Raw genomic sequence first — 134,015 nt, 5'->3', positions numbered from 1 at the left:
TTTGATAGCCTTACTGTTATTAGATGCCCACATCGGCTTTTTACCCTCATAAAGACGGACTCAGAATGGTTACATGCCATGCTTCTGCTAGTTCTCTGAAGGAGTAATTCGCCTAATGTGATTTCCATGTATTTTTTCCCTTTCTTCATAATGATCCAATATCCGTTTGAAAACCTCAGTTGACCCTCATTCCACCATACCGTCAAACAGTGCATTACAGATCCTAACCAGACTACATGAGAAGAAAAGATCCATGCCACAATTGCTTCTTCTGCCAACCTCCTTAAATTTATAATTTGGATTTGATCTTTCCACCAACTGAAACATTTTCTGCCTCTATTTAACTATAAATACCTTCTTGTCAGTCAGGAAGCAACACTAAATTAATGATGCCTAAACTGTCTTGAAAGCTCCCTGAAACATAATGACTATCACCAATTTGCAATTTATAAATCTTCACATCTTATGTGATATGAAAAGATTCATATTATAATTCTAAAGTGGAAGAAAACATTGTAAGCTTGATTTGTATTTCTATATTGTGTTAAAAGGTGGGGTAAGACATAGTTTTATACTAATTGTAGATTTGTTTTGAGCAGTGCATAGTGTCTAGAGTTTGTTTACATGCAGAGGTTAAACCTTGAGTGAGCTGCCAAGAGCAATTACCACTATGCCAATTGAACAAGGAGCTTTCACATGGAGATAGGGTGATCCCTCACTGTGATATGTGTGTCTGTAAGGTTGTTGAAGCTAATGAAGTTGTAGTTTTATTTCTGATATCAGTAATAGTAAGCACCAATATTACAAATTGGTAATAAAATAATATATTCAAATATTGTTTACATGGTGTAATATAGTTCCTGTTTATTTTTCCTTTTAGAGTCACAGCATGGAAACAGACCCTTCAGTCCAACCCGTCCATGCCGACCAGAAATCCCAAACCAATCTAGTCCCACCTGCCAGCACCTGACCCATATCCCTCCAACCCTATTCATATACCCATCCTTTTAAATGCCTTTTAAGTGTTACAATTGTACCAGCCTCCATCACTTCCTCTGGCAGCTCATTCCATATACATACCACCCTCTGCGTGAAAAAGTTGCCCCTTTGGTCTCTTTTATATCTTTCCCCTCTCACCCTAAACCTATGCCCTCTAGTTCTGGACTCCCCAACCCCAGGGGAATGACTTTCTCTACTTATCCTATCCATGCCCCTCATAATTTTGTAAATCTCTGTAAGGTCACCCCTCAGCCTTCGACGCTCCTGGGAAAACAGCCCTAGCCTATTCAACCTCTCCCTATAGCTCAAATCTTCCCACCCTGGCAACATCCTTTTAAATCTTGTCTGAACCCTTTCAAGTTTCACACCATCTTTCTGATAGGAAGGAGATCAGAACTACACACAAGATTCCAAAAGTGGCCTAACCAATGTCCTGTACAGCCACAACATGACCTCCCAACTCCTATACTTAATACTCTGACCGATAAAGGAAAGCATACCAAACGCTTTCTTCAGTATCCTACCTACCTGCGACTCCACATTCAACGAGCTATGAACCTGCACTCCAAGGTCTCTTTGTTCAGCAACACTACCTAGCACCTTACCATTAGATTAGATTCCCTCCAGTGTGGAAACAAGCCCTTCGACCCAACCAGTCCACACTGACCGTTCGAAGAGTAACCCACCCAGACCTATTTCCCTCTGCACCTAATGCTGTGGGCAATTTAGCATAGCCAATTCACCTGACCTGCACATCTTTGGACTGTGGGAGGAAACTGGAGCACCTGGAGGAAACCCACACAGACATGGGGAGAATGCGCAAACTCCACACATACAGTCACTTGAGGCTGGAATCAAACCTAGTGCTGTGAGGCAGCAGTGCTAACCACTGAGCCACCATGCTGCCAACTAAGTGTATAAGTCCTGCTAAGATTTGCTTTCCCAAAATGCAGCATCTTGCATTTATCTGAATTAAACTCTATCTGCCACTTCTCAGTCCACTGGCCCATCTGATCAAGATCCTGTTGTAATCTGAGGCAAATTTCTTCGCTGTCCACTACACCTCCAATTTTGGTGTCATTTGCAAACTTACTTACTATACTTCTTATGCTCACATCCAAATCATTTATATAAATGACGAAATGTAGTGACCCAGCACTGTTCATTGTGGCACTCCACTGGTCACAGGTCTCCAGTCTGAAAAAAACATCGATTCAACAACAGCTTCTTGTCTGCTGTCGTCAGACTTTTGAGCTGACCTCTCAAACATCAATTTTGATATCTCCCTCTGAATCTTCTCTGCAGCTGTAACACTGAAATCTGTACTCTGTTCTGCTACCTTGATGCACTTCGTATGATATGATCCATTAGTTTAGCACGCAAAACAACACCTTCCACTGTATCTCAGTATATGTGACAAGAATAAATCAAAGAGGAATTTCTTCAGCCTATGGAAGTCATTGCCAAAGGAGGCTGTGGAGGCCAAGTCATTTAATGTATTTCAGACAGAGAGTGATAGGTTCTTGATTTGTAAGGGGATCAAGGATTACGGGATGTAGGCAGGAGAATGGATGATATCAATAATTATTTATGATACTGAACTAGTTTCCCAATTCCACAATGGAGAGAAGAGATTTAATGACCTGCTTTCTGTCAGGGCAGAGAAAAATGAAATAATGCACATTAATCGAAAATAACTACAAAAATAAAGCTGGAAAACACGTGACAGTTCAGCAGTAATTAGCAAGAGAACACAAATCAATATTTTGAATATCAGATACTTCCTCAGGATTGTTTGGATTTGAAGACATGGTAGTTATTTAATATTTGGACATCATGAGGACTGCAGATGCTGGAATGTCAGAGGTGATAAAATGTGGAGCTGGTAAAAGCACACCAGGTCAAGCAGCATCAGAGAAGCAGGAAAGTCAATATTTCAGGTCCGGATCTTTCATCAAGACAGCTCAGTTATTTAATATCAGTAATTATAGAATTAAAGTTATCAGTGGAAACCTGATTCAACTGTGGCTTGGTGATAAACTAAATGTCCTTTATAAAACAGACTGTACAATTGACTGTGTGTGGGCAAATTAAATATCATACCAGTAGCCATATAAACATTTAAACTCAGAGCAGAGCAGACAATCTGCAGAAACCCAAGACTGCATCAGAGGTTGTCGTAAATACAGGATTCTGTGCACCAAACAGAAGCTCTAATCAGAGATTTCAGATTTGCTTTATTGCTAATCCTCTCTCAGATTCAAGATGATCAAGATTAAAGACAGAAATTTTGACTGCAATATTCCTTGTAAGTGTGGGGACCCTTGTATTAGTCATCGACTAACCTGCCATGCTCATTGCTGACAAAGCTCACTAGAATTGGAGCTATCAGTTTGTTCACAGCTAACCAGCAAGCTTCTCAGCCTGTCACAGGCCATGGCAGTAGTGGTTCTGCTCACCAGAGGTTGTCAGGAAAAAGTGGAGGTCAAAACTTCAGTGAATATCTCAGTAATAAACAGAGTGAAGTGGCAAGTTGAGGGCTTCAAGTCGATGATAATTTACCACTTATAGGTCTGAATTGCTGGGCAGTCAATGTCCTCCATGGATTTTCTCATCCAGCACTTACTGGATGAAGTGTTGAGAGGGAAACAAATACCTCTCCAAGGCAAACTCACTGAAGGTGCATTAATCCTTCTGGTGGAGCCCGTTACCCTTGTACTTGAAAACAAAAAGTAAATTACTGCGGACGCTGGAAGTCTGACTCAAAAATAAAAAGTGACTGAAAAGTTATTGGAGTCAAAACAAAGGCTTTTTTGTCCACAGGTTCTGCCAGACTTGCTCAGTTACTTCAGCACTCCATGTTTTTGTTACCTGAATACATAGATATAAATATCAGTGTTATTACATTCCCTAAAAAACAAGGTAGCATGAAGGAAAGCATTTGATGGTTCTGTAAAAGACCAAAGTCATAACGTGTACAGGTTGATATCTTTTATCCGAAAACCTGGGGACCAACATTTTTGGATAAAGGATACGTTTGGTTTTGGGATACACGGCCGTCAATAGATTTGCAGAATTTTAGAGTAAATAGATATGAGGCTGAAGAAGCACAGCGAATCAGGCAGCATCTGAAGAGCAGCAAAGTCAACATTTTGGGCCGAAACCTTTCATCAGAGCTGCTCCTTGGATGCAGCCCGATCTGCTGCACTTCTCCAGCCTCACGTGGATTTACTTCCAGCATCTGCAGTCCTTTCTGTCTCCAAGTTCCTGCAGAGTTTTAAATACTTGTTTTAACTTGGCAAATAAGGTTAAAATCAAGGCCACACTGTCAGTTCAAATTCCTGAACTTAGTGAACTGGAATGAAGTTTTCAAATTTTGTGTGATAAACTTTTATGTTCTTCTGTTAAAAGAGTATTGGTAACCTTTTGTGAAAATGTTCAATGACTGACCATCATGTTAAACAAATAGTAAAAATAAAATTTGTGGTCTCACAAGCCAGCTTTTACACTGGCATCTGACTTATCCAGTATTACTGTGATCATAACAATAAGCACATATGAAATATTGTTATTTGATACAGTATTCATCCATGGTCATGATCACGTTGTCATTGCTCCCGTTTACCAGATATTCATTTGATCTCAATCTATACATCATTCATATTGGATCACTCTCAGAGATTCAACATTATACCTCCTAGAATATATGCCATTGTTTGTGCCTTGAACATTGTTTCTGGATTAGTGGTGCTGGAAGAGCACAGCAGTTCAGGCAGCATCTGAGGAGCAGTAAAATCGACGTTTCGGGCAAAAGCCCTTCATCAGGAATAAAGACAGAGAGCCTGAAGCGTGGAGAGATAAGCTAGAGGAGGGTGGGGATGGGGAGAAAGTAGCATAGGGTACAATAGGTGAGTGGGGAGGGGATGAAGGTGATAGGTCGTGGGTGGGGGGAGGGTGGAGTGGATAGGTGGAAAAGAAGATAGGCAGGTAGGACAAGTCATGGGGACAGTGCTGAGCTGGAAGTTTGGAACAAGGTTGATTTGGGGGAAGGGGAAATGAGGAAACTGTTGAAGTCCACATTGATGCCCTGGGGTTGAAGTGTTCCGAGACGGAAGATGAGGCGTTCTTCCTCCAGGCGTCTGGTGGTGAGGGAGTGGCGGTAAAGGAGGCCCAGGACCTCCATGTCCTTGGCAGAGTGGGAGGGGGAGTTGAAATGTTGGGCCACAGGGTGGTGTGGTTGATTGGTGCGGGTGTCCAGAGATGTTCGCTAAAGTGCTCTGTGTCCAGTCCCCCCAATGTAGAAGAGATCGCATCAGGAGCAACGGATACAATAAATGATATTAGTGGATGTGCAGGTAAAACTTTGATGGATGTGAAAGGCTCCTTTAGGGCCTTGGATGGAGGTGAGGGAGGAGGTGTGGCCACAGGTATTGCAATTCCTGTGGTGGCAGGGGAGGTGACAGGATTGGAGGGTGGGTTGTAGGGGGGGCGTGGACCTGATCAGGTAGTCACGGAGGGAACGGTCTTTGCGGAAGGCGGAAAGGGGTGGGGAGAGAAATATATCCCTGGTGGTGGGGTCTTTTTGGAGGTGGCGGAAATGTCAGCGGATGATTTCTTTTATGCGAAGGTTGGTGGGGTGGAAGGTGAGCACTAGGGGCGTTCTGTCCTTGTTACGGTTGGAGGGGTGGGGTCTGAGGGCGGAGGTGCGGGATGTGGACGAGATGCGTTGGAGGGCATCTTTAACCATGTGGGAAGGGAAATTGCGGTCTCTAAAGAAGGAGGCCATCTGGTGTGTTCTGTGGTGGAACTGGTCCTCCACCAATCAACCACACCACCCTGTGGCCCAAAATTTCAACTCCCCCTCCCACTCTGCCGAGGACATGGAGGTCCTGGGCCTCCTTCACCGCCGCTCCCTCACGACCAGATGCCTGGAGGAAGAACGCCTCATCTTCCGCCTCGGAACACTTCAACCCCAGGGCATCAATGTGGACTTCAACAGTTTCCTCATATCCCCTTCCCCCACCTCACCCTTGTTCCAAGCTTCCAGCTCAGCACTGTCCCCATGACTTGTCTTACCTGCCTATCTTCCTTTCCACCTATCCACTCCACCCTCCCCCCACCCCCGACATATCTCCTTCATCCCCTCCCCACTCACCTATTGTACTCTATGCTACTTTCTCCCCATCCCCACCCTCCTCTAGCTTATCTCTCCACACTTCAGGCTCTCTGCCTTTATTCCTGATGAAGGGCTTTTGCCCAAACATCGATTTTACTGCTCTTCGTATGCTGCCTGAACTGCTGTGCTCTTCCAGCACCACTAATCCAGAATCTGGTTTCCAGCATCTGCAGTCATTGTTTTTACCTAGTAAGATTTTAGTGTACTATTTTCCCTGCCTTAGTTTGAACATGTTACCAGTAGTTCCCTCCTTCCTAATTCTGGGCCAACCAGACTCAGGACATTAACTTCCCTTTGTTTGTATTTGGTTCTGGTTCTGAGTTGAATATTCTCAATAGCTAAATCTATATTGTCAGTTAAGTCTTGAGCCAGGACATGGAATTAGAGCTGACTGCGGTGAAAAGGGAACATAGTTTGCCTTCTTCTAAGAGTTCTGCACTCTGAAAGAGCTACCAGAATAGAAGTTTCGCTCTGCACTTCTCAGGGAGCCTTCAGTGGAACTGCAGAGCATTCCTTTAGTAAAAAGCAGAATGGCCACAACAGAAATCTGCATGTGATTTCCACTTCTTGGAATATGCGGACCAAACTTTTTATGGTAGAAGTACATACCATTGCCAGGACCTTCTTGGGTACCTGCCACCAGTATTGTATTTAAACTGTAGCTCTGTACCAAGTCAAGCGCTATCAGTCAGGAGCTGCCTTTCACAGTTAGTCTTGGAAGAATTGCCCAGGAAATGGCTGACAGCATGAAGTTGGCACCCCAATTTGCTGATCAGGATTGGAGGTACCAGGAGATGAGATGGAGGTGAGGAGGAGGGTAGTCCTCTTTCCTCAGGGTTGCCAGAGGAGACCACAACACCACACATTGCTTTTGCTTTTCAATAGGATTGATCAACTTGTAAAATCCTCCTGATTTGTCTCTGGCAGGTGGTTAAGAATGAGAGTGACTTTTGGTCAGTCTTGCTTAATGTGGAGTGGCGCCTATCAACCTGTAACCTCTGGCGATATGCTGGTGACCTGTTTCAGTACAAATTTGTTTTGCAGGTAGATAATCTAGAATGAAAGATGATAGTTTTAAGATGAGGAGTAGCAAATGTAAAACACAAATGAGGAAATATTACTTCTCCCAAAGGGTGGTCAATCTGGAATTCACTATCCAGAGCGCAGTGGATGCTGGCACATTTACAGAGGAGACAGATTTTTTAAAATTTGTAACTGATTGAAGGGTTATGGTGAGTAGGCAGGAAAGTGGAGTTGAGGCTGAGATAAGATCAGCCTTGACCATGCCAAATGGTGGAGCAGGCTTGAGGGGCTGAATGATCTATCACTGCTCCTGGATCTTATGTAATAGCGTCATAGACTCATAGAGATGTACAGCATGGAAATAGATCCTTTGGTCCAATTCGTACATGCCGACTAGATATCCTAACCTAATCTAATCCCATTTGCCAGCACATGGCCCGTATTCCTCCAAACCTTTCCTATTCATATCCCCATCCAGATGCCTTTTAAATGCTGTAATTTTTATCAGCCTCCACCACTTCCTTTGGCAGCTCAGTCCATGCATGCACCACCGTCTGCATGAAAACATTGCCTCTTAGGTCTCTTTTATACCTTTCCCCTCTCACCCTGAACTATACCCTCTAATTCTGGACTGTCCCACCTCAGAGAAAATACCTTGTCTATTTAACCAATCCATGCCCCTCATGATTTTATAAACCCTCAGCCTCTGATGCTCCAGGGAAAACAGCCCCAGTCTATTGAGCTTCCCTTGATGGCTGAAACCCTCCAACCCTGGTGACATCCTTATAAATCTTTTCTGAACCCTTGCAAGTTGCAAAACATTCTTCCGATAGGAAGGAGACCAGAATTGCATGCAGTATTCCAAAAGTGGCCAAACCAATGTCCTGTACAGCTGCAATATGACCTCCCAAATCTTATACTCAATGCTCTGATCAATAAAGGAAAGCATACCAAATGCCTTCTTCACTATCCTATCTACCTGTGACTCTACTTTCAAGGAGCTATGAACCTGCACTCCAAGGCCTCTTTGTTCAGCAACACTCCCCAGGATCTTACCATTAATTGCTCTGATTTGCTTTTCCAAAATGCAGCACCTCGCATTTATCTAAATTAAACTCCATCTGCCACTCCTCAGCCCATTGGCCCAGCGTCCTGATGAAGGGCTTTTGCCCGAAACGTCAATTTTCCTGTTCCTCAGATGCTGCCTGACCGGCTGTGCTTTTCCAGCACCACTCTAATCTAGACCCCCATCTGATCAAGATCCCATTGTACTCTGAGGGAATCATCTTCGCTGTCCACCTCCAATTTTGGTGTCTTCTGCAAACTTACTAACTATACCTCCTATGTTCACATCCAAATCATTTATATAAATGACGAAAAGGAGTGGACCCAGCATTGATCCTTGTGGCACTCCACTGGTCACAGGCCTCCAGTCTGTAAAGCAACCCCCTACCACCACCCTCTGTCTTCTGCCTTCAAGACAGTTCTGTATCTAAATGGCTAGTTTTCCCTTAATTCCATTAGATGTAGTCTTCCTAGCCGGTCTCCCATGTGGAACCTTGTCAAACGCCTTACTGAAGTCCATGTAGATCACGTCACCACTCTGCCCTCATCAATCCCCTTTGTTACTTCTTCAAAAAACTCTATTAAGTTTGTGAGATATGATTTCCCACACACAAAGCCATGCTATCCCTAATCAGTCCTTGCCTTTCCGAATACATGTACATGCTGTCCCTCAGGATTCCCTCTAGCAACTTACCCACCGCTGACGTCAGGCTCACTGGTCTATAGTTCCCTGGATTTTCCTTACCGCTCTTCTTAAATAGCGGCACCGCATTAGCCAATCACCAGTCTTCTGGCACCTCACCTGTCACCACCGATGATACAAATTTCTCAGCAAGAGGCCCAGCAATCACTTCCCTAGCTTCCCACAGAGTTCTGGGGTACATTTGATCAGGTCCTGGGGATTTATCCACTTTTATGCGTTTCAAGATATTCAGCACCTCCTCCTCTGTAATATAGACATTTTTCAAGATGTCACCATCTATTTCCCCACATTCTACATCTTCCATGTCCTTTTCCACATTAAACACTGATGCAAAATACTCATTTAGTATCTCCCTCATCTCCTGTGGTTCCACACATTGGCTGCCTTACTGATCTTTGAGGGGCCTTATTCTCTCCCTAGTTACCCTTTTGTCCTTAATGTATTTGTAAAAACTCTTTAGATCCTCCTTAACCCTCTGTGCCAAAGCTATCTCATGTCCCCTTTTTACCCTCCTGATTTCCCTCTTAAGTATACTCCTACTGCCTTTATACTCTTCTAAGGATTCACTTGATCTCTCCTGTCTATACCTGACATATGCTTCCTTCTTTTTCTCAACCAAAATCTCAATTTCTCTCGTCATCCAGCATTCCGTACACCTACCAACCTTTCCTTTCACCCTCCCAGGAATATACGGTCTCTGGACTTTTGTTATCTCATGTTTGAAGGTTTCCCATTCTCCAGCCGTCCCTTTACCTGCAAACTCCTGCCCCCAATCAGCTTTTGAAAGTTCTTGCCTAATACCATCAAAATTAGCCCTCCTCCAATTTAGAACTTCAACTTTTAGATCCAGTCTATTCTTTTCCATCACTATTTTAAATCTAATAGAATTATTGTCTCTGGCCCCAAAGTGCTCCCCTCACTGACAGCTCAGTCACCTGTCCTGTCTTACTTCCCAAGAGTAGGTCAAGTTTTGCACTTTCTCTAACAGGTACATCACATACTGAATGAGAAAATGTTCCTTTACGTACTCAACGAGTTCCTCTCCATCTAAACCCTTAACACTATGGCAGTCCCAGTCTATGTTTGGAAAGTTAAAATCCCCTACCATAACCACCCTATTATTCTTACAGATAACTGAAATCACCTTACAAATTTACAATTACCAATTTCAATTTCCTGTTGAGTTAGGGCGTCTATAATACAATCCCAATAAGATGATCATCCCTTTCTCATTTCTCAGTTCCACCTAAATATCTTCCCTGGATGTATTCTCAGAAATATCCTCCCTAAGTACAGCTGTAATGCTATCCCTTATCAAAAACACCACTCCCCCTCCTCTCTTGCCTCCCTTTCTATCCTTCCTCTAGTATTTGTGTCCTGGAACATTAAGCTGCCAGTGCTGTCCATCCCTGGGCCACGATTCTGTAATTGCTATGATATCCCAGTCCCATATTCCTAACCAAGGCCTGAATTCATCTGCCTTCCCTGTTAGGCGTCTTGCATTGAAGTGGATGCAGTTCAATTTATCAGTCCTACCTTGTTCTCTGCTTTGTCCCTGCCTGTCTTGACTGTTTGACTCACTCCCTTTCCCAACTGTGCCAGTCTCAGATTGATCTCTTTCTTCACTATTTCCTTGGGCTCCCCCCGAACACCACCTTTCTAGCTTAAATCCTCCCAAGCAGTTCTAGCAAATCTCCCTGCCAGTATATTAGTCCCCTTCCAATTCAAGTGCAATCAATCCTTCTTGTACAGGTCATTTCTACCCCAGAAGAGATTCCAATGATCTGAAAACGTGAACCCTTCTCCCCTGCACCAGCTCCTCAGCCATGTATTCATCTGCTCTATCCTCTGATTCCTAACCTCACTAACTCGTAGCACTGGGAGTAATCCGGATATTACAACCCTTGAGGACCTCCTTTTTAAATTCCTGCCTAACTTTCTATATTCTTCCTTCAGAATCTTATCCTTTTCCCTTCCTCTGACCTTAGTTCCAATATGTACAATGATCTCCTGCTGGTCCCTCTCCCCTTTGAGAACATGCTGCACCCTCTCTGAGTCATCCTTGATCCTGGTATCAAGGAGGCAAGACACCATTCTGATTTTTCGCTGCTGGCTGCAGAAACGTCTGTCTGTGCTTCTGACTAGAGAGTCCCCGAACACAATTGAGCCCTTGGAACCCGACATACCCCTCATTCCTGTAGAGTCTACCTCAATACCAGAAACTTCGCTGTTTGTGCTACATTCCCCTGAGAGTCCATCAACCCCTACATTTTCCAAAACAGCATCCTTGTTTGAAATAGGGATAGCCACAGAAAACTCTTGCACTATCTGCCTACCCCTCCTACCTTTCCTGGAGTTAACCTTAAAAGTATGTGATTGTCTAGCTCATATGGCAGGAGGTGTGGGAAGAGGAAAGGAAATATTCATTGATGCAGTAGGAAAGTTACTCTATTGTTTTATATTGTTCTGAGCTTCTTTACAACCATTTACAAAGAAAAGCATGAGAGAATACAGGGGAAGGTTGTGCTGTCTGCAATATCACGAATCATGATTTAATTCCACAGGAATTAAATAACACAACAACAGAAGTTCATTTATCCTCCCATCCCAACAAGACAGTAGAATATTGATGTGAATTGATTTTTTTTTCTGCTGCTACACATTCAAAATCCTACTTTCTATGTTGTAATGGAAGTAATTTGTTTCCTTTGCTCAAATAACATTTAATATGTACTTCCTTCCCCTTGACACAAGATGGCAACATTGGTTGAGAAAGATGGTCAGCTCAAAAGCTTTGCAACTATATTTTCATCATTTGTTCAATGATGTGAGCCTCCTTGGCAAGGCTACACTGGTGAAGGGAGTGAGTGTTTAAGGTGCTGGATGGGGTGCTGGTCAAGGGGGCTACATGGTCTTGTATAGTGTTGATTATCTTGAATGTAGATAGATCTGCACACATCTAGACATGCGAAAATTATTCCATCAAACTCTGCAATTGTACCATATAAATAGTGAACAAGATTTGAAGAGACAGAAGATGAGTTACTTGCTGCAGAATTTGTATCCTCTAGCTCGCTTTTATAGACACAGAATTTGTATGGCTGGTCCCATTAAGATTCTTGTTGATGATAACCCCCAGAATGATAATGGTGCAGATATCAAATGGTCATGTGTTGAATGTCACAAGAACAATGGCTGGATTCTCTCTTCTTAGACATGGTCATTGCCTGAATTGTAAGGAATTCCATGTTACTCACCATTTATCAGCCCAAAGCTGAATGTTGTCTTGAGTGTTTATGCATATTATTTGTTTCTAGTCAAGCCAACAGTAGAAAACACATCTAACCGTTAACAGGCATTTCCAACAAACATAAAGTGGAAAAGAGGAAGGAACATCCAACTGAGTTCTGGACAGAAACTGCTGTAAGATCTTGCGTGCCTCATGGATTATTAACTTCAATATTCTCAACAGCCCTCCTGGATTATTGGATAAAAATGAAGAAGTTGCATTGAGATGTATTGTGTCTGATTAATGTATGTTTGAATTCCAAAATGAATGATAACTATCTATTTAAATCTTTAAGCTGTAATCAATTGTTGAGATGCCTCATAGTTAGTATCTCAGAATAACTATAAGAGACATGCCCATGGTATCATCACTACTTACACACGATCTGAAGGTATGAAGGTCTCAGACTCCATCATAAAGGCATTTGCAGTGTGACATGCTGATGGGAGCTTAATATAAGCCCAGACATTGGATTCCCTGTGACCATATTATTTGTAAATAGGAAAAGCTGAAATAAACATCTGTTATATCTTTCAGTACCATGTTATCTGTTTCTAGATTTTTCTTTATAGTAGGTATCATAAAGATTGTCATTTTAGGTAGAATTATTGTGCTGGATACAAAGCCCACACAAATAACTTTTTAATCCTTACAACCCTTCTTATGGCTAGATTGCTTTACATAGTTTCCCCCTTTAATAATATACAAGACCAGAGATCTGGCCATGGAGGTCAACAGACCATATATACAATGCTTTCAATTTTCCAACGACATGTCAACTTCCATTTCTGAATTATCAGTCTGTACTCCCAGCAAGCTTTAGGCTAGAATGGAAGAGTATCAAATGAATCCTAAAGGTTCATTTTACAAATTTTGAATGTAATTTAAAAATTTTCCCTGTTTCTGAAATGTTGTTCCTTTTGTTCCATGTGTTTGCCTTGTATTGTGCAGCTTGTGTTAGTGCATTTTGCTACATTTGTCACTAGGTGTCGCTCTAATAATGACAAAATTGCATTATGAAAAGCATTGTGTTCCTGGAAAATAATTGTACCAAGTTCTGTGACAAGACATGCACAAAATCATAATAGATGACTCAGCATACAACTGTCTTGTCATGCCTGTGTTCTGTTAAATGTCACCAATTACAGTGGTCCATGCTGTAACAGATATTGGCCCGGATCTTTTGATTGAAAGTTAGTCTTTAGAGAACCTTGGAGGTCCTTAAGTGATGTGCTACAGAATCTCTCGGAAATCCCAAATCACTAACTACCTTGGAATGAGCCAGACAGGGTCACCTTCCAATTGATAACTGTCAACATGAAAAAGGTTCCAAATCCATTTCTGACTCCATTTTTGTGAATAGTTATCCAGGAAATATTAGAGGGATTAAATCCCCCCTCCAACTCCTGAGTAACTTTAAAACTGACCTCCAACACTTCACTGACCATCTGGTTTTCCCCCGGACACCACAACAGCTTCCAAAGCAAGTGCCATCCCAATCCTGATCGTACCACACCAGACCTTATTCCTCAACAACATTTTCCCCTTACTATACCACTCTACGTCCCCCCCAATAAACCCAACTCCCCCATCCCACCCGACCTTCTCACCCACCTATCTGCCACTTCACCCCACTACCCTATATTACACCACTTTGTTGAGATCATGCTTTAGTGTCCAAACTATTTTTTAAATAAAGATTAAAGAGAATAACAGTGTTTTCATAATGGATTGTCATATTAGGAAATAGCTTGAATTAATATAGTTATCAGTATATCTGAAATAGCTTAACAGACAATGAAGTGCAGAAAACAGCATGATGTTTTTCTTGTGTGTACACTCTAACATATGAATTGCACCCAGTGCGAGAGAAATTATAACTGAAGAGAATATACTTGCAGTCAGTGTTATGGAACATGCAGATTAGATGTACAATGGATTGTTACAGCTTGACGCCAAATGCAATATAACATTTCCATATTTTGTACCAGTCTTCATTTTGGTTTCTGATTGAGTGCTGAACTGCAGGTAAAGAATGACTAGCAGCTCACAGAATTTCACTTGGGAGCCTTATAATCCACACTGTTCTTTTCATTAGTATCAATCCAGAGTTCCTGGGCAAACACACCCAGATTGCCAAGTTAGAGAGATTTTATGACTATGTACTATTTAAACTCTGTTGTGTCACAATTTCAATTGGGCCAAAGATAGAGAAACTATCAAGGAGGCTGAAATTTGGGACAGAACCTTTGTGTCAGGACCTTTCTTACTGCAAAATGATACCATAAATTCCAATGAAGTGAAAGTGAACAGCCATTGAAACAAGGCACTAACTCTGCTTTTTTCTGTATAGGTTCTGTCAGACCTGCTGATTTTGCCCAGCATTTTTTGTTTTTGTTTCAGCTTTTGAGCATCCACAGTTCTTTGTAATTATGTCAAGTGTTGTGCAGTAAAGTCACTCAAAATGTGTGCAAGTTGAGAGGAAATCTGAGGAACCTCCTTTTGTCCCTTCTTTCACTGATTAGTGTTCAATGTTTCAGAGTCATATTGATTACTAAACTACCCTGGCATGCTTGCACATTCTGTAAGATAGCATTTAACTTGAGAATGGCAGCATTCTCTATAGCTTTTCTTGGCACACTATGAGGGAGAGTGAACAGGTGAACTCTCTATTATACACTCCCTAAACTTGAATCTCTTGAAAAGCTAATTTACCTTCAAAGATTTTAGGAAACATCACTGATTCTGTACCCTCACTCATAATGTGAGTGTAAGTGTGGAATGGCCTATTGCAAGCCAGACCCTAGCACAATCTTTGCTCTTTGCTTTTAACTTCAGTGTCTTCACATCAAAGTGCAATGCCTTGGCTTGTGATAATGTTATGGCTTTAAGAGATGTATTTTGTCTTTTTTTTAAGAGAGGTTTTAAGACAGAGGTATGGAGCTATCTATCTGAATCCAATAAAGAAAGCAGGTTGTGAGGCCTTGGTTTTTTAAAAATGTTAGAACAATAGAAGCAGCATGAATGGGTGGAGTCAGGCTCCCACAGAACCAGGGTTTTAGTTAGCTTTTAGTAGTTGTTGGGGTTTTGAAGCTGGTTGTGGAACCTGCAACATCTATCTCGGCCACAGCAAAAAGCTAGAGTTTTCTTTCTCTCCTCTGCCAGAATTACAACCTGTATAACTGAATTTGCCTTTGACAAAGGGGGTGTTTATAGAATATTACCATATTGGAACACTTGCTGTTCTTAGTTAAATCATCTATTATTCTGTTATACTTTCCAATAGAGGTAAAGTTATACCAATTCTTCTTCCTTTTGTTTGTACTTGAACTGTAGGATAAGAATAAAGTGTGTTTTGCTTAAAGCCAAGTGTGACCAATCAAATCACATCTGGAACACAGCACCTTACATTTGCTGTTAAATAAGATAAAAGATATGGTCTAGGCTATCTCCTTGATAGATTTGCAGAGTGTTTGGTCTGGTCCATAACAGGCTGCAGTCAGCATCACTGTTCAAGATGTCTGATGCTATCTGCAGTCAAGGAGTTAGTTGGTTGTGAGAAGCGAGCAGTGCTTGGCCGTTGCAACTACTTTCATTATCGGGACATTGGAAGAAGCTATTCATCTTTCAAATGCGTGTGATTCACCAGGTCCGTCAACAAAAAAAGACACTGGACAAATATATTGAGAGTGTGTGTATATATAATTTACAATGGTGTGTCACCCTTGCCACTATAGGCCCTCTGTCAGTTTTCGTGCTGGAAGATTCCATGAGACTCGTGCTGTTGAGGCTGATTACTGAATGAATGTGACATGGATCTAAAGATTGCATGAGAAAAGTCACCATGGATCATGGTGGATCTGGCATCATGCATCTCACTCAAAAAGACATTGCGCCAAAAAAGGGGAAAAATCATCCTGAAGCTAGTGTACCAAAACAAAGATGTCCAGTTACATTTAAATAAAATAGTCATTTTATTACAGCAACAGAAAATGAAGATACTGCTAAGAACTAAGGTTCAATCTTCATCTGATGGCAAACTTATTCTTAGGGTAAATGTCTTTAATAGTTAATTAAACTCCAGGTTTGAAAGATTTTTGACTAAGATTTAAAACAGCTTTATCAATTGGTGATCACTTACAAACATATTTTTTAAATCTGACTAATTATTTCAGGTTAATTCCAGCTTCTGCAGTTTAAGCGGCACATTGCCTGATATAATTGTTCAAGAGCAGGCCATAAATGCTCATACTCAAACTGATAATAAATTTAAATTACAGAAGTAAAGAATGGCTATAAATGTTTTTACATGATCATTATAATACTCAAATACCTTAATTAACAGTAAATTTAGAAAAAAAAATACAGATACTTAAAGTTGAAATGTTTGCAGATCTCAATGACTTGTTTCCTTTTCTGTTTGTGTATCTAATTGTTCATGAATCTAAAGGATATCTGATATATATCCGCTGTACTATATTGATTCATGAAGCATAGGAAATACTAAATTAAATACCAAAGGGATTTGATTGTGGAAAGAAAAAGATCCTACCGAAGCAGAATATAGGCTACTTCTTTCCCTTCAGTCTTTACTCTGACAGTGTAGACATGTATAGAAAGTTGCAGCAAAAATGTTAACAATACTAACGAACTTAACACGATTCAATAACTAGAGTACTTTCAGATGTTTCTGACAAAATATCACATTGAGCATATTATATAGAATCAGTGAACTCTTACACAAGATTTAAGATTAGAAATTAAAAATTTCGATGAAAGATGTTAAAAGACATAAATTAGAATTGGTGTTAATTAAACATAATGATAAATGGGGAGGGTGCAATTGACGTTATTTCTATTTTGTGTCTCTGGGGAAATAATCCTCATCAAACACAATGTGATCACAGAGGCTGGAAACATGGGACTCCATGTGTAGTTTGTTAAGTACTAGTTACTCCTAGTAGGATTCCTTCCTAATGTAATTGATTGAAAGTAAATGGAACAAAATAGATATCAAATATTTGTGGGTAGTGAAGGATAATTATTTCACTCTGCAAGACTGAACTATAACACTGGTGTGCTGCACTTTGCATTGGATAATGGCTAAACTACCCCTTCACACTGACATATGCTTACTGTACATCTCAATTAGACTTTATCGTTTTATTAATTCATCTTGTATAACACTGTCTACTGCCAAAACTATTATCAGAATTTTGAAGATATTAGTATATCAGACAGGTGAACTGAACATAACTTTAAGACACTAAACAATGCCTACTTCAGTCAGGCTTTGCCCTTACTTGTTTCAGCACAGGAATTGACCCCTAGCATCTAGTTTACACACATAAGCCAATGCTCTACAACTACTCTTCCAATGTATCTATTGCAACTGCTCAGCAAAATATCAAATACCATTTTGTATCCAGTTCCTGAAATATCTTATGCAAACAATATCAGGTCTCTACATGTAAAATATAACTGATTTACATAGATTGTTGCATTCACTGATTGGATGTTATTTTAATCACTGACTTATGAGCAAAAATAAATCATGACAATATTTAATAATGGGAAAAATGGGTCAACTTGACAAGCATATGGTATAGATTTATTTTTTGATCAAGCATTAACATATACAATGCATTGTCTGACAAAATTGCAAATTGATGCAAAACCTTATATTGCCTTTGATGGGCATTGATTAATTTGTCCCACAGATACCCTGGTTACAAATGGAGTTTAGAATGATCAAATGTGCCACATAACACAGCCCATCTTGTTTATCTTTCCCTGATGTTGTAAGGTAGCCTTGGAAACATATGCAGTTTGTTTCCATTCTATTGTGAGGACTTCCTTCAGCAGAACAGATGTACAAGGCACGCTTGAGTTCTGTACCTGGTGGAAAGGCCCAACTGCACCTGACCAGACAGAGGCACATGAGCTGCAGTCATCAAATAGACGGTGCCGGAGATAACAGCTCATCCCTTGTTTGCAATTATCACTTTCTCCAATCGCCACAACTGTTGGGTGGTGTATTTGTTGCATGGTCTCAGAAACAAGTCTTTGCTTGGTCCATTCTTTATTGCCTCAATGCACTTGCCAGTAAAGACATGGATAATTTCTCCACTCTACAAAGAAAAAAAAAGTATTAACTTAGATCTTTTAAGAAACTCATGTTCTTGCTACGTAACTGTTAGCAATCTTATGAATCAGCTCAATATGTCTTAAGATTTATACTTCTCTTCTTATATTTCTCTATAGGAACTATAAACAGTAGCCATTGAGTCAGTGTAATTTAATTACATTGGCTGAAAGAGAAAAAAATCAGCTAATGTATGGGATTGAATCAGCCCAATGTAGGTCTAGTCAGAGAACTGGCAGGAGACCCCATCAGCTGCATGGGGGATCCCCATTAGTTCCAGACACTTGGGGATCACCATCAGGTCTATTCCTAGTGGCAGACGTCCTGTCCATCATGAGGTACCAGCCAATGAAGGACCATCGTTGTCACCAAAAGGGGAAGCAACTATTGGAAATCCATCTACTAGAGGCTCAGGATCAGAGATCAACCCCAGGCCAAAGGTGAGCATGAGCAAATTGGGGGTACTGGGGTCATAGAAGGGGTACAGGGCAAGAACAAGAATTTGCTTTCAGAGAAGACCGCCCAACCATAACATCCTCCTCCTTCTTGATGCCGAATTATCAGGGACTAATTTTAGGTAAAAACAATGACTGCAGATGCTGGAAACCAGATTCTGGATTAGTACTGCTGGAAAAGCACAGCAGTTCAGGCAGCATCTGAAGAGCAGTAAAATCGACGTTTCGGGCAAAAGTCCTTCATCAGGAATACTCCAAACTGATTTTAACCTAGCCATAGTGAAGGAGTGGTGACATAGTCCCAAAACACTATGACATGTGGCTTGGAGAGGAACTGGTGGTATTTCTAAGCATGTGATACCATTGTCTGTCTTGGTCGTAGAGGTTACAGGTTTCAAAAATGTTGTTAAATGAGTTTTTGTGAGTTACTGCTGCTCAGGTACCTTCTGCATAATGAAAAGGCGGCCAGCAGTAAGGGCTGTCCCCTCAATTAGACACCCATCCTTTAACCTGATAGCCTTGCGACCTCACTGGGACCTACCTTACTGTAAAAAAAATTACATTCACTCATGTATTTATTGAATTTATTTCCTATATTTACCCAGCAATTTATATATTCAGTTTTGTATTCACGTCTCTACATCAGCATTTGATTTGCAATGACGTCTAGTTTAGCGTATTTTAAAAACTAAAGAATTGAACCATCAGCCATCAAGCAAAACACAAGCATCCACATGATACAATATAGATTCCCCTGATAATGTAAAGCTGTTTTTAGCTATAAGTGCATTATTTATTCATTTTAATGAAACAACATAAATAACAGTGAATTAAGAGCTTAGTGGTAAAAATGTGAATTAGCACATCTGTTAATGATGCAGAGAGGAAGAAATGATAAGCATTTCAACCAAAGGGTAAAAGCTATTATATAAATTATCACACTTCTTACATTGAATTTTAAATACTTATAATGAAAGTAGTTACACAGCTATGAGGAAAAGCAAAGGACTAAGTTGATACTCTACCAAAGAACTGACACACAAACTAGGAACAGGAGGAAGCTATTCAGTCCCTTGAGTCTGCTGTGTGATTCAATGTGATTTTGGCTGATCCTGTATCTCAAGGCCATATTCCTAGATTTTCCCCATATCTGTGATGCCTTTAAAAATCTGAAAATATATATTATAATTTTCTTGAATATGTTCAGTGACTGGTCTCCACAGCCATCTGTGGTAGAAATCTCCACAGGTTCACGATTGTTTGGTGAAGAAATTTCTCGTAATCTCAACCCCATATCCTGAGTAGGTGCCCCCCTACTTCTAGACACAGATTAGATGACTTAATGGCTTCTTCTTTTGCTCCATCATTCAGTGAATCTCTGATTTCAATGAAGTAAATTGGAATTCAAAGGAATAGATGATAGAAGCGTTGAAAATGGGAGTAGCATTAGGCTATTCAGCTCTTTGAGACTGTTCCTCTATTCAATATGATCAGTGTTGATCACACAACTCAGTAACCTATTGCCACTTTCTCACCATAACCTTGATCCCTCTAGCCCTCAGAACTACATATAACTCCTTCTTGAAAATATTCAATGTTTTGGTCTCAAATAATTTGTGTGGCAGAGAATTCCACAGGCTTACCACTCTCTGGGTGAAAAGGTGTCTCCTCATCTCAGTCTTAAATCGCCTACCCCATGTCCTTAAACTGTGACCCCTGGTCTGGATTTGCCAATCATCAGGATATTCCTTCCTGTATTTGACCTTGTTTAATCCTGTTAGAATTTTATAGATTTCCATGCAATTACCCATCATTCTTCTAACTTCCAGTGAATATAGTCCTCATCTGATCTTTCTTCACATGTCAGCCCTGCCACCCCAGGAATCAGCCTCTATTTTTGCATATGATCTTTCTATATGCCGATGAATTGTTTGAAACAGACAAACCTTTTGCACATCCCACTGCTGTTGTGATTCCAGTCTGTTCCCTCTGCAATTCTGCAATATGACTTGTTCATTATTGACATCAATGCAAAATTGCACCATGGCACCAAACCGGATTTCTCTTATATTATTATATTCAAAATGCTGTGTGAGAAAGAACAAGATCACGTTTGTTAACGGAGATTTCACTGCATTTAACAGAGATTCATTATAATGGTATGTAACTGACAGTGAAATAAGTCAGGGTGATACTCATGCACTAAAGCAAGGCTTTGATTAAAGTAAGTATTACATCAAAGAAACTGTATAATTAATTGATTCTTCTTAATAGACTGCAAATCTTAATTTTCCTATTTTAAACCAAACAAAATGCGTAAGTTTCAACTGTCTGACAGAGAATTAAACAATAAATAGTTGACAGATTTACCCAAGTGAAAGTTAACACTTAGATTATTTGCCTCAATTAATGAATCGCCTTACACTAAAGAGATCAACAACTGTTTAACTTCATTAAGCAAGCCAAATTTCACCTTGCTTTTCGTACCCAATACTTAATGGATAGCCGATCCAATTTGACCCAATATTTAAAACACAGCAGCAAGATCTTATTAATTGCTTGTACAAAGTAATAGCATGTTTTATATGTAGCAGTGATATATACATGAAGCATTATGTATGTAGACATTACCTGATTCCCATGGCCACTGCATTGAGTAAGTGCTACAGGATATCCACCTGTACTCCATTTGGTCTCATAACTTGCACAATAGCCTGTGCCGACATTATAGAGCTGGAAGCAAAAAGAAAGTACACAGAATGAGCATATTTCTAATTAGTTAGCAAGTTTTGAGAAGATTTGTAGATCAGGTTGAGGTTCTGGATGTAGGTTTGCTCGCAGAGCTGGAAGGTTCATTTTCAGATGTTTCATCACCATACTAGGTGATATCTTCAGTGAGCCTCCATATGAAGCACTGGTGGTATAGCCACTTTCTATTTATATGTTTCAGTTTCCTTTGGTTGGTGATGCCATTTCCTGTGGTGACATCATTTCCTTTGGTGATGTCATTTCCAGGTTTTTTTTTCTCAGGGGGTGGTAAATGGGATCCAAGTCAATGTGTTTGCTGATAAAGTCCCGGTTGGAATGCCATGCTTCTAGGAATTCTCGTGCATGTCTCTGTTTGATTTGTCCTAGGATAGATGTTCCAATCCAAGTGGTGTCCTTCCTCATCCATATGTAAGGATACTAGTGAGAGTAGATCATATTGTTTTGTGGCTAGTGATGTTCATGTATCCTGGTGGCTAGTCTTCTGCGTGTTTGTCCAATGTCATGTATGTTACAGTTCTTGCAAGGTATTTTGTAAATGACATTAGTTTTGCTTGTTGTCTGTGTAGGGTCTTTCAAGTTTATTAGCTGCTGTTTTAGTGTGTTGATGGGTTTGTGGGCTACCATGATGCCAAGAGGTCTGAGTAGTCTGGCAGTCATTTCTGAGATGTCCTTGATGCAGGGGAGAGTGGCTCAGGTTTCTGGACATATTTTGTCTGCGTTTTTGGGTTTGTTGCTCAGAAATTGGCGGACTGTGTTCATTGGGTACCCCTTCTTTTTGAATACACTGTATAGGTGATTTTCCTCTGCTCTGCGTAGTTCCTCTGTGTTGCAGTATGTGGTGGCTTGTTAAAATAATGTTCTAATGCAGCTTTGTTTGTAGATGTTGGGATGAAAGAACAGGAAATGACATCATCATAGGAAATGATGTCACCATGGGAAAGTGACAGTACGAACCCAAGGAAACTCAAACATAAAAGAGAAAGTGGGCTGCACCACCAGTGCTTCATTTGGAGGCTCACTGAAGATGTTACCTAGTATGGTGACGAAATGTCTGAAAATGAATCTTCCAGCTCAGCGAGCAAACTTACATCCATTTCTAATTAGTATTTTTCGTTCATTTTTGCTCCATGTTATACTTCATGCTACATTTAAATAGGACAACTTAGCAGCAAACTTAGTGAAATTATTAATTAAATATTCAGCAGGGTATATTTATTTTCTCATAAAATAACTGCATGTTAAATTCAGAAAGCAATCAATTTTCTTCCAAGGGTGTAACATTTAATATGCCTGTGAGGTAAAAATGAAGGTCCAATAAAGCATATTACAATAAATTGTTATTGAAAATATTTTTGTTTTTATATTTTTATTTTAGATTTCCAGTGTCTGTTGTATCTTGTTTGTATCATCTTAAAAATGGTCTGTTTTTAACAATACTAAATCTTTAACTGAGTAAAACAAAGTAGACGGTTTTACTCAACTGAAACTCATCATTTAAAAAACTAAGAATATCAAGAATTAGAACAGAAAGTTCGATAAAATACCAAAAACCTTTGCCTTGCTGCTCCAAAATATCCAGATTTGTCTTCAGACAGGTAGAGCTCTGGGTATATGTTCGTCAAAAACCAATGAAAATGCTTACAGCTTAGTCTCTTTCGCAATTGCAGTCGTTCCATACAGTCAGGAACCGCAATCTACCAAAAGAGGAAAAAAGATATATCGGAATTTGACTAAACTGCTTCACGTTGATTATTAAAACGTTCTATTATATGATGACTATTCTGTGACGCATACCTGGCTTTTATTTAGTATTTAACTCAAGAAACACATCAAGGAATATTTACTTTTCATCAAGCAAAGACTTTTACTAAGTAGTTAAAGTTGAAAGATTTCTTTCAGAAAATTCTACTGTGGTATACACTGCCGGAGCAATATGTGACAGACACCTGGCACAGAATTTTATCTTCATGACAGGGTCTTACCTACTGGTTGGAAAACCAGCAGGAGTCCCATGTCACCTCCAGGCTTGACAGAATTAAGCATTCATCAGACATTTAACTGGGCAGGATCAGGCTTTTCCCAAGACCCTGGGAGCGGAAATCTGATGCTGGAAAATGCATAATATTGACAATTCAATTAAAATCCAGTTTAAGTATTACATTTGATTAGATTCCCTACAGTGTGGAAACAGGCCCTTTGGCTCAACCAGTCCCTCCGAAGAGTAACCCACCCAGACCCATCTCCCATGGTACAAATACATCTAACACTATGGGCAATTGTACCACGGCCAATTCACCTGACCTGCACATCTTTGGACTGTGGGAGGAAACCCATGCAGACACAGGGAGAATGTGCAAACTCCACACAGACAATCACCCGAGGCTAGAATTGAACCTAGGACCCTAGTGCTGTGAGGTAGCAGTGCTAACCACTGAGCCACCATGCCACCTAATTTGAGCTAGTCTAAGTAGCTCAGTTATATTTTAGCAATTATATGCAGTTTAAAAATGGGGGATGGGCTTTAAACATTCAAAACATTTCGTTTAATAGATGTCCATGTGACTATTATTATATGAATTGTTTGATTATTTCATCACAGCTGTTTCATATGGAGATGGGCATGAAATCAAAACACACACTTTCCAGAAACAAAAGTAGGATTCTTTAAGATCGGGATAAATCTGAATAAGAGTAATCTGAATAGCTCTTACATTACTTGGGGGAGAGGGTGGGGGTTGGGGGAAATTAGTTAGCACAGTTGGTTGGATGGTTGGTTTGCGATACAGAGTGACATATGAGGCACTGTAACCCTCAGGTTAAACAATTACCAATCATCTCTCTCTCTAATGAGAGCACTGTTCTATGGTGTAGTAGGACTATGGTAACATTACTTCTTTACATTACACAGATGCTACATGTTGACAGACAATAAATTTCCTTTATAAGGCAATATTCACCATAATTCAGAGTTAACAGTAAAAAGTGTGTGTGAAATGTAAAATTGTATCATCACTTCAGCCTACCTCATTATACACATCCCACATTTATTTCAAAAAATTAATGTCTCATTGAGGGGAATTTGATACATGTACTTGAGCATTCTTATGATAACATTAGTAATTTTTGAGTATTTAAAGTATTTATAGTCCCTTATATGTGGCATAATCAATTGGAAACACAATAAACAAAGTAAAATATACTAAAAGATTTAATTATGTTATTTACAACCTGTTAGATGAAGGTACAATAGTCTCTTCGACTTAACAAAAAAGGATCTTTATCTCCATATGTTATAGGTTCAGGAGAATCGAAAAGTAAGTATCTGCCTCTGACTAAAATCAGCAAAAATGTGCATTTCTATTTTATCTTTAATAGAATTTAAAAAATCAACATATTTCATAGAAATGTAACGTAAGTTTGTGCGCAAACCAAAAGAGAAAATATTAAGTGTCATAATGACTTTGGTTAAAGAGATAGGTTTTAAGGGGGATTTTAACAGAGTGAGGTAGAAAGGTAATTTTGGAAAGAATTCACAAGCACAAGACGTATAAGTTGAAGTCACTCTATTTAAAAATGAAAAGACCAATGAAATCCTTAAAATAATGGAAAGAAAAATTTGATAAAGGCAAATAATATTAAAGACAGTAAGATCCTCATGCTTTTAAAACAATCTTTGAGTCTCCACTCAGTATTCATCAGGCTTTTCGCTGAAGATCAATGCCTGATTCATTTTAATTGTCTGACTGAAAGTTCTAATTTCACAGTTTCTGCACTGGATTTTGGCTTTTCCTTCTTTGAAATGAATTAATCATCATTGAATACTCACTTATTAGTGAATAAAATGTGACTATTTTCTTTAAAAGACATATATTTATACCGTTTTAATGTGAGGAAATTGAAGAACGATGTTAAAGCTCTGGAAAAAGCAAGGCCAGGAATCTAGGAGCTGTGTGGAGCAATTTCTAGAATCAAATGTGCACACTCTCGGGAAATATTCAATCACCTGTACTTTAAAATGAACAACACAAACATTACTCCCTGACCTTACTGAGCAGATATGAAGGCATGTCTTGCTTGTAGAAAATCTCTTTGAAGGAATCCAGCCAAACCTCTGCTACACGGACTTTGTTTTTTACCACAATCTCTTCATATGGTGGGGAATATGGGACACTTTTCCTGTACACATGACCAACTCTGGAGCAGGGCAGAACTTCTACTGAACCACCACAGAGCCAGACCTGTTAGAACAAGTAGCATCGAAAATAAACATGAAACTGCTGGATCAGAAAGAGTTAGGGGATTTTTGTTGAAACTTAATCCATTTACATTATATTCCAAAACACAGCAATTTGATCCACATAAATTCCATTAAGATTGTATCAGTTCAGTATCATTAGTATGCCCAACCAAAAGAAAGCTGCAAAACTTGTTTCAGTGTTTAGCAGAACCTTTTAGTTTGGAAACTACGTGATGGAAAATAAAAAACTATTACTAACCCTTTAGAGATTACCTAGTATAATCTGAATTTATGATGTAGTGATTACTTACAGTGTGGAAACAGGCCCTTCGGCCCAACAAGTCCACACCGCCCCGCCGAAGCGTAACACACCCATACCCCTACATGTACATGTACATCTACAAATACCCCTTACCTAACACTACGGGCAATTTAGCATGGCCAATTCACCTGACCTGCACATCTTTACGACTGTGGGAGGAAACCGGAGCACCCGGAGGAAACCCACGCAGACACGGGGAGAACGTGCAAACTCCACACAGTCAGTCGCCTGAGGCGGGAATTGAACCCGGGTCTCCGACGCTGTGAGGCAGCAGTGCTAACCACTGTGCCACCGTGCCGATACTTAGAAACTATGTTCACAGTGTAACTACTGGTCCTGAGTTCTGGCACTCATTGACCAAGGTGAGCTCTAGATCAGGCAAAAGAGAGTAAGACCTTGTGCTTTACTCATTAATACATGCCCTAATCCAATTACCTCTAACTCTTGTGTTGCTGCTGTGCTTATACTCTAATAAGTCACAATGATTTTCCTTGAATGCACCCTGAGATGTAACTTATGTTTGGAGCAGGGTGGTGAAGAAGCCTAACAGTATGTTGACCTTCACTGTGAGAGGATTTGAGTACAGGAGCAGGCATGTCTTGCTGCAACTGTGCAGGCCTTGGTGAGATCACACCTGGAGTATTCTGTCTAGCTATCTGAGGAAGGAATGTTCTATCTAGGGAGGGAGAGCAACAAACATCTAGTAGATTGATTCCTGGGATGGCAGGTCTGATATATGAAGAGTGATTGGATCAGCTAGGACTACATTCACTGGAGTTTAGAAGAATAAGGGGAGATTGCATAGAAACCTATATAATTCTAACAGGACTAGACAGGGTAAACACAGAAAGGATATTCCCAATGGTGGGGAAGTCCAGAACCAGAGTCCTAGTTTAAGGATATAGGATAGATCATTTAGAACTGATACAAGGAGAAATGTCTTCATGCTGAAGGTAGTGGGCCCGTGGATTTCGCTGCCACGGAAAATGGTTGAGACCATAACATTGAATATTTTCAAGGAGGAGTTAGTGTAGTTCCTATGGGTTAAAGGGATGAAAAGGTTTGAGGAGAAAGCAGGAACCAGGTGGTGAGTTAAATTATCAGCCATGATCATATTGAAAAGTGTAGCAGTCTCAAGGAGCCAAATGGTCTGTTCCTGCTTTTCAAAAAAATGTTTCTATGTTTGTTGTAGCACAAAATGGGCATTTGCAAACTGAAGGCCCATTCTATTTGTACTTTTTCTTTTGTATCAGGCTACTGATTACCTGTTTGCACTAGACCAATCAAGGCAGACCTCACTGTTTTTCACATAAAATTTGGATCCTTTCCTTTCACCAGAGCAAGCAGAACATAACCTCTGCTAGTAAAGGTCAGCTAGAATGCTCAGTGACCATAATCGGTGTTATTTCCCAGCGGAGCTAATTTTAATTCTAGAACATATAGTAACAGCTCAGCTGAAATAGTTAAGGTAGCACTGAACAGGTTCTCCTTGACCTTAATGGACCAGTACCACATCACATGATACAGAAACAGCAACACCTTACATTTTTACAGCATCTTTAATGTATTCCTAGAAGCATTATAAAGTGTACTATGACAGCAATCCACATCAGTCAACCAAATGCCTGGCCAAAGAGGTAGGTTTTAAGAAGACATTTAAAAGAGGAGAGTAAGGCAAAGAGATAAAGGGAGGGAATTCCACAGGTTGGGGTCCAAAGTACTGAATGCTCAGTCACTAATGATGCAGCAATTAAAATTGGGGATGCATCAGAAGCCAGAATTAGAAAAGTGCAGGATACTGTGAAGAGTTTTGCAGCTCATTGAGAACACAGAGATAGGGAGTGACAGAATAAAAACAGACAAAAGGGATTAATCAACATTAGGACAGAATGGTGGCTTAGTAGTTAGCACTGCTGCCTCACAGCGCCAGGGACCCAGGTTCAATCCCAGCCTTGGGTGACTGTCTGTGTGGAGTTTGCACTTTCTTTGTGTGGGTTTCCTCCCAGAGTCCAAAGTTGTGCAGGCCAGGTCAATTGGCCAGGCTAAATTGCCTATAGTCTTAGATGCATTAGTGAGAGGAAAATGAGTCAGGGTGGATTGCTCTTTGGAGGGTCCATGTGGACTTGTTGGGCCACACTGTAGGGAATCTAATGTTACAAATAGGTGATCTTAGGGACCACATGCATATGAAGTTGGAAGCCCATCTTGGGATCAGTTGTGGCTCCAAGGTTGTGAACAAGCTGTTTTAATCTTAGATCGTTGCTGTAGAGATAGATAGAGCTGACACAGCTAAGGAACAGAATTTGGACCATGGACCAAAAGCAATGGCTTCAATCTTCCCTGCATCCCAGTAGCCCACCACGACCTTCCCAAAGGGAACTAGGGATAGGAAATAAATGCTGGCCCATCCGGTGACACTCGTGTCTCACACAGTGAATAATTAAAAAAGTTAGAGGGAATTTCTGCTTACCCAGTATGAGGGTCAGACAGTAATCTGGTAATTTAGCAGCAGTGGACAATTAGAGATAGGTAGTGATGGGGTAGAGCTGGATATTATCAATATACATGTGAAAACTAATACTTTGTTCACTTAGGTAACAGTTAGGTGGGGTTTTGTTCAGAACAAGTATTCTATTGGCTCTTTTGCAGAGTCTACTGAGTTGGGTGAGGCTGAGTGGGACTGCCTGTTCTCAGCTGCTATAAGTTCTGTCTCATTGGGCAATACAGAAACAAGATGAGTTATTCATAGGTCACTCTCTGGTATCATGTCAATAATGAGATTGCGGATAGACAAAAATGAGTTGTTATAATGAATTTAAAACAGGCAAAAGGGATTAATCATATTCCCATGTTTCACCTCTTGAAAATGCAGAAAGTAGATAAAGAGTTCATCATGAATAAAGTCATTATTATACATAATTGAAGTGCTGAAAGAATCTGCTGAGTGGAAAAAAGAAACCAAAGGGCTGATAATTGAATTTACAGCTCCACAGGCCTTTATCGCTGTTTAAAATTCATGCCAGTTTCCGTTCACCTTACTTTATTTCACCATATCAACATGTTTTTCCCTTCCTTTATCCCTTAGGTTTTTAACAATTTTCCCTTTAATGTAACTTGGTGCTCAACCATTCTATGTGGTACGTGAGTTCCAGACTTTTAACATCCTGAGCTAGAAGGTAACTTCTCAATAGTTTAATGAATTCATTACAGATTATTTTAGATATATTTTACAGGCATTTAGTTTTGGACTCCACAAGTGGGAACATCTCTATTCTAACATATCGAACTTCTCAGAAATATAAGAGTATGTATTGGGTCATCTCTCAGTCATCTCTTTTCCGGAGAAAAGAGCCACATGTTTATGCCTTCTGGCTCTTGCTGGCAACGCATTACTGTGATGGTCTTAAAAGGGTATCTTTCTGATAAGGGCGGATTATGTACAGGAAATATCACATGATACTTGCAACTAAATTTGCCTGCACAATACCACTGGGCCCAAAGTAGCTATTTTCTACATATATATTAATATGTCCATCTATACTGCCTGGAACCATTTTCTGCTTTATTTTAAATATGAGCATACTTGATGTCTTCTAATAAGTTTCACTACAAAATTTTCCAAATCAACTTCCATTGCATACAAGAATAGTATGTGCCTGCAATTTTTTTCTCTATGTCTTTACACTTGAGGACTTGGAAAATTCACGCTGTCAGTTTCAAACGAAAAAAAGCCCTATGTGTTTCATATCTGCAGAAATATGACAAATCCCTCTGAAATTCCTAAAATGTATAATTGAAAAGAAAACAAAGCCCTATCTTGCATTTAAATGTGAATTGAGAAACATGAAAATGCAATGACCAGGATGAGAAAGCATATCACAAAGTGAACAAAAAGCATTTGCTTATACGAGATGAAAAGCTGACATGATTGAATAGATTCATTGTGAGAATGGGAGGTTTTCCTTATGTAATAACTAGAATCAATCATTAATATTTAGTTCAGCCACTACAAGAGAACTTTCAAGGAAGCAACTTCTTTCTTGAGTATATATGACACCACTTTACATCATAATAGTGAGTGCAATGCTTTCCAGTTATTATTGGTAGCAACACTGACCAGATCACATAATGTGGTTATAACTGGGAGGCATTGAAGCTTACAGGCAGATTTATCTGTCTGAGGACCTAAAAATCCATAGATTTGTTTCCTGAGGAACGGAATCATCTGAAATAATGTAGAATGAACCACTTACCAGAAATTGTGTGGGATCATGACACTCACAGCTGACATAAGCAGGCAAGGTACAACTTAAGCAACTGCATTATAATTAAATCTGCCTCAGTTCAACCAACCCCTGCTCAGAACTGAATCATGAAAGAAACCAGAAATTGTTTTGAATGTCATGCCAAACCATTTGTCTCGCTGATTCTAATGAACTTAGGTAAAGTATCAATAAAATCCACTAAAGGAGAATTCTCTTTTTACAACATATGCCAAATATTTAGTTCTATTTTAGCTTCATCAAAAAACTGAACCATGACCCCATCACAGCCTGGATTGTTTCACTCTCAATTCACAATGTACATAGGTTAGTTAATAAACCAGTCCAATTTGCGAGGGTTATTTTTCTACTATCACCACATTTTCTCCACTTTTCTCTTCTGGCTCCATGTCATAAACCTCTAAATCTGACAAAATAATCTTTCCCTAACGATCCAATGGAAACCCTTCAGAATGTTAAAATTCTCTACTAAAACCTCTGAGGCACTCACTTATTTTTGAGCACTTTTATAATTAGAGTAACATTGCTGAATAGAATCACAGAATCGTTATAGTGCAGAAGCAGGCCATTCAGCCCATTGTGTCCATACCTGTTATTTTCCCTAATGCCTATCTCCTACCCTTCCCCCACATCCCACACACCACTTCTATCCAAATAACCACCCAATGCCTTCTTGAATGGTTCATTTGAACCTGCATCCATCACATTTCCATGCAGTACATTTCATACCTTAACTACTTGCTATGTGAAAAGGTTTTGTTTTCTCACATGCTTGCTTTATTTGCACATTATTTTAATCCATGCCCTCTCATTCTTTTTGTTTTATGAGCAGGAACAGCTTCTCCCTGTATACTGTATTCAGCCTTCTCATGATTTTGAAAGCCTATACCAAATCTCCTCTCAGCCTTTTCCTCTCAGAACAGAGCAGTCCCACCTTCTTCAATTTATCCTTATAACTGAAATGCCTCATCCCGGGACCATTCCTGTAAATTATATCTGCACTCTGTCCAATGCATTCATACCTTTCCTATGATCTGACGCCTATAACGGTACACAATACTCCAGCTGAGGTCTAACAAATATCTTGCACAAGTTCAACGTCACCTCCATGCTTTTGTCCTCTATGCCCCGATAAAAAAAAAGGAATACTGGTTTTATTAATTGCTTTTTCCATCTGCCCTGCCATTTTCAAAGATCTATGCACACATATACTAGATCTCTCTACTCCTGCACTCCCTTTAAGATTGTATCTCCTATTTATATTGTCTTTTAATGTTCTTTGGACCAAAATGCATTACCTCACACTTCTCTGCACAGAACCTCATCTGCCACTTATCCATTCACTCCAGCAACTTGTCAATGTCGTTTTGACAAGGGAACTGATTTTGATTTTATGCAATACTGTAAGCTTATGGTAGCAAATTCGCTTTTAGTTTCATTACTAAGTTTAGGACATTTCTCCTGACATGTATTTCTATTTAAATCAATTGGAATATCAGAAGAGATGCAAAACCCACTGTTTTCTTTTGCTATAACCCATTTCTCACTGCAATACAAAATCAAAATAAGTACTTCCAAATGTTCTCATTATGTTTCTTAAACCATTAACACAGAATGACAAGAGGAAATAATTTAATGACAGTAAAATGTATTAGGACTCCATTGGGATTAATTGAAGTAGAAAATTCCCAATGCAATCACTGAGGTCACAACATCTTTTAAATTAAAATTAACCAGCAAAAGGCGATGTGATTGAATCCACATCAGTGGATCTGCTCCTGGAAATCAGTCCTATCTCCATTGAGGAAATTCAGATCTGTCATTTATTACTTCTAGGTGTTCAATTTGTTTTGGAGATTTCCAACTGTGATTGAACAGATCCTTGTAGTACGCCACTAGTAACTGAACTCCAGGATGAACATTTCCCATTAGCCACCATCCTATGTCTTCTTTCAGCCAATTTCTGATCTAAATCACTATATCACCCTCAATCCCATGCCTCTGTATTTTGTGCAATAGCCTACCATGGGGAACCTTATCAAATGCCTTATTGAAATCCATATACACCACATCAATTGCTTTACCCTCATCCACCTGTTTGCTCACTTTCTCAAAGAACTTAATAAGGTTTGTGAGGCACAACCTACCCTTCAGAAAACCATGTTGACCATCCCTCATCAACTTATTCCTTTCTAGATGATTATAAATCCTATCTCTTATAACCCTTTCTAACACTTTACTCACAAACAAAGTAAGGATCACTGGTCTATAACTACCAGGGTTATCTCTACTCCTCTTCTTGAACAAGAGAACAACATTTGCTCATCTCCAGTCTTCTAGTACTATTCTTGTAGACAACGACGACATAAAGATCAAAACCAAAGGATCTGCAATCTCCTCTCTGGCTTCCCAGAGAATCCTAGGATAAATTCCATCCTGCCCAGGAGACTTATGTATTTTCACACTTTCATGAATTGCTAACACCTCCTCCTTGTGAACCTCAATCCCGTCTAGTCTAGTAGCCTGTACCTCAGTAGTCTCCTTGCTAACATTATCTTTTTTGACTGAGAAAACTGATGAAAAACGTTCATTTAGCACTTCCCATATCTCCTCTGATTCCACGCACAACCTCCCACGACTATCCTTGATGGGCCCTAATCTTACTCTAGTCATTCTTTCATTCCTGATATACCTATAGAAAGCCTTAGGGTTGTCCTTGTTCCTATCTGTTAACATCTTCTCATGTCCCCTCCTGGCTCTTCTTAGTTCTTTCTTTAAGTCTTTCCTGGTTAACTTGTAATTCTCAGGCGCCCTAACTGAGCGTTTACTTCTCATCCTAACATAAGCCTTCTTCACCTCTTGACAAGAGCTTCAATGTCTCTCATAAACCACAGCTCCCCCAATTGACAACTTCCTTCCTGCCTGACAGGTACATACATATCAAGGACGCGTAGTAGCTGTTCCTTGAATAAGCTCCACATTTCACTTGTACCCATTCCTTGCAATTTTCTTCCCCATCCTATGCATCCTAAATCTTGCTTAATCGCATAATAACTGCCTTTCCCCGAAGATATAACTCTTGCCCTGAAAGGTATATACCTATTCCTTTCTATCGCTGAAATAAACATAACCAAATTGTCGTCACTATCACCAAAGTGCTCATCTCCCTCCAAGTCTAACACCTAGCCGGGTTCATTACCTAATACCAAATCCATTGTTGTCTTGCCTCTTATTGGCCTGTCTATATACTGTTTCAGGAAACCCTCCTACACACACTGGACAACATTTGGAAAGTTAAAGCCCCCGTAACAACTACTCTGTCACTCTCACTCCAATCAGGAATCATCTTTGCTATCCTTTCCTCTAAATCTCTGAAAATATTCGGAGGTCTATAGAAAACTCCCAACCTCTCCTTTCCTGTTTCTAACCCCAGCCCACAACACCTCAGTAGGCGAGTCCTCAATTGTCCTTTCTGCCACCGTAATACTGTCCTTGATTAACAATGCCACACCTTTCCACACCCTTTTTACTATCTTCTCTGTTCTTACTGAACTGAGCAGTTTAAGGAATGAATAATGTGAAGGGAAGAGAAAGAATAAAATGAATGGAAATGGCAGGGAGAAAAGAAAAGGATTCAATTGGAAACTATGCTTTGGTAAAGAATGGAGAGAAGCTTGGAGGAAAGAGAGCCTACAGTAGCTGAGAGAATTCAATATTTCTCTTCCTGGACCTATTCTTCCATCCAGAACCAGGACCCAGCAGGTTGTCCTGCTCAGGTTAATATGACATAGTCAAAGTCTAAAGAGCTGATATTTATGGAGGATTATGCAACTTGATGTGTGTCCTTGCCATCTGCAATTTAAAATTTTGATGAAAGAAAACTGGGTAATTCCTAAACCCCATTTTAACTTCTGCTCTTTCATGGCCTGGTCTCTCCTTGTCAGGGTGTTAAAATGGCTGTCCTTGCCTTTGTATGGTGACCTTGTGAGACTGCATGTGGATAAGGAAGGGGCTGGTGAATGCAATGGTAGCATCCAAGGACAATTCATTGAGGGGTAACAGATGTAGTTCTGTGGATTTAATCAGGAAATGATTGCTGAAGGTGCTCTGGTTACAAGTGAGAGCTTGATATTAAAAATGTCAGCTAACTAAGCTACATGTTGCTTGTTGATGATTGAAATCTGAGGAATATCCTTGTGTTACTTGCTGTTGTAGTCAATCCTCCATATCCCTTTGTTTCAGTGTATGTGAGTCATTACCTATCACATGAAAATACCAAAGAAAAATACAATTTCTTTTCAGAAAAAGAAAGAAGTCTTCATTTTCAGAAAATGAAGTCTTTTAGAATTCCAGTATTATATTGTCATTCATAGAACAATGTATTTAGGACTAAACACCAGTTGGCCTCAGATTTGAGGTTTTTAACCTTACCCGGAGAGACAGTTCCACATTTTCTGTTCCCCACATCAACATTCCAGGATCATAGGCACCAACATTTTGGAAATAATGCCGATTCATTGCTAGCACTCCACCGGATACAGCTGGACTCCTGAAACAAGGGCAATTACCAAGTGGATTTGAGATAAATAATGATTAGGAATAGCAGAAACCACCAAAAATGACTTTCCTGTACATTCTTCAACCTATTTTCAACCTATAGAACACTGTTGCCAATATGACTCTTCATCATCTACTTTCACCAGTAAACTAGGGACAAAACAACCAGATTCGGAGCAACTCTCCTTTTACTCTGTCTTATTAATTTGCCTCAGTCCCAGTTTAACAGTATTCTATTGCACCAGAAAATGTTTTTACATCCTGAAGCATAGAGACAAAGTAGCTTGGAACTGTGAATTCAGAAGATGCTGAACAGAGACAACCTGAACTATTTCAGCTGTCGGGATAAGCTTATTTTTGATACACTTACTAGTGCTGTCAGGATTATGATTCCTCAGTTATGCAAGAAACTTTCCATAAATTCCAAATAAGTGAATTTAGTATGTGCCACTCACAATCAGGCACACTGGGAGGAGACCAAACACAATCCGGGTGACTGCTTTATGTATTCTGTCTACAAACACGATCCCAAACATCCTGTTGCTTTTCAGTTTAATTCTTCTCCTGATCCCAGTCTGATCTTCCTTGGTCTGCTAAAGTTGTTCCAATATAGTTCACCACAAACTTGAGGAATAGCACCCTACCATTTACTTGGGCATTTTACAACATTCTGCATGCAATTTTGAGTATAATACTTCTACATTTCAAGTTTTAGCTCCTTTTGTTTTGCCTCTCTTTGCAGATTTTATACCTCTCATTTCTCACTTTTATCCTTGTTGTAAAACAGATCTTCCCTTTTGTTTGTCCTCCTATCACGTTTGGTTTCACTTATTCAAGGCATATTACCTTTCCAATCTCTCACAGTTCTGATGAAATGTCACCGACCTGAAAATGTACCTGTGGTCCTATCTCTTCAGATAATGACAGACTTGCTGAGTATTTTAAGCATTTTCTGATTTCTGACAGATAACCTAACTTTATTTTGTGTCGAAAAGTGTGGCCTGGAAAAGCGCAGCAGGTCAGGCAGCATCCGAAGTGCACAAGAATTGATGTTTCGGGCATAAGCCCTTCATCAGGAATATTGGGGGGGAGAAGGGGGTTGAAAAATAAATAGGAGGGTAGGGGTGGGGATGGGGAGAAGATAACTGAGAAGATGATAGGTAGATGCAAGTGGGGGCGATAGTGAAGGTGGAAGGAAGATGGACAGGTAGGACAGTTCCAAAGGGTGGTGCCAAGTTGGAGGGTCGGATCTGGGATGAGGTAGGAGGAGGGGAGATAAGGAAACTGGTGAAATTGACATTGATGCTGTGTAGTTGGAAAGTCCCAAGGTACAAGATGAGGCGTTCTTCCTCTAGGCGTTTGGTGGATAGAATTTGGTGGTGGAGGAGGAACAGGACTTGGGGGAGGAGGGGGGGGGAGTTGAAGTGGTTGGCCACAGGGCAGTAGAGTTTACTGCATGTATACCAAGATGTTCCATGAAACATTCCCTGAGTTGGCGTCCAGTATCCCCATTGTAGAGAAGGCCACATCAAGAGCAATGGACACAGTAGGTGAGATGTTTGGATGTGCAGGAACATCTCTGCCGGATGTGGAAGAATCCCTTGGGGCCTTGGACTGAGGTGAGGGGGAAAGTGTGGGAGCTTGGGAGTTTTAATCTCACACTTCTTGCGGCTGCAAGGGAGGGTGTCGAGAGTGGAGCGTGGGGGCGTAAACCTAATGAGGGTGTCATGGAGGGAATCTTTGCTGTGGATGGGGTGAGGAGGGAAATATATCTCTGGTGGTGGGGTCTGATTATAGGTGGCAGAAATGGCAGAGGATAATGTGCTGTATCCAGAGATTAGTGGGGTGGAAGGTGAGGACCCCGGATTGGGGTGTTTTGCCAGGGGGAAGGGGTGGTGTGGTTTAACCTTGTTACGATTGGGAAGGATGGGGTTCAAGGGAAGAAAGTGGAGAGGAAGTGGAGGAGATGCGTTGGAAGGTATTGTTGACCATGTGGGAGGGGTAATTGCTGACCTTAAAATACAAGGCCATCTAAGATGTCCTGGAGTGGAGTTTATCCTCCTGGGAACATATACAGTGGAGGAAGTGGGAGTAAGGAATAGTGCTTTTTTAGGAGGGGGGTGGGTGGGAGGCGGTGTAGTCCAGATAGATGTGGGAGTCGGTGAGTTTGAAATAGATGTCCATGTTGAGTCGGTCGCCAGAAATGGAGATGGAGATGGAGAGGTCCAGGAAGGAGAGGGAGGTGTCTGAGATAGTCCAGATGAACTTCAGCTCAGGGTGAAAGGTGTTCATGAAGTTAATGAACTGTTCAACCTCCTCGTCAGAGCATGAAGTAGTGCCGATATAGTAATCAAGGTAGCGGAGGAAAAGATGGGGAATGGTACCAGCGTAACTGTGGAAGATGGACTGTGCCACATATCCGACAAACAAGCAGGCATACCAGGGCTCATGCAGGTGCCTATGGCTACCCCTTTGATCTGAAGGAAGTGGGAGGATTGAAAGGAGAAGTTGTTGAAGCTGAGGACGAGTTTTCGAAGAAGTTGTTGAGGGTGTAAACTCCTTTACATTTAGAACAACTGATACTGGTTTAAATAAAATCATAGTTTTAACATTATTGCCATCAAACAGGCATAGAGGAAAGTCAACAAAAAGATTTGGAAAAGTAATGAGGAAGTCCGTGCAAGGTGTCGAAGGTCTCCTTTATTCTGTACTAAGCTGTGCATAGCCGAGAGCATGGAAATCATGGAGAGATGTGGATACTGACAGCCACTCCATTTGCCCTTGCTTCTGAATTCCATGACACCCTCTCCCTGAACCCCATGTTGCAAGACACCACTCCAACTTGACATTGCTACTCTACCCTTGGAATCTTGGGAGAAGTGGGGCAAGTGACAGGTCCATTATTCTCAAAAATCTCTGTTGGATTCTAGGGGATGTGTGGTTTTGATGGAATGACACTTTACCTTCAATGTTTGCATCCTTCAGAAATGTAAATGATATATTTGTTATGTTTGAGTCCACAGCTGTATATAAAAGTTTAGATTTTTCTTTATTCACTTGTTGAAATTGGGCATCGCTGGCTTGCCAACATTTATTGCCGCACCCTTGAAGCCCTTGAGAAGAGGGTAATGAGCTGCGTCTTGAACTGCCGCAGTTCATGTGCTGTAGGTTAACCCTAGAGAGGGAATTCCAGCATTTTGACCCAGCAACAGTGAAAGAGTGGCGATATATTTCCTAGTCTGGAAGGTGTGTTCGCATGTATCTGCTCCCCTTGTTCTTCTATGGAAGCGGTTTGGAATGTGCTATCTCAGAATCTTTGGTGAATTTCTGCAGTGCAACTTGTAGATAATACAATGCTGCTCCTAAATATAGGTGGTGGAGGAAATGGATGTTTGTGGATGTGGTACCAATCAAGTTGGCTGCTTCGTCCAGTTTGGTGTCAAACCCCTTGTGCATTGTTGGAACCGCAAGGCAAGTGAGACGTATATCATCACACTCCTGACCTATGCCTCATGGATGGTGGACAGGCTTTGAGGAGTAAGGAGGGGAGCTACCTACTTTCTAGCCTCAGACCTATTCTTGTGGCCACTATGTTTATTCGGTAAATGCAGTTGAGCTTCTGGTCAATGGCAACCTCCAGGATTTTGATAGTGGGGAGGTTTCAGTGGCGATCATACTATTGAATGTTAAGCAGCAGTAGTTAGATTGTTGCTATTGGAAATGGTCACTGCCTGGAATTTTGTGTGGCATGAATGTTACTTGCTATTTATCAGCCCAAGCCTGGATATTGTCAGCACCTTGTTGCATTTGATCATGGACTGTTTCAATACCTGAGAAGTTGCCAGAGGTGCTGAATATTGTACAATCATCAGTGAATACTCCATTTCTGACCTTATGATGGAGGGAAGGTCAGTGATGAAGCAGCTGAGGCTGGTTTGGCCTAGGACACTACCCTGAGGAACTCCTGCAGAGATGTTTTGGAGCTGAGATGACTGATCTTCCACCTTTTTATGGGCTAGGTATGATTTCAATCAGTGGATTTTATCCTAATTCCCATTGATTTCAGTATTGCTAGGGCTCCTTGATGCCACACTCAGTGGAATGCAGCCTTGATTTCAAGGGTTGTCACTCCCACCTCACCTCTGGAATTCAGCTCTTTTATCCACATTTGAAATATTGTTAATACCAGTGATAACATTGTTATGCTGACAGCTTCCATTACTTTACTGATGATCAAGAATAAACTAATAGTGCAGTAATTGGCCAGTTTGGATGTGGCTTTTCACATACAAGAGACTTTTCCACATTGTTCAGCAGATATTAGTATTGTAACTACACCAGAAGAGCTTGGCTGAGGAAATGTAATGAGCTCCTCCAATGCTCAAATTCACTTTTGAAATGCAACTATCATTTGAGCTCCTTTTCTATTATGTCCCAGTTAAGAAATCTATCAGGCGTTCTCCATTATTTTCTGCTGGAAACCCATCTTCACAGGACACTACCCAGATTGAGATTCCTACAGTTCCATATACCATGAGGTTGGCTTTATCAGCAACATTGTAAATAGGCCCAAGTTATTCATTCACTATCCAAATGTGATTCTGAAAAAGGCACATCAAAGCCATCCTGTAGGATGATGGTTACTTTGAACTGATCACTTCTCACTGTGTATTGTACTAACTCAGAAAAGGCATTAAGGCAATCAATCTTTGGATATAAAAGGTGTTCAGTCTGCCTCACTGTACCTTTCCAGGTTACTCCATCTCAAAAGTTTGAGCAATAAGTGAAAGTAGCTGTTCGATGCAGCTAGTATGTAAAAACATGAGTGGTGTTCACCACTAAAGGGAAGCTGTCAAAGAGACATTCTGCCCATCAGATAATTGACTAATGTGGTATTTGAATTTTAATGCCAGTGTGGTGTCAAATATGCAGGCTATACATCCAAAGACTGACAGACCTTATCAAATTCCATATCCCTCCACCGGTTTACAACAAGCAAGGAACTAACTAAACTTATCCAGCTCACTCTTATAAAACTCACAACAGCAAAGTGTCCAACATTTGATGTGATTCTGCAATTGGAAAACATTTGCTGGATAACTTGAGTGTGTGAGGAAATATGCTAACAACCAATTTAGGATTGTTAGCTGGGCTTGCAGCGTGGTGAACTTAATACACACAGTCTTACACAAAAAGAAAATGCACTGCACCTGTTCCAACTCAAAACAGGTGACAGCCATTCACTGGGTCATGTCTCAGTATAATTCCTTGACCAATCAGAGTCAAACTATTTGGTTTAAAATTTAGCAGAGCCTGGCAGTTTACTATCAATTATCATTAAATGGTACATTCCCGATAGTGTCTTCTCTAAAAATTAGAGTCCACTTGTCCCATTCAATTGGCATTCCCCTCTCATGCAAAATAAGTGTTGGTTTTCCCTTTTGTTGGTAGTTTTGCAAAATGTATTGATGAATGCAAGATTGTTGAAGCTTCAACAAATGTGTATTTTTTCCAGCAATACTTATGTTCTATATTACCTAATGGAAAATTTAAAGCACTTTATTTTTATATTTCTATATGCATTTTTATATATCTCCTTTGCTTTTTAGTTGTACTAAGTATAATTGACTATGCCTAAATACTTCCTTCCATCTAGTCTTTATCTTATGGGGTTGAAATATGATCAGACAGTTAAGCAGATACTTGTCATATCACATACTGTACAGGTATTGTGGGAGATGTCCGCCATTTCTGCTCATATTCTGGTATTGGTTCCCAATGAAAGTCCAGTTTCCAGTTGAAAACTCCTCGCTGAGGATCAACAGAGTGATAATATTGAAATGTCTTCCAATCAATTCCATCGATTACAGGTGAAACCACACGAGTTCTGTAATGGAAAATAAAGGATTATGAAGCTTATGTTCACTTCCTTTGTGATAGTATTTGATTTGACAGGAAGTGATGTTAACTGTCCCTCCATAGATTTAATTGCGTTGCATTTCATTCGAGTAAAAAAAATTACAAATGCAAATTTTTAAAGTTTTCTAGTACTTTTAATTAGTTAATTTGTGATCCAGTCAGTCAGTCCTTACTGAGAATACCTTCATCAGTAACACTTCAACCAACTCTTGAGCACCAGTTAAAAACTTCTCCATTACATTTTTAGTTTTCTAAATAGAGTATGCTCAAAAGTTAAAAGGCTGAAACGCCACCTGAGATAGCAACAACAAAACTGTTAGTCCAAAAGTGCACCAATAAACTATGTAATTGCTTGCACACCAAACAGGAGAATTTAGGATATGGAAATCAATCTGTCCTCTGTTATCCATTTAGCCTTTGCAATTCTGAGTGATTGATCAATTAAATGCCTCAAGGTATCCTTTGGATTAATATTTTTAATTGCCCTGAGTAGGAAAAGAGGGACACATGACTGTCATAATGTAACAGCTTTGGCTTTGGATGGTTTGCGTGGGATATGTACATATTCAAGAGAAATCCAGGGCTATTGGGGGTGGATATGAATGTGGATTCAAAACACAAACAAATCAGCCATGATTGTATTAAATGGCGAAGCAGACTAGAGGGCAAAATGCTGCAACTATTTCATATGTTTGTATTGAACATTTCTCTGTACTCTAAAACTCATTGTCTCAGGATGTCTCCAATAAAAGACAGCTGAAGTTTAAATTTGAAATTGATAATGAATAAAAAGATAAAGCCAGTAAGATAGAATCCAACATAGTCAACAGTTAAGCTGTTCTCATCTGTTCACTCTTTTGCCATTGATTGAGATAGCAATGTAAAAAAAACACAAATGAGAAACTTAAGGGGTTTTAAAATACTAAATTGCACTTCTAAATATTTTACATAACATTGGTTTTCATATGTGCATCATCATTACTTGTTGACGTTAGTGTAATCAGAGCTAAATATACTAGCATGCCTCATACTTAGTACATATTGCTGGTCACAGGGAGTTAAGAGACATTTCCCTTTAATGAGTACTTTTTATTGAATGTTCATTTTAATGTCCAATGTTTCATTCACCACGCTATGGCAATTTGCAGGCTCAACCTGGCCTTTTCCTCTGTGCATTAGAAAAGAGATTAAACAAGATCACTCACAGCTGGGATAAAAGAAATAATGTACTTGAGCTCAAGAAGTTCTGTAAGGATGCTGCCAGACAAAATCCTGAGATGGATCTAGGTTTTGATAACTACTGGCACTGCCCATTAAGCTTCTTATTTTCCTGATGTGACTGACTATTCCGATTAACATCGACATTCCCTGGCCTCACATCCCCCAACTCCCATCACCACATCCATGGCGTTAGGCCTTCCCTCCTCCAGTGCTTATGTCCCTGACCCACATTCTGTACTCCCCTGGATTCTTCTTTGACTCTTCCATGTCCACAACCCCTCTCCATGCTAATCACCAACTCCACAATCCCTCCTGTGGCTCATAGAGGGACTATGCAGTCTGTTATTCTCCTGCTCCCCTCCCTGGTGCTCTACAGGGGAAGAAAGAGAACAACTGATCTCACAAAATTGCATAGAGCTGAATCATGCACAAACAAGTGCCAAACAGGTACCACAATATTCTCATGTGTTGTTGACTTTATCTTGAATATTGGATGAAATTATAAAAGTTTTACACAAATGAGTATTCATTACACACAAACTTATTACAAGTATGAAGACACCACAGGCTGATATGAGGCTCCAAATGCTGCTAACTAGCTGCTGACTTCATCTCTGGATCTCAAACTGAAGTTTGCAACCCACCCTGATTAAGTCATCCAGCATGCCACTTTTCAAGCTTTCTGCGGTTCCATAAAATCCTCCCAAGGAGTTTTTATTATATTTTCCCCTTTGGTGGCCTTTTTCAAGCAACAAAATCCTTTTTGTTAATGCTTTTAGTTGAAAAAATAGTATAGACATTTTTGTGCACATTGAGAGGTTTATTTTTCTATTTGAATATGTTATTGCAATGCATTTGCTTGAAAACAAATTTCATTTCTTCAAAATAAAAGGAAAATTGTAGAACATTATCCAAAAATTTATTTTTAATTTTCAGAACATTGTAGCACCCTTGAATAAAATAGGATAATTAGAGAAAATTATAAGTTACAGATGATTGCGGCATTAAATCTTCAGAGATAAATTTATGAAATTGCACATGGTGATATAAATGGTAATTATAAGCACAAAGGTCAGCAGACTCCACCAGATTTTTTCTGGAATAATTTTCATGTTGAGACGCTTTGTTCCAGGAGTCTGAATTTAAAGAAAGAAATATTTGAATGGAATGAGATTACTTCAGAACTTAACAACACATATGCAGATTTATATTGAATTGTTGATTGTTCTCAATGCAGTCAACATCTTGAAGGTCATCACACTCACAGATACTCTGAAAGTCAACAGTATATACGACACGGTATACACACAGGTCTTTAAGTCAAAGTCTTGGTGCAAAAGCAACTCTCACTGATAAAGCAATTTTATGCTCATAATTCAATGTTAAAACATAATAGAAATTACTGCACTGAAGGAGGTAATTTCCCTAACTTTTTCCCACATCCTTGCCTGTTCAGCATATATCCACGTATTTTTAAAGGTACATGGACACACTTTCATCAAGTCAGGTTTACTGGGAAGGCAGGAATGCATAGCATGGCTTGGCTGGGAGTCTAGACAATCATTAGATTGTTGAAACACTCAAACGCCTGCTCAAATGAAAGCTGCAGTGGCTGATCTTTGCTGCCAATTTCACAATGTTTACATGCAGAAGCTTACATGTCTTGCCATTCAGATATTAGAAGGTTAGATTAGATAATTAGTTAAGATTCCCTATGAAAATAGGCCCTTCGGCCTAACAAGTCCACACCGACCCTCCGAAGAGCAACCCACCCAGACCCACTCCCCCAGCCTACATTTACCCCTGACTAATGTACCTTTCACTCTGAGCAATTTAGCTTGGCCAATTCCCCTAAACTGCACATCTTTGGATTGTGGAAGGAAACCCATGCAGACACAGGGAGAATGAGCAAACTCCACACAGACAGTTGCCCAAGGTGGGAATCGAACCCGGGCCCCTGGTGCTGTGAGGCAGCAGTGCTAATGATTGATACATTTATTGGGCTATAGTGAGCGGAGTTTTTTTTTAAATAGGGTGGATTAAAATAATGAAAAGTTATGAATATATTACTTTTCAAAGCTTATTGTTTTACATATGCAACTGCTACAAGAGGAATCATTTCTTCTATACGATGTAAAGTGGGTGAATGTGATTGGAAGCCTTGGGATGGGGGCATGAGGAAGACAAATAGATATCAATGTGAATAAATGGCAGGTAATGGCTGTGAAGCTGTCTATCTGTCATATACTAAAATATCCTGCTCTTTAAAATTTGGAAAACAAAGTCCAGCCTGTTGTCAGTTGGGAAAAAAATGTGTGAGAAATGTTGGTAGCCTGCGGAATATCATTATAGTATTAATACAGTCTGACTGTTCTCATAAATCATTATGTTCACCACTGCCTATTGCAAGTTGTCAGTTTTATTGACAGATCCAGATGGTTATAAAGATATTAGCTGTTTTGGCAGGGATATGAGTCTGCTTTATAGAATTAGGGACATTTTCTGACCATGGGATCCTAATCAAGGAACAGAAATTAGGAGAAGAGGTAGGCCATTGCTGTGCCATTCAATAAGATCATGGCTGATCTGTTCGTATTTTGAATTCCACATTACCACCTACCCCTTGGAATCCTTTAATTTTCTTGCTGAACAAGAATATATCTACCTCCTAAAACATTCAATGATCCTGGCTCCATTGCCTTCTGAGGCAGAGCTCCAAACTCGCCCAATGCTCTGAGAGAAGAGATTTGCTCTCATCTCTGTTCCCAAGTGAAAACAATCATTTCTGATAGACCGCCCAGTGCTTAATTCACTACAAGAGGCAATATTCTTTAGACGTCTACCTCAGCACGATCATTTAAGATCTTACACACTTCAGACAAATCACTCTCATTCTTCTAAACAAGCCCATTCTGTCTGACCTTCCATTATAAGACAACCTGCACTTCTAGTATCAACCTCATAAACCTCACCCAAACTGCTTCCAACAGGTTTAATCTTTCAATAATAAAGAGACCAATACTGCACTCAGTACTCAAAATAAAGCTTCACCAAAGCCCTGGATATTTGAAAAATACAAAAGCTGCAAGACACTTTTTAAACTTGAAAAATTATTGTCAACAAGTGTTGGCTGAGAGCTTGAGTGCAACACAGGTCCAACTCTAACGCTGGAATTGCATTCTAGCGAAACCTTACTTAGTAGAAAATCACTAAATAGAAATAATGGGGCCTGTGGAAAAAGTGGGCTTTGGGGCAGACCAGCAAAAAATATCACTCACGATCAAAAATCACCCAAAAATCTAGTGCAAAGTATAGCATAGCCTGAATGAAGGTATAAATCATATTCATCAATGAAACGAAAGTAAATTTAACATAGTACATTTAAAAAATATTGTTCATGTAGGGATAGAGGGTCATCATGTAGACTCCTTCATTCCTGTTAAGCAAGCTACATCACATATTCTCTCCTTATGCTCAAAATGCTTTATAATATCTAGTTTCTCTTCCAGTGTTATAGCCTTTCTTTTGCATTCACCAGGACGCCACTAGCTAACATATTTACCACTATGCCCCACAATTATTTTAAAAAAAGGATAATCTAGGAGTAGCGTATCTTTCATAGGAAGCTGCTCAATGTATCTCTCTCAGAAACCTGCTCTCTGTTTAGTACCTCTCACAGAAAGCTGCTCTGTCAGCAACTGACATCGGCACATGTGTGGAGTGGCACAAAGGCTAGCTCTGACATTGAATGAACAAGGGAAAACTGTGAATTATTGTGATCTGGAATATACCTGGAAGAGTGGTAGATTGAATAGTATCTTTTCAAAGGGAGTTAGTTAAACATGTGAAGTGAAAAATATTGCTGCATTGAGGGAACAGCAAGAGTGTAGGAGTAATTGAATAGCATGGCCGAAAAGCCAGTGCAGAGAGAATGGGCCAAAGGCCTCTTTTAGTGCAATATCATTCTATGATACTATGGCAATACTGCAGCATATCAAAGCAGTAACTTTCAGTCTGAAGTGATAGTTTAAGAACCTTCAAAAAGAAATATTGCAAATTAATTTCTTGCCAGCTAGGATAGATTATAGTTAGATTTAAGAGATACATCCTTTCGTGCACTTAAGGACTGAACTATGCCGTGTTGGTGGTAGCAGTTAGCTGGAGATGAAACAAATAGCAGAGTCAGTAACTGCCTTCCTGATGATCCATAATGTAGTAACAGCGTTTGTCAGGATATTTTGGGTAGATCACTGTTACCAAACCTTCATGGTGCTAATGATTTAGGCTAGTCATACCATGTGAGGGAAGATGGCCACGTGACGTCTTAGGCAGAAGTGGCTCAATCTTAATAAACAGTAAATAGGGTTACATATTACTTAATAGTTACTTATGTTATATTTAAGATGCATGATTGTCTCTTGAGAAAATCAGGTTCAGCACAAGAGTATGTTAACATTACAGCTACAAAAGCATTCTCACAGAATTTTGTTAACATGTACAGAACTCTAACAACTCTAAGTAGCTCCCCTGGGAACAGCCTTTCACATACCTTGATGGACAGAGCTTATCTCATGGTGCTAGTTAACCCTTTCAGTTCATAATTATTGCCTTCTACAACAAGATAAACACAAATGATAGACAGCAAATAGAAGTCTGCATATAGTACCATCTAACAACCCTAGAAACTCTTTGTTCTTGCTCGCTCTCCACTATTGTCCCCAAATTAATCACACAGCTGCAAAGTGTCTGCCATAAAAGCAAAATAACTCAGTTAAAAATCACACAACACCAAGTTAAAGTTTAACAGGTTTATTTGGAAGCACTAGCTTTTGGAGCATGCTCCTTCTCCAAAGCAAAATAACTCAGTGAAATGTGAACTCTGAGTTAATCATCTGGACTGGCCTTAAATGGACAAATTGTAACTGCTCTGCATATGTTATCTCTGAAGACTGCAACACACCAGACACTGTAATAAGTAGATTCTCTACATGAACAGGTATACATCATTACCAACTGATCATTTGGTTTAAAAGATAGCAAAAGATAGCAAATTGGTTGTCGGATTAGGAATTTTAATAATTTAGGGAGGGTAAGAGCCAAATTTAAATGTTATTTTAAGAGAATTGGTTTGATGAATCAAAAAGCCTTTTCTCATCCTGCACTTATCCAGTTGACACATACACCTCTTTCCACTGTACATCAATAATTTTTTCTCAGCTTGTCTAATTTGACTTCTCAGCCAGTTATGTAGAAAATGGTCTGTGCTCTATAAACTGGTTTGATCAATCTACAGCCTCTGCAGAGTTTTTCAGCATTAATTGTAAATGATCCAGTTGATGCTGTCAAAGTACTGGTGCCCAAGATTTAAAATGTGGAAATGACCAGCTTAGTACCATTGCCTGCAATTGTTATTAGGTAATCATATTCAAAACTAGCAATTGTGTAGCCAGGAGCTGCAACTTTAGAAATTACTGAGTTTGTGTGGTTCTTCCCTGCCTACTGAATTCCTCAAAATGACAACAGACAATTTCTCAAAATGACAATAGATAATTTCTCAAAATGACAGCAGCCAAGTGCTGGTGAGGAGAGGTCTGGAGGCTGGTGCAGATTGGTACATTTGTTGATCAATCTAATAATGTATAATGAGTCTGGTTATTAAATGATCTCCTTGGGAACAGTGACCAGAGGCTGACATGAAATTGTTTGCCCTATTCAGGAATTTGATTAATTAAGGTAGGGAAAGAGCCAAATGTAAATGGTGAACCATGGCAACCAATTCCATGTGTCCCTCTGAAAAAGGAAAGTTCTATCAAGTTTCTCTCACATTTCATGTTCTGAAAGCTCAGAAATCATTGAGGCCTAATTGGCCAGTTCCCCAAATTATGAAGATCCTGAATTTTCCATTGGCCTAAAATGAATTTTACTGATATATGCAAATGCTTAATATGTTTAGGCCAAAAGTTACTCTTACCATTCTTTCTTTCAGTTCATTAAATTCAAATCAAATACATGAAAATGATCACTTAAGGCCTGTTATAAAATCCTAGTCATCAAAATAATTCACATTAGCACTTTCCATTTCATTGTATTGTGATAGGCCCTTTTATGGGGTGCTTGTAAAATTCAGACAGTAAATTCAGTTCAACCTTGGAATCTGTATATGCATTTGTTGCATAAAAATGTATCTGAACCTTTGATTCTGAAGACCTGATTTAGTGTAATTTAGTTTATAATTTGTAGATTACAGTAAAGTAAAATGTGGAGTTTATATTCTGTACTTGTGAGCTCTGTGCAGGTTTATTTTCAAAGGTTCCATTGGTGGAACAGCTTAATTAAAAAGTGAATTAAACTGGATTCTCATGAACTAACTGTCATAGGTCCTTTGTATTGGATGCATATAAAAGTAGCCAAATTAGTGCAGCTTAGCACTTGAATGTAATCTACAACAAAGTATTTCAAGGAGTTGAGTATCTCAAGGAGTTCAGGGAAGGAAAGTGAGAAGTGTTTGTTTTGCCTAAACAGATCAGTTGATTGGTGAGTAGTATTGCTGAATATTTCTAGACTTTTATAAAAGTAGGCTTTTTCAGTTTGTGTTTAGATCTCCAGACTGTTCTCTCTTTTTTTTCTTACACAATGCTCGTTTGGCATAAGGTTAATACTGGTGTTATAAAAAAGACATGAAAGATAAGAGTGGGGATTCTTCTAGCATGAAGAGCAAGAAAACAAGAGTTATTAATTAATAACTTTAATAAAAAACAACACAAATGGCAGGTTGGATGATGTGTTGCAGCTAAATTCCATAATGTTCAACAAATGGTTCACCATTTACATTTGGCTCTTTCCCTAACTAAATTAATCAAATTCCTGAATAGGGCAAACAATTCCATGTCAGCCTTTGGTCACTGTTCCCAAGGAGATCATTTAATAACCAGACTCAATACACATTATTAAATTGATCAACAACTGTCCTGCTCTGCACCATCCTCCAGTCCACTCCTCACCAACACTTGGCTGCAACAAGGTCTGTTGTGCTGCACGAGGACTCGCTTCCCCTCACGCCGCACAGGGACTGCAAAAAACAGAAAGAAAAGAACAGGTGGAGCAGAGGAGCTCTAAATGCAGTGTCCTACTCTTGCTGCCATCTTGCTGGAGTTCTGACAAATAATTAAAAAGCCATTAATTTTGAGTAATTGCCATTTTTATTCTCATTTTTGAATCCAGTCTCTGCTGTTGTCTTATGCTTGTATACTCTGTCCCTTCCTGTCCCACTGTGAGTATCATTATTAAAGTAGTTGCTCCACAATGCCACCATATCCTTTTGCTTTCTAAGCCTATGGATCATCTTTACCTCGCAAGCCCTCTCCCCTTCTGATTAACTTAAAGCACTTTCTACAGCCGTGGTTATTCAATTTACCAGGAAACTAGTCCCAGCACAATTCAAATGAAGTTCATTCCATTTGAACAGCTCCCTTCTATCCCAGTGCTCGTGCCAGTGCTCCATGAACAGAAATCCATTCCTCCACACCAATCTCTAAGTCACATTTTTATCTCCTAGACTTTATTTACTCTGGGCTTGTTTGCACATGGCTCAGGTAGTAGTCCTGAGACATTTTTCCTTGACTTTCTGCTTCCTAAGTAAGTTCCCAGGTGTTCAAAAGTCCCCGTCTAGTCATATCAATGCCCCCAGTGATATTGACAACTGAATCCCACCCCCTAATTCAAAGATCTTCAGCACTGAGATCTCCTTAAACCTGGCATCAGGCAATTGACACAGCCTTTGGGATTCACACTCATGACTGCAGAGAACTCTATCTATTCCCTCATTACACTGCCCCCTAGCAGTACTACATTCCTATTTCCTCTTCCCAGTTGAATTGGTCACAGTCCCACGTCAGTTCTCTCATTCACTGTTCAGTCCTTATTGTCATCCATACAGCCTGCAAGAACCTCTTAAATGCAGAGGTAAAGGCTTCTCAAGAGCTGCCTCACCTACAATCACAGCCTCCTGTCCTTGATCATGGGCCAAGTTTTAACTGCTTGACCTAAAGGATATGTCTGCACCCAAGCAAGTGGTAATATCCTCCCCTCCCTGATCATAGATACAGCACAACATCTGCTGCTTAGACTCCAGCTCCTCAACTTGGAACCAAAGTTGCTTGAGTTGCAAATGTTTGTTTCAGATGTAGGTGTTGTGGATCACCTTGCTGTCCACCAACTACCACATGCTGCAGATGCAACACATGACCTAGACCCACCATCACTATTTTAAGTTCATGATTAAATCACTGCAGTGCCCCTCTCTTGAAGATTCCAATATTGAACTTTATAGTAATTTTTCCTTTTCTTTTAGAAATACTAATATCAACATTCTTAACTAACAAGTGTTTTGTAAGAAAAAGAGAAAAGGCTAGAGACTTAAACATAAACTGAAGACCTTACTTTTCCTCAAAACACCAAAAGTAGTCTCCAATGTTATTCACCAATCATGTGTTCTTTTCAGCACAAACAATCAAACATCTCTCTTTCCTACCTTCAACTCCTTAAGACTCCCAACTCCAGCACTCAATGTTAGTTAGAAGTTGTTTACTTGTATATGTGGAGAAAGTGAGGACTGCAGATGCTGGAGATCAGAGCTGAAAATGTGTTGCTGGAAAAGCGCAGCAGGTCAGGCAGCATCCAAGGAACAGGAGAATCGACGTTTCGGGCATCAGCCCTTTCCTGAAGAAGGGCTGATGCCCGAAACGTCGATTCTCCTGTTCCTTAGTTGCTGCCTGACCTGCTGCGCTTTTCCAGCAACACATTTTCAGCTACTTGTATATGTGCCCAACAGAAAGGGCTTGAGTTAATTAATGAGGATTCGCTTTTAACATGTTCTTTGGGTTGCTCTTTCAATGTTTCACTGAAAAATAAACCTGCTCAAAACTCACAACTACAAAATTTAAAACTGCAGATTTACTCAAATTAAAATTTTTTTGAACCCAGTAATTGTATGCTTTTAACTCAAGGCCAACCTGAATTTGATATGTGGACATTGCAGACTAAGCCAGTATTTATTGCCCATCCATAATTGCACAGAATGCAGTTAAGAGTCAACTATATTGCTGTGGATCATGAGTCACATGTTGGTCAGAGGATAGTTGTAAACCAATGGGGTTTTAGAGGAATAAATTTATGTTGTTGCTGTTAGGCTCATGTGGTACTCCATATTTTTATTCAATCTGAATTCAGCAGCTGTCATGCTGAAATTGGAACCTATATCCAAAACATTTAGCCTGGGCTTCAAGATTACTAGTCCAGTACCATTAGCACTATGCTAATATGTCTCCTTGGCCATGCTTGTAAGAATCTATTTAATCAGGATGCAAGAATTTTGCTACACTTTTCACCTCAAATGTTTTGCGTTGTTAATTTCAAAGACAGTGCCAAATCCATCTTACGCCATCTCAATTATTGCACCTAATAGGTGACCCTGTAGCACTAACCTATGTTTTAGATTGCAGTGCTGTCATGTTATTTGGCCAGAAAACAGCTGTACTTATTTTAACAAGCTGGTGATATGCCAGGTTATGTTGAGGGCTATATTTCTACTAAGCAAATTATGCAATTATATGCCATTTACTACAAAAAAAACTCTGAAGTCAGCCAGTTTTAATGGGTCAGTTAAAGAGTAGTTTTATATAAATACAATAAGTTTGTCTTGCTGCAATATGCAATATGAATTATGAATGAAGTTCCCAAATTGCACCAAAATCTGGGCAGCGCTGAAGGTTATCAGAGACAGGTAGTCTCATACCATTACACACTGACTGCAGGAGAACTGTAAATCGTAGGAACTAATTTATTTAAAATTCTAATGAAACTGTTTGGAATATTTAAAGCACCATTTATAAATGTTCTAATTTTAAGAAGTCAGGTTTCCCATTTTTTATTTGCTAATATTAAAAAGCTTAATTAACACTTGGATGGTAATAAGAATTGCTGAAATTGCACCCGATTGGTAGAACTAACAAATACAGGTTTTCCCTGTTGACATGAAATTAGTCTTTAGATGACACCTTTGTTCATTTGTGGACAATGCAGAAAGGAACAGGAAGAGCAATACAACAACTACATTAGTTCTATCTTCATGGAAGAAGATATAAATAACATCCTAGAAATGTTAGGAAAGCAAGGGTCAAGTGTAGAAAGGAAATTAGTATTCTTTAAAAAATGGTGTTGCAGAAATTAAAGCCTGTGATGGTTTCATGAAATATTCCTAAATGTATAAGGAGTTTCTTTGGATGTTGCAAATGTATATTACTGCTCCAAGAGTCTTCAGTCTTTGTCTCTATTCTATCAATTCCATTTGTATTTGCACTATGCTCTCCCGAGAATGCAGATCATTCAGCCATTGGCTTCTGTTTTTGTAAAGTCAGTCTCTGTTGCTTCTTCAAATGATGCCATTTGGATAAGGTGCAATCTCAGGTGGAGCTTCACAAGCACAGTGCCTTTGTATTGCCTGTCACTGAGCCACGTCCGAGTTCCTTTTCTAATATGGCAGGTTGTGAAATCTAAAACATTGAGTGAAAGCGCATAGTTGGTGTGTCCTGTCACATGTTTTTTCTGTCGTGCTTATTCATGGTCCTAAACTATAACCCTTGGCATTAGTGATTCGGAAGGAGTGGGAAGTTGTGTTCACAGACTCAGACCCATCTGAAGCTTGTATAGGTTCAAGCTGTTCAGCACAAGTGTCAAGTGGGAGCTTAGTAGGTCCAAGTGAAAATCTTCATTCTTCCCCAGATGTTGTTTGTGGTACATACCCCACTCTCAGCTCAGAGATTCCAAGTACCCCAGTGAACTTGTAACTTAAACAAATCGTATGAGACTGTAAAGGGTTGGAAACAAGCATTGGCAAATAGTGGCCTTTTCCAGGGATGACAAATCCAAGATTAGTAAAATAGAGAAAAATTGTCTTCAAAGAAGTTATTACAGCCTCTAAAATGAAGTGATTGAGCTTCTGGATCTCAATTTATCAATAATACTTATCAACCAGGATGAGAAAGGCCCTTCTTCTTAAATTGAAAATCTTCAACAGCAAAGTATTCCCTAGCTAGTAACGAAGGCAAGAAAGAAGGTTAGAACAAAGAACAAAGGAAGTTTACAGCCCAGGAACAGGCCCATCGGCCCTCCAAGCCTGAGCCGATCCAAATCTACTGTCTAAACCTGCCACCCAATTCCTAAGTGTCTGTATCCCTCTGCTTCCCACCTACTTATGCATCTGTCAAGATGCATCTTAAATGAATCTACCGTGTGTGCCTCTACCACCTCTGCTGGCAACACGTTCCAGATGCCCACCACCCTCTGTGTGAAGTGCTTGCCACGTGTATCCCCCCTAAACTTTCCACCTCTCACCTTGAAAGTGTGACCTCTTGTTATTGAATCCTTCACCCTGGGAAAAAGCTTGTCTCTATCCACCCTGTCTATACCCTTCTTGATTTTGTAAACCTCAAACAGGTCCCCCCTCAAACACCTTTTTTCTAATGAAATAAACCTAACCTACTCAATCTCTCTTCATAGCTAGCACCTTCCATACCAGGCAACATCCTCGTAAACCTTCTCTGCACCCTCTCCAAAGCATCCACATCCTTTTGATAATGTGGCGACCAGAACTGTACACAGTATTCTAAATGTGGCCGAACCAATGTCTTGTAGAATGTTAACATAACTTGCCAGCTCTTACAATCAACACCCTGTCCAATGAAGGCAAGCATACTATATGCCTTCTTGACCACTCTATCCACCTGTACAGCAACCTTCAGGGTACAATAGACCTGCACTCCCAGATCTCTCTGCCCATCAACTTTTCCCAAGGCTCTTCTGTTCATTGTATAATTCGCTCTAGAATTAGTCTTGTCTAAATGTATCACCTCACATTTCTCTAGATTGAAATCCATCTGCCACTTTTCCGCACAACTCTCCAGTCTATCTATATTCTCCTGTATTCTCCGACAGTCCCTTATGCTTTCTGCTACTCTACCAATCTTCATGTCATCCTGCTACTCCAATCTTTGTGTCAATCTTCAGTTCTTCCCATAGAATCTCTACAGTGTGGAAGCAGGCCATTCAGCTCATTAAGTCCACCCAGACCCACCTCCCCCTATCTTAGCCCAGTAAGTCTGCATTTCCCATGGCCATTCCATCCAGCCTGCACAGATTTAGATTGTGGGAGGAAACCAGAGCACACAGTTGAAACTTACACAGACACAGGGTGAATGTGTGCAAACTGCACACAGATAGATGCCCAAGAGTGGAATCAAAACCAGGTTCCTGGCACTGTGCTAACCTCTAAGCCACCATTCCACCCCACTACTTTCTGAGAGTAGTGCAGTTGGAGACCAAGTCTTTGAGGGAACCCATGAGATGATGTGCACTATAAAGGTTATAGGGCTTTTGCCTGAACCTTTTAGTACCCAGATCTCCTTGGTGGATTACTGGAGGATGTCCAACAGAGAGCTCATGTGATCAGCACCTTTTCATTACAAACAAAAACACCATGGTTAAGTATAATGATAAAGTATAGTTCAAAATGCTGCCACAAGGTAGGGTTGCTGAGACATACTCCAGTCAACCATCAAGACAAACATACTGATCTGTACATATTCTTCATCAGGAAATTGAGGTTCCCAAAGTCCTGCAACATCTTCTCCTTGGCTGGCAATTAGTGAGTGTTTAAGGCTGGAGACATCTTCAGTCCTTGAATAAGTGTTTTCCCTTTTTGCCTGAACTGTTAATGGGTATTCTCCATAATGTATGAATAGTAGACTGACGTTTTCACTCTATATTCCATGACCATGTCAGACCATACCAATGATTATCAAAATTAATGGATTCTGGGATAAATCTACACTAACTCCTTTATACTTAACAAGTTACAAGCAGCTAGTGGTCAGTTTCAATTTTATCCAATGGGCCTACGGTGTTGTCAGATTGTGACATGCACAAATTGTTGCAAATGCTTCGTTCTTATTGACAGCCCATCTTTATTTGATGAAATTAGTAACTGTGGAAGTGTAGTAGATTGACTTCTAATTCCTTCAAATTGAACCTGAAATAAGGCTCCTCCCAGATTTTGGATGATGCACTTGTCAGTGTCATAATTGGAAAGTGAGGACTTTGGTGTTAAAGGACCTTAGACTAAGTAAGCAAGTCATTGATTCAGTTGAATGATTGTGGCTAATGTTCAGTCCAACATCAAGCCTGAGTTTGCTTCAAAAGTTGACCGAGAGACTCATTGATTTGGATTAAGTGGAGTATGAACTTTCTAACTGGTTCACCATTTTCATAAATCACTGAAGTGTGGGAATGATCTAATGGCTTCTGACTTCTGTGGATCTGCCATGATCTCCATTTCCAGAACAATATGGTCCAATCTTTGGACTTGAGAATTGATACCTGTCATTAGTTAACAAGCCAACATCCTGCAACTATCTTAAGACTCTCCTTACACTTTCTTCATGTTGGGACTCAATGCACTCATGGATGAAAATGCCTTCCATCCCTCCTAGCATGTTGAAAACATTATCTGTTGGAAAAGCCCAGTTGCGGATGTGATATCAAGAGGCAGACGGTTAAAACAATAACACGTGATGAATATGGCTGACGGTTTGGGCTGTTTTTCTCGGGATATTGCAAGAAGCTGCTGTTTGTGTCCAGTTTGGTGAAGATTATGCTATTTGTAAGTTTAGCTGGGCTCTTGTCTACAGGTGCCATTGAATGTATCTCTCATTGTACAGCTTTCTTCAGATGTGCAAAGTAAACAGTGATTCTAATAGATCAGTTCAGCAACTGTCACCATCACAGAGCATCATGTGGTCGATAGTGTGACTTTCAAAATAACCTCCTTGTGGAACATGGGCCCAACTGCAGTTTTTACCTTGTCTTTATGTGTGGGATTTTCCTGGGTGTGAACAGCAGATGGGGTTGGCATCAACATAATATGGTACACAGTGTGCAGTCTTCTCAGGCCTTTAAAGGGTTTCAGGGTTTGCTGTGAAAATGCATTTTCTTGGCTGATAGCAGCATTTATTTTGAGAGATAGACTGAACGTTATGTAACCTCTCCTGCAGAGCAATGAATTTCTTTGCTCACACCCAACCATTGTATCAACAATTTCTTCATCTTCCTGTCCTAATGTTGCCTGAAGTTGGCCTTTGGCTTGTGGTTAGATGAAGGAAGGCTGCAGGTTATCACTCAGTAGCCATTTAAAGTTGAGCGGCAATGCCCTTGTATCCAATTTAAAGTATGAGCTGTGGCCACTGACATAAAGCATTCCAATATTGATTACTTTAATCATTTCCCTCAAAGTGATCATGAAAATCCAATAGTGAGATAAAATGCAGGTATCGATGCAACAAGAGTAAAGGCTGAATATGTCAGTTCTGATATAACGCGATAGTTCTACTCTTGTGTGATCTTGCATTATGAGAACATTGTACAATAGCCATGCCATTTTAAACTAATATGGCTGGAATCACATTATAGCCAATGCAGGGAAGGAAAGTTCATGATCTACAAATAATGGTCTAAATTCTTCACTCGTATTAAAGCCAATTTGTGTTGAAGAAATACGCGTTATAGCAGAATCGACTGTACTCTGCTAAAGGGTATTCTACATTGAACTGACCTTGTGTTAATCAATTCAAAAATAAGAATTACCTAAAGAACAAGTTTAAAAAAAAGTAACATTTCAACTGGAAAAAAAGTGTTGCTTTTTTGTGGAAGGAAAATGTGGCAAAAGATGATTTGTAATGACATCACAATTCCTGAAGCAAATCGTATCCAACTAACTGAAGAAAAGAAAACTTATAGTAAGGAAGGATCATCCATTAGGACAAACTCACATCCTAAATATGGGAAAATTTATTCATTGTGGAAGTCTGACTTCATGTCATTTGAGAATCTATGTTAAGTGGAGATGAATCAGAGGTTGTCATTATCATCAAAGATCGACAAATGTTCGTCATTATCCCTGCCTTCATTGATCTAATGAATTCAGTCAGGTATTCCTCCTGCTAACATAATTTCATAAGATCTCAGGCACCGCTCAGGGCTTAAACCTCATGTGACAATTAAATAGACTGTGCGGTTAATATTTTTCACTTTGATGTATGCTATCCTGCTGTTTGGCTCGAGTTCAAAAAATATTTCTAGCCATATAAAAACATCATTAAAAGTCATTAGTCTGCATAACATGTGCAATTAAAATACACAATTATTTTAAATCTTCCATCTTGTTGAATATTTAAACTTTTTAAAACTATATTGGAAAAACTGTAGTAGTGTGGCATGATACCACTTTCTGAGGTAATAATGAGGTGCAAAAATCCAAAAGCTTCAATCACATGTTGTAATAAAACAGTTATTTATTTCCATTGAAGTAGCGGTTCACAAACCTTTCCAGTTGAAAGTTCAATTCCATTCTTCAAAAGACATTATTACTTTCCTGAAAATGAAACAGCTATTTCCTGGTAATTCACCATTACTGAGTGCATAATTACTTGGTTTCCTAACATGTTCTGGTCATAAATGAACATAATTCCAAATCTCACTGCTTAATGACAAGAATAACATTAATAATGATTGAAGTCCTAAGGGTTGCCTTTTTTCCAAGTGTTGCTATGTTTTTTTTCTCAGAATCCTGTACAAAAAAGAGATACAAAAACATCCCAAGAACTTCACAACATCATTCCAAACCAAATTTTAACATGAAGCTGTGTATAAAAATGGAAAATGAAGATTTACATTTACATATCTCCTTTGATGAACTCAACAAATCCCAAATTGCTTCAAAGCCAACCTTTGGCAGTTAGCCCCTGTTATAACGAAGGAAAACAGTGGCCAATGTAAAGTTTGTGAAAAGATTTGTAGCTCAGGTGCTCGTTGTTGTGGTTCTGTTCGCCGAGCTGGGAATTTGTGTTGCAGACGTTTTGTCCCCTGTCTAGGTGACATCCTCAGTGCTTGGGGGCCTCCTGTGAAGCGTTTCTGTGATCTTTCCTCCGGCACCTGTAGTGGTTTGAATCTGCCACTTCCGGTTGTCAGTTCCAGCTGTCCATTGCAGTGGCCAGTATATTGGGTCCAGGTCTATGTGCTTGTTGATTGAAACTGTGGATGACTGCCATGCCTCCAGGAATTCCCTGGCTGTTCTATGTTTGGCTTGTCCTATAATAGTAGTGTTGTCCCAGTCGAATTCATGTTGCTTGTCACCTGCGTGTGTGGCTACTATGGATAGCTGGTCATGTCGTTTCGTGGCTAGTTGGTGTTCATGGATGCGGATCGTTAGCTGTCTTCCTGTTTGTCTGATGTAGTGTTTTGTGCAGTCCTTGCATGGGATTTTGTACACTACATTGGTTTTGCTCATGCTGGGTATCGGGTTTTTCGTTCTGGTGAGTTGTTGTCTGAGAGTGGCTGTTGGTTTGTGTCTGTTATGAGTCCTAGTGGTCGCAGTAGTCTGGCTGTCAGTTTGGAAATGCTCTTGATGTATGGTAGTGTGGCTAGTCCTTTGGGTTGTGGCATGTCCTCGTTCCGTTGTCTTTCCCTTAGGCATCTGTTGATGAAATTGCGGGGGTATCCGTTTTTGGCGAATACATTGAGTAGGTGTTCTTCTTCCTCTTTTTGCAGTTCTGGTGTGCTGCAGTGTATTGTGGCCCTTTTGAATAGTGTCTTGATGCAACTTCTTTTGTGTGTGTTGGAGTGGTTGCTTTCGTGGTTCAGGACTTGGTCTGTGTGTGTGCCTTTCCTGTTTACCTTTGTGGTGAATTCTCCGTTTGGTGTTCCCTGTACCATCACGTCTAGGAATGAGAGTTGGTTGTCCTTTTCTTCCTCTCTAGTGAGAGGAACCAACTCTCATTCCTAGACGTGATGGTACAGAGAACACCTAATGGAGAATTCACCACAAAGGTATATAGGAAAGGCACACACACAGACCAAGTCCTGAACTACAAAAGCAACCACCCCAACACACACAGAAGAGGTTGCATCAAGACACTGTTCAAAAGGGTCACAACACACTGCAGTACACCAGAACTGCAAAAAGAGGAAGAAGAACACCTACACAATGTATTCGCCAAAAACGGATACCCCCGCAATTTCATCAACAGATGCCTAAGGGAAAGACAACGGAACGAGGACATGCCACAACCCAAGGGACTAGCCACACTACCATACATCAAGAGCATTTCTGAACTGACAGCCAGACTACTGCGACCACTAGGACTCATAACAGCACACAAACCAACAGCCACTCTCAGACAACAACTCACCAGGACGAAGGCCCCGATACCCAGCATGAGCAAAACCAATGTAGTGTACAAAATCCCATGCAAAGACTGCACGAAACACTACATAGGACAAACAGGAAGACAGCTAACGATCCGCATCCATGAACACCAACTAGCCACAAAACGACATGACCAGCTATCCTTAGTAGCCACACACGCAGATGACAAGCAACATGAATTCGACTGGGACAACACTACTATTACAGGACAAGCCAAACAGAGAACAGCCAGGGAATTCCTAGAGGCATGGCACTCATCCACAGATTCAATCAACAAGCACATCGACCTGAACCCAATATACCGGCCACTGCAGCGGACAGCTGGAACTGACAACCAGAAGTGGCAGATTCAAACCACTACAAATGCCGGAGGAAAGATCACAGAAACGCTTCATAGGAGGCTCCCAAGCACTGAGGATATCACCTAGACAGGGGACAAAACGTCTGCAACACAAATTTCCAGCTCAGCGAACAGAACCCCAACAGTGGCCAATTTGTACACCATAAGCTCCCTCAAACAGCTGTGTCATAATTGCCAGATATCCTGTTGTTGTAACATTGATTGAAGGATAACTATTTATCAGATCACTCTCTCATTAGGGAACTCTCATGCAATTTCTTCAAAAGATCCAACTGCAAGTACAGCTGAGCTTTAGGTTGACTTCCCCTCCAAAAGATTACACCTCTGCACGAGAATGAGACTGAACGTCACAATTTTCTGACTCAGAAGCAAAAGTGCTACAAACTGGGCCATGACTGACAAGGATAAGGAGTTGTTAAAGCATATGATCAAAACTTTATCACAGAAGTAAGTCCTAAAAAAGGAGGTACCCTTAGAGGATCACTGGATAGGTCTCAATGTCCAGTACAAATAGGTTTAGTGTGCACAATGAATATCTGGCCAATTGCACATGGAAATTACAACCAAATTCTACAAATGATCTCCCAGATATTTTGGGTGGGAATGCCGAATAGACATTTAAGTCTTCTTGAAAAGTGAGTTGTCCAAACATAAACACTTCTTTGGGTCCATTAAAGGTGCTCGGACAGTTTTTCACTGCAGCTTGAGCGTTCTTCAGGTGGAAAACCTTATTCCATTTTAACTACCTCTTTATTTTATTCCATTGCCATACCATGCTCACACTACTCTGTAACTTTTTGTAAGCTTACAGTTTTTCATAATTAAACTAATCTATCAATTTTATGACTGATTAGTTATATGCAAGTTACTTATCAATGTATTTAAAAGAAAAAGAATATAATAATGTAGAACACACAACTAAGTTATAGTTATTTGAATAATTCTGGTCAGTGGACCAGGCTGTTCATTCATGCCTGGAAGCAGTTCACTAACTGTTGCTATTTCACACCTAATGACTGTAAACAAATTGCCATTTCTTTGTGTGGCATTCCTTCAGAATAGGAGAGTTTCTTTCCCTCCCAAAATGTATTCCTGCACTTACAGCCATTGACATCTGATGTTGCAAAATCATAGAAGTGTTACAGTGCAGAAAGAGGCCATTCAGCCCATCATACTGGCACCTGCTTATTAAATGAGCATCTTTAACAATGTGATTATTATATCGCAGTCTCTTTTTGCAGTAGTTTCAGCAGTTAGTGTACTATTTTCATGCTGTGTTTATATTATGTGCTGGAATGGAAATTCCCTGTCAATCTGCATCACAATCACCGTTGCTATTTCTGTGTAAATGATGGGGTACATTTTACTCTAATCGCATTTGGTATAATCTCATCCTATCAGTTTCATCTTTGTGCCAGAAATTCTTACCTGTTATTGTAAATTGCTGACAGAACTTCCTGTAGACTGTAACTATAAATTAAAAATCACTCTGTGCTGTCCTCTGTGCAGTTTTCACTCCTAACACAGATGGTCATTGTGCCTAATTCAATCCATGATGATTTGAAGTGAATGTCACCCACAGGATTTAGAAAGTACAAACAAATTTTGCATCAGCTGCACATCAACTGTTCAGCTCTATCTTTAGTGCAATGCCACAAATCAGGTTACATTTCATAGGTAAGCATATAATCTCAGGGACAAAAAAACTGCAGATGCTGGAATCCAAAGTCGACAAGCAGGAGGTTGGAAGAACACAGCAAGCCAGGCAACAGAAGGAGGTGGAAAAGTCGACGTTTCAGGTACTACCCTTCTTCAGGAATGCAAGGCATATCATCTTAACGTTTTTTCCGAAAGGTAAAATAATATAGTAGTAACATTTTGTAAAGCATCTAATTATTTTCTGGAATGTATATAAAATAGTTGGTGAAGTATTGTTGCATTTAGTTATTTTAATTCCTGAATTAACCAGCTCTGCAGATTTTTGTACATTGGTCTGAAAGGGTTAACACTCAACAGACCAAAAAGCACCACCCGCTATGATGATGTCACCGGAATTTTGGGCTGTGTAGTGAACTGATATACCCAAATAAAAGAAATAACTCCTTCTGGTGTGAGGAAAGTGATATGAAACATCTTTGAATAACCAACAATCATTAAAGTTAATTCATAGGAATCAAAGCAAGCTGGAAAAAGCCAGAATGCTGGGAACGTATTCATGCATGCAATTGGACTTCTACTCAAAAATATGTTACTTCACAATTGTTAAAATACAAAAATATCTCATCATACAAATGTAAAAATACAAACGGATAGTTCAGGCTTAAAATAATGGAAAGTATTACTTCACTCATTTGGCAACAGCATTTCCATGAACTTGAAATTGGGAGTGTAGTGAGAGTGATGGGCTGTAACCAAACCATGATGGATGAGTTCCAATTGTCCCTTCACACATACCAAGGATGGCCTCTGGTAGCTGGCTTGCACATGTGTGATGTGTTGGCTTTGCATAACACAAAAGAACTGCCTTTGACTGACAATCACTGGCAAGATATATTCTACTTAAAACAATGATGATTCTTTGAAGTAAAAATTCAACTTCCACTTTTTGTGTGCACACAAAATGCGAACACATATTACAAACTGTGCACATCTAGTTCATCCGTTCCTGTTCTTTAAGTAAGTAAAATAACTTCACAAAAGCGGGTGTCCTGTCACCAAGGCATCCTTTATTTACACGTGGAGAATCCCTAACACTGATCCAACTCCCTCGGAGCCAGGTCTCAGAATGAACAACACTACTGACAATCCTGTTTATATCTGTCAGCTAGAAGTCCCTGACTGGGGTTGTTACTCTAGTCCAATCAGGGAACTCATATTCTATGATGTCTATCTGACTGGCCTAGTTATAATCACTACATCACTCCCCAGAGTCTGAGAACATAGGTCAGTTCTTTATTTTTTGTAGCTCCTCCTGGGTCTATTTAGCACTGGCTCCTCCAACTCTGCCTCTGATACGGCCAGCATATAATGCACAATAGATCGCTTCTTGCACCCAGAGCATCTCAGAAGAAATTCATTCTCCCCTTCAGGCAGCAAAGGTGATGAGGTGGCGACATCCATTGTGTCCATCTCAGATTCTGAGATTTGGACAGGGAGAACCCTGGGTTCCGGAAGAGTCAAAGACAGTCCAGGAGCTGGGAACGTTATGCTCCTGCATTGTTTACAAGTTTGCAGCTTTCATTTGATCCACATGCTTGTTCAGGGCGGTCACACCTACCTGAACTTTACACGTCACTGAAGCTGACCTCGCGTCGACCATGGTTCTTACCGATGCAGGGCTGATCTCATGGATCCTATACCAAATTTTACCCCCTGAAGTAAACTGCCTCCCTTGCTGTCTGGCATTGGCCTTCCCGATGGCAATTCACCCTCCCCCTCCCCAGGTCCAGGAAGATCAGATGTAACCTGGTGTGGAGTCTTCTTCCCTCTTAGCAACTCTGCTGGAGCTATGTGTAAAGGTGCGTGAGGGGTGGTCCTATAATCTGGCAGCTGGTGAAGTTGTAAGCTGTTTCTGTAAGCCTGCCTTCAAAACCTGGACTGTTCCTTCTGGCAAACCATTGGATAATGGATGGTGTGGAACTGTCCTCATATGTCGAATTCCATTTGTCATTAGGAAATACTTAAATTCTCTGACAGTAAATGATGGCCCATTATCTGTGACAAACATTCCCGAGAGTCCACGTATTGCAAAAGATGCGCAGTTTTTTAAAAATCATCGTCCATGTATTTGATGAATAAACTCAATGCTCATCCAGCCACTTTGAGTGGGCATCCAGGATGACTAAGAACATTGATTATGCAGGTCCTTTCATGGGCTCAATGTGTAACCCAGTCCAGGGTTTACTCAGCCATTCCCACAAAGTTGGGGAAGCTGCTGGTGGCAATGTTTGCCCTTGTTGGCATTCTGGGCATCTCCCCCATCAACGCAGCTAAGTCTACATCCAATCCTGGTCACCAGGCATAACCACTCACCAAGACATTCATTTTGGAAACCCTGGATGATCCTTGTTGAGTTCAGCCAATATCCAGCAGCAGCCTTTGCTTCGGCCAATCACACTTGCTCCCCATAATAATATGTCTGTCTACTGTGATCTGGTCTCTCTTGATCCAAAATGGTTTCAATTCTGGTTGTGACAGCCCTTTGGATTATCCCATCACCATTAGCTGTTTCACTGGACCAGGTCTTTCTGTTCCCATAGACTGATACAGTCAGTTGGAACTGGAATTTTTTGTGTCCAAAAAATTTAAAACCATTACAAACCCTTCCAGTTGTGGTACTATCTGATATCTGCCAATGGGAGGGGTCTCATGACCTCCATTCCAATTTATAATCATATACACTTTGTATGTGAGCCCACCACTGAATTTGGCCTGAAGCTATGGGTGGCACTGCATTGTCCTCTTTAAGTAGACCTTGTAGGGGTTTGGGGTTCGTTAGTATTACAAATTTATGTCCATAAAGGTATTGGTGGAATTTCCTGACTTGGAATATGGCCACCAAACCTTCCTTCTCAACCTGGGCGTATTTACGCTCTGCATTAGCCAAAGTCCTGGATGCATATGCAATTGGGTGTTCCTCTTCATTGGGCCACTGAGGAGCTAATACTGCCTGGATGTCATAGAACATAGAACATCGAACATAGAACAGTACAGCACAGAACAGGCCCTTCAGCGCACGATGTTGTGCCAACTATTGATTCTCATGTATGCACCCTCAAATTTCTGTGACCATATGCATGTCCAGCAGTCTCTTAAATGCCCCCAATAACCTCACTTCCACAACTGCTGCTGACAACGCATTCCATGCTCTCACAACTCTATGTGTAAAGAACCCACCTCTGACATCCCCTCTATACTTTCCTCCAACCAGCTTAAAACTATGACCCCTCGTGTTAGCCATTTCTGCCGTGGGAAATAGTCTCTGGCTATCAACTCTATCTATGCCTCTCATTATCTTGTATACCTCAATTAGGTCCCCCTCCTCCTCCTTTTCTGCAATGGAAAAAGTCCGAGCTCAGTCATCCTCTCTTCATAAGATAAGCCCTCCAGTCCAGGCAGTATCCTGGTAACCCTCCTCTGAACCCTCTCCAAAGCATCCACATCTTTCCTATAATAGAGCGACTAGAACTGGACACAGTATTCCAAGTGTGGTCTAACCAAAGTTTTATAGAGCTGCAAAAGATCTCACGACTCTTAAACTCAATCCCCCTGTTAATGAAAGCCAAAACACCATATGCTTTCTTAACAACCCTGTCCACTTGGGTGACCATTTTAAGGGATCTATGTACCTGCACACCAAGATCCCTCTGTTCCTCCACACTGCCAAGAATCCTATCCTTAATCGTGTACTCAGCTTTCAAATTCGGCCTTCCAAAATGCCTCACCTTGCATTTATCCAGGTTGAACTCCATCTGCCACCTCTTAGCCCATCTCTGCATCCTGTCAATGTCCCGCTGCAGCCTACAACAGCCCTCTATACTGTCAACGACACCTCCAACCTTTGTGTTATCTGCAAACTTGGTAACCCATCCTTCAATCCCCTCATCCAAGTCATTAATAAAAATTACAAACAGTAGAGGCCCAAGGACAGAGCCCTGTGGAACACCACTCACCACTGACTTCCAGGCAGAATATTTTCCTTTCACTATCACTCGCTGTCTTCTGTTGGCCAGCCAATTCTGTATCCAGACAGCTAAGTTCCCCTGTATCCCATTCCTCCTGACCTTCTGAATGAGCCTACCATGGGGAACCTTACCAAATGCCTTGCCGAAGTCCATATACACCACATCCACAGCTTGACTCTCATCAATGTTTATAGTCACATCCTCAAAGAACTCGATAAGGTTTGTGAGGCATGACCTGCCCCTTACAAAGCCGTGTTTACTGCATTTAATGAAGCCATGCTCTTTCAGATGGTCATAAATCCTATCCCTCAGAATGCTTTCTAACACCTTGCAGACGACAGACGTGAGACTTAGTGGTCTGTAATTGCCGGGGATTTCCCTATTTCCTCTCTTGAAGAGAGGAATTACATTTGCCTCTCTCCAGTCCTCAGGTACGACTCCAGTGGAGAGCGAGGATGCAAAGATCTTCGCAAGTGGCAAAGCAATTGCATTTCTCATTTACCAAAGCAGCCGAGGACAAATCTGGTCCGGGCCTGGCGACTTGTCAATCTTAATGTTTGACAAAATTTTCAGCACATCAGCTTCCTCTATCTCTATCCATTCCAGCATGCACACCTGCTCTTCAAAGGTTTCATTCACTACAAAGTTAATTTCTTTCGTAAAGACAGAAACAAAAAACTCATTTAGGGTCATATGGGGAGGCCCCACATATCAATACCAGATCATAGTGTGCCAATATCTTAGAGGATGACAGCTGTTTCTTCACTTCCCTGAAAGCTCAGCTATGTGACCATTTCCAAGGCTGACCCTTTTTTAAGGGTTGATGCAGGGATGTATCCTGGATGGGGGCCAAGTTATAGAACATAGAACAGTACAGCATGGTACAGGCCATTCGGCCCTTGATGTTGTGCTGACCTTTTATCCTACTCTAAAGTCACACTAACCGACATACCCTTCATTTTACTATCATCCATGTGGTTATCCAAGAGTTGCTTAAATATCCCTAATGTACCTGACTCTAATACCACCGCTTGAAGTGCATTCCATGCACCCATCACTCTGTATAAAGAACCTACCTCTGATATCTTCCCTAAACCTTCCACCAATCACCTTAAAATTATGTCCCCTTGTGATAGCCATTTCTGCCCTTGGAAAACGTCTCTGACTATTCCCTTTATCTACGCCTCTCCTCATCTTGTACACCTCGATCAAGTCTCCACTCATACTTCTTATCTCCAATGAGAAAAGCCCAGCTCCCTCAACCTTTCTTTATAAGACATATCCTCCAGTCCAGGCAGCATCCTGGTAAATCTCCTTTGCACCCTCTCTAAAGATTCCATATCTTCCCTATAATGAGGTGACCAGAATTGAACATGGTATTCCAAGTGTGGTCTAACCAGGACTCTACAGAGCTGCAGCATAACCTTGTGGCTCTTAAACTCAATCCCCCTGTTGATGAAAGCCAACAGACCATATGCTTTCTTAACAACCCTATCAACTTGGGTTGCAACCTTGAGGGATCTATGGACATGGACTCCAAGATCCCTCTGTTCCACCACACTGCCAAGAATCCTGCCTTTAACCCTGTATTCTGCATTCAAATTCAACCTTCCAAAATGAATCACCCACACTTTTCCGGGTTAAACTCCATCTGCCACTTGTCAGCCCAGTTCTACATCCTGTCAATATCCTGTTGCAACCAACAACAGCCCTCTACACTACCCACCACTCCATCAACATTTGTGTCATTGGCAAACTTATTAACCCACCCTTCCAATTCCTCATCCATGTCGTTTATAAAATCACAAACATCAGAGGTCCCAGAAACGATCCTTTTAGAACAGCACTGGTCACTGAGCTCCAGGCTGAATACTTTCCATCTACTACCACCCTCTGTCTTCTATGGGCCAGCCAATTCTGTATCCAGACAGTCAAATTTCCCTGTATTCTATGCCTTCTTACTTTCTGAATGGGCTTACCATGGGAACCTCATTAAATGCCTTGCTAAGATCCATGTACACTAGATCCACTGCTCTACCTTCATCAATATGTTTTGTCACATTCTCAAATAATTCAATAAGGCTTGTGAGGTATGATCTGCCCCTCAAAAAACCATGCTGACTATCTCTAATCAAACTATGTTTTTCCAAGTAATCATAAATCCTGTTTCTCAGAATCTTCTCTAATAATTTGCCTACCACAGACATAAGACTGACTGGTCTACAATTCCCAGGATTATCAGTATTCACTTTCTTGAACGAGGGAATAACACTTGCCAACCTCCACCAATCTGGCACTAGTCCAGTGGACAGTGAGGAGGCAAAGACCATCGCCAAAGGTGCAGCAATCTCTGCCCTTGCTTCCTTTAGTAACCTAGGGTATATCCTGTCTGGCCCCAGGGACTTATCTATCCTTACATTTTTAAAAATTTTCAGCTCACCCTCCTTCTTAACATAAACCCATTCAAGTATATCAGTCTATTTCACATTGTACTGACTAAAGTCAAGGTCCTTCTTAGTAGTGAATACAGAAGCAAAGTATTCATTAAGGACCTTCCCTACCTCCTCTCAATCCAGGTACAAGTTCCCTCCACTATCCCTGATTGGCCCTACCCTCACTCTGGCCATTCTCTTGTTCCTCGCATAAGTGTAGAATGTCTTAGGGTTTTCCCTAATCCTACCCGCTAAAGCTTTTTCATGCCCCCCTTGTAGCTCTCCTAAGTCCATTCTTCAATTCTCTTCTGGATAACTTGTAACCCTCTAGAGCCCTGAGCCCTGTCTGATTCTTGCAACCTCAACCTTAAATAAATTTCCTTCTTCCTCTTGACTAGATGTTCTACATCCTTTGTCACCCAAGCTTCCTTTACCCTACCATCCCTTCCATGCCTCAGTGGGACAAACTTATCCAGCACTATCAACAAGTGCTCCCTAAACAACCTCTATATATCTGTTGTGCATTTCCCTGAGAGCACCTTTTCCCAATTTAGATGCCCCAGTTCCTGCCTCACAGCATTGTAATTCCCCCTTTCCCAATTAAATACTTTCCCATACCGTCTGCTCCTATCCCTCTCCATGTGTATAGTAAAGGTCAGGGAGTTGTGATCAACATCACCGAAATGCTCTCCCACCAAGAGATCTGACATCTGGCCTGGCTCGTTGCCAAGCATCATATCTGATATGGCCTCCCCTCTAGTCAGCCTATGTATTAAGTCAGGAATCCTTCCTGCACACTCCTGACAAAATCTGCTCCATACAAACTATTTGAACTAAGAGGTTCCAATCAATATTAGGGAAGTTAAAGTCACCCATGACCACAACCCTGTTACTTCTGCATCTTTCCAAAACCTGTCTCGCAACCTGCTCCTCTGTGTCTTTGTTGCTAATGGGGGATCTGTGGAAAACTCTCAATAAAGTGACTGCTTGTTTCCTGTTTCTGACTTCCACCCATACTCACTTAGTAAACAAACCCTCCTTGATGCCCTCCCTTTCTGCAGCTGTGATACTTTCCCTGATTACAATGCCACTTCCCTACCTCATCCCCCCCCCCCTCCACACCATTTCATTTGAAACATCTAAACCTTGGAACATCCAACAACCATTCCTGCCACTGCTTTATTGAAATTTTTGTAATGGCCACAACATCATAGTTCCAAGTACTGATCCATGCTCTAAATTTGTCACCCTTATCCCTGATACTTCTTGTGTTAAAATAGATAAACTTTAACCCATCACACTGACTGCAACTTTGTCCTATCAACTCTCTATCCCTCCTCACAGACTCTCTGCATGCTGTAGCTGGCTGTTTACTAGGTACTCTCCCTTGCCAAACTGTTTTAAACCCTCCTGCAGAGCTCCAGCAAACCCCCATCCAGGATGTTGTACTCCTCCAGTTCAGGCTCAAACATAGAACATTGAAAAATACAGCGCAGTACAGGCCCTTCGGCCCTCGATGTTGCGCCGACTGAAGCCTACCTAACCTACACTAGCCCAATAACCTCCATATGCTTATCCAATATCCGCTTGAATGACCATAAAGAGGGAGAGTCCACCACTGATACATGAACTCACAACTCGCTGAGTAAAAAATCTACCCCTAACATCTGTCCTATACCAACCTCCCCTTAATTTAAAGCTGTGTCCCCCAGTAACAGCTGACTCCATACGCGGAAAAAGGTTCTCACTGTCAACCTTATCTAAACTCCTAATCATCTTGTACACCTCTATCAAATCTCCCCTAAACCTTCTTTTCTCCAATGAGAACAGCCCCAAGTGCCTCAGCCTTTCCTCATACGATCTTCCTACCATACCAGGCAACATCCTGGTAAACCTCCTCTGCACCTGTTCTAGTGCCTCCACATCCTTCCTATAGTATGGTGACCAGAACTGTACACAATACTCCAGATGCGGCCGCACCAGAGTCTTATACAACTGCAACATGACCTCAGGACTCCGGAACTCAATTCCTCTACCAATAAAGCCCAGTACGCCATATGCCTTCTTCACAGCACTATTTACCTGGGTGGCAACTTTCAGAGATCTGTGTACATGGACACCAAGATCCCTCTGCTCATCCACACTACCAAGGTAGCCTACCATTAGCCCAGTAATCCATCTTCTTATTACTCCTACCAAAGTGAATGACTTCACACTTACCCACATTGAACTCCATTTGCCACCTTTCTGCCCAGCTCTGCAACTTATCTATATCCCACTGTAACCTGCCACATCCTTCTTCACTGTCCACCACTCCCCCGACTTTCGTATCATCCGCAAACTTGCTCACCCAGCCGTCAAGCCCCTCCTCCAGGTCATTTATAAAAATGACAAACAGCAATGGTCCCAAAACAGATCCTTGTGGAACACCGCTAGTAACTGCACTCCAAGATGAATCTTTACCATCAACTACTACCCTCTGTCTCCTTCCAGCCAGCCAATTCCTAATCCAAACCTCTAATGCACCCTCAATGCCATACCTCTGTAATTTTTGCAGTAGCCTACCATGGGGTACCTTATCGAACGCCTTGCTAAAATTCATATACACCACATCTACTGCTTTACCCTCATCCACTTCCTTAGTCACCTTCTTGAAGAACTCAATAAGGTTTGTGAGGCATGACCTGCCCTTCACAAAACCATGCTGACTATCCTTGATCACATTATTCCTATCCAGATGTTCATAAATCTTATCCCTTACAATTCTCTCTAAGACTTTGCCCACAAGTGAGACTCACTGGCCTATAGTTACTATGGCTGTCCCTACTCCCCTTCTTGAACAAGGGGACCACATTCGCTATCCTCCAGTCTTCTGGCACTATCTAATCTAATCTAATCTAATCTAATCTAAAAATCAAGGCCAATGGCTCCGCTATCTCATCCCTAGCTTCCCAGAGGATCCTAGGATAAATGCCATCAGGCCCAGGGGACTTATCTATTTTCACCCTTTCCAGTATTCCCCGGACCTCTTCCCTACATACCTCAAAGCCATCCATTCTAATCACTTGTGACTCAATATTCACATCAGCAACAATGTCCTGTTCCTGAGTGAATACTGACGAAAAGTATTGATTTAGTGTCTCTCCAATCTCCTCTGCCTCCCACTACTATCCTTGACTGGACCGATACCTGTCCTAGTCATCCTTTTATTCCTGACATACCTATAGAAAGCCTTAGGGTTTTCCCTAATCCAACCAACCAAGGACTTTTCATGTCCTCTTCTCGCTGCTTTTAGCTCTCTCTTTAGATCCTTCCTGGCTACCTTATAACTCTCAATCGCCTCATCTTTACATAGGCCGCCCTCTTCCCTTTTACAAGGGATTCCAATTCCTTATGAAACAGTCCTCCTTGTACAGGTCTCACCTCTCCCAGAAGGTATCCCAATGATCCACATATCTGAAGCCCTCACTCTAACACCAGTCCTGCAGCCATATATTCAGCTGTGCTCACTGTCTGTTCCTAGCCTCACTAGCCTGTGGCACCGGTAGCAATCCTGAAATTACTACCTCTCTCATCCTGCCTTTTAGCTTCCAATCTAACTCCCTAAATTATCTTTTCTGGTCCTCACCCCTTTCCCTACTTACGTTATTGATACAGATATGTACTACGGCTTCTGGCTGCTCTCCCTCCCCATTAAGAATCCTGCAGACTCAATCCAAGACATCCCTGACCCTGGCACCTGGGGCAACACAATGTCGGGGAGTCTCGTTTGTGACCACTAAATCTCCTGTCTGTTCCTTTCACTATCGCTCTCCAATTCTCCCCCTTTCCCTTCTGAGCTACAGAGCCAAGCTCAGTGCCAGGGACTAGGTGTGACTGCCTCCCTATAACTCCTCTCTATCATCCCCTCAGCTTCCCAAATGATCCGAAGTTCATCCAGCTCTAGCTCCAGCTCCAGTTCCCTAACGCAGTCTGTGAGGAGCTGGAGGCGGGTGCACTTCAGTTCATTCATTATGTATTATAGGTTATGTATTAACTTTGCATATTAATTCACCAGCCCAAGGAAAGACCGAAGCATTGGTACAGAGTGGGAGCTGGGGCACGTTTGATCACCCTCACTTCATTTTCCAATGGGTGTAATCTGGTCTTGTCGACTCTTTAGTCCAAGTAGATCACTTGGGATGTCTGAAACACATTGTTTTCCTCCTAAGGCATATGGCCATCTGAGAGAAATGTCAAGTTCTCTAAGTGCTCCTTATTGGTCTTCCCTGTTATTAGCACTTCATCTGGATAAATGGTGACCTGGAGTAGACCTTGTAAAATATTGTCCACTGACCAACTGCACAGGCTGACAATACCCCAGTTGGCAATCGCGTATATTGGCATAAACCCTCACTGATTGTAGCATACTCCTGGGAATCCTCACCTAACTGCAATTCCAGGTATACATGGCTCATGTTCAGCTTTGTGAAGGACAGCCCTCATACTAACTTTGCATATAAATCCTCTATGCAGGGGACTGGGTAATTATCCAGCTGCGAGAAGTGATTACCATTTGTTTAAAATCCCCACAAAGGTGAACTGTCCTGTTGGACTTTACAATTGGTACAACTGATGCTGCCTATTCTGCAAACTGGGCTAGTTTGATGATTCCTTCACTTTCTCAGCCTCCAATTTTCTGCCCATAAGGCAAATAGCACTGGGCGGGCCTTGTAGAACTGTGGAAATGCTTCTAGGTCTACATTCAAGATGGTCTTGTCTCCTTTGATAGCCCCTAGACCTTCCTGGAAACCTTCTGGATATTTTCTCCTCGAAAAATGTTGAGGCAATCATTGTGAATTTTTAGTAACCAATTTCACCCCATCAGGCTTGGGCCTGAGTCTTTCACTACAATCAGTGGGAAGTGAACCAGCTGCTTCTTATAAGATACCGGGACCAATTAGTGTCATTAATCTGTAAACGTTCCCTGGTATAGGTTCTCAGTCTAGCCAAGGTCTTGCACAAACTTAAGGGTTGGAGTCCATAGTGGATTTTGTTAAAGACTGTTTCTGCGATCACTGAAAAGGCTGCCCTGGTATCAACCTCCATTAGAACCAGATGACCACTTAACCAGATGTTTATTTTGATTGGCTCTGATTTGGATGTTGTTAAGCAATTTTACTGTTCCAAAGCAGATATCAGTGGAATTTCCAAGGTGTCCATTCTCCTTAATACTGGCCTAGGAGTTCCCTTACCCAAACTTTTGAATAATGGGATTCTTTTGCTTCTCAAATCCGCATATCAGCAGCAATCAAAATGGCCTGCTGGCCTGCATCCTGAAGAAAATTTTAACTATTTGGCCCAGGCTTGGCTTTGTTTTGGGGTTTTGCTGTGGGCTGACCTAAAGTCCTTCTGTTCAGGATATGCCCTGAGTGAGGCTATGCAATTGCCTTCACTCAAGTGGTGTCCCCTATGCTCAGTTGGACTGGCAATGATACCCACTTTGATCAGAATACCCTGCAACTCATATGCTCCACTTGCTGCATTTTCCAATGATAAAGCCAGTTGTAGTGCCTGTTTGGAGTCCAGTTGGGTTTCAGCTAGTAGGCGCTTTTGCATGGTTACATCATTAATCCTACATTCCAAACAATCTCTCAGCATTTTATTAAGGGTTAAACCAAAGCCACATTCCTCTGACACTCGTTTTAACCAAGTCAAAATCCTGATACAAATTTGCTTAAAATAGATAGCCTCTGCGAAATAGAGGAGGCTTGGGGTGGTAATGTTCCTTTACTAAATCCATCAACTCTTAAAAGGTTTTAGTATCTGGTGCCTCAGGGAAAGTTAGGTTCCTAAAAACCAAAAAATCTGCAGATCCATAAGCTGTCAGGAAAATTACTCATTGCTTTTCATCTGCCCTAATTTCATTTGCTTGGAAAAAAATAGAACATTCTTTCCTCATACTAGGCCCAGTCTTCAACAGCAGGATTAAACATATCAAGCTTCTCAAATGACGACATGATGCCAGAAATACTTACCCCAACTCGAAGGTCGCTGGTGTGAGCAAAGTTCTACAGGATCATGCTTTTCTCTTGTCACCACTGAAATAACTCCATAGAGACTGGTATCCTGTTACCCAGTCACCCTTTATTTACACATGGAGAATCCTTGACACTGATCCAGCTTCCTCTGAGCCAGCTCTCGGAGTGAATAGGATCTCTGACACTCCTGTTTTTATCTGTCAGCTAAGACTTCCTGATTGGACCAGATTAACATCCCCAATCGGGGAACTCATATTCTGTAAGGTCCACCTGGCTGACCTCATTATAATTACTCCAAATGGAAAATTGCACCATTTTGTGAGAGAGAATAAAAACAGATTTCTTATACCTAAATTGCTAAGAACTTTATTATTGTCCCTACCCCTCCTCTGCTTAAGTTACTTTGAGATATGCTGAGACTCATTTGCACAAGTAATCCTATCTCAGGTGCGTGACCATTACTGAATTGGAGCTATGTAACAATGGTCATCATCGACAGCTTTACTGGAAAACTGATGGAGGAAAACACTTGCCTGATTTTCAATTTCTCTAATGTGAAAGGGGTAAATCACCCCTCAGGGTATTTCATAAGAGTACAGTTTTGGTTCACCCAGTTTATTGGACCATTGTTAGGTGTAGAAATGGAATTTGAAATGTTTTCCTTTCTTCTGCTAAGAGCCATGGAATTGAATAGGACCACCAGCATTGCAGTGCCAGCTAAATTAAAGTTCAACATGGAAACTCATGACTCAGTATCACACAATAATATTAAATAGATGGTATTGTGATCTACAACACATTGGAACTATATATAGCAATGTACCACCACCTGATGTAATTGGTTGTTTATCAAATCAAATGAAAGAAATATTATTTTCAGCTTTAAACATCTGTTTTCATTGAGTTTTAAAAATGACAGCTCACCAACCATACCTGTCATGAGCTATTCGATCCAAAAGTGGTTCAAGCCAACCATTGTGGCACTCGCAATGTGAGTCCATGAAAATCAAGACATCCCCTGTTGCCCGCGCTGCACCAAGTAAGCGACCTCCAATTACCCCCAATCTCTTATTGCTTCGAATCAACTTCACACCATCCAGCTTGGAAACATACTCACTCAAAGATGCCTTCAAATGTCCTAGGAAAAGAAGAATTAATCATAATTCCACTCAAAATTAGCAATGAAGTCCCTAAATCTACAAGGTGTCAGCATTTCTCAACACAAAATAAAGATTTTGTACTCCCAATAAAGTCACCCAGAAAGTTACTTAAACTCACTTGGGATGGGAATGTTTCATTCACTGTTGGTAATCCAATTGAATAACACACATGGGCTGAAGTCACAGTTGTGTTTGGAGTGATAGGCAGCAACAAACAAGTGAAGTTTCCCATTCGCAGAAACTATTTCCTTCCACTGAGTGTATACAATCTATTTTGGAACGAGTTTTACCCGAACCAAGATAGTAGTCAGATGCCTTTTTGCAACAAGGAAGGGAAAGCGTCATTCCTGGGCTGCTGTTTGTGGCTCCTATCAGTTGGCTTGTGGTATTAGCGGAAGCTGAGAACGTGATCACTCATTATGTCAACCCAATCAGGACAGAAAAAAAGCAAACAAGTTGAAGGGTAACATATTGTATAGAAACTAAAAGTAATCAAAATATTGTTTCTCAGAAGGAGCATATAATTTTCCAAAGACAGAATAATGAAAGGCACAGTTTGGGCAAAAGAATCCTATGCTTGCTGCTACTCTTATTGCACAGTAATTCAAGTAACTTCATCTTACAAATACAACACCCTGCATGCCACAATTATATACAATATATATTAATGACTTGGATGAGGAAAGTGATTATAGCCAAGTTTGCAAATGATACTTAAATAGATACAGTGGCAAGTAGTGAGGATGACATAAAGAGTCTAACAGAAGGTTATAGACAGGTTAAATGAATGAGCAAAGACTTGGTCGATTGACTATAATGTGGGAAAATGTGAAGTTATACACTTTGGCAGGAAGTGAAGAACAGTTGACTCTTAATCTCTTGCAGCACAGAAGGATTTGGGAATCCTCATACGTAAATCACACAAAAACAACGAGCATAGCATTTCAGCAAGTAATAGGAAAGGCAAATTATCTTTATTTCAAAGGTAATGAAGTATGAGAATAAGGTAGCCTTGCTAAACTATACAAGGCTCTAGTTGGACTTAGAATACTGTGAACAATTTTGCTCTCCTTATCTAAGGAAATATATAATGGCATGGGAAGCAGTCCAAGAAGGCTTCACTAGGTTGAAGCCAGATATGGAGGGATTTTCTTATAAGGAGAGGATTGGATGTGTACAGATTGAATTTAGGAGAATGAGAGGTGACCTTTTTCAGCAAAAGATTCTTGGGGGCTTGACAGGGTAGATACTGAGAATTTGTTTCCCTTTGTGGGACAGTCTAGGACCAAAAGGCATAATCTCAGAGTAAGGAGTCACCCAGTTAGACAGAGATGAGAAGAAATGCCTTCTCTCAGAGGTTGTTAAATCTACGAAATTCTTTATTGCAGAGGACTTTAGAAGTTGTATCGAGTATATTCAAGGCTCAGGTAGAAAGGGAATCAACGGTATTTGGGAAAAGGCAGGAAAGTGGAGCTGAGGATTATCCTTTCGGCTATGATCTCATTGAATGGCAGAGCAGATGAGATGGGTTAAATGGTCTACTTTTCATTCTATGTCTTACGGTCATTTCTAAATCATAGCTTCATCTGATTATAACTAAAATAATAGTTTCAAATAAAACAAGTGCTAACATAATTTCATGCAACTGGACTGGCCACAGGAATACAATGTTTAACTTGGCACTTTATCAATAATGTATTTATGTTTAATGTTCATGCACAATGGGATCTTTATCTAGATACTGAGTAACATTAACAGGAGCCTCGTATGAAATTAATTGAAAATGGATTCAGCATATTTCATAGTATTTTCTCTTTTCTTTTATAATTAGCCAATAAGTATAAAATAAATAATACTTGTACTTATGTGAAACATTCAATGTTGAAATATCTTATGAGACTTACAGGACAGTGTGGGAAGTGAGTGCAGTGCTAACAGCTATGGAAATCAATGTGGCAACCATTCAGTGCCAAGAACATTTCAAGAACAGAAAAACAGATTACGAAAAAAATTGTGGAAACTCACAATTGGTCAGGCAGTATCTATGGGGAGAGAAACAAGGTCTGATGAAAAGTCATTGATTTGAAATGTTGGACTCCATTTTAACTCTGTGCAAGTAGATATGCTTTGAGCAAGTTAAAATCTCACCCATTAACGCTTCCCTCATTCCCGGGTCCTGCCTTACCAAATAAATTATCAATCTCTCTTTGCTGGTATCGGTTAAAGACTGTGGGCCAAAATGGCAAGAGCCTTTGAATAAAGCGTGTTCAAATGTTCAACAAAACTGGGTAAGTTACTGCTTCAATATTGTCCAGTCAGTTTAACTCTATTTTTATTGTAGGCAAAGATATTGATTGTTAAGATCTTGTTAAAAGTGTAGTGTTTAAGCAGGACAGTGCATAATGATACTACTGAGATTTATTTGCAGGTGTAATATGTGAATTATTGATTTTGGTACCAATAAAAATAAAGTCAGAGACCATAAACAAATAAAGTGATTAGGCACTGTGGAAAAATGACTGAATATATGATGATGATGATGATTCTTGATTGATTAATTCATGATTCCAATTGATGTAATTCTTGCAATTGAAGCAAACAACATATATAGATTTCATGCTGACATGCAAATATTTTATTAATCCATTTTAAGGGACTTACAGAATGTGTCCTTTATTAAAATAGGCATATTTTAAAGCAAGTTTTTTTGATTTCCAGATTTTCTGTCTGTGTGCCAGAGTTAAGTTACAAGTGAATTAAATGTCCAGAGAACTACAAACCCTGCAATGCACAGGATGTTCTCAGTTTATGAACATCTGAATGCTATACATATGAATGTGATCCCATTCACGGGTGTAATCTTCAAGACTCAACAAATGAACATTTCCTGACTTAAGAGTGGCTGCTTTACATTGTCCTGCATTGTGTTCCAAATGGCATACAAATTGGCGTGTGAATGGACTCTAGAAAAGAACCCATTCGCAATGCCTGTATGAGCTTATACATTGTTGAACAGTTTGATTTTTAAAAATTGCATCCCAGTAAAATTTAACCTTCATTTCAGTTTATAAAATAGACTGAAGATTTATGGGAGAGGTAAAAAATGGAGATCGCCTGAACCATATAAATAATTTGTGCTTGACTGATGGCTATTTCCACCTACCCTTGCTTTCATATAACTGGTTAGATGCTGAATAATAAAAGATGTTTCCAGTCATAATAAATTATATGGGAGTGAGAAAAGGGTGGAAAAAAGAGCAGGAACACATTTTTGTTTTGTCCTTGAAGTATGTGATGTAAATCCTTGCTGTTTTAGCTTATGGTAATTGAAATACATGTAAATGCAGTCATCTAACATGTCCAGTGTTGAACAATGAGAAGATATTGTACTATGTGGGAGCAGCAAATGGTGGAAAGTCTCTAAATGGTTGGAAGTGTTAATGGTTTATTCAAAAATAGCAAACACAAAGTAAAAAATACAAATAAACAAAATCTGAATTTGCTTCTGGAAGCTTACAGGGATCACCTGTCTTTGCTCACTGCACCCAGCTCATATCTGATGGAATCGGGTATCAACTAAATCCTGTTTGGCTTGTTCTGCTTCATGCTGCAGCACGCTTTCATGGTGAAGGTAATGTTCCTCTTGCACAATATCCTCATTTCCCTCCACAGAAGTCTGCTATAACTCTTCCAGCTCTTCAGAGTCCATCACTGCTCGGAGTGGAGAGCAAGGCCTATCCAGCCACTAGTCTGATCCAAGCATCAGAACATCATCATAGTAGACCTATTACCTGCTGCATGATGACCCTATTGGAAGAATGGGCTGCCCTACATCGATGCTTGGCCTCAGTCGGAGTGCGGCGGTGGGGGGGGGGGGGGGGGGGGGGGGGGTGGCGGGGGGGGGTGTAATGTGGTGGTGAGTGCAAGTAATGGAATCATCTATGATACAGAGAATAGCTCTGGTCTCCTTGTGAATATCCTTGAATGTATCCAGCCCTTAAAATGAAGCAGGAACATAGAAGTTCTCAAGGTGGGAGACTGGTTAGCAAGGTTAGATCTCATGGAATACAGGGAGAACTAGCCATTTGGATATAGAATTGGCTTAAAGGCCGAAGACAGAGGGTGGTGGTGGAGAGTTATTTTTCAGACTGGAGACCTGTGACCACAGCAGTGCCACAGGGATCGGTGCTGGGTCCTCTACTTTTCATCATTTATATAAATGATTTGAATATGAGCATAAGAGGTATAGTTAGTAAGTTTGCAGATGACACCAAAATTGGAGGTGTTGTGGACCACGAAGGTTACCTCAGAGTGAAACGAGATCTTGATCAGATGGGCGAACGGACTGAGGAGTGGCAGATAGAGTTTAATTTAGATAAATATGAGGTGCTGCATTTTGGGAAAGCAAATCTTAACAGGATGTATACACATAATGGTAAGATACTAGGGAATGTTGCTGAACAAAGACACCTTAGAGTGCAGGTTCATAGCTCCTTGAAAGTAGAGTTGCAGGTAGATAGGATAGTGAAGAAGGCATTTGGTACACTTTCCTTTGTTGGCCAAAGCATTGAGTATAGGAGTTGGAAGGTCATGTTGCAGCTGCACAAGACATTGATTCGGCCATGTTTGGAATATTGCGGGCAATTCTGGTCTCCTTCCTATCGGCAACATGTGTGAAACTTGAAAATGTTCACAAAAGAGGTACAAGGATGTTGCCAGGATTGGAGGATTTGAGCTATAGGGAGATGTTGAATGGGCTGGGGTTATTTTCCCTGGAGTATTGGAGGCTGATGGGTGACCTTATAGAAGTTTATAAAATTATGAGGGGCATGGATAGGGTAAATAGACAAGGTCTTTCCCCTGGGGTGAGGGAGTCCAGAACTAGAGGGCATAGGTTTAGGGTGAGAGGGGCAAGATATAAAAGGGAACCAAGGGGCAACTTTTTCACGCAAAGAGTGGGTGTGTATGGAATGAGCTGCCAGAGGAAGTGGTGGAGGCTGCTACAATTGCAACATTTAAAAGGCATCTGGATGGGTATATGAATAGGAAGGGTTTAGAGGGATATGGGCCAAGTTTTGGCAAGTGGAAGTAGATTAAGTTGGGATATCTGGTGGGCATGGACAAGTTGGACTGAAGGATCTGTTTCCATGCTGTACATCTCGATGACTCTATGGTATAAGCATCATTACAGCTCATTGGTACATGGTATATATTAATAAGATGTGGTACTGATGATCATAGAAGTCAGCTGCATTATGAGATGACGCTCTCAATCTGGTGTAGGAACAATCTGTACCTTCCTGCACCTCTGAGGTAAGCCAGCTATTCTGACAAAGCCTATTTCTTGGGCTACAGCACTTACCTGATCATGGGGAACCAACATGAACCAATGCAATATGATACAAACTGTATCCATAACAATTGTGATACATTTGTGGATTTAGGGTTGTGAGATCCCACACAATTCCTCAATGGACCAATAGAAGCAGCCAAGTACATAAAAGTTTAGTGCAGCTGTTACTGGAATAGCCACTGGGACAGGACAGTTATCAGACTTGCTCCAGCATAGTTCTGTGATGGTGTCCTAGGAAATCTGCTGTCTACAGCAACACAGACTCCTAGTCAGCTCAAGGAAATGACATGATGGATGATAGTCTCTGGGCCTCTTGTCCCTCCTGCATCCTGAGGGAACCTTCAGTTGTGACTTCATGTGGAAGTTGTTTGGCAGCTAGTGGATGTTCTAATTGGTCCTGTGCTTGCTTGTTGTTCTGACTACTGTTCCATGCTGTAACCACAGCAGCAATGACTCCTGCTGTGGTTGGATGTATTCGTCACAGTTCAAATGATCCTCTGTGGGGAACATCAGAAACAGAGCAGGTCCTTAGTCCTGTGAGCAGTCAGTATTTACATCACTCACAAATGATGGCTGAGCATAGTCCCATGTACAGTGGCCCCTAGAGAACTCCAACAAGGAGGGCTATGGAATACCTGTATATGGACCTTTGCCATAGTGGACTTTATTCTGATGATAGTACAACTTGATACCTTATGCCCTCACCGCCATCCTCCACGTAAATCAAAGGCAGCATTGTCTATAACAGCCTATTGGAGAATACTTATAGTTCAAGGTGAGAAGAGATCTGCTCTGTGCCCTGTGCAGACCACAAGTCTCTGAACTGTCTGTGTAGCTCACAGTTACCACTTTTGATATCACCTGTGATCATTTTTGTTTCATGGAGATGACTATTTCTCTGTCCAGTTTGGGTGTGTTCTCTATCATTTTCCAATTCCTGTACACATTTGAGTTATATAAGTATGGAAGCAACACAGGGTGCAAAATGAGCCATAGGCTCAGCCTGACAATGAACCTCCTCAACCTCCATGTTGTTTTCTTCCTTTCAGTTCCTGTTAGCCTATCAGCACTCAGCTTCCACAGAGCTGGATACATTTTCAGACTCTAAAATGCATCAAGGGGTATTGTGAGATAGTAGGAATATGGTATTGAGATAGAGGATCAGCCATAATCATATTCAATGTTGGGGCAGGCTAGAAAGGCTGAATGGTCCACTCCTGCTCCTAGTTTCAATATTTCTATGCTCCTACATATCTCTTTCCCTTATGTCTTTACCTCCAAAGATTATCCTGAGTCCCAGCCCTACAACTCAGTGGGACCACCATTGGTCTACCATTCTCACATTCCAATCATTTAAGCTGAACTATCAACATCCTTTCTCCCCCAACACTCTACACTCCAACCCTCCCTCAAACTATATCATAAATGCTGCCCAGGTTTTGAGAAGATTTATAGCTCAGCTCAGGTTGAGGTTCTGAATGTAGATTTGCTCGCTGAGCAGGAAGGTTCATTTTCAGCCATTTCATCACCATACTAGGTAGCATCATCAGTGAGCCTCCGGATGAAGCACTGGCGGTATGGCCTGCTTTCTATTTATGTGTTTAGGTTTCCTTGGGTTGGTGACATCATTTCCTGTGGTGATAACATTTCCTGTCCTTTTTCTCAGGGGATGGTAAATGGAATCCAGGTCAATAGGTTTGTTGATAGAGTTCCAGTTGGAATGCCATGCTTCTTGAAATTCTCGTGCATGTCTCTGCTTGGCTTGTCCTAGGATGGATGTGTTGTCCCAGTCAAAGTGGTGTCCTTCCTTATCTGTATGTAAGGATACTAGTGACAGTGGGTCATGTCGTTTTGTGGCTAGTTCATGTTCATGTATCCTGGTGGCTAGCTTTCTGCCTGTTTGTCCAATGTAGTGTTTGTTACAGTTCTTGCAAGGTATTTTGTAAATAACATTAGTTTTTCTTGTTGTCTGTATAGGGTCTTTCAAGTTCATTAGCTGCTGTTTTAGTGTGTGGGTGAGTTTGTGGGCTACCATGATGCCAAGAGCTCTGAGTAGTCTGGCAGGGGAGAGTGGCTAGGGTTTCTGGACATGTTTTGTCTGCTTGTTGGGGTTTGGTTACTGAGAAATTGGGGGACTGTGTTCATTGGGTATCCGTTCATTTCGAATACACTGTATAGGTGATTTTCCTCTGCTCTTCATAATTTCTCTGTGCTGCTGTGTGTGGTGGCTTGTTGAAATAATGTTCTAATGCAGCTTCGTTTGTGGGTGTTGGGACGATTGCTTCTGTGGTTCAATATTTGGTCTGTAGACGCAGGTTTGAAGTTCCCCATTGGCTGTCGCCCTACTGCAACATCTAGGAATGTCAGTTTGTTGTTGTTTTCCTCAGCTTTAGTGACTTTTATGCCAGTAAGATATTATTGATGGTCTTGAAGTTTTCCAATTTGTTTTGTTTAGTGATGACGAAGGTGTCATCCATGTAGCAGACTTAAATTTTGGGTTGGATGTTTGGCAAAGCTGTTTGTTCGAATCTCTGCATTACTGTCTCTGCTAAGAACCCTGATATTGGAGATCCCATGGGTGTTCCGTTGGTTTGTTTGTAGGTTTGGTTGTTGAAGGTGAAGTGCGTGGTAAGGCATATGTCCACTAGCTTGACGATACTGTCCTTGTTGATGAAGTTAGTGGTGTTTGGTGTATGTGTCTTTGGGTTTTTCAATAATGTAGTCAGTGCTTCCTTGCCAGGTTGATGTTGATGGATGTGAACAGACCTGTTACATCAAAGGAGACCATTATTTAATCCTCTGCTACCTTGGTGGCTTTGATGGTCTTTAGGAATTCTTTGGTGGAGTGGATGGAGTGGTGTGAGCCTTCGACTGAGTGTTTTAATCTTTGGTGTAGCTCCTTGGCCAATCGGTAAGTGGTGTTCCAGGTAGTGAGACAATGGGTCTGAGGTGGGGGGGCACTCTTGGTTTGTGAATTTTGGGTAATGCGTAGAAACATGGTATGTTGGATCTGTGTGGTTTCATTTTTTGGAATTCAGTCTTATTTATTTCTCCAGATTTCTGAAGTTGTTTTGAGTAGGGCTGTGATTTGGTTCTCTAGTTGTGGGGTCGAGTCTATCGCCACTTGTTCTGAGTGTTGGTATTTGCATATAGTGCATTCACTTTCTTAATGTAGTCTCTTTGATTTAAAATGACTGTCAAACGTCTTTTGTCTGCAGGTAGGATAACAATTTTTTTTTAAGTCTTTCTAGCACCTTCCTTTCTTGTGTATGAGTGTGTTTCTTCCCTTTTTCCTGCTTAATGTTGGTGCGACTGTCTGTCTGATGGTTTGCTGGGTTTTCTCTGTTGATTGTCTTTTAGTTTTATTTCTAATGCTGCTAAGAAATCTTTCTTGTCTGCATCCTGGAAGTTGCAATTTAAACCACTTATTAAGATGGCCTTTTCAGTGTCTGTTAAAAGTCAGTCAGATGACGTTTTTTTATCCATGCTTCTGTGTAAGTTTGCCTAGTTTTTCTGGAGTTCTTTTTATTTCCATTTTCTGTGTTTGTTGCTGTCTACTGTTTACGGCTTGTTGCTCTGTGTCTGTCCATTCATGGTCTGTTGCATTACTGAGTAAAGTATTTTGGCATGAAATTTCCCAGTTGTATTTATGAAGTCTGTTGTGGGCATCATTAATCATTTCTCTAAGCATTCTGCAGCCATTTTGCGCTTCTATTCTTTTGGCTAGTGGGGTGTTAAGAGAAGGTTTGTATTTAAGACAATTAGGTAGTACTTGTTTCCTTAGGCATTCATGCAGGAAGTACAGTTTGTCATGGCTGGTGCTGTCGGATGGCATTGGTTTCCTATTTTCGGGCCAGTTTTAGCGTATTGCGCCCATAGATGTTAGCGAGTTTTGAGAAGATTTGTAGCTCAGGTTGAGGATCTAGATGTAGGTTTGCTTGCTGAGCTGGAAGATTCATTTTCAGACATTCCGTCACCATACTAGGTAACATCATCAGTGAGCCTCTGGATGAAGCATTGGTGGGAGGCCCATTTTCTATTTATGCACTGACCAAATACTGAATGTCATCCCAACACCCCAAAATGAAGCTGCAATGGAACATTATTCCAATGAGCCACCACGCACTGCAGCACAAAGGAACTACACAGAGCAGAGGAAAATCACCTATACAGTGTATTAAAAAAGAATGGGTGCCCAATGAACACACATCGTCAATTTCTCAGCAACCAAAACCAAAACAAGCAGGCAAAACATTTCTGGAAATGACTGCCAGACTACTCAGACCTCTTGGCATCATGACAGCCCACAACCCACCAACACACTAAAACAGCAGCTAGTGAACTTGAAAAACCTTATACAGACAACAAGCAAAACTAATGTCATTTACAAAATACTTTGCAAGAACTGTAACAAACACTACATTGAACAAACAGGCAGTAAACTAGCCACCAGGATACATGACCATCAACTAGCCACAAAAAAAATGACCCACTATCACTCGAGGAAGGAATGAGGAAGTTCACCAGTTTGACTGGGACAACACATCCATCTTAGGATAAGCCAAACAGAGTCATGCATGAGAATTCCTAGAAGCATAGCATTCCACCCGGAACTCTATCATCAAACACATTGATGTGGATCCCATTTACCATTCTTTGAGAAAAAGAACAGGAATTGATGTCATCATAGGAAATGACATCACCACAGGAAATGACATCACCAACCCAAGTAAATCTAAACACAAATAGAACATGGGCCATGCCACCAGCGCTTCATTCGGAGGCTCACTGATGATGTTGCCTAGTATGGTGATGAACCTTCTAGCTTTGCAGCGAACAAACCTGCATCCATAAATGCTGTTGCTCCACACTTTAGTTTTGCTCTAATGAAGAGTCACCTAGACGCGAAACTTTAGGTTACGTTCTCTCCATAGATGCTGTCTGACCTACTGTAATTTCCAGCATTTGTTGTTTTCAGTTCATGCCAATTACTTTGTTGCACAGTCCCCCCCATTAAAGCCATGGTGATTGTGACCATAAGTGACACTTCCCATCCCCCCACCATATGCAGTAACCCATGTCCATCAATAGTCTATCATCTCCCAACTTTAAGTCCTTAGTTGTCTTTTTTACAATTATGTCCCCTCTGCATCTCTGAGATCTGCCTCCAATTCACACTACTGATTTCTCCAATTTCCCCACATAACAGATGTCCCTGATAAACTCCCACTGCACGCCTTGACTTTCATTGAGCTGACCACTGGCCTTAACCAACCAGAACAGACATCCCTAATTAATGAATGACCAGGCCCCAACTGATCTCTGTGCAGCTCCCTAATGGACTTAACACAAATCCCTGCACTTGTAGGACTGACCATGGCCCAATCCCCAGTTATAAAGCCCCTGACCCTAACCACACCGTCACACACACACACACACACATAGTAAAACAGATATGGAAATAATTGAGTGACAATGCTTAGATGAGGATTATTCAGGTAGAATAATGAGGTCTACTAATTATGTTGAAATGGCCAACACCTCTGTGATGTTTCAGTTAGACCACAGGAACACACACGCTGACTGCTAGATAGCTGGTTTATGAGGTTAGGACAATAGGCCTGGAAGAGCTTACAAAGTAGAAAGCTGATTAAATTATCAACCTCTGATTAAAATTATCAAACTAAGATGAGAGCACATGATGTGCCCTAGGGAGTGACCAGACTAGAAAGATAGTTGGAGACAACTGCTGATGATTGTTACTGTGAAAAGCACAGCAGGTCAGGCAGCATCTGAGGAGCAGGAGCTGAGGATTGCTCAACAAGTTGTTTATTCCTGTGTGTAAAAAGTTGTAACCCGTGCTCAGTATTTGTGAGTCCAGTATTCCCGCGTGTCTACCTAGAACTCCCCTCCCTGCATTTACTGGTAACTGCTTGTAATAAACCGTTGGATTCGCTTGAACAAACTCCTCTGCGTCTGTGAAGGTCACCCTTACAACCCCAAGCAGTTGACTGACCATGTCCAAGCCCCTGGACTAAGACAGAACTCTACCTTTGACTTGCTGTGCTACGAAGTACTAACTGAAGAGTGTCTCTCTTAACCTGATGATGATTACTTCCCTTGGACTTTGAGACATGGCCATTTGATTGAAGCACAAGTAATGCATTTTTGTCTCATAAGCTGCTGGCACATGTTATAGGTGTGACATTGATGTAGCATGGTGCCAAACAACAATATGTTTACCAACTGGATTGATCAATACCGACAACTATGACAAGATGCTTGGCTTTGTAACTGTGTTAAATAGCAAGGAATGGCAGCAATGCTGAAAACATTCAAATAGACACAATGTGATTGAGCATTAAGACAGAAAGCAGTAAGCTGGGGTCTAATCTCAGGGATCGGTGCCTGGTCCAGCCTGCAGATTGTCCAAGCAGCAATATTACAATGGAAGGTGCATAAGCACTCCAAGGTGCAATGCTGATGTGAAATCTGTGTTGCATGTTGGTCTCCACCATCCAGATGGCTGATGCCAGTTGAACTGTGACCAATCTCATTAAAATAACAATTAAAAAAAAATAAAAATCCAACAATGATGAAATACAAAGTATTGAACGATTAAGCAGATTGTACCATTTTAGAGATAAAATTCAACATTTTATGAAGATTGGACAAGTAACTCAATGGATAGAGAAAGCATATTCGTGTACACTAGGGAATGGGGAATACCATTTGAAAAGAATACAATTTTAAATTTGCTACCTCTGCCCCTGTTGATTACAATAGTAATTGGATTGGAGCTCACATGGAGAAGCCTCTTGTCAAGTAGACACTATTGACCAAAACAAACATTTACTTTTCTCCTCCCTACTTTCAAATGAAATACTATTTCTCTACCAATAACGAATGCTTGCTTCTTCTCTCTCGTGTATTTCATTATCTATTGAATTTTTCAATTAGAATATACCTTGGTTACTTAGGTCATCCACTAAGATGATTTCCTTGAGAAATTTCTTTGGGGCAGTGTCCATAACACTGTTTACTGTCCTCAGAAGAGTGGACCAGGCTTCATTGTAGAAACAAATGATGATGCTGGCAGTTGGCAGGTTTTGACTATATTCCTGCTGTAGGCATCTAAAAACAAAGTAATAAGATAGACAACTCTGTCCAATCATCCAGTCGACACAATTCAACAACGAGGTACTCATTTTCAGCTGTATCCAATTAATAGCCACACAGACTGATTGTTAATTATTCCAAAACACTCACTGGATCTTTGGCAGTCCGTAAACCTAACTGTAAATTCCATTGACTATTTTCATCTTGCTTTGCAATTAAAATAATCTTGCTTTATCATAATTAACCTTACTTTTACATTGCGTACTACTTTATTTTAACTTATTTTGTTTTTTCTATTCTGTCTCTATTGGCTGAGTATGCCTCAGCTCAGACCATGACTCCCGGACCTGTGCACTGTGTTGAGACATTCACTGCTTTTCAGGGACACGTTGGAGTCAGAGGTTCTGGGAAACTATGTTCGGCTGGAACTCTGAACTTCTAGCTTGCTGTGACCTTACAGCAGGTAACCCCTGATGGCCTGAATCTTCTGAGCAGTGGCAATGTTGTTGTGTGAAGGCTATCCTAACACACTTCTGTACATCTCTTCTGGGTTCTTTCAATTGCAGCTCTCAAAGAAATGTGCAGTGCAGCATTCCCTGGAAATCTCATTGGAATGGAGGAAAGTTGAAGAGAGAAAACACCTACTCTTTACAGCATCAGCTGTCATAGTCTGAAACTTTAAAGGTCCAATTTTTGGCTGATTCTTAGGGGGGGGGGGGGGGGGGAAGGTAAGATGGGTGGGGGAGTGTAAGGTCAGTGGAGTAGGTCCAGTGGGTAGAATTATGTGGAAAGTTGGGGGGGTGGTATGGTAGGTGACGACATGGGATGACATGAGTGAGGTGGTGGTGAGCAGAAGGGTGAGAGGAGTAGGAGGGAGTGAGGGTAATAAGGGGTATGATGGATAAATGGGTATAGACATGAATAGATGGATGCAGAGAGAGGTGGATCATAAAGGTGAGACATTTGTGGAGGGGAGTTACTGATGGTCAGGGGCGTTGGTAATGATGGAGGATTTATTGATGGTCAGGGAAAGAGGGTGGGGGGTTAGTCAGATGATTGGAATACATTAGTCAGTTTGGATATGGAGTCAGTTGTACAATTATATCCAGCTGTTCACCTAGATATTAATCGGAGTAACATCTGCATAATTACCCAGTTAAGTCCAGTGTTATGTTTCTTGGAGCCAACTTTAGCTCAGATAATTCCCACATAGATCCAAACATCAGGAGGCACTTCCCGATCTGTAATGATCCAGAGACTGGCCATGGTATCACTTTCTTTTCTAGAATTTATCAGAGTAACTCTGAGCACCTGTAGAGACTGCCAAGGAGCAGTATTTGGAATTACAAGGCCTGATTTTATAATCCTGTCACTGCCAGTGATACTCAATCCTCCCTCAACCCACACTCCCTGCTCAACCTCCTCTGAGGGTGAAAGATGGGCTTGAGTAGAAATGGGAATTGAGGGATGAACTGGGGCAGGAGGCTCCCCTGTCATTTAAAATGCAGACAGCAGTGTAAACCACAGGAAGAGCAGGCTAGCCACTGAAATAAAACTAACAGCTGCGATTTTTCTCAACACTTCAGCAAGTATTATTTTCTACATAGTATATCTTCTGAGTTTGGGTGTGTTTTAAATGATGAGGAGAGTTTAAAAATGAAAGAAAAGTTATTCCAACTCTAATTTCCAGCATGATTCTTTCGATCAATTATAAGCCCTTAAAAACCATTACACTTGCGCACCAATAGACAGTAGCAATTTAACAGGGAGTTTGGGAAGACTTCTGGCAAAAACACGCGCAAACAGAGAAACAGACTGCTCTAACCTGACTTACTTTTGACAAAAATAATTTAGTTCTGAAAATGATCACATGACGAGTTTCACTGCGTGACTGTGTGGTGGCTGAGACCATGAAGGTACAGGATTTTAAGAGCCTGTAGTCATATTACACTGAATGTTGTGCCAACTTCAGGACATCAAGAGAGGACGAAGGCACCTTTGATTGAGAGCAGCCGTGTGAGAGCAGTGGACATGCATTCCGTTTTGTTGGTGGTTATGAATAATTGTCGTTCTATTTGTTAAGGTTGTATCTGAATTACTGAAGTCACAATGTGTGACAGACTCTGATTAAATACCATGAAGATCCTGAAGCGAATGGTTAACTGTTTAGTATCCACAGTAGTCAGGCTTTTAAAATGTTCAGTCTTGGAAAGCCAGTGTGAGTAGATGACAATGGTATCTGTTAGTCATGCCAAAACCACTGTTAGCTTCAAAAGAATGCTCAGAGTGTTTAAAGCGAAAAGCGAATTTAGAGGAATGTTTTTCATTAAACTCATTTTCCTATTTTACAGAAGAAAATTACCCGAGCAGGATACTCCTTTAACATATTGTTTCAGATGTGTTTCCATTACACAGGGTCTTCGTCCTGTGAGCCCACTTTGGTGACATCGCTGATGGAGAAAGCTGTCCAATGTCCTGGAATAACTCCAAAGCTTTACACCTGAGAGGGTGCGGAGTTGGTGTAAAGGTGGGGATGGGGGTGGGTTGTTAGGGAGGCTGTGGGATATGGGATGTGGGAGAGGGGGTGGCCTGAGAACTATTAAGGTACTTCCCAATCCAATGTTGCCATTTAATGGACAGAAAACTCCACCTTTCCCAGCCCAGAGTGTCGTTCCCAAAGTGAACTGTTAACAATATTTAACACATGCTGCTCCAACTATTACTTTCTTTTGGAAAGTGACAAATATTTGGGACAATAAAAAAATTCACCTCCTTCCCTTCTAATTCTTAGAACTGTAAGTATGCATTTTTGATGCTTACCTATTTGATATGTCATTGCACCAACCAACCATGTTCTATTAATAGTTTATGTAAACATTTCCTCTTAAACTCAGGTCTTTAAAAACTCTGGCATTCATTGAAAGATAAATTCCAGATTCTTGTTTTGGCATAATTTTAATAATCTCTTGACTGAAGTTCAAAGCAAACAAAACAACATTCAGATAGTTATGAATATGGAGTTATGATTAAATCAGCTCAATATTGACTTAAGTAAACAGAGTTTAAAAGGAATATGAGAGTAGCAAGTATAAAATGCAAGCCAATGACACATCTTTATCAGAATTCAACCAGGATAAAATTGGATGATATTGGAATGAAAAGCTAGACCCATGGTAAAACAATATTTATGAAACAGTAAGAAATGTGACTAATATCAAATGTTTTTATTTGTAGTATGCATAATTTGGAATTATTGCACATCTTGTGGAAAATTCCAAATATATTATGAGATCACTCTGCAGCATCAGGAATGAAATGAAATTTTATAGCCAGCTACTTTCAGGCATCCTTATGACAATATCAACAATTTGTTCTTTCCAGGCACAATCACACAAATTTGGGTTGAATGCTATTAACAGTCAATACTTCCGAAATGTCAATTTGAGTGCTCGAGGATACAGTGTGAGGGGTGAAGGATACAATAAAAGGAGCGGGGGAAGGTAACAGTGAGGTTTAGGAGTGCAGACGGAGAAAAAGGTGAGTGTGAAGAGATATGGTGATAATATGAGGGAGAGACGGCCAGTGTGAGGGGGAGGGTGACAGTATGAGGGAGGGGGGACAGTGTGGGGGCAGTGACAATACGAGAGGGGAAAGGTGCGACAGCGTGAGGGAGAAGGGGGATAGCGTGAGGGAGAGGGGGAACGGAGAGGGGGGACGGGGGGGGGGGCGAGGGTTGACAGTGGGAGTGAGGGGGGGAGAGTGTCCAGGGTACGGCGGCAGTGGGACACCCGGGTTTAAGCAGCTCCTCCTGTACTTACAAAGGGTGGCGTACCTCAGGTAGTCTCCGGTGCAGGGAGATGCTCTCGCTGACCGTCTCGTTAAAGCCTCTCCTCTGCAGCCCCTGGCGCTCCAGTTGCCTGCGGTCAGCCGGCGGCGGGGGGTCCAGGAGGAGCAGCCTGGTGCTCTCCCCCCCGGCTTCCGGGCTCCTTTTAGCGGCTCTCAGCAGCCGGTAAGCCCTCCGTCGGGGGCGGGCGGCTCTCTGTGTCACCACGATGAACTGGTCGGCGCTGAAGGAGTCCAGAGGGATGAGTTGGAGGGGAGAGTGTTGCGGTGGGAGGTGCCCGCCCTGGTGGCTCTCTCTCTCCTCCTGCTGCTGCCGTGCTGTGTCGCGGGCACTGGCAGGCTCCGCTTGCTGAGGTGGATGGCCACTCGGCAGCAGCAGCAGCAGCAGGGCTAGCAGCAGCAGGAACCCGCAGCCCCAGCGCCTCCTCCACATGACCGCAAAGGGGCTCAGCTCCGGCCATCCCCTCAAACCCATCGCCTCATCCCTTCCTGACAGCCGGGGGGAATCTCCCGCACTCGGACCTTTCTGTACTGTTGCTCTGAGCTTTGTCGATGGATGGTTCCTTAAACAAAAACCCCAAAACGCTGTGTGCTAACTGAGCTCCACCTTAGAGGGAGAGATAGGGAGAGATCTGGTGTGTGTCCTTGCCCACTTGTCCACAGCCTGCCTGATGCTGCTGCTCCTGACAACAGATACAGACACAATCTGCTCACTGGCTACATCCTGACACGGCAGAGCGCTCGGTCCTAGCGCCTGCTTAACACAACACACTTCCCCGCGGACTGCAAGAAACCTTTATGGACAGTACGTAACCATTGGCTCTTTTTAAAGTGGTCTGCTTTGATGTATTCCATCCGTTTAAGAATGCAAAATTTATTATGCAATCCACTTCACTCTATTCCCTGCCACGCCCACCCACCCACGCAAGTTGGTTCAATTCTGTACTCAGTTATTGCGGATGTAGAGAATGTCAGGACAGTTTTATCAATATTGATACATACAGTTTCAGTTGGTGAATGTGATCAATCCATGTACTTTTCAAAATGACAGAAGTCAGTATCGGAGAATAAACTGGAAGAGCACCGACAGTACTGCGAAGCTGTGAGAAATACAAACTGCGTGCAGAACAACGCTGCTTTCATCCTTTTAAAGCCAATCTTCACAGCACCAACTCGTTGAATCCTATCAGTTCCAAACTATCTGATTCTATTGGCAGCTTCAAGCGAGCTCATCAATTACAGTATGTTCTACTCTGCTTTTGATCAGTGGAACAATGAAACTTAACCTCATTCTGAGGAGAGTAGCTTCTATTAGCATGAAAATATGTTCCATTGAGGACCTGGGTTTTGAGGGATTGTTTAAAAGTGGAGTCAAGTCCACTTTATATATATACATTGATTTTTTAAAAATGTAATAAAAAGATAGATTGGAATGTTTTAAACGTGAAAACTACATGGTCCAAGATCCGTATTGGTCTTGCCTGCTTGACCGCTGTTTTTAGTGCTGAGATAGAGCTTGGAATAGTTCGGATTTTAAGTTGGTGACAAGCCTGCTGGAAGAAGCGTTCTAGATCAGCTTTGTTTTTTCAAGAAAATAACTGTGGTTGCGTGTGCGGTGTGTTACCTGGAGACGCAGCCCAGCTGCTGTCACGTGACAAGCCTCTGCAGAGTTTGCCAAATTTTCGAATGTCGACAAAGTTTCCCAGCAACAACTGCATGTATTCAGTGATATCCATAGATATGCGCCAGAACCTCAGACCAACCCCATTTGAACATCTCAAGCCTTCTCCTTTTTTGTTTTGAAGAACTAATCATTCTGAGTTGAAAGTATTCTGCAAAGAGAAATCCATTTTTTAAAACTTTTTATCTGTCTGTTATGTGTTGTGATGTAAGATGATGGTGTGTTTATATTTTAATATCTTTTATTTTTGAGTTTGGATTTTGAACTCGTGTCAATTTTGGTCTGTTTATCTGAAGGTGTTTATTAAATTGTAAAGCTTTTTGAAAGGTTTGTTTAAAAATAACAAGAGAGTTCTTGGAGGCGAATCAGAACTTGTTTACATTGGGAAAGTTTTCCTGAATGATTTAAGTAAACAGTGTAGTGCATTAGGTTTTATTTAGGAGGACTTGAAATTGAGTTTTTTTTTTAGCTCAGGAGAAACACTATAGCTCGGAGGAGGTTTTTGCTTCAGTTTTAAGAAGTCCTGCTTGAAGCTGGATGTGTCAAAGTTATTCACAAAGAAAGGAAATAGTTTAGAAATGCTAAAAAAAATTCAAGATTAGAGTGGTGCTGGAAAAGCACAGCAGGTCAGGCAGCATCCGAGGAGCAGGAAAATCGATGCTTCAGGCAGGACCCTTCATTTTGCCTTAAGAAAGGGTCCTCAGTAAAGAGTTCAGTTTGAAACTTTCAGACCAGTAGTGTTTGGCTAAAACCCAAAGGGAGTTATTTGAAGCTGAGAAAGTCTACATTCAGTTATATAAAGATTCAAGGAAGAGATGACCATATCTTTAAGACTGGGAATTGAGACATTAGTTAAATTAAGTTATATACGTAAGACAGAAGGGAATTATTTCTAGTGCAAAAACTGCAAAGGAGTGCAATTAATATTAATGAGATTATATTTTACTATGCACTTCAAAATCTTTGAACATGTGTTATATGGAAATAGTTTGATTTATTCTATTGTTTTCTTCACTTCATTTGCATAGTGTACATTCTCTATTGTTAAATCAATCTGCTCATTACTTGCTTATGTTTCAGTGAAGACAGTCTCAGTAAAAACAAAACATAATTAGCTATGATCTATCAAGCTGAATTTCAGTCTAGCATCTGATTTGTTTTGTAGTAACAGCTGGGCTCACAACAGATTTTTTTTCTGGATTATTTAGAGGGGTATACATTTATACTTTCATATTAACCACAGCAAAACGAGTTAATGAGAATCGGGAAAAGCTCTCCACTGGTTGGAGTCATATCTGGCACAAAGGAAGGTAGCTGTGGCTGTTGGAGGTTAGACATCTCAGCTCCTATACATCTCTGAAGGAGTTCCTTTGGGTTGTGTCCTAGATGAACCATCTTCAGCTGCTTCATTAATGATCATATCATATAGTCAGAAGTGGGGATGTTTGTTGATTGCACAATATTCAGCACCATTCATAACTCCTCAGCTACTCCAACAGTCCATGTCCAAATGCAGCAACATCTTGTCAATATCCAGGCTTGGGCTGAAAAGTGGCAAGTTTCATTTTTGCTCACAAATGTCAGGCAATGACCATTTCAAATAGGAGTCTTTGATGTTCAATGCCATTAAAATCACTGATTCCTCTACTGTCAATACTCAGTACATTGACCAGAAACTTAAATATGAAATGCAGTGACTGGTCAGAGGCTAGGAATCCTGCAGCTAGGAACTCACCTCCTGATTTCCCAAAGGCTGCCCACCATATACAAGGATCAGTCAAGACTGTGATGCAATATTTTCCACTTGCCTGGATGAGTGCAGTTCTGACAACACTCAAGAAGCTTGAGATCATCCAGGATAAAAGCAGCTCTCTTCCCTTGAATTAGAAGAAATACAAGTCCATGTGACCTGGTGATCCTTGACCTGGAAGCAGTACTGTCGGGAAGGAAGTTAGGATGCAGAAAGCATGTGAGAGAATTGCAACAATGGAAAAACAGAAAGGACACATTTACAAAGATCTGCACATGTAGCATGGTTAAGAGGGGACATAAAACTGAAAACATATTTAGAGTACAGATTTTGAGCTGACCAGACTGTTTAATGAGATTCATTAAGGAAGTCAGCTAAATAAATATCTGAGGAATCTGTGCCATCAAAACTGTTGGAAACCGAGCTAAGGAGGTATTTTAGGAGTGTAAAATTTGACTATTTCTGTAGGGCTAGTATATAGTAGAGCTACCATGTAGGTGTCTTCATGACAAAACCCAAAGAGGAAGAAAAATGAAAAATCTTAAGTTCCAGAGCTGGAAATGTAATATCATATTTAGTGTCACACTTATGCTGGGAATGTAAAGTATGCTTAGAAACTCTTAAAATAGGTTATTACTGTATTTGCTGTTATGAAACTTATAGATTGTACCAACTGTAATTTGCCTGTTAATTCATGTTTAATTTACATACATTATGATTTGTGTTAAAGTACTAACCACAGAAAGTGGAATCTTTTTGGCGGTTTTATTCATATGGGATTATACAGTAAAGTCAGATTTTTAAGTTTATGGCTCCTTCAACAGGGTTGTAACAATCACTATAATCTTTTCCAGCCTTACTGATTTAACTTAGGAGATTGGCATAGAATTTTCTGGGTATTTCCTGAATTGACTACAAGTTTGTTTTGCCTTTCCCAGCAATAGCACTTTGCTTCTATTTACAATTTTAACAGAGATTGTATATTTAGAAGGATAAGGTGGTGCTGCACACACTTGCACTATGTCAGGATGGGTCAGCATGATAAGACTGAAGGTAAGTTTTCTATCCCTCTCTTGCTTTGTCAACACACCTTGTACATTTCCATCTGATTATTGGCAATAACCTTTGCTTACATTGATACATTAATTTTAATCTTTTCTCAATTATATCAAATACAAACTTTGTAAACGCTTCCTCCAAATGTGCGTTTGTAATTTCAAGAATTATTTTATTGTTTTAAATCGAAGAATTGACATGTTTTCTGTGCAAACATGACACTTAAAAGTGATTATTTGCAGAGTGTTTACCTTGACAAGCTGCTCTGGTTGTATTTTGATATGCTGATTTTAACCTCAGTAATAAGAGAATTTTAACATACAATCAATTCCTAGAAGAGAGAAGAACAGGCGGATGAACATGTTGAGTGGTAGTCATGTCACAGAGAAGGCTCTGGCTTAATACCTGGTTTGGAGACCTCGTATGAGAAGAGATTGAATAGGTTGGACCTATATTTATCAGAATGTCGAAGAATGAGAGGCGAGCTTATTGAAACATACAAGGTAGATGTAGGAAGGTGGCTTCCCCTTGTGGGAGAGTCTAGGACCAGAGAGGATAATCTCAGAGTAAGGAGTTGCACATTTAGGAGAGAGATGAGGTGGAATTTCTTCACCCAGAGGGTTGTGAATCTGTGGAATTCTTTACTACAGAGGGCTGTTGAAGTTGGGTTACTGAGTATTGTCAAGGCTGAGATGGGGAATCAATGGCTGAATGAGGAAATCAAAGGCTGAGTGAGGGAATCAAAGGTTATCAGGAAAAGGCAGAAAAGTGAAGTTGAGGATTATTAGGTCAGCTATGATCTCATTGAATGGTGGAGGAGACTCGATGGGCTGAATGGGCTGCCTCTGCTCTGAATACTATGGTGTAGATGGAATAGTCTGATCATGCCTGAGAAAATCTAACATATCTTGCTGAGTGAAGAGTTTGTATTTTTATTTTGGTTTTATAAAAAGATATATAATATTATCATGTCTATTGTCGTCATGTAATATAACCTAAATGGCATCCTTCTGTGGCAACAAAGAATAGAAAATAAGTAAAGTAATCAGTCTAAAGTTATCCAAATATGAAAAAAACTAAAGAGCCGTTGATGCTGGAAATCAGAAACACAATAGAAATTACTGGGAAAACTCAAAGTCTGGCAGCATCTCCAGAGAACAATCCCTTTATACATTCATCCCCCATCAGGATGGTCTTCGGGTTCTCTGCTTCTTCTTGGAAAAAATGGGCCTGAACCATCCCCAACCACTACCACCCTCCTCCGCTCAGCTGAACTCATCCTCACTCTGAACAAATTCTCTTTAATTCCTCCCAAGTCATTCAGATCAATTGGGGTGTCTAAGTGTACCTGTATAGGCCCCAGTTATGCCTGTCTCTTATGCATGTTCCTTGTTCCAATCCTGTTCTGGCCTCCATCCACAACTCTTTGTCCTGTAACATCTATGACATCATTGGTACTGCTTCCCTCGCTTATCTGGAATTGGAAAGGTTTATCTGTTTCACATCTAATTTCCACCCCATCCTCACCTTCTCCTCATCCAACTCTGACTTCTCCCCTCCTTTCCTCAACATCTCTCTTTCTATTTCTGGGGATGGGCTGGCCACCAATATGCACTACAAACCCACCAACTCCCACAGTCACCTTGACTATACATCCTCACACCCTACATCCTAGAAGGACTCTATTCCATTCTCCCAGTTCCTCCATCTCCATTGTGTCTGTTTGGAAATGTTCACCTCATTCCTCAACTATGGATTCCTCACCACCATGGTTTATATGCCCTTGGTCATATCCAACCCACTTCCTACTTTCTGGCTATCACTTTCCCACTCCCTCCCATAACAGCAATAGGGTCCTCTCCTCCTCACTGACTATCTCACCAGCATCCACATCCAAAGGATCATTAGCTGCCATTTTTGTGACCTCCAGTAGGATTCCTCTACTTGAGACATGTTCTCCCTCTACTCCCTTGTCAGCCTTCCACAGGGACTGTTCCCTCTGGGACACCTTTGTCCACTCCTCCTTCACTCCATGCATCTCCGTACACCTCCACTGCACCTTCCCATGCAATCACAGAAAGTGTAAACCTGTCTGTTTACTTCCTCCCTCCTCACTATCCAAGGTTCCACACACATCTTGCAAGTGAAGCAACAATCTTCCTGCACTTTACTCAATCTGCATTCACTGCTCACAATGTGGTCTCCACATTGGGGAGATGAAGCGCAGACTGGGTGACCATTTTTCAGAAGACCTATGTCTGTCTGCAAACATGAACCTGAGCTTCCAGTTGCCTGCCACTTAAACAACCCACCATGTTCTCTGACTAACATCGCTGTCTCAGGCTTGTTGCAGTGTTGCGGAAAAGATCAGTGCAAGTTGGAAGAACAGGACCGCATTTTCTGCTTGGGAACCTTGCAACCTTCTGGACTCAAGACTGAGTTCAATACTTTTAGGGCCTGAAAGCTTTCTCCCATGTCCTTATCCCAAACCCCAGACATCGGGCCTTATGTTCACATGGAGAAAGTGAGGACTGCAGATGCTGGGGATCAGAGCTTAAAGATGTGTTGCTGGAAAAGCGCAGCAGGTCAGGCAGCATCAACGGAGAAGGAGAATCGACGTTTTGGGCATAAGCCCTTCTTCAGGAATGAGGAGGGTGTGCCAAGCAGGCTAAGATAAAAGGTAGTGAGGATGGACTTGGGGGAAGGGCGTTGGGAATGCGATAGGTGGAAGGAGGTTAAGGTGAGGGTGATAGGGCGGAGAGGGGGTGGGGCGGAGAGGTCGGGAAGAAGATTGCAGGTCAAGAAGGCGGTGCTGTGTCTGAGGGTTGGGACTGAGAAAAGGTGGGGGGAGGGGAAATGAGGAAGCTGGAGAAATCTGTATTCATTCCTTGTGGTTGGAGGGTTCCTAGGTGGAAGATGAGTTGCTCTTCCTCCAGACGTCGTGTTGCCATAGTCTGGCGATGGAGGAGGCCAAGGACCTGCATGTCCTTGGCGAAGTGGGAGGGGGAATTAAAGTGTTCACAGCATCTCTGCCCTGCCTTGCCTTTTTAGGCTTTGCTGCTTTATTCAGAACATACAGGCTCATACGTCTATTGTGTCTTACCTTTCGGCGCAAACACAAAGCCAGGCAGTTTGCCACAATTATCAGCAGGAATCGAGCAAAGAGCGGACATGTTGTTGTATAGCACAATGCAATAACAATGTCACACCTTCAGCATGCACTAGCAGCATGCATGCCAAACATACTGCAAGTGCCTCCACCAAGTGGCCCTGTCTCAAAGTCTAAGGGGAGTAGTGCTCAGTCAAGTCAAGGAAGACCAAGACAGGAGTTCCTGCCACAGCCAGTGAAGGGCAGTCTCTGATCTCAGGCCAGGGGCTTCGACCTGATCAGCCAGCCAGTGGTAAGAAACAGGGCTTCCACATCATCACCATCCAGCAAGGTTGGTCTTGCAAGTCCAGTGCGACCAATCGGGGATTAATGGTAAGGCAGTCAGGAAGCCATCTAGAGATTAGTCAGGGCCTGGTCACTCATCATCCAGGGCTGTATTTCAATTTTGTCAAGGGTTGGGCCACAATAGCCATTCATTCATGGAAAGTCAATACAGGTTATCAGGATCCACTGCTGTTCGAGAGACGTTGGGGAAATCAGTTGTAGAGATTGAAGGCAGCAAGCTGAGATGCAAGGTGCTGGGTCAAAAGCCACAACACCTACATCCTTGAGAATGCTCAGGTTCCTGAGTAATTTCAAGGACCAGATGTCATGCAAGATAGTTACTGTGAGAGAAGAACTATCATCTGTAACCAAGGTTGATGACTCTGTTACATTTCCCCTTGCCTAAAGCTGAAATGACAGGGGACACTCACTGTATAAGAGTGGGAGACAATAGTGCAGTGGAGGACCATGGATTATTTGGGATGTGAGATGTGGGAAGTGGGAGGTCATTGCCAGTCATCACCGCCATTGTCTTGAACGAGGGCAGTTCATCGTGATTATCTGGATTGCTAAAGTATAGAGCCTGAGCTCCAGTGTTAATGTTGGAAGATGAAGACTTCAATGAAGACATTGAGTAAGAAAATGGGGAAGCTCAGAACTTATGGGGTAAGGCATATACATGGTATGGCACTAAGAACCTCTAGCCTGTGCAGCTTCATTCGTATATTTCAAAGTCAGTCAATCACGAGCAACTATATTCTTTAAGACCCGACCGATTCAATCGGTAGTGCTGCTGCCCAGCCATTCTTGGTGGTGGACATTGAAATCTCTACCCAGAGTACATTTTGTGCCCTTGCCATCCTCAGTGCTTCATTTAAATGTTGTTCAACATGGAGGAGTACCGACTCATTAACCAAAGGAGGATGGTGTGTGGTAACCAACAGGAGGTTTCCTTACCTATGTTTAACCTGAAACCATGGGATTTTATGGGCCCAAATTCAAAGTTGATCGCACCCAGGGAAACTCCCTCCTGACTGACACCACCTCTGCCGGTTTGTCCTGCCAGTGGGACAGGACATATCCAAAGATTGTGATAGTGATCTCTGGGACATTGTCTGTAAAGTATAACTCCATGAGTGTGACAATGTCAGGCTTGACTAATCTGTGAAACAGCTCTCCCAATTTTGGCACTATCACCCAGATGTTAGTGAGGAGGATGTTGCAGGGTCAACAGGACTGTTTCTGTCCTTGTCATTTCTGATGCCAAGTTCAAAGCCAGGTGATACGTCCAATTTCATTTCTTTGTTGAGTTTTCATTGCAATTGGTACAACTGAGTGGCCTACTGGACCATTTCAGAGGGTAATTGAGAGTCAACCAGATTACTCTGGGTCTGGAGTCACATGTAGGCTGGACTAGATGAGGATGGCAATTTCCTTCTCTGGAGGACACTAGTGAGCCAGGTGAGGTTTTTTTCCCTGACAATCAGCAGTATTTTCATGGTCATCAGATTCCTAATTCCAAATTTAAAAAAATTGAATTCATAGGTGGGATTAAACTGGAGATCCATGGCACATTGAATGAGTTTCCACATTAATATTCTAGCAATTCTTGCTATTGCCCACCCTATTAGAATACTTAAGTGGTTGTTTTTGACAGGTGTCTCTATGATCCTATAACTCATAACAAAATTGGCTGTTTTGACTCTGATCAATGTGAAAAAATTCAGGTGCACAGAAATTATACCCAGCGTTCATCAGAAGCTAGTGCGGTATTTACTCACTGCTACCTCTGCTCTCAGCTTGCTCACCTTCAGGAGGTTCTGCTGTTCTCCCATTGGATTTCAATTTCTTTCCTTTACATGAACAACTTGCATTTATATAGAACATAGAACATAGAAAAGTACAGCCCAGAACAGGCCCTTAGGCCCACAATGTTGTGCCGAGGTTTAATCCTAATGTAAAATATAATAACTTAACCTACACACCCCTCAACTCACTGCTCTCCATGTGCATGTCCAGCAGTCAGTTAAATGTCCCCAATGACTCTGCTTCCACCACCACCGCTGGCAACGCATTCCATGCATTCACAACTCTTTACGTAAAGAACCCACCTCTGAAGTCTCCTCTATATCTTTCTCGTAATATCTTAAAACTATGGCCCCTCATACCAGTCATTCCTGCCCTGGGGAAAAGTCTCTGGCTATTGACTCTATCTATTCCTCTAATTATCTTGTATACCTCCATCAGGTCTCCTCTCTTCCTCCTTCTCTCCAGAGATAAAAGTCTGAGCTTATTCAGCCATTCTTCATAAGGCAAGCCCTCCAGTCCAGGCAGCATCCTGGTAAACCTTCTTTGCACCCTCTCCAAAGCCTCTGCATCTTTCCTAGAGTCAGGTGACCAGAACTGGACACAATATTCCAAGTAATATAGCACCTTCAAAGTAATTAAAAATCCCAAGGTAGCTCACAGGAGTGTGATAAAGCTAACTTTGACACTATTGTATGAGAAAATATTACAGTCTGTGTGCAAAAGCTGTAGATTTAAAGTTAAAACTAGAGGACATAGATTTAAGATGAGGGGGGAAGGTTTTAAAAAGGACCTGAGGGATAGCTTTTTCACATAGAAGGTGGTGCATGTATGGAATGGACTGCCAGGGGAAGTGGAGGAGGCTGGTACAATTCCAACATTTAAGTGCATCTGGATGGGTCAATGAATAGGAGGGGTTTAGATGGATATGGACCAAATGGGACTAGGTCAGACTGAGATGTCTGGTTGGCATGGGCAAATTGACTGAAGAGTCTGTTTCTGTGACTCTATGACTATCTTAGAGGAGGAAAGAGGGATTGGGAAGCATGGGTTGGGAATTCCAGAACTTACAAGTACTCCATCATTGGTTACTCTGCCTCCAGTTGGGGACTTGTGTTCGAATCCTGCCATGGCAGATAGTCAAATTTGAAGAAATCTTGAATTAAGAATCCGTAATGATGACCGTGAAACTACTGTTAGAATTACCCACCTGGTTCAGTGATGTTTTTCTGGGAATTTAACTTCCATCCTTACCAGGTCTGGTCTATATGTCATTCCAGATCTAAAACAATGTGGCTGACTCTCAACTGTCCACTGGGCAATTAAAGTTGGGCAATATATATTGGCCTAGCCAGAGACACCCACATCCTGTGAATGAATTTTTAAAACACTGCCTAACCCCTCTGAGCAAAAAACATGAAAGAACCACGATGCTGGAAGTCAGAATCAAAAACTGACCAGAAATTAATAAACACAGCTCTTCCAAGTGAGGCAGGCAGGAGCACCTAACTATAACAAGGATCATGACTATGGAGGAATTTGAACAAATTGTCGACCTTCATTGTTTTCTGTTTTTCTTCATTTGTTTGGTAAGCCATCTTCCAAAATCATTTCAATTCTCCACTCTTCTCCCACTCTGACATCTTGAGATTTAAACCCCTATTTTACTGAAGCTCAACAGAATCTCAGAAACAGAATGCTATCTGTCAGATAGGCACTTCACAGCCTTCCAGACGCAATACCAAATCCAACAATTTTAAAACATAAGCACTCTTCCTACTTTTTAAAGACAATATTGTTGGTCTTGATTATATTCTGCTCATATGTGGCTTTTCTAGGCTCATATTTTGTTACTTGTTCCGTTGCCACCTCTTTTTGACTTGGACCATCCTCCATTTTTTGTCATTTAATCACTCCTGCCTTCCAACCAATATTCCTTTGTTAAAATTCACCACCTACTTTACCTGGCTTAGTAATAGCTAAAACATGGGGGAAAGTGAGCGCTGCAGTTGCTGGAGATCAGAGTTGAAGAGTGTGGTGCTGGAAAAGCACAGCCAGTCAGGCAGCATCTGAGAAGCAGGAGAATCGACGTTTCGAGCATAAGTTCCTGATGAAGAGCTTATGCTCAAAAGGCTGACTCTTCTGCTCCTTGGATGCTGCCTGACCGGTTGTGCTTTTCCAGCACCACACTCTTCAACTAAATAAAACATATTACTTCTCTAACATTCTTTGATTCTGATCATCAATCTAAAATGTTGACTCTTTCTCCATCTCTACAAATGCTGCCTGATCTAATGACTGCTTCAGATTTTCAGTATCTATAGTATAAAATAATTTGTATGAATTCTTTAGTGTTGTTGTTTTTCACTTCATTCCATTGCGATAGTCTCTTTTGGATTTTACTTGGGCTGCAACCAGTTACACACATCAAACATTGAAAACGTTACCCAAAATTCAATAAATTGACTTTGGCATAAAAATTTAACTTTTAAACTATATATGTACAAGCAATAAAATGTTGTTAACTATATTATTATTCTGTAGGGAATTAGTCTTTAGGAAATTGTTTAATTTAATATTCGATATTTACTGAATTAAATAACTTTATACAGTAGCAAGGTCAACATAGTTTTGATCTTTGATGTAATAACAATTATTGCATTGGCCAGATGTTTTCTTGGCCTGGAAATTTGTGTTTACTCTTTTGTTATGTGTTAAACTTGTGAATAAATGAGGAGCTGTGAATTTTCTACCACAGCATTTATTTTTCAATGTAAAGTGCCAGGAATGTCTTCAGACAATCTTTTGATTGGCTGTCTAAACTTTGGCAAAGGTTAGCAGAAACTCTACTCAAGTATGTTATGGGGCTTCCCACCAATCTTCCACCCAGACTATGACATGTGAAACCCCAGGGACATTGCTGGAGCAGCTGTCTACGGAAGAACTGACTGTGCATTTAACATTAGTGACAAAGGGGAAACATTTCATCTGCAATTTTAATGCACGGCCTTCTTGGTAAATAACAAAGATGCGAATTGTGTTGTGCATGATTTGAAAGACTTCAGCAGTTATTTGATTTACATTACTGGGGAAGGCTCTTGAAAATAAATTAATGGCAACCATCAAACATTTCTAGGAACGCAGATACAGACATTTTGGGAACTGGAGTCAGAGGGGTTTGTTTTGTACTGGTTGTATTCCAACAGTGGGATCAGTGTATAGTGGACATGAGATTCTCTGAGTTGCACATAATTGTTGCTGCTGCACCTTCTGATTTTGTTACTTATTAACTATTGACATTGAGTTCCTACCAGAGAGTCTGCCAGTGGTAATGTGATTATTGATTTTTGGAGGTGGGAATTTCAACACTATTTCTTCAAAAGCAGGAGCAATTGTTTTATTTTTGCAGCCAAACATTGTGGAGAAGTTGTATCTGACCAATTGTTATGACGGAGGGCATCCAGGTTTTCCTACTAGATCTACAATTATAGCGCAATTTTTCCCAGCTCTACATGCTCTCCCACCATTGGATCCAACAAACCTATCACACCACAAGGGACACAGACTTGTCTCCTCCTCCAAACCAACACCTTAGCTCAGCAATGTCAACATAACACCTTCCACCCACCCTGCTAGATCCAACACAGCCTGCCTCCTCCACACCAATATAACACCTTCCACCCACCCTGCTAGACCTGACACAGCCTGCCTCCTCCATATCAATATAACACCTTCCACCCACCCTGCTAGATCCAACACAGCCTGCCTCCTCCACACCAATATAACACCTTCCACCCACCCTGCTAGACCCTACACAGCCTTCCTCCTCCACACCAATATAACACCTTCCACCCACCCTGCTAGACCCTGACACAGCCTGCCTCCTCCATATCAATACAACATCCTCCACCCACCCTGCTAGACCCTACACAGCCTGCCTCCTCCACACCAATATAACACCTTCCACCCACCCTGCTAGACCTGACACAGCCTGCCTCTTCCATATTAATATAACACCTTCCACCCCCACTTTTCAAGCAACCTTTTCGTTCCTCAAAAACTTCCATCTTTCTTTTACCAACCTTTCAATATTTGTGTTCCCATAAGAGACTTTGGAATTCTTCTTTATTTTCCCTACCAGTTATTTTTTCTAAACCCTCTTTACCTTTTTTATTTGCTTTTTTCAATTCCGTTCTAAATATTTTGAATTGCTTGGTGCTCAATTGCATTTTCTATGTGACACCTGATTTAAGCACATTTTTTCTTCTTAATCATAGAATCCTTGTACAGATAGAGGCCACTTGGTTCATCGAGTCCACACCGACCCTCTGAAGAGCATTCCACCCTCTCCCCCTGTACCTCCCCATTTCCCATACATAACCTATTTACCCTCTATATCCCTGGACAAAATGGACAATTTCACATGGTCAATCACCTAATGCACATTTTTGGATTGTGAGAAGAAACCGGAGCACCCAGAAGAAACACAGGCAGACACAGGAAGAATGTGCAAACTCTACACAGACAGTCGCTGGGTCCCTGGCAGGGTGAGGCAGCAGTGCTAACCACTGTGCCACTGTGACACCCTGATTTCATACTTATTTTTCATTCAGGGAACTCTGGATTTGTTTGCCCTGCTTTTCCATTCTGCTGATATACCTTGATTATATCATATAGAACCATATCTTTATTGAAGTATCCCATTGTTCAGATTGATTTTCCCATCACACTTTTTCTCCTGTCTACCTGAACCAGCTCAATTCTTGCCCCATTTATGTCAATGAATGGAAAAAGAGCCCACCTTAAATTCCATGTGCCTATTTTCTTATTTCTGCTCTGAATGTAAGCAACACTGGCAAGATCATGTTTACATTTTATCCCTACTTGTAATTCCTACGGTGGAGGTGTTTCTACAAGTAGAGATGAAGGGAATTCTAGATCTTAGCTTAGTGACATAATCAAAAATAAATGTACGTCCAGATTTAGATTATGTAAATTTTATGATGATAATTTATTACCTTCTGAATGATAGAGGATATGGAGTTTGCTAGTAAACATTTCTTTTGTTGATTTTTTCATTCATTGGGATATTTTTATTGCTGACTGGGCCAATATTCTTTGCCCAACTCTGGTTGCCCTTGAGAAGATGTTGTTAAGCAGCCTTCTTGAACCACTGCAGTCCATTTGGCCTGGATACACCCACAATGCTGATAGGGAGGAATTCCAAGATTTTGGAATTGTGGAGGTCATTTGGAGGGCAGCTAAGAGTCAACTATATTGCTGTGGGTCTTGAGTCCCTTGTAGGCCATACCAGGTAAGAATGATAGTTTTCGTCCCTAAATGATAGTAGTGAAACGGATGTGTTTTTACAAAAATCTTTAATGGTTTTATAGCTATTGTTAGACTTTTAATTCCAAATTTTCTTGAATTCAAATTCTATTGACTGCTGTGGTGGAATTCCAACCCAAATCTCTGGAATATTACCTGGGTCTCTGGATGCTGCCTGACCTGCTGTGCTTTTCCAGCAACACATTTTCAGCTCTGATCTCCAGCATCTGCAGTCCTCACTTTCTCCTCTCTGGATTACTAGTCCAGTGCCAATACTATTACGTCATTGCCTCTCATCTTGCTGATCTTATGCAATGGATAGCCCAGAAAGTACATACCCCAATGTGTTAATAGTGGAGAGGTTAACATTAAATGCAGACAAGCTCTTGACTAAATGGAGAATGATGATTATTTTTAAGCAGCATTGGATTTGTGCAAGGAATCTTACGATCTCCCATTATAGCCTTTAGTGAGAGACCATCAGAACCTTTGAAGAAACGTTGTAAATGACTGAAAACAGTGAGTACAAATCTGTCCAGCTTGGCCTGGTCTAAATTAAGTGCTTGCAATTTGAATAGCAGTTCTGAGAGATTTGGGAACCTGCTAATTAGCGTAACCTGCTAATGTTGCCTGTATCTTGTCCAGATACCATGCCTGAGTTGTTGCATAGTATAAGTCTGTCTACTTCTTATCTGTTTTTTAATGATAGTTTTACAACATTAGTGGTCTGTTAGATAATTTCAGAGAGTATTTAAAGGTATCCACATCATTGAGACTAAATGTATATATAGGGCAGACCAGGAGATAGGAGATAGCAGAGTTCCTTCCCTGAAGAGAATGTTAAAGCCAATTAAATTTCTCTCTTTCATGGTATTTGCTTTGACAATTTATTTCTGATACTAATGAACATATGGTCAATGGCATCCAAGGACTACAGTTCTTGCATCAAGCATCTTTATTAAACAAGTTCTGGGAGACCTACAAATGGCTATTAATAAACTCAATCTCTTAAATGCAAGAGAGCTATATTAATAACAAAGAACAAAGAATAGTGCAGCACAGGAACAGACCCTTCAGCTCTCTAAGCCTGCACCGCCACATTTTGCCCTTCTATACTAAAACTGTCTTCACTTACAGGATCTGTATCCCTCTATTCCCTTCCTATTCATGTATTCTTCCAGGTGTTTCTTGAATGCTGCTATTGTATCTGCCATCACTACCTCCTCTGGTAGTTTGTTCCAGGTATTCACCACTCTTTGTGTGGAAACCTTGACTTGCACATCTCTTTTAAACATCTCTCCTCCCACCTTGAACCTGTGTCTCCTAGTAATTGACACCTCCACCCTGAGAGAAAGCCTTATACTTGCCCCCAATCCATGCCATTCACAAATTTTTATAAGCTTCGATTAGGTCGCCCCTCAACCCCCACGTTCAGTGAAAATAAACCCAGTCTGTATAACTTTTCTTCATAGCCAAAATCCCCCATAACTGGCAACATCCTGGAAAACCTTTTCTATACCCTCTCCAAAGCATCCACATCCACATCCTCCTGATATTGTGGTGACCAGAGCTGTATGCAGTTTTCCAAGTGCAGCCTAACTGAAGTTGCATAAAATACAAGCTTTCAGACTGCTACTGTTGACAAAGTGAATTTTGAATTTTGGGTATTGGGGACTGCTTGATACATTTCCATACATTTGAGCATTGTACTAAGTCTAATATCTATCAATGTACTCAAAACTAATCTCAAAAAGGACTTTTTATTTGCACCAATATGAATATTCTATTTGCCATACATTTAACAGAGATAACTGAATCAGTAGACCAGCACTGATGACTCTAAGAAAATATATACTGGTTGCCAAGAAAGTTTAATATTTTAAAAAAATAATTGCTTGCTAAGAATTTAGTATTCTCCTAAAATAGTTGGTCCATAAATTGTTTTAATAGTAATGTTTGAAATATGTAATTTATATATATTGAGCCTACTTTGAAAGAAAACAGTTCTCCAATTGAGGAAAACCTTATAGACAAACAATCTTCATCATGCCATCTGGAATCCCTGTGTTTCTGAAATGTCGCTCTGTCAGTTTGTCTGATTGACATTTACCAAAGCTCTCCTGTGAAAAAATAATCCAGTAAAACAGATTAGATGTCCTCCATGTTATTATGGAACTGAACATTATTTTATGTTGATTAGTTTGTTTAATTCTGAACATATGATTGATGGTTTTGGAAAGTAGGGAAGTTTGTCCACAATTATGTAGTAAAACTGCAGCTTGCATGAAACTGCTTTCCAATCAACTGAAAATATCAAAATCTATCTGAATTTGTCATTCTTCTCTGGCTTAGCAGTAATTGCTTGACTTCAATACACAAATTTCCTTCAAATGCAAAATAAGTCTGTATTTTTCTTCTTATGATCTTTATATCTCTATGGTAAACTCCAATAGGCACAGATTCCCACCAATAGTTTTGATCTTAATGAATTAATCCTGCCACCATAACAGCCTAAGCCATCATTGTGTTTCCCCTCACCTTGACTTACATGATGACAAAGAATGATTAGAATCTAGAAAAAGTGTAATTTCCCTCAGCTGAGCTCTGAATTTAATTAAGAAATGGCTTTTCCTTTACACTGATTTAATATTTTCATGATGTTTTGTTAATAGTCTCCTGGAGCAGAGCACTAGTTATCTTGCTGTATAATGATTACAGCTGGAAGTTTATGGGTCCTTTGGCCCAATTACAGGCTTCCTCCTGCTTCTGCTGGCATTTTACCAGCAGCAGGGGCAGGAGGTGGTGGCGAGGATGTAGGCGAGGTTGCATGGGCTGGGTGGGGGGATAGTCGGAAGCTCTGACATGTAGGGAGACCTTGAGGAGAACAGGACTCCTGTTCCTGTAGGCTCCATGTGGAAAATGTTGGCTGTCCCTGTCCTACTCTCCTTTCCCTCCTTCTCTGACCATGAGACACTCCTGAATGTCCATCTAACAACCCGGGTGAGTGCTGGGAGTCGCTCCCTTTGGTTATCACAGATAGATTCCGATGGCTAGTGCTGGGCTAGTTTGCTCACGGCCTCAGTCCATGTATGCTGTCCCAATTTTAAACTCATGGCATTAAAATAAAAGATGGGTTTTTGATTGCACATTGAAGTAGGCCACAAGCTTGACAAAATGAGACCCAGCTGCCTTGTGTGCAGCTCCTGTCAACACCTATTCTCCCTGATCAGCTCACATCTGTTTTCCATTATAATACGCAAATTGTAATCTCTCTTTGTTTTCACCTGCAGGAAGCTATTTATTTGATACACTATAAGGGTATGAATTTTCATATGTTAGCACTTATAGAACGCACTGCAATAAATATATTAAATGCCTATTATTTTGAGATAATGTTTATACCAAATGATAAGGGAATATTAAAAGCCCATCATTTAAAACAGCATTTTCAGTTTTGCCCAAATGCGATCATCCAGATTGCAAAGAAAATGCTACCTTCACTCTCTATCATTTGTCCATATCCTTTAAAATCTTCATTTATACATACTTCTTCAGTTATAAAAAGTTCTCTCAGGTGTGACATGAACGCATGCTCATGACAAATGTACCCAGTGCAATATTACTCAATTGTATCTCTGCATCTGCCCCTGAATTTGAGAGCAGTACCATATATCACTCAGGTGGAAGACAATGACCAAACCCTTCATACAAGTCACTAAATAAATAAAAGTTAGATTTGCTACTCTAGACTGAGTATTCAAAAACTTTCACATAAAAGCATTACATTGCATTATAAATTCATAGAGTTATTTACAGCACTGGAGGTGACTTTTCAAGCTATTGAATCCGTGCCAGCCCCACATAATGCAGTCAGTCATATTTTCTAGATCAACCAGTTATGTTATTACACACCCCTGCAGCAGGTGGGACATGAACCCAGGTTTCCTAATGCAGAGGTAGGGGTACAACTACTATCATTCAAGTCCTTATCTAATTTTTGTTTGAAATCATTGTTCTTTTCTGTTTCAACCAGTGAATTCCAAGTCAGTGCCATTCACTTCTTTCTCACATTCTCTGCATCTCTTGCCCAAAACCTTCTGTATGTGTCCATTGGTGCTTGTATACTTGGACATTGGGAACAGTCTTTTTCTTGTCTACCTCATTCATAGAGGAAGTACTCATTTAAAGTTATTCTTTATAATATTGTTTCACTTTAACATTGGTAAGTTAATGCTGTCTGTAATCTTGTGGAGATCCAATTTAACATATTTACCTGATGCAATTGGCACCATTTTGGTGCAGCCTCTCCTGCTTAGAGTCTTAGAGATCTACAGCACAGAAGGAGACCCTTTGGCTCATCAAGTCTGCAACAGTCAAAAACAATCAACTACAGATATTCTAATTTCATTTTCCAGCATTTGGCCCATACCTTGATGACTCCATTGTCTCTCTTGAATGAGAGATCAGACTATGGTCTTTTGAGACTATGACAACTTTTGAAAGATTATCACCAATACCTCCACTTTGTCTGGAGCTGCTTCTTATAAGAACAAAGGATATAGGACATCAGGGTGATGCGTCTGGCAGTTCCATGGTGGTACTGTCACTGGATTAGTAATCTAGAGACGCATGCTAATGCTCTGGGCTTGTGACTTCAAATCACACAATGGCAGATGGTGAAATTTAAATTAATGAATATGGAATTTAAAAAGTTAATTGATTGTTGTTAAAACCTCTGTTTCATGAAGGTCCTTTAATAAAACAAAAGGGCCAACTGGCACCAACAACGCCACACATCGCCCTACAGACACTGCAAAGTCAACATTACCAATAATTAGAGGCTTGTGGCAAAATTGGGAGATCTGCCCTATGGACTAATCAAATGACAGCCTGATGTAATGACTCTCATGGAATCATACATTACAATGTCCTAGCCAACCCTGTCACCATTCCTGGGTATGTCCATAAGACGAATAGTTAAAGGTGATGACACCGTGGTATACAGTCAGGAGGAAGTGGAATCCCCAGGATTAACTCTAGAACCTAGGATTTCTCTTGGCATCAGGCCATTTGTTGACAAGAAAACCTCCTGCTAATGACCATCTCATACACTTGCCCTGATAAAACAATACTCCTCCATGTTGAACACCACTTACAACACTTGTAGGATGTACTGGTGTGGGCACTCACTATGGGCTGGGTGTGGGACAATGTCCGTCACCAAGAGTGGCTCATCAGTGCCACTATCCACCAAGCAGGCTGAGCTGTCAATTCATCCATTTTCTAATGAAGAAATGCATTTGCACAAAGAGTCTCTAAACTTGTCTTTCTACAAGTTTTCACTCTTCTTATCTGATTCACTGGTGCACCCTTTTTGCATCCACTACCCCTGGCTGTCACAATCTAGCTATTTCCTGGGTTCCTATCCATGTGATTGTCTTGCCCTTACTTTCTTCACCAACAACTAAAGCCTCTATATATGAACCCCCCAGTCCCACAATGGCATCTCCACTATTTACTTTAAAACACTCTCTAATGTTCTAGTTATACAATTTATCAGGTCACAAGCTCTAGCATAGTTCAGATGAAGCTATCCCAATGGTACACTTTCCCTAGCACTCACGCCTCTGAACCATAGACAGAAACAGATTTCTTCCACAGCAATTTACAAAGCATTAATTTCTCTAATCTAATTTACCCTATGTCAGTTTACTCATACCTTAGGTAGTATTCTAGAGATGAACACCTTTGTGATTTGACCTGTTAATTTAGCCCCAACTGCTCAGGCTAACTCAGCAGAATCTTTTTCTTAGTTCTATCGATGTCTTTGCTACTCACATAGACCATGGTAACTGGATATCTACCCTCTGACCCGAAGTTCCTCCAGCCTCAAGGAAATGTCCTTAACTTTGGAACCAGGCAGCTCCAAGGAACAGGACCATGGGCCTGAACTCTCTTGGCCTTCAAAACAGCTACTTCATTATTCTTCCTGTTTGCATTACATTGTTGTGGTCAATTATCTATTGCACTTTTCAGTTACACTTCTCGTCTACAGAAGCTTAATGAACCGAGATATAAACAGTTGAACAACTGAGCTGCTCCATTGTTACCTTTCGGATCCCCAGACCTGTGTCACTTGCAGTCACATCCCCTATCCCTGGCCACAGATCATAGCAAAAGCACTGTGAGTATTCTTTCAAATGACCACTTGCAGTATTTGCCAGCTTGACCAGTATTTGGTAACGAGGAAGGGTTTTGAAGTAGCTCACTGTCACCAATCCTCTTTTCTCTTGGTCTTGGCTAATGTTTCATGGCAGAGGAGAAACGACCATGAAATAGCTATCAAAGAAGCACTGTTCTCAAGGAACAAGATTTATTTCATGTGTGCAGCTATATGTATATTTGATCAGACATAATTTCTAAAAGCTGATACAGGTACACCTGCTCCTTGGAAGCTATACCTCACCTCCAGCCACAGACATCAATAGAACGAGTGGTTCCAATGAAACATGAAAATTAACTCCTTCAGGATCATTATCTTGTGTAACTGTACCTAACCTAATGGGTGTGACTGCCTTCTGAAACAAATTGTCCAGTTAACTTGCCCTTCCTTTGAGTCATCACTGTCTGAAAGGTAGGCTCAAGTTCAGTTTTGAATGAATGTTCCTTAAGCTGCAGATACTTCCTGTAGATGTGTTTGTCGTGGCTCCCACTTGCCCTGCCTGCTGACAGCACCTAATCCGCTATTTCTATTTTCTTTTATTTTTGCGTTTTCAGTTGGTTTATGCACAGTACATGCTTATGTTCAAAGATCAGAAAAGGTTTTTCATTTCTCAGATTTCAAATTTATTTAGATTGCAATAGGCCTTTAGTCAGTCCTTAGAAATGTCACCTCAGGTAGAGGAAAGTCAGCATTTCAAGGCTGTGAAGATTCTAAGCCCAAGGATGTTCTGGGAATATTCCAGGAATTAGTATCCTTAGAATAGAGCCATCTGAATTGTAAGAGCCTGATGGAGGAAGTGGAAGGACTATTAAGTTGGGGTGGCAATGGTCTAGTGGTATTATTAGTGGAATATTAATCCCGAAATCCAGATAACACTCTGTGGACCCGAGTTTGAAATCTGCCAAAGCAGATGTGGAATTTGAATTAATTAAGAATCTGGAATTAAGATGACCACGAAACTCTGTCGATTGTCAGTAAAACCCATCTGATTTATTACTGTCCTTTACAGAAAGAAACTTCCATCCTCGTGGGTTGGCCTACATGTGACTCTAGACCCACAGCAATGTGGTTGACTCTTACATGCCCTCTGGGATGGGCAGCAAATTCTGGCCAAATCAATGACACCTACTTCTTATTAATTAATTTTATTTAAAATGTACTTGCATTGTGTGAGTATAGATAGTAAACTGCCTGAACTGGTTGAAGTTGTCCAAGTTATCCAGTTACCATTTGCCCATGAATAAATGATCAACAGAAAGCTCACTAGGTTCAATGAGCGAGAATAGGGATTGTCTTCTTTCCTCAGAAAGTTTTCAAGTTAACATGCCAAGCGAGCCAAAGCTCTTTGTGGTTCATGGGTGGTTGGTAATCTGCTTTGAAAGGTATTCAGAAGGTTTTGTATATCCATACAATTTAACTCCTTTGAGAGTGAGGTTGGATTTTGTTGTCTTCCAAACCTCACCACCATATCTCTCTGCTTTTCTTCCTACTCATCCTTCTCTAACATAAATAGAATAAAGAATGTAGTCCTCTTTGGGAAATTGATGCCTTGGCAGAACAACAAGGTAAGTTTTCAACTTGCTACTTAGATGGCATGAATCAGCCATCTTTTATAGAAGCTGTGATTATCTTTCCTGTTTTTGACTTTTACTTTAGCTCTGTTGGCATCACAAACCATCAAAATTCTCAGGCACACCGGTCTACCAAGTACTTCACTTTGTTTTCAAAGTAAGGACAAGATTTCTATGATTTTAACCTATGCATATATTTATTATTCCCTGCAGTTACAGTCAAGATATTCAGCACATATGGTCTTTATAAGATTATCAAGCAGTTCCAGAAATTGTTCCACATTTTCTTGCTGCCTTTGCTAGCAATTATGCAGGTCAGGGAGCAAAGGGTAAGTAAACATTGGCAGACACCATGTACTGCAACCTGTAACCAAAAACATGGGCTTTCGTGACAGTTGTTCAAAACACTAGTCCCGATGTATCTTTTTTTTTCCCTGTTAAATGCTTTTCCTGTGAAACAGCCTGGGGGATAGAAGGCAAGAAGGGAGAAGAAAGATTTCTGTATGATAAGGCATTCCTCCACTGAAATCAAGCTGGCATTCAAGATCAAGATGAAGCTGAATAAAAGTTTCTAGCTGGCTAAACTTGGTACATTTAAGCTTCGAATGATGGAACTTAACTGCAAACTCATTTCTCTTCTGATCAGAGTAGTGTGTGACATTATCATCCTGGAGTAGCCAGCAACATCAATATTATATACAAATTGGTGGGAAAAGGAAGTGTCTCTTAAGATTTTGGTAAATATTTGTAATCAAAGAAGAATAATGTCACAGGAAACCTATTAACCCCAAATGTACAGGGCATTCATGAGACTACATCAAGTGCTACATATAATTTTGGTCTCATATTTTAAGTAAGTGCATTAGAGAAGGCTCATTCTACTAATGTTGGGGATGGGGTGGGGGACAGATAGTTTATGAGGAAGCTTGGGTAAGCTAGGTCTATACACATTGGAATTTAGAAGAATAAGGAGTGATGTTACTGAAACATATAAGGTTGTGAGGGCACTTGAACACCGAAAGGATGCATCCTCAATGTAGCACAGACTTAAGCATTTTTAAAAGGAGACAAGAGGTTGAAGTTTTTATCTTATACTCATCAACACTAGGATGCAGGAAAGACAGACTTGAAGAAAGGGACACCAACTTATACAGCGTGAGAAGAGACAGCTGATCGGTCGAATCATCATTGGCACAGCAGCAATAGGAAGCGTTATCTGTCAAGGCAGGTAGAATCTGATTGGTCAGGGTATTGCTATGGGAATGTAGCAGAAATTGGCACAGTGCAAGGGACAATGGAAACTGCTAAGCAGATAAATTAACAATGTGGAACTTAGTCACAGATATCTATTGCAACAAATATCACAGATTAATATTAAAAGATTATCACACAAAAATGTGAACAGTGCATAAACTATTATATTAGTGTATAATAATCCTGACTGAATATTTGTTACATTCATCTTCTTCAATGAAGGCACAAAACAATTCTAAATGGAGATGGACTCAAACCTTCCTATCAAATATTCCTGGGAATGCTTTCATTCTGAATCCATAGGAAAAGAATTGGGGAAAGAGAACCACGTTGTCCTTTTTAATTGCCAAAGAATATCTCAGGTTTATCTGGAAGATTGTAAATGTGCTTGTAATACCAAAAAAGTGAAAATGGAAACATTGAACCTCCTGGTGGTTCTTTGAGTCTGGTTCATTTTGGACCTTTGTTTTTGGACAGCAGTTTGAAGGCTCTGGACTCAGTGGCAATTCCAACTCGTGCTGTTGTCTGACCAGGCTGACACCACTTGCTGTTGTTCACTTATTTACGCATCTGAAGGGTGAACAAAACTGCCACACCCAGCTATCCCATCAAACAACACTACCTACTGGCCCCATCATTTTTCTATGAACCCTTGAATAGTTGGCAGGCTAAGCTAATGATTTCAGATAGATTTGGGAAGTCCGGTGAGATGATTCTTTGTTACTGTACCTAAGTATAGAACCTGAAATGTCTACAATCTGTTGCACAATGCTTTAATGGCAACAGACTGTATATGCCTGAACTAGTTCTTTGGATCTATCTGCTGTTGAGTTTCCTGCATATGTGCCTGGAACTGTCACATAACTCAGAGTGCATTGGAGCACTGAAAAGTCTTTCCTTGTAGTTCTAACCAAAATATTAGGCTGCCTTTTCTCTTTGGATGTTGACTAACCTGCAATTTAATTCCACGTTTTGTGTCTTACTTTCAGCATTTAAGACTTTGCTTTACATTTATTTAATTAAGGCCCTGAATCTTCCAATCTTGGTCTGAATCCCTATGTCTGATTCAGTTCCAATTAAAAACTGGCAGCTTACTTTTAGTGCCATATTTTGGGTTCACTTTAAGGCAAGGAACCTTCTCAGCTTTAGTAGCAAAGAGGTAGTCAGGAGTTGTCACAGGCAGCAGCAGGGTGGACTGGAGCTGATGAAGGGAGCAGATGATGGCAATGTGGTGTTATACAGATTAGTAACCCAGAAAACCAGGCACTGATCTGAAGATACATGTATAAATTCCACACTGCAATTTGAAGTCAAAACAATCTGGAATTAAAAGTCCAAAAATGACCATGAAATTATTTCTCTAAAAATCCATCTGGATGACTAATATTCTTCAGGGAATAAAATCTGCCCTCCTTAGCTAGTTTGGCCGATGTATGACTTCCAACTGTCAGTAATATGGTTGATTCTTAACTGCTCTCCGAAATGATCAACCACTAAAACGCATCAAAGAAATGAAACCAGGCAGACTACCAGGCACCCACCTCGGCAGATTAAATGACAAAGGCAAAACTTAGTCCTGACATCTCTGCAAAGTCCTCCTTACTACTGGGAGCTAGTGCCAAACTGTGGTGAGCTTTCAAACAGACTAGTCAAGCAACAGTCTATTGATTCCACAGAATCATATCATACAACAGTGACCATAGTACATCATTGTCATAACAAACAGAGAATGCTGGGGAAACTTGGCAGGTCGCAGCATCTGTGGAGAGAGAAAAACAAAACGAGGCATTCCTGTTCCTGTACTCAAGTCCTCTTACTATGGCGGTCATTATACGATGTACTATCTTCACTGCCTACTGGTGTACAAGGCCACTCAGGTCTCATTGCAACTCCCTCTTTCCCAATCTATCATCATTCAGATAATAGTTTTAATTTTTCTGACAATCCCTGCATTAGGACTTATGCACAGTCTCAACATGCAACTGTAATCTTCATTGCAGCCACAGCTAACTTACAATTGACAGACCTGATCCATTATTCAGAGTTCAGTCTGAGCAATAGTGACATTTTTTGCCTCCGACAATTAGTTTACCTATATCAAGCAACAGCTACTGTTAGGGGCTGTGCAGCAAGACTGGGTGTGATTTGACTGAGAGTTCAGCAAGCATGCCAGCTAAGATATGGAGAACAGGCAGGATTCCTGCTTTATTGATAATCTTCAGGGTTGTATTTCCTTGAATTTAGAAGGTTAAGGAATGATTTAATCCAAGTTTAAGATATCAAAGGAAGCAGGTAAGATAGGTAGAACTAAGTAATATCTGCTGATTGTGGGGTGTAGGGCACAATTACATAGACTGAAATTTAAAGTCTAATTTTTCAGAAATAAAGTATGTTTTACACAAATGGTGGCAGAAGCTTTGAACTCTCTTCTGTAAAAATAGTGGATATTAGAGATGGATTAATGGAATTCCATTAACCAAAGATATCAAAGATTTAGCTTTAAGATAAATCAGATAAATACTTAGGAGGTTTGCCCTATTGACTTATATCCACTTGACACTGAATTGAAGATGCCCAACATTATTTCACTTGGGAAACTTTAAATCAGAGAAAAGCAACATTTACTCTCTATCAATCCGGCCTCTATTTGAATCCTGTTCCTGTGTGAATGGATAGGATTCTCATCGCTGAACCCATTCTTCTGCCATTATTTTTATTTCTTAATACTGATATTATAATTTACTTTGAATTCATGATCAAATTTAAAAGTATTTTCATTACTTGATCATTCCCAGGTCATTAAAAAAATGCAGAACTGTGTGATGATCAGTGCTGAAGTTTACCAGTCAACAACAATACTTTGCTAAAAATGCAAAGAAATGCAGATGCAGGAAATTGGAAAATAAAACTGTAAAATGTTGGAAGTGCTCAGCAGGTTAAGCAGCTTCAATGTAAGGAGGAACAGAGTTGAGTTTCAGGCTATTGTCTGATCTTTCATCAGACAATAATTTTTACTTTCATTCAAGTGAATGGACTTCAGAAGTTGTTTGCTCATCTGAAAATAAAGTTATTTTTGCGACATTGCCACTCTGCAAAAGTTTAGTCATTTGATGTGGAAGGACAGTTCTGATTTTTGAGGGTCCATTTGAAAGGGCAGGCCTTTCAATAATTGTGCTCTTTCAAAAATAAGTACAAATAGGAGTATTTCACAAGTGTGGGTTTGTGTGTTTTCAGCAATGCTGCGTGACTGCATGCATATATTTTTAAAATCATTGGTTGATGAAAAATGCCTTGATATAATCTTCATGCATTACACTCAAAACCATTCTGGCACATTCTGGACATTGAAACATCAAAATAATGACTAAATCTGAAAGAATGTTCAGCATAAAAATAACTAAAATGAATACCATGTGTGTCCTCTGTCAATTTTAAAATATTCTGAATGAATTGGACATATATCACAGTTATTACCTCTTGCCTTTGATTAATGGCTTCTTAGAAATCCTGTTGCTTAACTACACTTTTATATCTACTGAAGCACTCTGCTTCAATATTCAGAAACTGAGATGAATGCTTTTAGAATTAACATTAGTATTGCCAAACTGCTGTTAGGAAAATGATTTACTTCACTTCTATTTGAAGCGGTGATTAAAGTGGCAGGGGAGGTCAAACTTGTATATAATGATTCCTTCCCTGTCTTCCTCAGTAAGATTAATTATTAGCCCTTACAGGTATGAAATGAAAGGTTTGTTTCTACCAGCCAACTGGAGAATTCTTGTCCTAACTTGGTGAGCTTATTGTTTCAGTTCACTTGTCCCCTACAAACTATCCGAACATTTTCTGGTAGATGCTAGCAATAAGGATTCTGGGAAATGGAAAAAAAGCATTAACCCAACAAGTTCACCTTTACTTGATAGCAGTTCACTGCACCTAGTTAGAAGATATCACAATTTTTTAAGAGCAGATTTATCTACTTCGATATAAGAGAGAACTTGTCTTTCAATGGCTATCTTTCCGGATTAAGTGGTGATAGTTGCTTCATTTATGTGGTATTTGTATTACTTTTCCTGTCATTCTACTGTGCAATAACAAAACCTGGAAGTCAGAAATAGTATTCTCCATTGTGACTTGAATTTTATGTTCTGTTTTTTTTTCAGGTAACTAACATCAACTAGAAAATGTACAGAAATAACTAAATATCACATTCACTTTTCGAAAATCATATAGCTTTGTCATTTTTAAGTTCAGAGACTCATACAGAGGGGTTTCTTCATTTGCTCTTGGACGCTCATTAGTTCAGTCGGCTGAGAAAAATGGCTCCGGCTGAAGCACCAACAAATAATGCATCAAAGACCTTCCTAATATGGCAGAATACACATGATGATGATGATGTTGATAATGATGAGCCCATTCACTATGTGATTCTTCAATCACACCAGTGGCAAAGATTGAGGAATCTCTTGGCTAACTTCTCTGCATTTGGTTTCTGGGATTAACCAAGTGCTGCTGTTAAAATGTCTGTGAGTGGTATCACCAGGTTACGATAGATCACACTTGTCCTCCTGGATCGAGATGTGAACGTTGTTCTGGTGTATCATGTCCTGGGGCCAGTTTTCACAGTACTTCAGTCAGCTCACTGGAGAGGTACACTTTTCTGGGTCTCTTGAGTCAGTTTAGTACTTTCTCCAGTCCTGGGAAAGCCTCTCTATCTCTTTCCATTTCTCCTTCATGATGTTGACATGGTACTGTAGATCTGCTCAGGCTTTTTTTCTCTGAGGTTGTCTATTGCTGCTCAATGATCCAAAATGTTGTGAGTTCAAATCTTACTCAAAGATTTGATTACAAAAATCCAGTCTGATACTTCAATACAGTACTATGGAGGTGCTATGTTTGTTGTGTATCTCAACTTTCGCACTGTTTAGCCTCATAGGAGTGTATGGCTTATGTCCAATTTTTTTTTCATGCAAGAACTCCTTATTTACAGCTAGATCTGTGCATGGATTTACAGTAACTGCTTCCTTCAAAATCTCTTTATCTACTCATGTGTGATTATGACATTATTATCAGTTATGCTCCTGATGTCAATCTCTTAACTCAACATGTTATGCTATTGGAGAGTCTACATTTTGATTGAGACATTAACAGAGGTCCTTTTCTCTTGGACATGAACAAAAGATTCATGACACTTTTTAAAAAGATTATCTCTCAATCAAACATTACAGAAATAGATATCAGCTTCACCAACTCAGTTGAAAGCAACTGGCAAAATTGGTTGTGTTCCTGACTAGAATCACCTCAATTTCTTGAATAGCATAATTAACAACTTCTAAAATATAAGGTCCTCATGCTGACCTTTCCTTTAGCTCAGGTATGAAACCCTGGAAATCTGAGCTGGGCACTACAGCTCAAGGAAGTTTGGATACCACCCAGTGGAAATTCAAAACACCTCTCTTCATGTATCTTTCAGTTGAGATGTTAGGATATTAAAATACGTCCTTATACATAAACTTTATTCCCACTTTATCCATATGGTTCAGACATGCACATCACACAAAAGTCCAGAATACCTGAATTAATGTACTCTCCAAGTCAGTAAAGCATCATATCTTTACTATCAGTCTTTATTGGTTGTAGGAAGGGGTGAATGGCCATCATGCCTCAAGGTTCACCACTTAACCTGAATAAAACCTGTTGGCATCCTAAGATTCTCTAAGTTGTATTACATGGACTGTTCCTGGTTTAGTCCACAAGTCACTAGGTGCACCCGTTCATTGCAATAGTACCAACAGTGCATTTTCCTGATTACTCCAGGATTTGCAGTAACATGTTATTGCAATCACAAAGACTTGGTTGAAGGAAGGGCATGACGATTAGCAATTAAATGTTCCATGATATAGATGCTTCAGACAGGACAGAGAGGGAAGTAAAAGGGGGGTGCAGTGGCATTGCTGGTCAAGGACGATATCGCAGCTGTGCTAAAGGAGCACACTATGGAGGTCTTGGGTAGTGAGGCATTATGGGTTGAGCTGAGAAATAAGAAGGGTGCAGTCACACTGTTGGGGCTGTATTATAGGCCTCCCAACAGTAAGCATGAGGTAGAAGAACAAATCGATAAACAGATTATGGAAAGATGTAGAGGCAATAAGATAGTGGTGATGGGAGATTTTAATTTTCCCAACATTGACTGGGATACACTTAATACTGGATTAGTGGTGCTGGAAGAGCACAGCAGTTCAGGCAGCATCCAACGAGCAGCAAAATCGACGTTTCGGGCAAAAGTCCTTCATCAGGAATAAAGGCAATGAGCCTGAAGCGTGGAGAGATAAGCTAGAGGAGGGTGGGGGTGGGGACAGAGTAGCATAGAGTACAATGGGTGAGTGGGGGAGGAGATGAAGGTGATAGGTCAAGGAGGAGAGGGTGGAGTGGATAGGTGGAAAAGGAGATAGGCAGGTCAGACAAGTCCGGACAAGTCAAGGAGACAGTGCTGAGCTGGAAGTTTGAAACTAGGATGAGGTGGGGGAAGGGGAAATGAGGAAGCTGTTGAAGTCCACATTGATGCCCTGGGGTTGAAGTGTTCCGAGGCGGAAGATGAGGCGTTCATCCTCCAGGCGTCTGGTGGTGAGGGAGCAGCGGTGAAGGAGGCCCAGGATCTCCAGAGTGGGAAGGGGAGTTGAAATGTTGGGCCACGGGGCGGTTTGGTTGATTGGTGTGGGTGTCTCGGAGATGTTCCCTAAAGCGCTCTGCTAGGAGGCGCCCAGTCTCCCCAATGTAGAGGAGACCACATCGGGAGCAACGGATACAATAAATGATATTAGTGGATGTCCACCTCCGAAAAGACCCCACCACCAGGGATATATTTCCCTCCCCACCCCTTTCCGCCTTCCGCAAAGACCGTTCCCTCCGTGACTACCTGGTCAGATCCACACCCCCCCCCCCACGACCCACCCTCCCATTCTGGCACTTTCCCCTGCCACCACAGGAACTGTAAAACCTGTGCCCACACCTCCTCCCTCACCTCTATCCAAGGCTCTAAAGGAGCCTTCCACATCCATCAAAGTTTTACTTGCACATCCACTAATATCATTTATTGTATCCGTTGCTCCCGATGTGGTCTCCTTTACATTGGGGAGACTGGGCGCCTCCTAGCAGAGCGCTTTAGGGAACATCTCCGGGACACCCGCACCAATCAACCAAACCGCCCCGTGGCCCAACATTTCAACTCCCCTTCCCACTCTGCCGAGGACATGGAGGTCCTGGGCCTCCTTCACCGCCGCTCCCTCACCACCAGACGCCTGGAGGAAGAACGCCTCATCTTCCGCCTCGGAACACTTCAACCCCAGGGCATCAATGTGGACTTCAACAGCTTCCTCATTTCTCCTTCCCCCACCTCATCCTAGTTTCAAACTTCCAGCTCAGCACTGTCTCCTTGACTTGTCCGGATTTGTCTGACCTGCCTATCTCCTTTTCCACCTATCCACTCCACCCTCTCCTCCTTGACCTATCACTTTCATCTCCTCCCCCATTCACCCATTGTACTCTATGCTACTCTCTCCCCACCCCCACCCTCCTCTAGCTTATCTCTCCACACTTCAGGCTCACTGCCTTTATTCCTGATGAAGGACCTTTGCCCGAAACGTCGATTTTGCTGCTCGTTGGATGCTGCCTGAACTGCTGTGCTCTTCCAGCACCACTAATCCAGTATTTGGTTTCCAGCATCTGCAGTTATTGTTTTTACCTGGGATACACTTAATGTCAGAGGTCTGGATTGGGTAGAATTTGTAAGAAGCGTCCAGGAGAGTTTTCTAGAGCAGTATGTCAATAGTCCGATGAGGGAAGGGGCCATATTGGACTTGGTACTGGGGAACGAACCAGGTCAGGTGGTAGAAGTTGTGGTGGGGTATTTCTTTCGGAACAGTGACCACAATTCTGTAAGTTTTAGAATACTCATAGATAAACAAAAGATTGGTCCTAAGGGAAGAGTACTAAACTGGGCCAAGGCCAATTATATCAAAATTAGGCAGGGGTTCAGAAATGTGGATTGGACACATATCTATTTGAAGGGAAGTCCACATTTGAGATGTGGGAGGCTTTCAAAGATAGTGCAGGATAGGCATGTCCCATTGAAGGCAAAGGATAGGAAGGGCAAGATTCGTGAACCGTGGATGACAGGAGAAATTGTACGACTAGCTAAGAGGAAAAGGGAAGCGTACATAAGGTCTAGGCAGCTAAGAACAGAATGGGTCCTGGAAGAATATCAGATGAGTAGGGCAAGTCTTAAACGAGGAATCAAGCGGGCTAAAAGGGGTCATGAAATGACTTTAGCGAGCAGAATTAAGGAGAATCCCAAAGCATTTTATTCTTATATAAGAAGCAAGCGGGTATCTAGAGAAAGGATGGGTCCACTAAAGGATAATGAAGGAAGGCTTTGTGCCGAACCTGAGAGAATGGGTGAGATTCTGAATGATTACTTTGTATCAGTGCTCACTGAGGAGAGGAATATGATGAATGTTGAAGTTAGAGAGAGAAGTTTGATTAGTCTGGATAACATTGACATAAGTAGGGAAGATGTGTTGGGTAGGCTAGAAGTTATTAAGGTGGACAAATCCCCAGGACTGGATGGGATCTATCCCAGGTTGCTGAGGGAGGTGAGAGAGGAAACAGCTGGGGTCCTGACAGATATCTTTGTAGCATCCTTAAACACAGGTGAGGTGCCAGAGGACTGGAGGGTTGCTCATGTTTTCCCCCTGTACAAGAAGGATAGTAGGGATATTCTGGGTAACTACAGACCAGTGAGCCTGACGTCAGTGGTGGGAAAGTTGCTGGAGAAGGTACTGAGGGATAGGATCAATTTATATTTAGAAAAGAATGGGCTTAGCAGTGATAGGCAACATGGTTTTGTGCGGGAGAGATCGTGCCTTAGCAACTTAATAGAGTTCTTTGAGGAAGTGACCAAGTTGATAGATGAAGGAAGGCAGTTGATGTCATATGCATGGACTTTAGTAAAGCGTTTGATAAGGTTCCCCATGGTAGACTAATGAAGAAAGTGAAGTCACATAGGGTGCAGGGTGTTCTAGCTAGGTGGGTAAAGAACTGGTTGAGCAACAGGAGAGAGAGAGTAGTAGTTGAAGGGAGTTTCTTGAAATGGAGAAAGGTGACCAGTGGTGTTCCACAGGGGTCAGTGTTGGGGCCACTGTTGTTTGTAATATACATAAATGATCTGGAAGAGGACACTGTTGGTATGATCAGCAAGTTTGCAGATGATACGAAGATTGGGGGAGTAGCAGAAAGCATAAGGGACTGTCAGAGAATACAGAGGATATAGATAGACTGGAGAGTTGGGCGGAAAAGTGGCAGATGGCTTTCAATTCAGACAAATGTGAGGTGATGCATTTAGGTAAGACTAATTCTAGAGCGAATTACACAATGAACAAAAGAATCCTTGGGAAAAGTTGATGGGCAGAGAGATCTGGGAGTGCAGGTTCATCGTACCCTGAAGGTTGCTGAATAGGTGGATAGAGTGGTCAAGAAGGCATATAGTATACTTGCCTTCATTGGACGGGGTATTGAGTATAAGAGCTGGCAAGTTATGTTAACATTGTACAGGACGTTGGTTCGGCCACATTTAGAATACTGTGTACAGTTCTGGTCGCCACATTATCAAAAGGATGCTTTGGAGAGGGTGCAGAGAAGATTTACGAGGATGTTGCCTGGTATGGAAAGTGCTAGCTATGAAGAGAGGCTGAGTAGGTTAGGCTTATTTTCATTAGAAAAAAGGAGATGGGGTGGGACTTGATTGAGGTTTACAAAATCATGATGGGTATAGACAGGGTGAATAGAGACAAGCTTTTTCCCAGGGTGAAGGATTCAATAACAAGAGGTCACGCTTTTAAGGTGAGAGATGGAAAGTTTAAGGGCGATACACAAAGCAAATACTTCACAGAGAGGATGGTGGGTGTTTGGAATGCGTTGCCAGCAGAGGTGGTAGAGGCAGGCACGGTAGATTCATTTAAGATGCGTCTGGACAGATGCATGAGTAGGTGAGGAGCAGAGGGATACAGATGATTAGGAATTGACCGACAGGTTTAGACAGTACATTTGGATTGGTTCAGGCTTGGAGGGCCGAAGGGCCTGTTCCTGGGCTGTAAATTTTCTTTGTTCTTTGTTGTTCTATCTCATGATTCCATTCACTGCCCTTTACCATTCCTCAGCATCCCCTTACCTGGCTGGAGTTTTATCATCCTCAAATACAGTCCTGTTCTTTTGCCTTTATTGGTTCAAGGTTGTATGACCTGGGGAATGTTAATCAGTTCCACTGCAATGAGGTGTCTTTCCATTAACACAAGTAACTCTACTGCATAAGCCAGGCTTCTTGCCCTACCATAGAGGACTGACTAAATAATGGAAGACAGAGTGGGAACAAGGCGGCCATTTTCAGAATGGCAACCTGTAACTAGAGGAAAGCCACAGTGATCAGTGCCAGGACTGCAAGTACAGTATGTAAGTACAATATGGATTAATAATCAGGGTGAGGAAAATAAATGTACTATATCCAAGTTTGCAAAAGAAAAATAAGTGGGAAGGCAAGTGGTGAGGAGGCAAAACTGCGGAAGGATATGGACAGGTTAAATAAGTGTGCAAAAAGTTAGCAGAAGGAACATAACAAAGAAAAATGTGGGGTTATACACTTTGGCAGGAATAATATTAGAGCTGAATATTTATTCAAATGGTGAAAGACAACGGAACGCCACAGCACAAAGGGATTCGGAGTTTTGATGTATAAATCACAAAAACCTAGCATCCACATTCAGCAGGTAATAGTGAAAGCAAATAGAAAGTTGGCATTTTATATTTCAAAGGGAATGGAATATTAAATTAGGGAGGTTTTGCTAAAACTATATAAGGCACTAGATAGATCACTGTTGGAATACTCTGAACAGTTTTGGGCCTTTTCTCTAGAGAAAGATGTACTGGTATTGGAGGCAGTCCAGAGAGAGTTCATTACGCTGACCCCAGGTACAGAGTGACTGCCTTATAAATAAATTGAATTTGTGCTCATTAAAGTTGAGAAAAATGAGAGGTGATCTTATTGAAATATTAAAGGTTCTTGCAGACTTCACAGTCTAGATACAGAGACATTGCTTCTCCTTGTGAGAGAATGTAGGACCAGAGGGAATAATCTCAGAAGAAGGATTCACACATTTAAAACAGGGGAGGAATTTCTTCTTTGAGGGAGGAGAAAATATCCGGAATTCTTTACAGCAGAGGGCTATTGATGTTCGGTCCTTAAGTATGTACAAATCTGAGAGAGACAGATTTTTAATCAGTCAGGGAATCAAAGATTATGGGTAAAATGCAAAGTGGAGTTGAGGATGATCAGATCAACTGTGATCTCAATGAGTGGCAGAGCAGACTCGATGGGTGGAACAGGAGTAAGACCAGAAAAAGTAGGAGCAGAAGCAGGCTATTCCACCTATCGAGTCTGGATTAGAAGGGCTTGTTGATTAACAGTCCATTACCAGCAACGCTACAATCCTGCCTGGGGAGAGTTGTCAGGATAAAGCAGTTGCTTGAACCTATGCCTCAAGATCTAGGTTGTCCTCTCCCATATGATCCAGTGGAGTTTTTGTACGGCCCAGCAGACCTCTTACAGAACTCTGGGTCTGCGTGAGTTCTCTAAATTCGACCCCCAGAAGGATTGGCCTCTTTTTCTTTTTTAGAGACAGTGATCCCATTTCTGTTTTACATTAGATTAGACTAGATTCCCTACAGTGCGGAAACAGGCCCTTCGACCCAGCCAGACCACACCGACCCTCTGAAGAGTAACCCACCCTGACCCATTTCTCTCTGTCTAATGCACCTAACACTATGGGCAATGTTACCCCGTGTTTCATTGCCTTATGATCCCAGAAGCTTCGTTCCCTTACAAATGGTGGCCCTTGAAGAATTCACATTCTAAGCATCACGCAAGGCCAGACAATCTGTCTTTCAATTTTTCCAAAACTGAGCATTTTCCAGATTGTACTGTTCTTGAACTTCTCATTCTCGTGGCTGGGAAAAAAAATTTACTAATTTTCTGATATTTACAGCTTCCTAAGCCATTACCTCTCTTGGCTGTGAAAGAAATTATAAACCCCACTGCACTTAGAGTCATAGAGTCATAGAGATGTACAGCATGGAAACAGACCCTTCGGTCCAACCCATCCATGCCGACCAGATATCCCAACCCAATCTAGTCCCATCTGCCAGCACCCGGCCCATATCCCTCCAAACCCTTCCTTTTAATATACCCATCCAAATGCCTCTTAAATGTTACAATTGTACCAGCCTCCACCACATCCTCTGGCAGCTCATTCCATACATGTACCACCCTCTGCGTGAAAACGTTGCCCCTTAGGTCTCTTTTATATCTTTCCCCTCTCACCCTAAACCTATGCCCTCTAGTTCTGGACTCCCCGATCCCAGGGAAAAGACTTTGCCTATGTATCCTGTCCATGCCCCTCATAATTTCGTAAACCTCTATAAGGTCACCCCTCAGCCTCTGATGCTCCAGGGAAAACAGCCCCAGCCTGTTCAGCCTCTCCCTGTAGCTCAGATCCTCCAACCCTGTCAACATCCCTGTAAATCTTTTCTGAACCCTTTCAAGTTTCACAACATCTTTCCGCTAGGAAGGAGACCAGAATTGCACGCAATAATTGCAATCCCCAATTATGACACAGAATTCAAGATCATTTCTCCTACCCTTGATCATAATCTTCTATCTGCATCATAAAGATATCTGAAAGCAGCTCCTCCTGATGGCAGTAAATCGCAGCAGGGTGTGCTTGCAATAAAGGCAACCCAATTTTAGCAAGACAGACCTTACTGAGAAGTACAAAACTCCAGCGCATCATTTAGGCCCTAGACACATTTATTTCATTTCCAAAGTGTTCCCGCTACATTTGGTGCTTCTTTTGGAAGACGAGTAAACATTTCCCTTTGAAGTTGCTCTGCCTGTAGAAATTCAACTTTACTATTTGTTGGTCCATACTACCAGACATTGGCTGCTAACAAAGCCAAACTTATTTTCAAACTTGCTTTTCAAACTAGTCCTTCCTGATGAAGGGCTTATGCCTGAAATGTCAATTCTCCTGCTCCTCAGATGTTGCCTGACCTGCTGTGCTTTTCAGTGCTACACTTTTCGACCAGGAATTGTTTTAACCTTTCCAATATTTGTTCTAGTGGTGCATGTTTAACCGCAAAGTTAACTCTCATCAAAATTACAAGTTTTGGCAGAGTCTAATAACTTAAATGCTGCCTGATCTGCTGTGCTTTTCCAGCACCACACTCTTGACTCTAACCTCCAGTATCTGCAGTCCTCACTTTCACCCAATAACTTAAATGCCAGCACGGACTGGGAAATTTCTAAATGACTTTTCTGCAGTCGTGCATAGAATCTACTGAATTCCATTATGTACTCTTCTATGGTACTATCCTCTGTCTTCCTAAATTTGTCAAAATCTGGCCATACCTCATAAGCAGTCAATAAATCATCCTTTGATAAATTTGTTCATGAATGCTAACAATTTGTCTCAACCTTTTGCTGTGTCTAAATAATCAGGGCTCTAATTCCAAACAATAGACAATAGACAATAGGTGCAGGAGTAGGCCATTCTGCCCTTCGAGCCTGCACCACCATTCAATATGATCATCCTTAATCAGTATCCTGTTCCTGCCTTATTTCCATAACCCTTGATTCCACTATCCTTGAGAGCTCTATCCAACTCTTTCTTAAATGAATCCAGAGACTGGGCCTCCACTGCCCTCTGGGGCAGAGCATTCCACACAGCCACCACTCTCTGGGTGAAGAAGTTTCTCCTCATCTCTGTCCTAAATGGTCTACCCCGTATTTTTAAGTTGTGTCCTCTGGTTCGGCACTCTCCCATCAGCGGAAACATGTTTCCTGCCACCAGAGTGTCCAATCCTTTAATAATCTTATATGTCTCAATCAGATCCCCTCTCAGTCTTCTAAACTCAAGGGTATACAAGCCCAGTCGCTCCAGTCTTTCAGTGTAAGGTAGTCCCACCATTCCAGACCTAGTGAACCTACGCTGCATTCCCTTAATAGCCAGAGTGCCTTTCCTCAAATTTGGAGACCAGAACTGCACACAGTACTCCAGGTGTGGTCTCACCAGGGCCCTGTACAGCTGCAGAAGAACCTCTTTGCTTCTATACTCAATCCCTTTGGTTATAAAGGCCAGCATGCTATTAACCTACTTCACTACCTGCTGTACCTGCATGCTTACCTTCATTGACTGGTGTACAAGAACACCCAGATCTCTCTGTACTGCCCCTTTACCTAAATTGATTCCATTTAGGTAGTAATCTGTCTTCCTGTTCTTGCCACCAAAGTGGATAACCATGCATTTATCCACATTAAACTGCATCTGCCATGCATCTGACCATTTACCTAACCTGTCCAGGTCACCCTGTAATCTCTAACATCCTCATCACATTTCACCCTGCCACCCAGCTTAGTATCATCAGCAAATTTGCTAATGTTATTGCTAATACCATCTTCTATATCATTAACATATCCTATACAAAGCTGTGGTCCCAGTACTGATCCCTGCGGTACCCCACTGGTCACTGCCTGCCATTCCAAAATGGAGCCGTTTATCACTACTCTTTGTTTCCTATCAGCCAACCAACTTTCAATCCAAGTTAGTACTTTGTCCCCAATACCATGCGCCCTAATTTTGCTCACTAACCTCCTATGTGGGGCTTTATCAAAACCTTTCTGAAAGTCCAGGTACACTACAACTACTGGATCTCTCTCGTCCATCTTCAGAGTTACATCCTCAAAGAATTCCAGAAGATTAGTCAAGCATGATTTCCCCTTCATAAATCCATGCTGACTCTGCCCTATCCTGTTACTACTATCCAGATGTGTCATAATTTCATCCTTTATAATAGACTCCAGCATCTTTCCCACCACTGAAGTCAGACTAACTGATCTATAATTTCCTGTTTTCTCTCTCCCACCTTTCTTAAAAAGTGGTACATTAGCCACCCTCCAATTCGCAGGAACTGATCCCGAATCTATTGAACTCTGCATCCACGCATCCACGATTTCTCGAGCCACCTCCTTCAGTACCCTGGGATGTAGACCATCAGGCCCCAGGGACTTATCAACCTTCAGACCTAACAGTCTCTCCAACACCAATTCCTGGCAAATATAAATTCCCTTAAGTTCAGGTCCTTCAGCCACTGTTACCTTACGGAGATTGCTTGTGTCTTCCCCAGTGAACACAGATCTGAAGTACCAATTCAATTCTTCTGCCATTTCTTTGTTCCTCATAATATATTCCCCTGTTTCTGTCTTCAAGGGCCCAATTTTAGTCTTAACCATTACTTTGCCTTTCACATACCTAAAAAAGCTTTTACTATCCTCCTTTATATTTTTGGCCAGTTTACCTTCGTACCTCATTTTTTCTCTGTGTATTTCCTTCTTAGTTATCCTCTGTTGTTCTTTAAAAGCTTCCCAGTCCTCCGTTTTCCCACTTATCTTTGCTATGTTATACTTTTTCTCTTTTAACTTTATATGTTTCTTAACTTTCCTCATCAGCCACGGCCACCCATGTCCCCTCCTAGGATCTTTCTTCCTTTTTGGAATGAACTGATCCTGCAACTTCTGCATTATACACAGAAATATCCAAATATCCGCCATTGTTCCTCCACTGTCATCCCTGCTAAGGTATTGCACCATTGAACTTTGGCCAGCTCCTCCCTCATAGCTCCATAGTTCCCTTTATTCAACAGAAATATTGTCACTTCCGATTGTACCCTCCCCCTCTCAAATTGCAGATTGAAGCCTATTGTACAAAAGAGATCTGCTTTTTATCCTTTGTATGGTAATGAAAGTATGAAGACAATGCCTCTTTTCCTCTGTGTGATTTAATTCAGGTCTGCAAAATAACTTCATTCTTCCTCTGGTCAGATTTTCAGAAAACAAAAGGTAGGTAATTATGCCCCAAAACGTTACATTTTCATGCAACCATGTCTGCCACTTCTACTACACATCACAAGATAACTGTATTTAAATAATTTCCAAATCACGCTTTTAGTGGAAGCTTTATTTCAGTTAACCACACTGCATAAAATACGCTCACTAATTACTAGCTCCACATATTGATACAAACATTTTTACCCAGTTCATTCTTACCTAATGTATCTGTTATCTGTTCCTAGGTCTCAACAATCCCTTCAGACCTAATTTGATGCTAAAATATCAAATTGGGCAGATCTGGCAGAGAGGATTATAAATTGTTGACAAATCCATTGGATTGTCCTTCTACTGAAAGTAATGGAAGAAAGATTTAGGGTGGCATGGTGGCTTAGTGGTTAGTGCTGCTACCTCACAGCACCAGGGACCTGAGTTCAATACCCACCTCAGGCAACTGTCTGTGTGCAGTTTGCATGTTCTCCCTGTGTCTGTGTGAGTTTCCTCTGGGTGCTCTAATCTAATAACTCCATAGAACTGCAGTGTACCATTCAAATACTTATCACAAACAGAAATTGCTGGTGAAGTTCAGCAGGTCTGCCAGCATCTGCAGGAAGAAAGCAGAGTTAACATTTTGGCTCCAATGACTCTTCATCAGAACTCTGATCTCCTCCCACAGTCCAAAGATATGCATACTGTAGGGAATCTAATCTGATGGGTTCTGTAAAAGTTGTGAAATCTGTCTTGTCAGATTTTCCCTTTGGAGTTTTGCCTAAACAAGGCAATGAAGAAAAAAAACTACCTTTGAATTTGGTCCTGGCCCTTCCAGTATAGCTAGCATCTTTGAAGAATATAACAGACTTCGTTCCAAAGAATGAAGCAGCACGGTGGCTCAGTGGTTAGCATTACTGCTCACAGCGCCAGGGACCTGGATTCTATTCCCGCCTCGGGCAACTGTCTGTATGGAATTTGCACATTCTCAACGTGTCTGTGTAGGTTTCCTCCCACAGTCCAAAGATGTGCAGTTTAGGTGAATTGGCCATGATAAATTGCCCATAGTGTTAGATGCATTAGTCAGGGTGGATTGCCCTTTGAAGGGTCGGTGTGGACTTGTTGGGCCAAAGGGCTTGTTTCCACACTGTAGGGAATCTAATCTAATAACTCCATAGAACTGCAGTGGACCATTCAAATACTTATCACAAACAGAAATTACTGGTGAAGTTCAGCAGGTCTGCCAGCATCTGCAGGAAGAAAGCAGAGTTAACATTTTGGCTCCAATGACTCTTCATCAGAACTCAGACCTTTACGCTCAAGCCACTGTTAATTTAGTTTTGACTGATCAATGTCATTCTAATTAGAGAACAACAAGTCAGGTAAATAGTTAAAACTGTTCATGTCTGCCAAGCACAAAGAAATGGACCATTTGAAATGTTAACTTCCATCTTATAAATGATAAATTAGCACAGTGCCTAGAATAGAAAACATGGCACATTTCTGAACAGTTTATCGACAGACCAATATGAACTATGGTTTTCAGCTGTTACAGCTGCTGACAGGGAGAATGATGGCCTGAATTTTACTGTTTGCACCTGCAACACATTTACTCAAACATTCTGGACCCATGAGGAGAGAATATTATGGAGTGCAGCAGCATTCAACGAGCTAATCACACAGGAATGGCTTCTTACTGAGAAATCCCTGATTTATTTTAATCCATTGAGCATTAATTTTGGTCCAACTGGGGTTAACACATAATTTACAATTTGTGTGTGAACATGTGAATTGACATCTAATCTGTCAAAGATTATATGTCTCGATTTCTTTGTTTCACACAAGATGTCCTACAGTGCTGTTACTAGAATACATTTACCAAAGTGCCAGAAATCAAGACTATACAGCAGACTGTTTTATCGATCTAAACCCCCTGATAAATGGAGACGCTCTGTATTTTATCTGTTCATAAAAATTGTAGAAGCCCTGTTTTTCATCCATACAAACTTATGGAGCAAACCAACTCTATTTTATGTTAAAATTTGAAGTTTTATTATTTTTCAAATAATTTCTCAAAAGAAGAAACAATATTCTCAAAAATAATGAACTACTGGAAGTTACGTTGCAAGAAAGATTTTGGTCTGCCTCGAAGATAAAAGCAATTTTGCAACAATAATAAAGCACAATACCATTGTGGTTCAAAACACAGAAGCTTACATTTCCATTGACAGTGCCAATGGACATCTGATAGAAAAGGAGGAATGTTTAGGTGTTGAAAGGAAACTATTCAGCATGTAGATACTCTGCAAAATGTGCTGTTTCCTTCAGAGCAGCACTAAATATTGAAAAATGTGTGCTGTGGCTTGAGTGGTATGATGTGGCAGACAACTGTTGTGTGCGTTGCTATGTGTATATTCTAAGTGTATGGGTTTTTCTAGGACTTACGTGGTCTAATGTGCGTGAGAGTAATCATCTTCTGTTCTAATGAAAA

General features: G+C 40.9%; 1 protein-coding gene across 2 annotated transcripts; it reads right to left on the bottom strand.

Annotated features, from left to right (window-relative positions):
* Positions 1–16,650: 16,650 nt before the first annotated feature.
* Positions 16,651–92,324, bottom strand: LOC140480609 (polypeptide N-acetylgalactosaminyltransferase 15-like). Of its 2 annotated transcripts, XM_072575704.1 has the most exons (10): positions 91,425–92,322; positions 87,455–87,621; positions 74,908–75,112; positions 40,743–40,910; positions 34,898–35,015; positions 25,668–25,862; positions 23,169–23,318; positions 21,487–21,588; positions 20,802–20,942; positions 16,651–18,386 (listed from the first exon to the last, which is right to left on the bottom strand). In XM_072575704.1, the coding sequence occupies exons 1-10, from the start codon at positions 91,922–91,924 to the stop codon at positions 18,237–18,239; spliced, it is 1,896 nt and encodes a 631-aa protein (XP_072431805.1). In that variant the 5' UTR covers positions 91,925–92,322; the 3' UTR covers positions 16,651–18,236. The 2 variants fall into 2 exon arrangements, with proteins under 2 accessions (XP_072431805.1, XP_072431806.1); XM_072575705.1 differs by lacking the exon at positions 16,651–18,386 and having other exon boundaries at positions 20,830–20,942; positions 23,176–23,318; positions 91,425–92,324.
* Between the last annotated feature and the right edge of the window lie 41,691 nt (positions 92,325–134,015).

The sequence above is a fragment of the Chiloscyllium punctatum genome, chromosome 8, assembly GCF_047496795.1.
Source record: "Chiloscyllium punctatum isolate Juve2018m chromosome 8, sChiPun1.3, whole genome shotgun sequence".
NCBI lineage: Eukaryota > Metazoa > Chordata > Chondrichthyes > Orectolobiformes > Hemiscylliidae > Chiloscyllium > Chiloscyllium punctatum.
This window is presented reverse-complemented; position numbering and strand designations above follow the sequence as displayed.

Bases quoted from the DNA above. Each gene is read 5' to 3' on its own strand.
- LOC140480609 (XM_072575704.1), bottom strand. From the start codon at position 91,924: ATGGGTTTGAGGGGATGGCCGGAGCTGAGCCCCTTTGCGGTCATGTGG. The intron at 20,943-21,486 runs GTAATGTCTACA...TTTCTCACACAG, and splicing joins GCAGTGGCCATGGGAATCAG to CATTTTGAATATAATAATAT. The intron at 18,387-20,801 runs GTTTGTCTGTTT...TTTTCTTTGTAG, and splicing joins AGCAGTGGGATGTGCAAAAG to AGTGGAGAAATTATCCATGT.